The 144179-nt window shown below is 38.7% G+C and overlaps 1 protein-coding gene across 3 annotated transcripts; it reads left to right on the top strand.

Moving 5' to 3' along the window:
* Positions 1-23671: 23671 nt before the first annotated feature.
* On the top strand, positions 23672-133310 carry HEPH (hephaestin). 3 transcript variants are annotated; one of them, XM_059050978.2, is made up of 21 exons: positions 23672-23917; positions 30374-30582; positions 32212-32456; positions 33435-33647; positions 41569-41751; positions 42829-43083; positions 45605-45773; positions 46925-47061; positions 58611-58742; positions 61241-61452; positions 62443-62593; positions 64992-65204; positions 79369-79582; positions 81130-81269; positions 82058-82189; positions 120748-120854; positions 121955-122180; positions 124613-124752; positions 125833-125995; positions 128828-128872; positions 131213-133310. In XM_059050978.2, the coding sequence occupies exons 1-21, from the start codon at positions 23888-23890 to the stop codon at positions 131443-131445; spliced, it is 3549 nt and encodes a 1182-aa protein (XP_058906961.2). In that variant the 5' UTR covers positions 23672-23887; the 3' UTR covers positions 131446-133310. The 3 variants fall into 3 exon arrangements, with proteins under 3 accessions (XP_058906961.2, XP_058906960.2, XP_066880123.1); XM_059050977.2 differs by having other exon boundaries at positions 131216-132144; XM_067024022.1 differs by lacking the exons at positions 120748-120854; positions 124613-124752; positions 125833-125995; positions 128828-128872; positions 131213-133310 and having other exon boundaries at positions 23817-23917; positions 121955-122111.
* Positions 133311-144179: the final 10869 nt, after the last annotated feature.

The following is a 144179-nucleotide window of genomic DNA, read 5'->3' as shown; positions in this document are numbered from 1 at the left end:
GTTGTCATCTGATAAGCAACCATAATTCCATCTGCAAATTAATTCCTCTTTTTCATGTAACATATTCATAGGTTCTGGGGATTAGGATATGAACATCTTTGAGAGAGGCATTGTTTTGCCTACCTCACTCCCTAATACACTGCAAAAGAGTAACAGGTAGCCAAAAGAATAGATCAAATGGTTTGGAAAATAAGGCTGAGAAGGGACACATCTACTATAACCTGGGTTATATCCTGAGATTAGATTGTGTTCACATTTCCTGGAAGAGCTGCTGGATTGTGAGAATATCTGCATTTTATGAATGTGAATAGAGATTCAGGATTTGAAACTGCACATAATTCATTTCCCCAAATGGTGAACTTCCCATAAATTCACTCATGTAAACACAGAGGGCGTATAAATAGTATTCAGACATCTGCATAAGTTTTCTGGATGCTGGTGGGCTCTAATTCAAAAGACTGAATCATGGAAATATAGGATGTGAAAATTGGAAGGGAGCTCAAAGACCAGCAAACACAAGGCTCTCCTTGTACAAGTGACAAGACTAAGACCAAAGAAGGAAAATAGGCCACCCCAGGTAACACATGAGATTGTGGCATAGAGAGGACTAGAATATATTTCTCACTACTAGGTCCAATTCCTCCAAAGATGTCAGTTTTGGAGGCAGTGCAGGTTCTTTTGAGTCCCTTAAATGAGATCATGAAGATGCTTGCTTCCTCTAATCAGTGGTTAAGCCAGCCACCAATATGGCATTTTCTTTTCTTTTTTTTTTGTATTTCAAATTTGAATAAATAATAATCATTAAAAGAAAAAGTTATGGGAAATTATTAATGCAATACTGCTAAAATCAGTACATTCAGATGCTACTATATATACATATATATGTATATATATATACATATATATGTATATATATATATAAATAAACAGTCTTATTGGACTATAATTGCTCTACAATGGTGTGTCAATTTCAGCTTTCCAACTAAGTGAATCAGCCAAAATTATACATATATCCCCATATCTCCTCCCTCTTGCATCTCCCTCCCACCCTCCCTATCCCACCCCTCTAGGTGGTCAAAAAGCACCGAGCTGATCTCCCTGTGCTTTACAGCTGCTTACGACCAGCTATCTATTTTAAATTTGGTAGTATACATATGTTGGTGCCACTCTCTCTCTTCATCCCAGCTTATCATTCCCCCTCCCCTATCCTCAAGTCCAATCTCTATGTCTGGGTCTTTATTCTTGACCTGCCGCTAGGTTCTTCAAAACCTTTTTTTTTTTAGATTGATATACATGTATTAGAATACATTATTTGTTGTTATCTTCTGACATACTTCAATCTGTATGACAGATGCTAGGTCCATCCACCTCACTACAAATAATTCAATTTCATCTTTTTATGGCCAAGTAATATTAGATTGTATATACGTGCCACATATTCTTTATCCATTCATTTGCCAATGAACACTTAGGTTGCTTCCATGTCCTGGATATTGTAAATAGAGCTGCAATGAACATTGTGGTGCATGACTCTTCTTCAATTATGGTTTTCTCAGATATATCCCAGGAGTGAGATTGCTGGGTTGTATAGTAGTTCTATTTTTAGTTTTTAAAGGAACTTCCATACTATTCTCCTTAGAGGCTGTATCAATTTACATTCCTACCAACAGTACAAGAGGGATCCATTTTCTCCACACCCTCTCCAGCGTTTATTGTTTGTAGATATTTTAATTATGGCCATTCTGACCGGTGTGAGGTGATACCTCACTGTAGTTTTGATTTGCAATTCTCTAATGATTAGTGCTGTTGAGCATCCTCTCATGTGTTTCCTGGCTATCTGTATGACTTCTTTGGAGAAATATCTATTTAGGTCTTCTGCCCATTTTTGGATTATGTTGTTGGTTTTCTGCTGTTGAGCTGCATGAGCTACTTGTAAATTTTGGAGATTAATCCTTTGTCAGTTGCTTCATTGGTAAATGTTTTCTCCCATTCTGAGGGTTGTCTTCTTGTCTTGTTTACCGTTTCCTTTGCTGTGCAAAAGCTTTTAAGTTTCATTAGGTCCCATTTGTTTATTTTTGTTTTTATTTCCATTTCTCTAGGAGGTGGGTCAAAAAGGATCTTGCTGTGATTTATGTCAAAGAGTGTTCTGCCTATGTTTTCCGCTAAGAGTTTGATAGTGTCTGGCCTTCCATTTAGTTCTTTAATAAATATTGAGTTTATTTTTGTGTATGGTGTAAGGGAGTGTTCTAATTTCATTCTATTACAGTAGCTGTAAAGTTTTCCCAGCACCACATATTAAAGAGTCTGTCTTTTCTGCACTGTATATTTTGCCTCCTTATTCAAAGATAAGGTGACCATATGTGCATGGGTTTATCTCTGGGCTTTCTATCCTCTTCCATTGATCTATATTTCTGCTTTTGTGTCAATACCATACTGTCTTGATTATTGTAGCTTTGTAGTATAGTCTGAACTCAGGAAGCCTGATTCCTCCAGCTCTGTTTTTCTTTGTCAAGATTGCTTTTGCTATTTGGGGTCTTTTCCATTTCCATACAAATTGTGAAATATTTTGTTCTAGTTCTGTGAAAAACGCCACTGGTACTTTGATAAGGATTGCATTGAATCTGTAGTTTGCTTTGTGTAGTATAGTTATTTTCTTAATGTTGATTCTTCCAATCCAAGAACATGGTATATCTCTCTATCTGTTTGTATCATCTTTCATTTCTTTCATCAGTGTCTTATAGTTTGTAGCATACATATCTTTTTTCTCCTTAGGTAGGTTTATTACTAGGTATTTTATTCATTTTGATGCAGTGGTAAATGGGAGTATTTCCTTAATTTCTCTTTCAGATTTTTCATCACTAGTGTATAGGAATACAAGAGATTTCTGTGCATTAATTTTGTATCCTGCTACTTTACCAAATTCATTCATTAGCTCTAGTAGTTTTCTGGTAGCATCCTTAGGATTCTCTGTGTATAGTATGTCATCAGCAAACAGTGACAGCTTTACTTCTCCTTTTCAGATTTGGATTCCTTTTATTTCTTTTCCTTCTCGGATTGCTGTGGCTAAAACTACCAAAACTTATGTTGAATAATAGTGGTGTGATTGACAACCTTGTCTTGCTCCTTATCTTAATGGAAATGGTTTCAGTTTTTTCACCTTTGAAAACGATATTGGCTGTGGGTTAGTCATATATGGCCTTTATCATGATGAGGTATGTTCCCCCTATGCCTACTTTCTGTAGAGTTTTTATAAAAAATGGGTGTTAAATTTTGTTGAAAGCTTTTTCAGCATCTATTGAGATGATCACATGGATTTTATCCTTCAGTTTGGTAATATGGTGCATCACATTGATTGATTTGCATATATTGAAGTATCCTTGCATTCCTGGGGTAAACTCAACTTGATCATGTTGTATGATCCTTTTAATGTGCTGTTAGATTCTGTTTGCTAGTATTTTGTTGTGGAATTTTGCATCTATGCTCATCAGTGATAGTGGCCTGCAGTTTTCTTTTTTTGTGACATCATTGTCTTGTTTTGGTATCAGGGTGATGGTGACATTGTAGAATGAGTTTGGGAGTGTTCCTCCCTGTGCTATATTTTGGAGGAGTTTAGGTAGGATTGATGTTAGCTCTTCTCTAAATGTTTGCTAGAATTCACCTGTGAAGCCATCTTGTCCTGGGCTTTTGTTTGTCATATTTTAAATAACAGTCTCAATTTCAGTGCTTGTGATTGGTTCATTTATATTTTCTATTTATTCCTGGTTCAATCTTGGAAGGTTGTGCTTTTCTAAGAATTTGTCCATTTCTTCCAGGTAGTCCATTTTATTGGCAAATAGTTGCTTGTAGTAATCTCTCATGAGCCTTTGCATTTCTTCAGTGTCAGTTGTTACTTCTTTTTCATTTCAAATTTTGTTGATTTGAGTCCTCCCCCTTTCTTTCTTCATGAGTCTGGCTAATGGTTTCTCAATTTTGTTTATCTTCTCAAGGAACCAGCTTTTGGTTTTATTGCTCTTTGCTATTGCTTCCTTAATTTCCTTTTCATTTATTTCTATTCTGATCCTTATGATTTCTTTCCTTCTGTTACCTTTTGGGGTTGTATTGTTCTTTCTCTAACTGCTTTAGTTGCAAGGTTAAGTTTTTTATTTGACATGTTTCTTGTTTCTTGAGGTAGGATTGTATTGCTGTAAAATTCCTTTGAACTGCTTTTGTTGCATCCTATAGGGTTTGGTTCACTGTGTTTTCATTGTCATTTGTTTCTAGGTATTTTATGATTTCCTCTTTGATTTCTTCAGTGATCTGTTAGTTATTTAGAAGTGTATGGATTAGCCACCATGTATTTTTATTTTTTACAGACTTTTTCTTGTAATTGATATCTACTCTCATAGTGTTGTGGTCAGAGAAGGTACTTGATATGATTTCAATTTTCTTAAATTTACCAAGACCTGATTTGTGACCCATGATATGACCTATCCTGCAGAATCTTCCATGAGCACTTGAGAAGAAATTTTATTCTGCTTTTTTTGGATGGAATGTCCTATAAATATCAATTGTCTATCTTGTTAAATATATCATTTAAAGCTTGTGCTTCCTTATTAATTTTCATTTTGGATGATCTGCCCTTTGGTAAAAGTGAGGAGTTAAAATTCCCTACTATAATTCTGTTACTGTCGAGTTCCCTTTTTATGGCTGTTATTATTTGCCTTTGTATTGAGGTCCTCCTATGTTTGGTGCATAAACTTTTGTTTTTAACATCTTTATTGGAGTATAATTGCTTTACAATGGTGTGTTAGTTTCTGCTTAACAACAAAGTGAATCAGTTATACATATACATATGTTCCCATATCTCTTCCCTCTTGTGTCTCCCTCCCTCCCACCCTCCCTATCCCACCCCTCTAGGTGGTCACAAACCACATAGATGATCTCCCTGTGCCATGCAGCGGCTTCCCACTAGCTATCCACCATACGTTTGGTAGTGTATATATGTCCATGCCACTCTCTCACTTTGTCACACCTTACCATTCCCCCTCACCATATTCTCAGGGCCAGGCTCCAGTAGGCCTGTGTTTTATTCCCATACACTCTTCATGACATTTTTTAACATAGATTCCATATATATGTGTTAGCGTACGGTATTTGCTTTTCTCCTAATGACTTACTTCACTCTGTATAACAGACCCCAGGTCCATCCACCTCAATACAAATAACTCAGTTTTGTTTTATTTTATGGCTGAGTAATAATCCATTGTATATATGTGCCACATCTTCTTTATCCACTCACCTGTTGATGGACACTTAGGTTGGATCCATGTCCTGGCTATTGTAAAGAGATGCAATGAACGTTTTGATACATGACTCTTTTTGAATTATGGTTTCTCAGGGTAAATGCCCAAGCAGTGGTATCACTGGGTCATATAGTAGTTCTATTTGGAGTTTTTTAAGGAACCTCCATAATGTTCTCCATAGTGGCTGTATCAATTTACATTCCCACCAAGAGTGCAAGAGGGTTCCCTTTTCTCCACACCCCCTCTAGCATTTATTGTTACTAGATTTTTTGATGATGGCCATTCTGACCGGTGTGAGATGATATCTCATTGTAGTTTTGATTTGCATTTCTCTAATGATTAATGATGTTGAGCATTCTTTCATATGTTTGTTGGCAATCTATATATCTTCTTTGGAGAAATTTCTATTTAGGTCTTCTGTGCATTTTTGAATTGGGTTGTTTGTTTTTTTTGTTATTGAGCTGCATGTGTTGCTTGTAAATTTTGGAGTTTAATCCTTTGTCAGTTGCTTCATTTGCAACACTTTTCTCCCATTCTGCGGATTTTATTTTCGTGTTGTCTATGGTTCCCTTTGCTCTGCAAAAGCTTTTAAGTTTCATTAGGTCCCATTTGTTTTTTTTTTGTTTGTTTGTTTGTTTTTGTCATACGTGGGCCTCTCACTGTTGTGGCCTCTCCCATTGCAGAGCACAGGCTCTGGACATGCAGGCTCAGCAGCCATGGCTCAGGGGCATACCTGCTCCATGGCATGTCGGATCTTCCCCCTCCAGGGCATGAACCCATTTCGCTTGCATGGGCAGGTGGACTCTCAACCACTGCGCCACCAGGGAAGCCCGTCCCATTTGTTTATTTCTGTTTTTATTTCCATTTATCTAAGAGGTGGGTCTAAAAGTATCTTGCTGTGATTTATGTTATAAAGTGTTCTGCCTGTGTTTTACTCTTAGAGTTTGATGGTGTCTGGACTTAGATTTAGGTCTTTAACCCATTTTGAGTTTATTTTTGTGTGTGGTGTTAGGGAGTGTTCTAATTTCATACTTTTACATGTACCTGTCCAGTTTTCCCAGCACCACTTATTGAATAGACTGTCTTTTCTCCAATGTATATTCTTGTCTACTTTACCAAAGATAAGAAGACCATATGTGTGTGGGTTTAGCTCTGGGCTTTCTATCCTGTTCCATTGATCTATATTTCTGTTTTTGTGCCAGTACCATATTGTCTTGATTAGTGTAGCATTGTAGTATAGTCTGAAGTCAGGGAGCCTGATTCCTCCAGCTCCATTTTTCGTTCTCAAGATTGCTTTGGCTATTCGGGGTCTTTTGTGTTTCCATACAAATTGTGAAATTCTTTTTTCTAGTTCTGTAAAAAATGCCAGTGGAAATTTGATAGGGATTGTATTGAATCTGTAGATTGCTTTGGGTAATACAGTCATTTTCACAATGTTGATTCTTCCAATCCAAGAACTTGGTATATCTCTCCATCTATTTGTATCATCTTTAATTTCTGTCATCAATGTCTTATAATTTTCTGCATACAGGTCTTTTGTCTCCTTAGGTAGGTTTATTCCTAGATATTTTATTATTTTTGTTGCAGTGGTAAATGAGAGTGTTTTCTTAATTACACTGTCAGATTTTTCATCATTAGAGTATAAGAATGTCAGAGATTTCTGTGCAGTAATTTTGTATCCTGCTACTTTACCAAATTCATTGATTAGCTCTAGTAGTTTTCTGGTAGCATCTTTAGGATTCTCTATGTATAATATCATGTCATCTGCAAACAGTGACATCTTTACTTCTTCTTTTCTGATTTGGATTCATTTTATTGTTTTTTCTTCTCTGATTGCTGTGGCTAGAACTTCCAAAACTATGGTGAATAAGAATGCTGAGAGTGGGCAACATTGTATTGTTCCTGATCTTAGTGGAAATGGTTTCAGTTTTTCACCAATGAAGATGTTGCTGGTTGTGGGTTTGTCATATATGGTCTTTATTATGTTGAGGAACGTTCCCTCTATGCCTACTTTCTGCAGGGTTTTTATCATAAATGGGTGGTGCATTTTGTCAAAATCTTTCTGTGCATCTATTGAGATTATCATATGGTTTTTCTCCTTCAGTTTTTTGATATGGTGTATCACATTGATTGACTTGCATATATTGAAAACTCGTTGCATTCCTGGAATAAACCCCACTTGATCATGGTGTATGATCCTTTTAATGTGCTGTTGGATTCTGTTTGCTAGTACTTTGTTGAGGATTTTTCCATCTGTGTTCATCAGTGATATTGGCCTGTAGTTTTCTTTCTTTGTGACATCTTTGTCTGGTTTTGGTATCAGGATGATGGTGGTCTCATAGAATGAGTTTGGGAGTGTTTCTCCCTCTTCTATCTTTTGGAAGAGTTTGAGAAGGATAGGTATTTGCTCTTCTCAAAATGTTTGAGAGAATGCACTTCTGAAGGCATCTGGTCCTGGGTTTTTTTGGTTGGAAGAATTTTAATCACAGTTTTTATTTCAGTGCTTGTGATTGGTCTGCTCATATTTTCTATTTCTTCCTTGTTCAGTCTCGGCATGTTGTGCACTTCTTAGAATTTGTCCATTTCTTCCTGGTTGTCCAGTTTTTTTGGCATAGAGTTGCTTGTAATAATTTCTCATAATCTTTTCTATTTCTGCAGTGTCAGTTGTTACTTCTCCTTTTTCATTTCTAATTCTATTGGTTTGAGTCTTCTCCCTTTTTTTCTTAATGAGTCTGGGTAAAGGTTTATCAATTTTTTTCATCTTGTCAAAGAACCAGCTTTTAGTTTTATTGATCTTTGCTATCATTTCCTTCATTTCTTTTTCATTTATTTCTGATTGGTTCTTCATGATTTCTTTACTTCTGCTAAAGTTGGGGGGTTTTTGTTCTTCTTTCTCTAATTACTTTAGGTGCAAGTTTAGGTTGTTTATTCAAGATGTTTCCTGTTTCTTAGGGTAGGATTGTATTGTTCTAAAATTCCCTCTTAGAACTGCTTTAACTGCATCCCATAGGTTTTAGGTCGTCGTGTGTGCATTGTCATTTGTTTCTAGCTATTTTTTGATTTCCTCTTTGGTTTCTTCAGTGAGCACTTCATTATTAAGTAGTGTATTGTTTAGCCTCCATGTGTTTCTATTTTTTACTGATCTTTTCCTGTAATTGATAGCTACTCTCATAGCATTGTGGTTGGAAAAGATACTTGATACGATTTCAATTTTCTTATATTTACCAAGGCTAGAATTGTGACATAAGATATTATCTATCCTGGAGAATGTACCATGAGCACTTGAGAAAAATATGTATTTTGTTGTTTTTGGATGGAATGTCCTGTAAATATAAATTAAGTCCATCTTGTTTAATGCATCATTTAAAACTTGTGTTTCCTTATTTATTTTCATTTTGGATGATCTGTTCATTGGTGAAAGTGGGGTGTTAAAGTCCCCTTCTATGATTGTGTTACTGTCGATTTCCCCTTTTATGGCTGTTAGTATTTGCCTTATGTATGGAGGTGCTCCTATGTTGGGTGCATAAATATTTACTATTGTTATATCTTCTTCATGGATCAATCCCTTGATCATTATGCAGTGTCCCTCTTTTTCTCTTGTAATCATTTTTATTTTAAAGCCTATATTGTCTGATATGAGAATTGCTACTCCAGCTTTCTTCTGATTTTCATTTGCATGGAATATCTTTTTCCAACCCCTTACTTTCAGTCTGTATGTGTCCCTAGGTCTGAAGTTGGTCTCCTATAGATAGCATATATGTGGGCCTTGTTTTTGTATCCATTCAGCCAGTCTGTGTTTTTTGGTTGGAGCGTTTAATCCATTTGCCTTTAACATAATTATCGATATGTATGTTCCTATTACCATTTACTTAATTGTTTCGGGTTTGTCTTGTAGTTCTTTAGATTCTCTTGTGTTTCTTGGCTAGAGAAGTTCCTTTAGGATTTGTTGTAGAGCTGGTTTGGTGGTGCTGAACTCTCTCAGCTTTTGCTTGTCTGTAAAGGTTTTAATTTCTCCATCAAATCTGAATGAGATCCTTGCTGGGTAGAGTAATCTTGGTTGTAGGTTTTTCACCTTCATCACTTTAAATATGTCCTGCCACTCCCTTCTGGCTTGAAAAGTTTCTGCTGAAAGATCAGCTCTTAACCTTATGTGGATTCCCTTGTGTGTTATTTGTTGTTTTTCTCTTGTTGCTTTAATACGTTTTCTTTGTATTTAATTTTTGATAGTTTGATTAATATGTGTCTTTGTGTATTTCTCCTTGGATTTATCCTCTATGGGACTCTCTGTGCTTCCTGGAATTGATTAACTATTTCCTTTCCCATATTAGGGAAGTTTTCAATAATAATCTCTTCAAATATTTTCTCAGTCCTTTTCTTTTTCCCTTCTTCTTCTGGGACCCCTATAATTCGAATGTTGGTGCATTGAATGTTGTCCCAGAGGTCTTTGAGGCAGACTGTCCTCAGTTCTTTTCATTCGTTTTTCTTTATTCTACTCTGCAGTAGTTATTTCCACTCTTTTAATTTCCAGGTCACTTATCTGTTCTTCTGCCTCAGTTATTCTGCTATTGATCCCATCTAGAGTATTTTTAATTTCATTTATTCTGTTGTTCATCATTGCTTGTTTCCTCTTAATTCTTCTAGGTCCTTGTTAAATGTTTCTTGCATTTTCTCTATTCTATTTCCAAGATTTTGGATCATCTTTACTCACATTATTCTGAATCCTTTTTCAGGTAGACTGCCTATTACCTCTTCATTTGTTAAGTCTGGTGGGTTTTTACCTTGATCCTTCATCTGCTGTGTGATTTTCTGTTTTTTAAATTTTGCTTATCTTACTGTGTTTGGGGTCTCCTTTTTGCAGGCTGCAGGTTCATAGTTCCCTTTGTTTTTGGTGTCTCTCTCCAGTGGCTAAGGTTGGTTCTGTGCGTTGAGTAGGTTTCTTGGTTGAGGACACTAGTGCCTGTGTTCTTTTGGATGAGGCTGGATCTTATCTTTCTGGTGGTCAGGTCCACATCTGGTGGTGTGTTTTGGGGTGTCTGTAGCCTTATTATGATTTTAGGAAGCCTGTCTGCTAATGGATGGGGCTGTGATCCTGTGTTGCTAGTTTTTTGGCATTGGGTGTCCAGCACTGTAGCTTGCTGGTCTTTGAATGAAGCTGGGTCTTGGTGTTGAGATGGATATCTCTGGGAGATTTTCACCATTTGATATTACATGGAGCTGGGAGGTATCTTATGGACCAGTGTCCTGAAGTTGGTTGTTTCACCTCAGAAAGACAGCCCTGATGCCTTTCTGGAGCACCAAGAGCCTTTCATCCACACAGCTCATAATAAAAGGGAGAAAAAGAGAAAGATAGAAAGAAAGAAAGAAGGAAAGAAAGAAAGAAAGAAAGAAAGAAAGAAAGAAAGAAAGAAAGAAAGAAAGAAAGAAAGAAAGGAAGGAAGGAAGAAAGAAAGAAAGAAAGGAAGGAAGGAAGGAAGAAAGAAAGAAAGATGGAAAGAAAGAGGATAAAATAAAGTAGGATAAAATAAAAAATAATTATTAAGAGAAAAATTTAAAAAATTAAAAAAAAACAAAAAAGCAGGATGGTCAGAACCCTAGGACTAATGGTGAAAGCAAAGCTATACAGACAAAATCTCAAACAGAAGCATACATATACTCACAAAAAGAGAAAAAGGGAAAAAAATAATGTATCTTGCTCCCAAAGTCCACCTCCTCAATTTGGGATGATTTGTTGCCTATTCAGGTATTACACAGATGCAGGGTACATCAAGTTGATTGTGGAGCTTTAATCTGCTGCTTCTGAGGCTACTGGGAGAGATTTCACTTTCTCATCTTTGTTCGCACAGCTCCAGGTGTTCAGCTTTGGATTTGGCTTCACGTCTGCATGTAGGTTGCCTGAGGGCATCTGTTCTTCACTTAACCAGGGCAAGGTTAAATGAGTAGCTGATTCAGGGGCTCTGGCTCACTCAGGCCGTGGGGAGGGAGGGGCACAGAGTTTGGAGTGAGCCTGTGGCGGCAGAGGCCAGCATGTTGTTGCACCAGCCTGAGGCATGCTGTGCATTCTCCTGGGGAAGTTGTCCCTGGATCCCAGGACCCTGGCAGTGGCGGGTTGCACAGGTTCCCGAGAGGGGCAGTGTGGATAGTGACCTGTGCTCTCAGACAGGTTTCTTGGTGGCTGCAGCAGCAGTTGTAGCATCTCATGCCTATCTCTGTTGTCCACGCTGATAGCCGTGGCTCACTCCTGTTTCTGGAGCTCCTTTAAGCAGCATGGTTAATCCCCTGTTCTCACGCATCAGGAAGCAAAATGGGAAAAAAAAAAAACGTCTCTTGCCTCTTCGGCAGCCCCAGACTTCTCCTGGACACCCTCCTGGCTAGCTGTGGTGCACTAACCCCTTCAGGCTGTGTTCGCACAGCCAGACCTCACCCTGTGATCTGACTGAAGCTGGAGCTTCGGCCCCCAGCTCCTTGCCCATTCCAGCGTGTGAGCAGAGAAGCCTCTCTTTCTGGTGAGTGTCAGTCGGTACCAATCCTCTGTGCGGGAATCTCTCTGCTTTGCCCTCCACACCCTGTTACTGTGTTCTCCTCCATGGCTCCGAAGCTTCTCCCTCTGCCACCCACAGTCTCCTCCCGCGAAGGGGCTTCTAGTGTATGGAAACATTTCCTCCTTCACAGCTCCCTCCCACTGGTGCAGGTCCCATCCTTGTTCTTTTTCTCTGTTTATTCTTTTGTCTTTTTCCCTATCCAGGTACGTGGGGAGTTTCTTGCCTTCCTGGAAGGTCTGAGGTCTTCTGCCATCTTTCAGTGGGTGTTCTATAGGAGCAGTTCCATGTGTAGATGTATTTCTGATGTATCTGTGGGTAGGAAGGTGATCTCAGCATCTTACTCTTCCTCCATCTTCTCTGTCTCCCCAGGTGCATAAACTTTTACAATTGTTATATCTTCTTCTTGGATTGATCCCTTGGTCATTATGTAGTGTCCTTCTTTGTCTCTTTTAATAGTCTTTATTTTAAAGTCTATTTTGTCTGATATGAGAATTGCTACTCTAGCTTTCTTTTGATTTCCATTTACATGGAATATCTTTTTCCATATCCTGACTTTCAGTCTGTATGTGTCGCTAGGTCTGAAGTAGGTCTCCTGTAGACAGCATATATATGGGTCTAGTTGTTGTATCCATTCAGCCAGTCTATGTGTTTTGGTTGGAGCAATTATCAATATGTATGTTCCTCTTACCATTTTCTTTTTTTTTAACATCTTTATTTGAGTATAACTGTTTTACAATAGTGTGTTAGTTTCTCCTTTACAACAAAGTGAATCAGTTATACATATACATATGTTCCCATATCTCTTCCCTCTTGCATCACCCTCCCTCCCACCCTCCCTATCTCACCCCCATAGGTGGTCACAAAGCACAGAGTTGAACTCCCTGTGCTATGCAGCAGCTTCCCACTAGCTATCTAATTTACATTTGGTATTGTGTATATGTCCCTGCCACTCTCACATCGTCACCACTTACCCTTCCCCCTCCCCATATCCTCAAGTCCATGCTCTAGTAGGTCTGTGTTTTATTCCCGTCCTACCACTAATCTCTTCATGACATTTTTTTCTTAGATTCCATATATATGTGTTAACATACGGTATTTGTTTTTCTCCTTCTGACTTACTTCACTCTGTATGACAGACTCCAGGTCTATCCACTTCATTACAAATAACTCAGTTTCATTTCTTTTTATGGCTGAGTAATATTCCATTGTATATATGTGCCACATCTTCTTTATCCATTCATCTATTGATGGACATTTAGGTTGCTTCCATGTCCTGGCTATTGTAAATAGAGCTGCAATAAACATTTTGGTACATGATTCTTTTTGAATTATGGTTTTCTCAGAGTATATGCCTAGTAGTGGGATTGTGGGGTCATATGGTAGTTCTATTTGTAGTTTTTTAAGGAACCTCCATACTGTTCTCCATAGTGGCCGTATCATTTTACATTCCCACCAGCAGTGCAAGAGTGTTCCCTTTTCTCCACACCCTCTCTACCATTTTCTTAATTGTTTTGGTTTTGTTATTGTAGATCTTTTCCTTCTTTTCTGTTTCCTGCCTAGAGAAGTTCCTTTAGCATTTGTTGTAAAATTAGTTTGGTGGTGCTGAGTTCTCTTGCTTTTGCTTGTCTGTATAGGTTTTAATTTCTCTGATGAATCTCAATGAGATCCTTGCTGGGTAGAGTAATCTTGATTGTAGGGTTTTCCCTTTCATCACTTTAAATATGTCCTGACACTCCCTTCTGGCTTGCAAAATTTCTGCTGAAAGATCAGCTGTTAACCTTATGGAGATTCCCTTGTATGCTATTTCTTGTTTTTCCCTTGCTGCTTTAAAATTTTTTCTTTGTGTTTAATGTTTGATAGTATGATTAATATGTGTCTTGGTGTGTTTCTCCTTGTATTTATCCTGTGTGGGACTCTCTGTGCTTGCTGGACGTGATTGACTATTGCCTTCCCCATATTATGGAAGTTTTCATCTATATTCTTCAAATATTTTCTCAGACCCTTTCTTTTCTCTTCCTCTTCTGGGACCCCTATAATTTGAATGTTGGTGTGTTGAATATTTTTCTAGAAGTCTCTGATACTGTCCTCAATTCTTTTCATTCTTTTTTTTCTTTATTCTGCTCTGCAGTAGTTATTTCCACTATTTTATGTTCCTGGTAACTTATCCGTTCTTCTACCTCAGTTATTCTGCTATTGATTCCTCTAGAGAATTTTTAATTTCATTTATTGTATTGTTCATGATTGTTTGTTTGCTCATATTTCTTCTAGATCCTTGTTGAACCTTTTTGTATTTTCTTCATTCTATTTTCAAGAGTTTGGATCATCTTTACTATCATTATTCTGAATTTTTTTCAGGTAGACTGCCTATTTCCTCTCTATTTGTTTGGCCTGGTGGGTTCTAGGCTTTCTCCTTAATCTGCTGTGTGTTTGTCTGTATTCTCATTTTGCTTAAGTTACTGTGTTTGGGGTCTCCATTTTTAAGTCTGCAGGTTTGTAGTTCTGATTATTTTTGGTGTCTGCTCCCAGTGGCTATAGTTGGTTCAGTGGGTTGTGTAGTCTTCCTGGTGGTGGACACTGGTGTCTGTGTTCTGGAGGATGAGACTGGATCTTTTCTTTCTGGTGGGCAGGACAGTGTCTGGTGGTGTGTTTTGGGGTGTCTGTGACCTTATCATGATTTTTGGCAGCCTCTCTGCTAATGGGTGTGGTTTTGTTCCTGTCTTGTTAGTTGTTTGGCATAGGGTTTCCAGCAGTGTAGCTTGCTGGTTGTTGAATGGAGCTTTGTCCTAGCATTGAGATGCAGATCTCTGTTAGAGCTTTTGCCATTTTATATTACTTGGAGCTGGAAGGTCTCTGGTGGACCAATTTCCTGAACTTGGCCCTCCCTCTTCAGAGGCACAGACCTGACACACGGCTGGAGCACCAAGACCCTGTCAGCCACATGGCTCAGAAGAAAAGAGAGAAAAAAAGAAAGAAAGAAAGAAAAATAAATAAAACTATTAAAATAAAAAAAAAACTTAAAAATTTAAAAAATTAAAAGTAATAAAAAAAGAAAGAAAGAAGAGAGCAACCAAACCAAAAAACAAATCCACCAATGATAACAAGCACTAAAACCAAATAAACAAACAAAAAGAATGGACAGAGGGAACCCAAGACAAATGGTAAAAGCAATGCTATAAAGACAAACTCACACATAGAAGCATACACATACACACAAAAATAGAAAAAGAAAAAAATATGCATATCTATATTAAAAAAAAAGGAAGAGAGCAATGAAATCAATAAACAAATCTACCAATGATAATGAACTCTAAATACTAAACTAAGATAAACTAAAACCAGAAACAAATTAGAGGCAGAAAGCAAACCCCAAGCCTACAGTAGCTCCCAAAATTGACTGATTCACTTTTGGGATGATTTGTTTTCTTTCCAGGTATTCCAGAGATGCAAGGTACATCAAGTTGATTGTGGAGATTTAATCCACTGCTCCTGAGGCTGCTGGGAGAAATTTCCCTTTCTCTTCTTTGTTTGCACAACTCCTGGGGTTTAGCTTTCGATTTGGCCCCACCTCTGTGTGTAGGTCGCCTGAGTGCATGTGTTCTTTGCTCAGACAGGATGGTGTTAAAGTAGCAGCTGATTAGGGGGTTCTGGCTCACTCAGGACAGGGAGATGGAGGGGTACAGAAGGCAGGGAGAGCCTGCGGCGGCAGAGCCCAGCAAGACGTTGCAACTGCCTAAAGCACACCATGAGTTCCCCCAGGGAAATTGTCCCTGGATCACAGGACCCTGGCAGTGACAGTCTGCACATGCTCCTGGGCAAGGAAGTGTGGATAGAGGCCAGTGCTTGCACACAGGTTTCTTGGTGGCTGCAGCAGCAGACTTAAAATTTAATGTCTGTCTCTGTGTTTCGCACTGATAGCCGTGACTCAAGCCCATCTCTGGAGCTCATTTAGGCAGTTCTCTGAATCCCCTCTCCTCATACACAGCAAAAACAATGGTCTCTTGTCTCTTAGGAAGCTCCAGACATTTTCTTGGACTAACTTCTGGCTAGCTGTGGCACACTAGCCCCCTTCAGGTTGTGTTCATGCAGCCATTCCCAGTCCTCTCCCTCGGATCTGACCTCTGAAGCCTGAGCCTCAGCTCCCAGCCCCACCCGCCCTTGTGGGTGAGCACACAAGCCTCTCAGGCTGGTGAGAGCTGGTTGGCACAGATCCTCTGTGCAGAAATTTCTCCACTTTTCCCTATGTACTCTTGATGTTGTGTTTTCCTCTGTGGCTCTGAAGCTTCCCCCCACCACCACCCCCTGTCTCTGCTAGTGAAGGGGCTTCCTAGCATGTGGAAACTTTTCCTCTTTCACAGTTCCCTCCTTGAGGTGCATGTCCTGTCCCTATTCTTATGTCTCTGTTTTTCCTTTTTTCTTCTGCCCTTCCCAGGTATGTGGGGAGTTTGTTGCCTTTTGGGAAGTCTGAGGTTTTCTGCCAGCATTCAGTATGTGTTCTGTAGGAGTTGTTCCACATGTAGATGTGTTTCTGATATATTTGTCAGGAGGAAGATGATCTCCATGTCTTACTCCTTCGCCATCTTGAAGGTCTCCTGAATGTGGCATTTTCTACCACAGTTCTCTGGGAATGAATAAAATATTGGCATGAGAACAAAGAAAAGATGAGACTTGGGATCCAGCACTGTATTGTACGTGCCCAAGAGAGGAAATATTGTCCACAAGACAACTAGTTTTTTTGCTGTTAAAAAGAGTTCAGATGGCATTGACTAGAATTTTTGCTCAGGAGTCCTAAATTCAGTAGAAAAATGAACCAATAAGCAGAAGGTAGAAGAAGGCAGATATTTAGCTATTTAATATAAGGAAAATAACTGGGAAGTTGAATGAGATGTCTTGGGAGATCGTGAGCTCTCAATTATTAGAGGCATCCAAACAGAGTGTGTATAGTCATAAGGAAAGATTGTTGTATTGGGAGCTTTCTGATTTATTTTGCTAAGAACTGTTTCTTTGAATGAAGGTCTACATGGCTGCTTAACCCAGAATATAAAGCAGGTAAATGCAGCTCCTTTAAGAGCCCTGTGAAGCAACCTAATCTGGAAGTAAACAACATCCATGCCTTCTGAGGCCTTTTTTCTCACTATTCTTCTAACCCGAGGTAACCCAGGAGGATTTGGGGGTTAGGTGCTTAGTGGAACTGGGCCAGACTCATTACAATGGGTCAGTTAAAAAAGCATAGGGACTGGCAGTGACAGACATACAGGACGTTTAGGAAACAGACTTGTTGATCAAATAGTGAAACTATCAAGTACAACTAAGCCAACATTTAAACTGGAAAAGTCCCACCTAAGTCATCTTCCCAAAGGAAGGTTATGAATGAAGCTGTTTTCTCTTAGGATTTTGCTGACCATGGCCAAAGACTGTTTTATTGATTACTTTGTTCATCATTCATTCATCTAGCAAATGTTTATTGAGCACCAAGTCTATATGAAGTGTTGTGCTAGGCTCTGAGGCTACAATGGGAAGCAAGAAAGATGTGATCCCTGAACTCAGAGGGCTACCATTATAAGCTGTGAAGACAGGCAGTTAAACAAGCAATTTCAATAAACTCTGGTTAAATATACATTGTGTTTTGGGAGCACATCGCAGGACCACCTAACTGAGAAACACAGGAAGTCAGAGAAGACCACTTGGAGGAAGGGAATTCTAAACTGAGATCCAAAAGATGAGTGGTAAGAATAATAGAGTGAAGAGTGTTTGAGCCAGATAGAACAACATATAAAGTCTAGAGGTAAGAGAAAGCACATAGTACCTTGGAAAACAGACAAACTGATAGAACTCTGGCATGGGTGGAACATAGAGTATGAGGTGAGGAACTGCAAACAGTGAGCTAGAAAGATTAGGTAGGAGGAGCTAAATCACAAATGGCCATATATGGCTTATAAGCCATGCTAAAGAGTTTGACCTATATCCTAGAGAAAATGAGAAGTCATTAATTTTCTCAGTATATAACAGTTATACATTTCTTATGCATAGGAACACAAAGAAAGAGACAAAAGTCAGTATATATTCACTTTCTAGATAACCTTTAAAAAACCAATTAATGTATGAGGTTTGAAAATTCAAACAGTTCAAAGTAAAAAATGAAATTCATGCTCCTCCCCAACTAGGTCACTCTCCCTAAAGGAAAACCACTGTTAAAAATATTTTTGTGATGATTTCCAGAAGAAAAATTCCTTATTCTCCTATATAAGTATATACATAGAAGTATGTGCATGTGTGTGAATGAAGCAAACACAAAATACTCATTGTTCTTTACCTTATCTTTTACTTAATGATATATCTTGGAGATATTTCCATATGTGTGCACACACACACACACACACACGAGGAACATTTCACCAGTTTGAATGTTATCCTTACCCAAGAGCCCTGTTAATCTCCATATTACTCTAACTTCAATCAATAAGGCAAGCACTTTGGAGGATTTTAAGTAAGGGCAAAATATACATTTGCGTTTTGGACAAAATAGCTTTGGTTGTTATTTGAAGAGCAGATTTTGGGAGGCAAGAGAGAAGATAAAAAGAACAAGGAGGAGGTCATTACAGTGATCCAATTAAGAGATGAGCATGGCTCAGATCACAGCTATGGCAGTGGATATGGAGAAAAGTGGGTGGATTCAAAAGATATTTAAAATATAAATATGTCAAGATTTGTCAATGAAATGGGTGTGGATAGTGATGGAGAAGGCAGGAATCTTGGATGACATTCAGATTTCTGGCTTGAGAAATGGGAGTGGGAGGGAAAATGATATCATTCAGTCATTTATGAAGCTTATCCTGACACACACCCATTGAAAATGACTTTTTCCTTCTCGTAATTGTTGTAACACTTTGTATAGTCCATCCTTCTCTCACTTACTATGTTATTTTATACTAATTAAAGGCTTTTTATTCCTGCATTGTTTTATCCTTCTTACTTGTTGCCAGCTCCTTAGTAGCAGAGGTGGGGATAGGCTGGAGTGAGAAAAGTAGAGAAAGTAAGGAAAAAGAGACTAACATTTACTGATAACTTACTATGTGATAGGCACTGCACTAGGCCTTTTTATAGACATTTTTTACATTTTATTTTCACAGCCTGATTTTACAGATGACAAACTGAGGCTTGGGGAACTCAGGTATCTTTCCCAAGATCACATACTTCAGGGAGAGGCAGAGCCAAGATTCACAGATTCACTGTCTGTGCCCATAGCCCACAATCAGAAAGCCACATGAGAATATAGAGGAAAGATGGAAGGAGAAGCTGATGCCATTTATAGAGCTCTTCAAAGATGGCAGCCAGAAAACAGACATGTTAACTGAGCATGGAGGAGAAAGGGATGTTTACTCAGGCAGGCAAGAATGGTCTGAGGTAAAGGGAGTGGGCAAATAGGTGTTGGAAGGGCACTCAGGGAGACTCCAAATGAATGAGGTACCAGGAAGCTAAAGGAAATATACTTTTTGACCTAGAGCCAAATATTGGATACCTGAAGACCAAGGCTGTTGAGAGCTGTCGAAATCAGTCTACAAGTGCAAGTTAGCTGGCAGGGGGGTGAGCTTCAGAGCCAGAGTCCCTTAGACCTGAGCAGTGGTTCTTAAAGTGTGGTCTTCAGATGAACAGCATCAGAATCACCTGGGAACTTGTTAGAAACGCAAATTATTGGTCCTTACCCCAGATTTACTGAAGCAGACACTCAGTGTCTTAACAAACCCTGCAAGGGATTCTGGTGCATGCCCAAGTGTGAGACCCACTGCCTTAGAAGACTTAAGAAAGAAGCAAGTTGAATTCAAGAACCAGAGCTCAAGAACCAGACAGTGTCCCCTGAGGGAGCCAAGGAAACACATCACAGCAGTGTAGATCAATCCTTTCAAAGCATGATAGAGCCTGCTGGTCAGAAGTGGTGGTGTGTAATGAAAAGGGAGAACAGTGGCTTCAGAGGTGTGGTCTCTAGGGGACAACCCCTTCCTCTCTGCCTCCCTGCACCCCTCAATCTTTTCCCAGAGGCCCTCTTTTTAAAAATTGCTAAGGGCAAGCTCATCAGAGTCCTTAGATAAAGTGGTAGACTGGCTATGCCAGGGCACTGCTCAGGGCTTTTTATTTTCACAGGGTAACTGATGCTGCCACTAAATTTCACTGTGGGGAAGATGGGAAGAAAAGAAATATCTATTGACAGTTCCTAAGGTATTGAGCACTGTTCCAAGGGTTCATACAAATTCCAGCTTATTTAATTCTCACAATGTTTCAGTCATGGAAATGTTATTGTTCCAGTTTTACAAATGAGGTACCAGAGAGCCAGAAAGGTTAAGTGACTTGCCCAATGTCACACAACTCAGAAGGAGCCAGCCAGGATAAAAACCCTGGTCTTTTTGACTCCAAACCCCATGCTTCTCACAGTGGATAGTCTTTCCCTAGCATGAAGTTCCCTGTGATCTTCTCATCTATGTAGACATCCCAGGGCCATGCCCTTGTGATTGTCCATACAAAGATAACATGGAAATATTGACTGAGTAAATGAATAAATGAAGGGATGGGTTAGTGACAAAATTTAAGACTTGAAGAATGCTTAAGCACATTCTGGTCTTGTGCTTCTCAAACATGCTTTTAGTGTCAATGAAGGTCCTTACTGGTGCTCCAGGGTTAACCACATTGTCTGCATGGGCAGGCATACAAATGAGTAGGTCCCTGGTCATCCTCATCCCTGCCCATTTCCTTTGTCCCTCCTAACTTGCCTGTAGTGCACCACAGGAAAGATGAGACTTCCATAAATAGTGGGGGTTTACTATAAGATTCTCTTTGGGGAAATAGTTTTGCCACCAAAAATAATTTTGAAAAATGACAAGTCTAGACTATCTTCTCCATTTTACAGGTGATGGAACTGAGTCCCATAAAGGCAAAGTGACTTACCCAAGATCACTGTGTTTTCTTTTGTAGCATAACTAAAACTTAAAAGTAGGATTCTTGAAACACTCTTCTTTTTCTCCCTGAATTAATACAACTTATTTTCTAAGAATCAGGAGAGAAGAATTTAGATTTCTTTATTAAAAATTTTAAAATGATAACTCATTTTTGAGCATTTACTATGTACCAGTCACTCTGTTAAATAGTTCACATGTAAACTTTTATTTCAGTCCTCATAACAGCCCTATGAAATAGGTACTATTATCTCCATTTTACAGACGTAAAACTGAAGTTTAGAAGAATTAGATGACTTTTCCAAGGTCACAGAAGAAGGAAGTGTCAGAATTGGGATTTCAATCTAGGGTGTCTGATTCTAGTTTCCACACTCTTAATAATGTTGTCTTATTATAAATGTCTATATTACAGGGGTTTTCAAACTACAACTCATAGGCCAAATCTGGACTGCTGCTTGTTTTTTAAATTAGCTTTTATTGGAATATAGATATACCCCACATGCTACAATGGCCTATTTTAATAGTTATGACAGACAGAGACTGTATGTTCTGCACACAAAATATTTACTAACTGGCCTTTGACTGAAATAATTTATTGATTCCTAGTCTATAGGCATCAACTTAAACCTTTTTTAGGTGATCCTTAAGGAAAGGCACTAGAAATATGCCCAGGATTTGCAGAAGTAGGCACTGTGTGCCCTTTCAGTGAATTGCTGAATGAATAATACAGGCTCAGAAACCTAGCCTAGCTGGCCTCCTGCAGTTTCACTGTGTTGACTCAAGTGTGTCCATAAGACCTGTTTATTGTTGTCTTTTGTGAGTTAGAACACAGGCCTTATCCCTACCACTCCCTGTCATAAATGTCTTTAAGCCTGGACTTGGACCCCAGCTTAATGGGTTTGGTCTCCACATTCCCGTTCTAGCTTCAAGGTCCACAACTGTGCTAAGTTGGGGGAGACAGATCGTCCCAGGGGCTGCTGTGGCCTGATCCAGCTTCCCTTGATCACTGATAATTTCTGAAGGAGCTGAAGAAATGTGCTTCCTGCCTTCTCCCTATTGTTGCTTCTACTTGGGTTAGCCTGGGGTGCAGTCTCTGAGGGCAGCTCATAAATGTCTAGGCACCTTTAAGCACCTCCATTGGTTTATGACCCAGACTTTGCCCCACTGGCTCAGTCTTTGAAACTCCTCCTCCCTGGACCCTGCTCCAGACACTTTAAATCCAGGAGAGAAAAATGTGTTGAGACTGCCTGGGGAACAACATCTGCTCCTAGCCAAGATTACCTCATCACAAAGTAAGGATACTAGGTGGTGAAACTGCCATCATACCTTTATCCTTCCTATACCTGGTTCTGGTGGGTAGATGCAGTCCTTTCTAAAGAGGCATGGAGTTCTCTACCTTTTCTTCACGAATTATTCTGCACCCATTCTTTTCTTACACTTTGCATCTTTAAAACCTCTTTTTCTTCTACTCTTAATATCAAGAATGTGCCTTCTTCATGGAATCCTAGATATGTAAATTTATAGAGCTCAGAGGGTCCTTATCTAGTTTAAGGCCCTCATTATACAAATGGAAAGACAGGCCCAAAGAAGAGAAGGGCCTGAGCCAATGACACATAGCTGATTACTGCAAGAGCAAGCTGGGGTTGGAGCCTAGGTCACTTGACTCAGACCAGTGATTTTTCATTACCGTCTCTTTCTAACAGGAACAAAGATGGCCTCTGGTTTTAAACAAATCCAGACTCCAGCTTCACCCAGAAATTTTGGGCCCCATTTTGCTATTTTTATTAGTTCCTTTTTAAAAAATTTAATATTTCCAATTCTTCTGGGTCTTCTTAGTTTTTTTTTTTTTTTTTTTTTTTTTTTTTTTTTTTTTTTTGCGGTACACGGGCCTCTCACTGCTGTGGCCTCTCCCGCTGCGGAGCACAGGCTCCAGACGCGCAGGCCCAGCGGCCATGGCTCACGGGCCCAGCCGCTCCGCGGCACGTGGGATCCTCCCGGACCGGGGCACGAACCCGTGTCCCCTGCATCGGCAGGTGGACTCTCAACCACTGCGCCACCAGGGAAGCCCGAGGGTCTTCTTAGTTTTTAGGATGTTGACCTATGTTAATCCAAGCTATCTTGTAGCTACATCCGGTCTCCTCCATGGAAAATGTGAGTAATACAGCCCTGGGGTTTCACTCTAGGAGCTGCTAAAAACGGCAGAGGCAGAGTTAATGTACATTTTAAAAAATCTAGCAGTGACTGGTGGACAGCAGGCACTCAATAACTGTGAAGTCACTTCCTTCATTGCAAAAGGGATCTCTGTGTTTCTCCCTGAAGTAGCACAGTGTGGTAGTGTGGTGGCTAAGAGTCTAGACAGAACCAGTAAAATCCACCCCCCTTTTACTTCTTAATTGTTTGACTTTGAACTGTTACTTTCTCTCTCAGAGCCTGCTTTTCTTCAGCTGTAAAATAAGGAGAATTAGCATATTCATTTCACAGAATAATTGTGAAACTTAAATGAGAGAATGCATGAAAAGTGGTTAACATAGGGACTGGCATGTAGGAAGCTCTTTGTTTTATTACTAGTTTTATTTTTCTCTATTACCAAGCAATCATGGCCTCAGAATATTAGGAGGGCTGATAACTGTACTTCACAACAAGGGAAAATGTTGATGGGGATGGGGGCTCTTTTCACATCTTGTAACCCTTGCAGAGGGCCCTATTTCTTAAATGAGGCTGTTGGAATCCTCCTGTGAGCTTTGACTGGCTACACTGACAGTGCATTTCCTCCCCCTCTCAGCAAATACCAACAAGCAAGCTGAGATAAGAGAAGTGCAGCCCACCCTCTTGTAATTCCTCTGGAGATCCTAACCGGGATTTGGAAAACACCGGATATGGTCAAAGAACCGTCCCGGGTTTTGTACCAAACCAGGCCCGGAACAAGACATTCCAGCAGTTTAGTTTCTGGAAAAGAGGGCACCCAGAACTGCCCCAGCCTCCATTCACCCCTCCCCAGTAACACCAGCCAAATTGGAGTCCCGGACTTTATTTATGAGAAAGGCTCTGTAACCCAGGATACAGACTGAGCAGGGCTGTCAGACTCATGCTGGGGTCTGCAGCTTAGCATCACTAGGCCACTGACATGAATATGGAAGTGTTTTCTGCGTCAAAGGTAAGATTTTATCCCCTCTCTTTCCAAGCCCTACCTTGCCTCCCTTTCTTTGAAAAAAACCTTTATTCAGTTTGGTTTAGGGGAATCCTTGGCCACTAGAAGAGAAAGTCAGTGGCTGAGAAGTTGGAGGAAGCATGGCTTTGTGTGCAGGAAAGTTAAAGTAGACAATACACTCTCTTTGTTCCTCTCACCAAAATGGCCAGGACCACACTGGCTCAGCTGTTTCAGAGACAATCCTGGAGTTGTAGAGAGTAGTTAATTTTCCTGTTGAAATAGTGTGCTCATTTTCTGTCTCACAGTTTGTGGGGTTTATTGAGGTAATGGATCTGAGGACTACATAAATGGGAAGCTCAAGCACTTAAAAATGATCATTTAGTTTCATACTTTGAGATCCAGATTGGCACAGAGTAAGGCAATAAATTATAGCTGAACTAAGCTATCAGCTTAAAATCTGAATTATTTCTTACACTTAGTGCCTAAGTAGAAGAAATATTTTAGAAAATATGGGTTCAAATTCTGGCTTTTCCAGTAACTGGCTGCTTGACTTTGAGCAAGCCCCTTCATCTCTCTGGTCTCAGTTTTCTATATGTCACATCAGGGATTGAAAAAAATATAGTTTCTAAAGGTCTTTATGGATGTATGTATCTAAAATACATTTAGTTTTTTTACTGAGCATCTACTGTATTCTAAGCCCTTTGCTAGGGGCTCATATATCCATTATTTTGTTTGAGCCTCAAAACAATCTTGTGAAATAAATATTATCCCCAATTTTGGATGAGAAAACTGAGGCTCAAATAGGTGAAAGTGACTTGTTGAAAGGTCACATAGCTAGTACAGGCAAGAAAGAGAATTTGAATCCAGGTCTTCTAGTTTCAAATCAGTATACTTTCTATTATACCACAACTGGGGTGTGAGGAAATAAAGGAACCTCCTTAATACGCATGCAAATGTGTAGTGAAATCATATTGTCCCAGGAACAGTATGGTGATAATATACTGGACATGATTGCCAGGCTAGAGTATCTTAGGTTCTAGTACTAGCTCTCAGGACTTCAGGTGAGTCTCTTCCTCTGTGGACCTCCGTTTTCCCATCTCTGACATACTAAGATACAGTGATAATGATTAAAAAATAATATAAATTGTACTTGTACTACTCTTTTGAGACTTTAAACACTCTCCCCATTTTCCCTTCCAGTAAAGTCCCATACACACTGAAGGTGAGAAAATCCCCTATTTTGAGTCACAAGGTAAAGAAAAAGCCACACAGCATTAAGAAAGTGGAGGACCAAAAGGTCAATCTTGATGGAGGGTTCTATTAGTAAGACTTCTGAAATTGGAGATGAAACCTCAAGGATAGCTCAGCATTTCTGTGTCCAGCTGAGTGATCCTTTGTCTAGGATGAGTGTGTCCAGGCCAGTCTATTCAAACTCAGAGAGAAAAGAGCATTGTCTCATTAAAGGAACAATTTGCAAATTCTAGGGAAAACAGTGATGCAAACTGTCATGGATGATGGAGACCAGGCCCAGGTGACATTGGGATGCCAGGAAAGGAAGTTTTGACTAGTCTCAGTGTACACTGACTAAACTATGTCTAATTAGAAGTATCCCAGAAATCCCTTCTCTCTCTCTCTCTCTCTCTCTCTCTCTCTCTCTTTCTCTCTCCTTTGAGCACCTCTTCCTTCTACCCTCTTTTTTTACTTTCCTCCAGGATTCTTGCTCACTGTATTTCATTTCTCCTTTTACCTTTCCCTTTTATTTTTCCTCCTCAGTCTGGCCTTTCTATAAGACCTCCTCCTGTGGGCTCAGCTGAGAAAAAATAGCCCTGTCCAAGTGAAAAGTTTATGTAAGGCTTTCAAATCCTGCATCTCATTTTATCTTCATAGCAAACTAATAGGGAGTCCAAAGCAGATATTATCTCCATTTAAGAGATGAGGAAATCAAGGCTTAAGAAACTAGGTAACTTGTTCTATGTCATACAACTAATAAATGATGAATTCAGAACTAGAATCTATTTTTCTAGAGTCTAAAGACTTTCAATTTTACCATGAAATATCCAAGTGATTCTAAAAGAATGTTATGGGCTTTCCCTTTCTTCTGTTTTATAGTGATAAACCAAATTTAAATAAACAACAATAAAAGTAGCAACAACAAATGCAGCTTTGGGAATAAAAAGGGAAATTAGTGACTAGAAGAAATGAAAACTTATATTTATCAGATACCTACTAAGTCCTTGGTGCTATTTCTTTCAAACGCAGCTGAAAACAGTACTCAAACCTAAGTTTATCTGACTCAAAAGTTCTGGCTCTTTTCATATATCATTTTCCTTCTAAAGAAATTAATCTAAGCCATATACATGTGCCTATATGCTTACAGTGTGCTATTGTATATAGGAACTTATGAGTGTGTATGTGATATGGCTATCCATAAAATGTTAAAGCTTTGTGATTCTGGCAATTTTCATTTCTAAAGCTATTTCCTTGTCTGTAATAATCATAGCCACTAATACTTTTTTATCTCTTGTGCACTTGAATACTTATTTGTGTTCTATTCATTTACAGATCTTAATTCATTTAATCCTCACAACTGCTCTGAGATGTAGCAAATAATATTAATTCTATTTCAAAGATGAAGACACTATGGCTTGAGAAGCAAAGCAGTTTATCAAGTCACAGAGTTAGGAAGAGTGAAGCCAGGATTTGTTTAGGCAGTCTGATTCCAAAGCCTGTGTCCTCAATGCAAAATGGGGAAAAAAATCCTTATCTCACAAGAATGTGAGAATTAAATAATATGGAATATATGAAAAACATACTGTGGAAAATGCTAGGCAAATGCTAAGTTGCGTTTTTTTCCCAGGTTCTATAGTCTAGTCCTTTTGGTCATTAGTCACCCTTTGAATGCTTTTACATTTACTGCTGAAGTTCTATACCAGTCTCTTCTGGGAATATTTCCAAGTTAACCATGTGCTTCTTCAGTTGTGGAACTCTTACCTGGGACAGTTTTCTCTCTACATGAGTTTAAGGCACAACAGCCTTGCTGACACCTCTTTGATAAGGAAACTTGAAGGAGGTGCATGTTGCATTCAGATTATCATTGAATCAAGGACACTCCCTCCTTGCTGAGGACATGCTATCTGTATATCCATATGTGGTACTATATGTTGGTGCATGTGAATGCACCTGTATTTCATCAGTGAATGTGAGCTAGAAAGACTCTTTGAGAGCTCTTTATATAAAACATTTTTGTAGTTCTGTGTTTTTGCATTTCATTATATTCCGGAAAATCCATGATCCCCCAAAAGTAAGTTATAGTCCAGCTCTATTATAGATGAGAAAATTGGGGCTCACTAAGGTCACTCTTTGAACCAGTGGCGAACTTGACTAAAGTCAACTGGTGGGAAAATGTATGTCTATGTTGTTTTATGTCACTCTAGCAGTAGCTGTTTACGTTATACCTACAGGGCCCCCATCACCATATATGCCAGTAGATACACACAAAGACCTCTAAGATGTGACATTCATGCTCAAGGAGTTTATAGTCCAATCTGGTAAATAAAGACAGTTCATGAGGCAGCTTATGAGACAAAGATAATAATAATACAAAGTTTGACTTCATGTACTTGGGTGTTATAGAGAGTAAATAGTTCTTCAGAGTACAGTGATATGGAGAGGCTAGAGGGGGCCTTCTAGAGCAGTTAGGATTTAAGTTAGCCCTTAAAGTTGAAATATAGAACATAAGATGTGTGGGAGACAGTAAGGATAAATTAACAAACTGTCACCAGGAGGGAGAAGGAACAGGAAGAATACTAACATTTACTGTCTGTTATGTTCTAAACACTAATTGTACTGGGGCCTTTTCATGTAAGTTTTCTAATTTACTTCTCCAAGGCTTATATTATTAGATATATTTTATAGATAAGAAAACAGGTCCAGAGTGGCTAAATATCACCCAAGGCTACACAATTGGTCAGTAGGAAAGCCAGGTTTTAGGAAGAGAATTCCAAGAACAGGTCCTCCCACATATCAAGGGCTTTCTTCCAAATGTCATATGAAGAGTGGGGATTACACACTTGGGCCACTACTTTGTGTGGAGGGGTCTGAGAATATGTAGGGAAATCTGTAGTTCTGTTTATCAATCAGGGTAAATATCTGGGGATTTCCTATCCACGTGTGAGTCTGTGCATATTTTTGATTTTCTATTTTTGATTAATTGTCCCTAATATCATGTGCTTAGGTTGAGGATTTAGTGAAATAATTTATATATTTTAAAAAAGTGAGCATCACGCTTAGTGTGTAGTAATTTCTCCATGAATGAAAATTACCATCATTATTATCATCATCATGAATGATATTGATTAGATGTATCTCTGCTCATATGAATGTATGTTTCTGTTTATGGAAGTGATCATAACTACATATGATTTCATGTTTCAGAGTATAGGGAGTTTTCTCAGGTATAACTATAGCTATAGGCATATACAAGCATATCTTGGAGATATTGTGGGTTTGGTTCCCAACTACTGTAATAAAGTTAATATCGTAATAAATCTTCACACAATTTTTTGGTTTCCTAGTGCATGTAAAAGTTATCTTTATATTACAATGTAGCCTATTAAGTGTGCAATAGTATTACATCTTTAAAAATATACATACCTGAATTTAAAAATATTTTATTGTTAAAAAGTGCTAAACATCATCTGACAATACAGAATTGCCACAAACCTTCAATTTGTAAAAAACACAATGTCTGTGAAGTGAAATAAAGTGAAGCACAATAAAACAAGATATGTCTGTACATGTTTTCTGTGTGTGCAAGTATATTTTGTGAAAAGTAGTATAGCATGGTAATTAAGAACAAGTATACCTGAAACTAACATAATATAGTAAGTCATCTATACTTCAATTGAAAAAAAAATAGACAGACACTGGACCCATACTTCCTTGAGCTCACAACCCAACTCTACTGATTGTTAACTAGGTAAACTTGGACAAAATTATCTTATACTGCTGTTCTGTAGTTTCTCCTTCTATAATATGGGGATAATAATGGCATCTGCTTCATAGTGTTGCTGTGAGGATTGAATGATTTAATCTGTAAAGCACTTAGAACAATCTCTGACATGTCATGCACACACTATAAATATTGATTTTTATTATTTTTTAATTGAAGCATAGTTGATTTACAATGTTGTGTTTGTGTCTGGTGTACAGTAAAGTGATTCAGTTATACATATATATATTTTTTTCAGATTCTTTTCCATTGTAGGTTATTATTATTATTATTATTTTGAAAGTGACTAAGGTTCTTTGTGACACTGTGGTTCTAGTGTGTATGAAAGTGTCTGCATCTCTGCTTTTAGATAAGACTGCATGTGTCTATGTATATGCAAGTGTATGTATATTTGTGTTTATGTTATGTCACCTGTGTTTCTGGGATTGACTGTAGCTGCGTATAGTATGACTGAGTGCTTCATATCAGCCCCCAAAAGTCTAACTGCCTGGCTGATGTATCAGAATGAAAGGTTAGAAGCTTAGTTCTAACTCTGACTCAAGGTTGGACACATTAAATGGATTTGTGCATGGCAGAGAACCAGCAGAGAACATTTCTTCTGATAAATGTGCTAAGTTCACAGCTCAGTGTATTTTCACAAACTGAATGTACCCATGTAACCAGTAAGTAAATCAAGAAACAGAACATTTCCTAGAAGCCTTCCTCCTCTGCCTTACTAGTCACTGATCCATACCTTAAGAGAAAACATTATCCTGGCTTCTAACAGCATAGATTAGTTTTGCCTGATTTTGTACTTTATATAAATGAAATCATATAATATGTACCCTTTGTGTCTGGTTTCTTTCTGCACCATTGTATTTGTGAGAGGCATCCATATTTTCATGTATAGTGTTAGTTTGTTCATTACCATTGCTATATAGAATTCCATTATATGAATAAAATATCATCTACTCATCCATTATAGTGTTCATGGACATATTGACTGTTTCCATTTTGGGTCTATGAACATTCTAATAAATGTATTTTGGTGAATTCTCATTTGTTTTTAAACACAGTTCATAGAGGATGGAAAGTGGCAATGGTGAAAACAGAGACACAGGGAGAATTAGTGACCTGATTTGGGTACCGAGTGAGTCAGTGGCTCAATCAGGCTACTGATGCCTGTTTCCTAATTTTGGGGCCAGAATATATTCTTCTTTCTACATTGCTGAAGAAAATGGATCCAGATTTCTCTTCTGAAGAAAGTGATACACAATTGTCATTACAAGTGATTTTTAACTTTGCCCTCCAAGGTCCAATGTGTAGAGATCCTTGAACACTTGTTGAAAAGAAACAGGTAAGGCAGAGATTCTAGGCTAATCGGTTTTTGTTTTCTCAGTCACTCAGTCTGGCTCTTGCCTCTTTACTTTTCCAGACACATGCAAAGCCCCTTTGTTCTCTTTCTTCTATAGCGGCAGCTATTCATTTGCCTGTTTCCCAGAGTAATGTGGGCCATGGAGCCAGGCCATCTTCTATGGGCTCTGCTGTTCGTGCAACCCTTGTGGCCCCAACTGACTGATGGGGCCACTAGAGTCTACTATCTGGGCATCCAGGACGTGCAGTGGAACTATGCTCCTAAGGGAAGGAATGTCATCACGAACCAGCCTCTGGACAGTGACAGGTAGGTTTAATCTCTTGTGGAATTAGAGATGGAGTTAGAGAGGGACACTCTTGAGGCCAACAAGTAGCTCTTGAAGACCTTTCCCCAGGGTGTGGTTGCAGCCAGCTCCTGATCTCTCTGGGCCATAAACCCAGTGATACATTTCCTGAGAAGATGACTAGTTGACTCAGGAGCCAGTATCCCATATGGAGTTCGCTTATCCACAGTGAGGTGCCTAAGTATTTTTAGGGTCCTAAAGGTCATTTCATATTGCCTTGATTCTAAGGTGATATCCACAATGCTGTTTTAATAATAGGTATTTAGCTTTTAAACACGAAACAAACATGATATATATACAGTGTTTTTGTAAGATGTGTATAGTATATGTATGCTGCCATAGTTCAATGGAACTATACTGATTAAGATATGTAAAAATGTGAAAAAATAAGATCAGCCTTAGAATCAAGGAAAGAACAGCAATAGCTATCACTTATGTAACACTAGGTGACAGGTACCATACTAGAAATTTATATACTTTGTCCCACCTAATTCTTACAGAAACTTTAGGAGGTGAGCATGGATGTTCTCATCTTATAGATGAGAAAACTGAAGCTCAGGGAGATCAAGTGACTTGCCCAAGTCCAACAGCTAGTAAACAGAGAGCTAGGATTTGAACCTGGGTAATATGGATGCAAAGCTGGTACTCTTCTCACCATTCTGCCTCTCACAGATCCCACAGGATTAACCTTTCTTAATCTTAGAGCTTTACAGGTGTTCCAAAAATGCCCATTGAAAAAATTGAATTAATGTATTAAAATATTTTGTGATCATGAATTACTTTGCCTCTCCAAAGCCTCAGAGTTTTCCAAAGTTGACTGTAACATCTCAGAGCTCTCTAGGAAGAATTAGAGTAAGAAAAACAGCACTATTTTTTAACAAACCATTTTTCTACTCATCTAGTTTTGGAGTCACAGAGTCTGTGTTAAAAGTATCTTTGAGGGATAACTTTGTTATCCCCTTCTCAAATACTTTGAAGTAATATTTATTACTTAATATTACTCAACATTTATTAAGTTTTTACTATTTTCCAAGCACTTTTCTAAACTCTTTATGTATTTTAATTATTTTAGTCACCAGTAATAAGTGGTACCATGGTTATCTTCATTTTACAGATGGAGAAATTATGCACAGAGAAGTTAAGTAAACTGCTCAAAGTCCTACAGATTTGGAAATAGCTATATTGGCATTTAGTTGAAACTTCCTGGCTCCAGAGTTTGTGAACTTAACCACTATGCTATAAGACTTCCCATATACAGCAAGGCAACACTAAGTTAGGCCACCTGGGTAGGGAGTTGTTCACTTAAAAAGAGTCTGTCCATAGTTGGTTGCCTCCCCATTATTATATATTAGGATTTACTGAGTGAGATTGTCTATTTTGTAGGTTAAAATTGCTCAAATATCAGCAAATTCATATGCTTTAACTTAATACTTCTCATTGTCTAACAATTAGATTCTAACGTAAAACTTTCATGTTTTGATCAGTACAATCCCATTTCCTCTTGTTTTGCCCTAAACAAAGATGGACACTTTTTGATCAGCCACCTCTGGAAAAAAGGCAAAATTGTGACTTTCTCTTTCCTTCCTTCCCAGAGTAGCTTCCAACTTCCTGAAGTCTGACAAGAACCGAATAGGGAGCAGCTACAAGAAGACCATCTACAAGGAATACAGGGATGGTTCATACATGGATGAAATGGTTCAGCCAGCCTGGCTGGGCTTCCTGGGGCCAGTGTTGAAGGCTGAGGTGGGAGATATCATTCTTATACACCTGAAGAATTTTGCCACTCGTCCCTACACAATCCACCCCCATGGCGTTTTCTATGAGAAAGACTCAGAAGGTAAATCAGCCCTTCCTTTTTCTCCTACCTGCAACAAATATCCCATTTTCTTTACTGCCATCTGAGGGAGAGGAACTGGGAATAAAGATAGTGTTCCTTTTTGATCTCAGTTGGCAAGGACTCTCCTCAGAGAAAATATGGCTGGGTACTGTTATCAGTTCTGCTATTCACACACTGTGTCACTTTGGGCAAGTCACTCTCCCTCTCTGAACCTCAAATTCTTCATTAAGAATGTAGAGATTCAATTTACCTTTTATCACAAATAATTACTTGAATGGCATTTACATAAAATATTTGACTGTGCTTTGGAAAGAGGAATGTTCTGTGAATGTAAGGGAGCATTATTCTTGTGTCACAGTCTTCCAAAAGGTCCATTGTTTTCCTTAAGAGAGAGATTGGTTTACTCATCTGTATCTCCTACTGTCCCAGGCCAAATGGCCTATAGTACTGACACAACAGTGAGTGAGGGGAATAGAGAGCAAACTCAGAAGGTCTTGACTTGACCATTAACTCCCTGTGGGCAAGTTATTTTTCCTCTGTTTTCTCTTTCATAAAATAGGAATAGATCAATTGATCATTAAGTTGCCTTTAGATGGAAATTCTGTGATTGTCTGCTTTCTGTTTTTCAAAGTGAGTGCTTGAAGGAAGGGAATTTTTCTTCACTCTTGCCTCCATGTTATCGGCTTTGCACTAGAGCATTACTAGGTTAGGCTGTATAGCACTTTCTATGGTCATAGCTCCTTCCCCAAGGGCTGCTACCTTTCTACCCACTGTTGATTTGAGGTCTAGGGTTCTTGGCTAGATATTACCTGAATCTGTGCCTTCATTAGGTTGTGAGGAACACTGTGCTGAACTTTAGAACTCTACCTTCCACAAGACTGGAACTAGGAATTCTATACATCTCTCTCCTGGCTTCTACATCTGCCAGGCTCCTTCTCACTCACCCTGGGACTACGCATATGCAATTTCATTTTCTAGGATCCCTATATCCAGATGGTTCCTCTGGTTGGCTGAAAGCTGATGACTCTGTTCCCCCTGGAGGCAGCCACATCTACAACTGGACCATTCCAGAAGGCCATGCACCCACTGATGCTGACCCAGCGTGCCTCACCTGGATCTACCATTCCCATGTAGATGCACCACGAGACATTGCTACTGGCCTCATCGGACCACTTATAACCTGTAAAAGAGGTATAAGCCCCAAATGTGAGCTGTGAGATACAGTTTGGGATATCTAGGGGAAGCAGTGATATTGTTGAGTCACCTAGATATTGAGCAGCAGCCTGGGGAGTGTTAATTTAGCACCTTAGTTTATGAGTAGGAATAAATCCTGCCAAACTCCCTTTTTCACTGTTTTTTCTATTTCACTACATTTTTTTTTCTAAAAACAAACAAAAAACAGAAACTTTTTTTTTTTGAGCCCAGCTGCTCCACGGCATGTGGGATCTTCCCGGACCGGGGCACGAACCCGTGTCTCCTGCATCGGCAGGCGGGTTCTCAACCACTGCGCCACCAGGGAAGCCCAGAAACAAAATATTTTGAAACACTTTGCTACTTTATTCTTTTCTTATTTTATTTAAAAACTCGAATTCGTAATGATGGAAGTCATGTTACATAAGAGTAAGGTATGTGTTAATAGTCTGTTGGATAGGATTGAAAGTGTAGTCATCAGAATTTGGGGAGGATTGTGGATTTGGTTTGAAATATGGTATGTTTAAGGTGTAGTCATGCCTGAAGACCTGTGTGTTACAGGAGTGTGGTTAGATCAAAGCCCTGAGTTGAAGACATAGGCAGGGATGGTGGGAACTAATTATTCTAGATCCTATGTACCTCACCTACAAGTCCTAGGCTCAACAGAATTGGTGGTTTCATGTGGGGAATTTAGAAATAGAAATTAGCAGCAGAGGTCTCTACCTACTTTTGTGTTGCCGATAGACTCTTAAGGCCCCTCTCTCTCTATTCTTTACTTATGAGTACACCTTAGAGCTTACTGTTGCTAAAGAAAGAAGGTGCTTTCTTTTTTAACATCTTTATTGGAGGATAATTGCTTTACAATGGTGTGTTAGTTTCTGCTTTATAACAAAGTGAATCAGTTATACAGATACATATGTTCCCATATCTCTAACCTCTTGCATCTCCCTTCCTCCCACACTCCCTATTCCACCTCTCTAGGTGGTCACAAACCACTGAGCTGATCTCCCTGAGCTATGTGGCTGCTTCCCACTAGCTATCTATTTTACGTTTGGTAGTGTATATATGTCGATGCCACTCTCTCACTTCGTCACAGCTTACCCTTCCCCCTCCCCATATCCTCAAGTCCATTCTCTAGTAGGTCTGTGTCTTGATTCGCATCTTACCCCTAGGTTCTTCATGACCTTTTTTTTCTTAGATTCCATATATATGTGTTAGCATACAGTATTTGTTTTTTTCTTTTTCTGACTTACTTCACTCTGTATGACAGACTCTAGGTCCAACAACATCACTACATATATCTCAATTTCATTTCTTTTTATGGCTGAGTAGTATTCAATTGTATATAGGTGCCACATCTCCTTTATCCATTCATCTGTTGATGAACACTTAGGTTGATTCCATGTCCTGGCTATTGTAAATAGAGCTGCAATGGACATTTTGGTACATGACTATTTTTGAATTATGGTTTCACAGCGTATATGCCCAATAGTGGGATTGCTGGGTCGTATGGTAGTTTTATTTGTAGTTTTTTAAGTAACCTCCATACTTTTCTCCAAAGTGGCTGTATCAATTTACATTCCCGACAATTGTGCAAGAGGGTTCCCTTTCCTCCACACCCTCTCCAGCATTTATTGTTTCTACATTTTTTGATGATGGTCATTCTGAGCAGTATGAGATGATATCTCATTGTAGTTTTCATTTGCATTTCTCTAATGATTAATGATGCTGAGCATTCTTTATGTGTTTGTTGGCAACCTGTATATCTTCTTTGGAGAAATGTCTATTTAGGTCTTCTGCCCATTTTTGGATTGGGTTGTTTGTTTTTTGTTATTGAGCTGCTTGTAAATTTTGGACATTAATGCTTTGTCAGTTGCTTCATTTGCAAATATTTTCTCCCATTCTGAGGGTTTTCTTTTGGTCTTGTTTATGGTGTCCTTTGCTATGCAAAAGCTTTTAAGTTTCATTAGATCCCATTTGTTTATTTTCATTTTTATTTCCATTTCTCTAGGAGGTGGGTCAAAAAGGATCTTGCTGTGATTTATGTCATGGAGTGTTCTGCCTATGTTTTCCTCTAAGAGTTTGATAGTGTTTGGTCTTACATTTAGGTCTTTAATCCACATTGAGTTTATATTTGTGTATAGTGTTAGGTAGTGTTCTAATTTCACACTTTTACATGTACCTGTCCAATTTTCCCAGCACCACTTATTGAAGAGGCTGTCTATTCTCCACTGTATATTCTTGCCTCCTTTATCAAAGATAAGGTGACCATATGTGCGTGAGTTTATCTCTGGGTTTCCTATCCTGTTCCATTGGTCTATATTTCTGTTTTTGTGCCAGTACCATATTGTCTTGATTACTGTAGCTTTGTAGTATAGTGTGAAGACAGGGAGCCTGATTCCTCCAGCTCCATTTTTTGTTCTCAAGTTTGCTTTGTCTATTTGGGGTCTTTTGTGTTTCCATACAGATTGTGAATTTTTTTGTTCTAGTTCTGTGAAAAATGTCAGTGGTAGTTTGATAGGGATTGCATTGAATCTGTAGATTGCTTTGGGTAGTAGAGTCATTTTCACAATGTTGATTCTTCCAAACCAAGAACATGGTATAGCTCTCCATTCATTTGTATCATCTTTAATTTCTTTCATCAGTGTCTTATAATTTTCTGCATATAGGCCATTTGTTTCCTAGATATTTTATTCTTTTCGTTGCAATGGTAAATGGGATTGTTTTCTTAAATTCACTTTCAGATATGTCATCCTTAGTGTATAGGAATGCCAGAGATTTTTCTGCATTAATTTTGTATCCTGCTACTTTACCAAATTCATTGATTAGCTCTTGTAGTTTTCTGGTAGCACCTTTAGGATTCTCTATGTAGAGTATCATGTCATCTGCAAACAGTGAGAACATTACTTCTTTTCTGATTTGGATTCCTTTTATTTCTTTTTTTCTCTGATTGCTGTGGCTACAACTTCCAAAACTATGTTGAATAATAGTGGTGAGATTGGGCAGACTTGTCTTGTTCCTGATATTAGTGGAAATGGTTTCAGTTTTTCACAATTGAGGGTGATGTTGGCTGTGGGTTTGTCATATATGGCCTTTATTATGGTGAGGATAGTTCCCTCTATGCCTACTTTCTGCAGGGTTTTTATCATAAATTGTTGTTGAATTTTGTTGAAAGCTTTTTCTGCATCTATTGAGATGATCATATGGTTTTTCTCCTTCAATTTGTTAATATGGTGTATCACGTTGATTGATTTGCGTATATTGAAGAATCCTTGCATACCTGGAATAAAACCCACTTGATCATGGTGTATGATCCTTTTCATGTGCTGTTGGATTCTGTTAGTAATTTGTTCAGGATTTTTGCATCTATGTTCATCAGTGATATTGGCCTGTAGTTTCTTTCTTTGTGACATCTTTGTCTGGTTTTGGTATCAGGGTGATGATGGCCTTTTAGATTAAGTTTGGATTGTTCCTCCCTCTGCTATATTTTGGAAGAGTATGAGATGAATAAATGTTAGCTCTTCTCTAAATATTGATAGAATTTGCCTGGAAAGCCATCTGGTCCTGGGCTTTTGTTTGTTCAAAGAATTTTAATCACAGTTTCAATTTCAGTGCTTGTGATTGGTCTGTTCATATTTTCTATTTCTTCCTGGTTCAGTCTCAGCAGGTTGTGCATTTCTAAGAATTTGTCCATTTCTTCCAGGTTGTCCATTGTATTGGCAGAGATTGCTTGTAGTAATCTCTCATGATCCTTTGTATTTCTGCAGTGTCAGTGGTTACTTCTCCTTTTTCATTTCTGATTCTATTGATCTGAGTATTCTCCCTTTTTTTTTCTTGATGAGTCTGGCTAATGGTTTATCAATTTTGTTTATCTTCTCAAAGAACCAGCTTTTAGTTTTATTGATCTTGGCTATTGTTTCCTTCATTTCTTTATCATTTATTTCTCATCTGATCTTTATGATTTCTCTCCTACTGCTTACTTTGGGGTATTTTTGTTCTTCTTTCTCTAATTGCTTTAAGTGCAAGGTTAGGTTAGTTATTTGAGATGTTTCCTGTTTCTTAAGGTAGGGTTGTATTGTTGTAAACTTCCCTCTTAGAACGCCTTTTGCTGTATCCCACAGGTTTTCGGGCGTTGTGTCTCCATTGTCATTTGTTTCTAGATATTATTTCATTTCCTCTTTGATTTCTTCAGTGATCACTTGGTTATTAAGTAGTGAGTTGTTTAGCCGCCATGTGTTTGTATTTTTTACAGATCTTTTCTGGTAATTGACATCTCATCTCATAACATTGTGGGCAGAAAAGATACTTGATACGATTTCAATTTTCATAAATTTACCAAGGCTTGATTTGTGATCCAAGATATGATCTATCCTGGAGAATGTTCCATGAGCACTTGAGAAAAATGTGTATTCTGTTGTTTTTGAATGGAATATCCTATAAATATCAATTAAGTTCATCTTGTTTAATGTATCATTTAAAGCTTGTGTTTCCCTATTTATTTTCATTTTGGATAATCTGTCCATTGGTGAAAGTGGGGTGTTAAAGTCCCCTACTATGATTGTGTTACTGCCCATTTCCCATTTTATGGCTGTTACTATTTGCCTTATATATTGAGGTGCTCCTATGTTGGGTGCATAAATATTTACAATTGTTATATCTTCTTCATGGATCGACCCTTTGATCATTATGTAGTGTCCTTCTGTGTCTCTTGTAACAGTCTTTTTTAAAAGTCTATTTTGTCTGATATGAAAATTGCTACTCCAGTTTTCTTCTGATTTCCATTTGCATGGAAAATATTTTTCCATCCCCTCACTTTCAGTATGTTTGTACCCCTAGGTCTGAAGTGGGTCTCTTGTAGACAGCATATATATGGGTCTTGTTTTTGTATCCATTCAGCCATTCTGTGTCTTTTGGTGGGAGCATTTAATCCATTTACATTTTAGGTAATTATCTATTTGTATGTTCCTATTCCCATTTTCTTAATTGTTTTGGGTTTGTTGCTGTAGGTGTTTTCCTTCTCTTGTCTTTCTTGCCTAGATAAGTCCCTTTAGCATTTGTTGTAAAGCTGGTTTGGTGGTGCTGAACTCTCTCAGCTTTTGCTTGTCTGTAAACGTTTTAATTTCTCCATCAAATCTGAATGAGATCCTTGCTGGGTAGGGTAATCTTTGTTGAAGGTTTTCCTCCTTCATCACTTCAAATATGTCCTGCCACTCCCTTCTAGCTTGCAGAGTTTCTTCTGAAAGATCAGCTGTAAACCTTATGTGGATTCCCTTGTGTGTTATTTGTTGTTTTTCTCTTTTTGCTTTAATACGTTTTCTTTGTATTTAATTTTTGATTGCTTGATTAATATGTGTCTTGACGTGTTTCTCCTTGGATTTATCCTCTATGGGACTCTCTGTGCTTCCTGGAATTGATTAACTATTTCCTTTCCCATATTAGGGAAGTTTTCAATAATAATCTCTTCAAATATTTTCTCAGTCCTTTTCTTTTTCTCTTCTTCTTCTGGGACCCCTATAATTCGAATGTTGGTGCATTTAATGTTTTCCCAGAATTTTCTGAGCCTGTCCTCAGTTCTTTTCATTCTTTTATTTTATTCTGCTCTGCAGTAATCATTTCCACTATTTTATCTTACAGGTCACTTATCCATTCTTCTGCCTCAGTTATTCTGCTATTGATCCCTTCTAGAATATTTTTAATTTCATTTATTGTGTTGTTCATAGTTACTTGTTTCGTCTTTAGTTCTTCTAGGTCCTTGTTAAATGTTTCTTGCATTTTCTCTATACTCTTTCAAAGATTTTGGGTCTTCTTTACTATCTTTATTCTGAATTCTTTTTTCAGGTAGACTGCCTATTTCCTCTTCATTTGTTAGGTCTGGTGGGTTTTTACCTTGCTCCTTCATCTGCTATGTGTTTTTCTGTCTTCTCATTTTGCATATCTTACTGTGTTTGGGGTTTCCTTTTTGCAGGCTGCAGGTTCGTAGTTCCCATTGTTTTTGTTTTCTGTCCCCAGTGGCTGAGGTTGGTTTAGTGAGTTGTGTAGGCTTCCTGGTGGAGGGGACTAGTGCCTGTGTTCTTGTGGATGAGGCTGGATCTTGTCTTTTTGGTAGGCAGGTCCACGTCTGGTGGTGTGTTTTCGGGTGTCTGTAGCCTTATTATGATTTTAGGCAGCCTCTCTGCTAATGGATGGGGACAGTGTTCCTGTGTTGCTAGTTTTTTGGCATAGGTGTCCAGCACTGTAGCTTGCTGGTCATTGAGTGAAGTTGGGTCTTGTTGTTGAGATGGAGATCTCCAGGAGATTTTCACCATTTGATATTACATGGAGCTGGGAGGTCTTTTGTGGGCCAGTGTCCTGACGTTGGCTCTCCCATGTCAGAAGCACAGCACTGACTTTTGGCTGGAGCATAAAGAGCCTTTCATCCACACATCTCAGAATACAAGGGAGAAAAAGAAAGAAAGAAAGAGGATAAAATAAAATAAAGTAAGATAAAACAAAATAAAGTTAGTAAAACAAAAATAATTTTAAGAAAAAAAAATTTTAAGTAAAAAAGAACCGACAGACAGAACCCTAGGACAAATGGTGAAAGCAAAGCTATACAGACAAAATCTCACACTGAAGGATACACATACACACTCACAAAAAGAGAAAAAGGGGAAAAATAATATATCTTGCTCCCAAAGTCCACCTCCTCAATTTGGGATGATTCATTGTCTATTCAGGTATTCCACAGATTCAGCGTACATGAAGTTGATTTTGGAGATTTAATCTGCTGCTCCTGATGCTGCTGGGATGGATTTCCCTTTCTCTTTTCTGTTCACACAGCTCCTGGTGTTCAGCTTTTGATTTGGCCCTACCTCTGCCTGTAGGTTGCCTGAGGACTTCTGTTCTTCGCTCAGACAGGATGGTGTTAAAGAGCAGCTGATAGGGGGTCTCTGGCTCACTCAGGCCAGGGGGAGGGAGGGTTACGGATGTGGGGCGAGCCTGCCGCGGCAGAGGCTGGTGTAACTTTGCACCAGCCTGAGTCGTGTTGTGCATTCTCCTTGGGAAGTTTTTCCTGGATCCCGGGACCCTGGCAGTGGCAGGCTGCACAGCCTCCTGGGAGGGGAGGTATGGAAAGTGACCTGTGCTCGCACACAGGCTTCTTGGTGGTGGCAACATCAACCTTAGCATCTCATGCCCGTCTCTGGGGGTCCATGCTGACAGTCGTGGCTTGTGCTCATCTCTGGAGCTCCTTTAAGCCATGCTCTTAATCCCCTCTCCTTGCACACCAGGAAACACAGAGGGAAGAAAAAGTCTCTTGACTCTCAGGCAGGTCCAGACATTTTCCCGGATTCCCTCCCAGCTAGCCGTGGTGCACTAACCCCTTCAGGCTGTGTTCACGCCACCAACCCCAGTACTCTCCTTGTGATCCAACCGAAGCCTGAGCCTGAGATCTCAGCCCCCACCTGCCCCAGCGGGTGAGCAGACAAGCCTCCGGGGCTGTGAGTGCTGGTCAGCACCGATCTTCTGTGTGGGAATCTCTCTGCCTTGCCCTCCATACCCCTGTTGCTGCACTCTCCTCTGTGGCTCCAAAGCTACCCCCCTCAGCCACCAGCAGTCTCCACCTGCGAAGGGGTTTCCTAGTGTGTGAAACCTTTCCTCCTTCACAACTCCCTCCCACTGGTGCAAGTCATGTCCCTATTCTTTTGTCTCTGTTTTTTCTTTCTTCTTTTGCCCTACCCAGGTAAGTGGGGATTTTCTTGCCTTTTGGGAGGTCTGAGGTCTTCTGCCAGTGTTCAGTGGGTGTTCTATAGGAGCAGTTTCACGTGTAGATGTATTTCTGATGTATCTGTCTGGAGGAAGATGATCTCTGTGTCTTACTCTTCCACCATCTTCCTCTGCTTCCAAGAAAGGTTCTTAAAGGCTCTTTTCTTACTTCCCCTAGGAACCCTGGATGGGAACTTCCCTCCTCAGCGGCAGGACGTGGACAATGATTTCTTCCTGCTCTTTAGTGTGATAGATGAGAATCTTAGCTGGCACATCAATGAGAACATTGCCACTTACTGCTCAGACCCTGCCTCAGTGGACATAGAAGATGAGACCTTTCAGGAGAGCAATAGGATGCATGGTAAGCTGGGAATATGTGGCCACACTATGACAGTGAACATTGATGGAAGGTCTCCACTGGGCCTAGCATTTGGTGGATGTTTTCACATACCTGGTTCCTTTTAATTCTCACAAGGACCATGAGTAGTAGGTGGTTTTCCCCTGCTTCCCTCATGAGGAAACCGAGACTCTAGGATTACACAGAAATTAAATAGCACAGCTAAAATTCCAACCCTGATATATCTGACTGCATAGGTTATGCTCTTGCCTTTAGGTACCCTGCTTTCTATAGTGGAATAGCCCAGGCTGTGGACTCCAAAGTCACATACTATATGCTCAAGTCACTTTGGTGAGGATTGCCTACTGATATAATTGGTTAATATTTGTTTGTTCTAAAAAGGATGCAAACTGTGAAAATTACACATTTTGTAGAGAAAATAAATGACTTCCCATAAGGGAGTTGACCATTTAATTAAATTTAAAACAAACTAAAGGCATGAAAGCCTGAGGCATGGACAGAGAACTGATTTTAGAAATGAAAGTAAGTGATTTTGCTTTTGTTTATTTATGGGAGTGATTTACTTGGTGGCAGAACTGGGCTCAAAATGAGAGAGTCCCAGGGGGAGGTGAAAACTCAGAGGGAAGATGCAAAGGATGGCTTGGACAGCTCAAATTTCTCTTAGTTTTATACCAATTGCTTGTAATAACTATTATAATTAGTTAGCTAACTTGACAACTGTCCTGTGGAAGTTTCAGAAGGAAATTGACTTAGATGGAAAGAAAGTTTGTAAAATAAACTCTATTTCTTAGAAAGCTTCATCAGATTTATGGGTTGGAATCCTGGCTTTACCCATAATAGATTTGTGGTCTTGGGAGAGAAGTAACTTTAGCTCTCTGAGCCTTGATTTTCACATCTTTTCCTTAATAACAGTGAATTCTGCCTATTTCCCAGGGATGTTTGTGAGATTTATATAAGATAATACATATGGTCAGCACAGTGTGCTCTTTGAATCCTCATCTAAATGTTATTATTATTGTCAGCTGGTAAGGCCTCTCTCATTGGGCTGTCCTTTCCTAACTCTGATATTTTCTTTTGCAGCAATCAATGGCTTTGTCTTTGGAAACTTACCAGATTTGAGCATGTGTGCACAGAAGCGTGTGGCCTGGCACTTGTTTGGCATGGGCAACGAGGTAGATGTCCACACAGCTTTCTTCCATGGACAGATGCTGACCATCCGAGGCCACCGAACTGATGTGGCTCATATCTTTCCAGCCACATTTGTGACTGCTGAGATGGTGCCCCAGGAACCTGGCACTTGGTTAATTAGCTGCCAAGTGAATAGTCACTTGCAAGGTGAGATCCAACATCTCTGATCTTTCAGATACAGGACGTAGGTGACAGTGATGGTTATCAGGAGGCTGGGTTTCTGGCCTGGAGACATAAGATTGGTCTTTCAGATGAGGTAGTTGGATATAAATGATGAAACATTAGACTAGAATTCTGGGATTCCAGGTTCTTTCCTGGCTCAGCCATTAAATTGCAAGGTGACCTGGGACATTGCTCTCTGAGTTTCATCTTCCCCATCTCTAACATAAGATGGTATAGGAATGGATGAGTGAACGTTTAAGCTGCCTTTTTTTTTTTGATCAGAATTCTAAGGAATTAAAACCTGATAGTATTTGCTGCTGATTGAACAGGGAGTGAAAGAGTAATTAGTTAAAGAAGAGTAAGGCTTCTTTAGGAAATCATGGGGTATTGTGGGCAAGTAGTGACACTCTACTTAGAATCCAACAGCAATAAGTTTAGAAGGTTTGGTTTTTAGAAGGATAATGGTTGAGGTAATGGCCCTGTGCAGTGAGGAATATCAGAGGAGCAGAGGAACCTATGAGACAATGGAAAGAGCATTAGGTAGGTGATTAGAAGGTTCAGGTTGTCTTAGCTCTGTGGAAAACTGAAGAAATCATTGTGTGACTTTGGAAAAGTCCCTTCCCACTTCTATGCTTCATTTGCCATATATATATATATATATATATATATGTGTGTGTGTGTGTGTGTGTGTGTGTGGCAACTGTATATATATATATATATATATGGCAAATATATGTATATATACATATATATGGTAAAAATTATATATATATATATATATATATATATATATATATAATGGGAGATTGGGTTTAAATAGTTTCTAAGATCTTCTTCAGCTCTCACTTTCTAGAATTATTTGAAGTATCGTAAATCAAGTGAATGTCATGAAAGTGATATGTGAGTATGTGAAAGTGGATTTGAATAGGTGAGGAATTATAGACTGGTGGGATATTAATTTTGGAATGGTAAGTTTGACCCAATAGGAGCCAGGTATTCATGTTCCATTGTCCAGGGTCTGCCCTCAGTACCAAATGTACCTGAGTAAGAGAGTATGAATGTGGATGGAGGTTAGGGATGCAGTGCAATAGTGAAACAAACATAAGCCTTAGAGCCAGACAAGCCTGAATTCAAAACCTTGTTCCACCAGTTAGTTACCTTTGATAAGATATATCATTTTTTTGAGTCTATGTTTCCTCATGAGGATTGCAATAATGATTCCTACCATATAAAGTTGTAATGAGGTTTCAGAGAGAAAATGGGATTTTGAATCTTAGAGACAGGGGAATGATGAGACCAAGATCGTGGATACAAGAGAAGAAAACGAGTACTCAAATTTGCAGTTAAACGATAGGTGCTTAAATCAACTCTACCTCTGACTAGCTATGTGATCTTGGGCAATTTACTTAACCTCTCTGATTGTTAATTTTCTTAATCTTCAAAAGGGGACATTAAAAGTCTGCTTTGGGCTTCCCTTGTGGCGCAGTGGTTGAGAGTCCGCCTGCTGATGCAGGGGACACAGGTTCATGCCCTGGTCCAGGAAGATGCTACATGCCGTGGAGCGGCTAGGCCCGTGAGCCATGGCTGCTGAGCCTGAGCGTCCGGAGCCTGTGCTCCGCAACGGGAGAGGCCACAAGAGTGAGAGGCCCGCGTACCAGAAATTTAAAAAAGTCTGCTTCATAGGCTAATTATGAGGATTGAAGGAGATAACATATGTAAATCACCTGACACAGGGCCTGGCATATAGTACACATTCAACAAAAATGAATATCCTTACCTCCTCCTTCTTCATACCTTGGATTTCTGATTTCAAATTTCAAATCTCCTTTGGATGTTGTGAGACTCAAATGAGATAATGCACCTGAATGACCTCTATAATTAGCCAAGCAAATATAACACAGTATCATCCATTACCATTATGCCTCAATGTAACATTTTCCACATTTGGAAACACTACTTAGAATCTAAATTTTCCCGACAGTCCCAAGTGTGAAGCTTTGTCTTCATGTGTAGATGATGTTCCATTACTTTGGGAGCTTCCCACTTTACAAATAACTTACTCCTCTTTTTAAAATTTGATGCTCCCATGGGCCTAGTGTGGTAGATTTCCCTATTCTCCCCGTTTACAAATCAGGGGTTAAGCTCAGGTGTAGGAAGTGATTTGCCTAAGGTCATAGATAAGGATAAGTCTTAGACTTGAACTCAGGTGTTTTTACTTTAAGCTCTGAGATGTTGCTACAATATAAGCATTTTGCAGAGGCAAGAGCAAGGGTCTGGTAAATGAGTCAGTGGTGGTGAGCAGGTGGAGATATTTGAATTCCCACATGGGCTCCCTCTCTCCCAGCTAGGCTCTTTAGGAGTGAGAGAAAGTAGCCCATTTGGAGGCAGGGGTAAAGAGCCTAGTGGAAGGTGGAAGGGGGAAACATTAGGAGAAGGAGAAAGCTGAGTCACCTGGGTAGAAGATGTTTTGGGTGGAATGAAGCTAGCCATGATGTTCTTCCTGCAGATGGCATGCAAGCACTCTACAAGATCAAGTCTTGCTCCATGGCACCTCCCATGAACCTACTCACAGGCAAAGTCCGGCAGTACTTCATTGAGGCCCATGAGATTCAATGGGACTACGGCCCAATGGGGCATGATGGGAGTACGGGGAAGAATTTGAGGGAGCCAGGCAGGTAAGAGGTAGTGTATTCCCTCTCCCTACTCCTGGGCCCAACCATAAACATCTATTACTCCCTCTCAGAAATCTCTCACTTCACTTGGGGATCACAATCATTGTTTGTCTGAAGTTACATGGCACAACTGATAGCCAAATTCTTGTGGCCCCCAGAAGTGTTTGGTCTTGGGGAGCTATAAGCTTTTTGTATGGTTATGTCATATTCCCAGCAAAGAGTTCAAGCAGAAAAGAAGGCCCAGGTGGGACCAGGTCATTTAAAATGACATTTCTCCAACTCTAATTTACTAATTATTTACCTCTTTGCTCCTTCCTTTCTTTACCATAGTCTGAAGGAGACATTTAAGCTGAAGTGTAAATTGCACTCTGAGAAGTGTAGGAAGAGGGGAAGCAACCTGCCTGTGCCCATTCCATGCTCATCCTTTTGGAGGAATTTCTCCAAATTCTCATGCCTCATCCATGACTCAGATGTGGGCAAGATAGAGTAGAAGGTTAGTGTCCTAATCAGTTGCTAGGCCTTAAGTTATACTGACTCACTGGTCTATCAGTGATTCAAGGTTTTTCAAAAGAGGCACTTGATAGATGACTAAGAGAGTTTATGGAGAAATATCCTAGTGCACCCAATCATGTTTATTCTTCCAGTAGGAAATAATGGAATGAATCTGCAGAAAACATAGGAAAGTAGGCACTTGGGTGTCAGCATGGCTTCTAAGAATCTGCAGCTGGTCTTGCTAAGTTAGTGGGTTTTCATTTTTGAAAGAAAGATATTATTGATTAAGGGAAGAAAGGATCTTGAGTACCTGAGGATGATTAAGGACAAATGTAAGACTACTTAACTCTGGAGAACAAAATTTATCCCAGTGTCTAGAACTTACAAGCAAGAAGATTTCAGCCTATTTCTATACAACAGTAAAATGAATTGCTTTCCCTGAAAACGAGTTCCCTGATCTTGGAAAGGCTCAAACAGAAGCTGTGTATTGCTAATTTGTGTTGTCACCAGAGGAGATACCTTCAGTGGGTGGAAGTTAACCTGGATGATCTCTGAGGTCCTTCCTAATCACAAAGATCCATAACTTGATGAGAAAAAGGGTGAGATGGAAACCTATTTGACACATGGCTAAATCATTTGAAATTTGCCTCCTTTTATGCCAGTGGCTCAGATAAATTCTTCCAGAAGAGCTCCAGCCGAATCGGGGGTACTTACTGGAAAGTTCGATATGAAGCCTTCCAAGATGAGACATTCCAGGAAAAGGTGCAGCTGGAGGAAGATAAGCATCTTGGAATCCTGGGTGAGGAATCCTTAACTTGTGAATTTAATTGACTAGAGTCAGATAATTGGGAAGGGCTTAGAAACTGGAGTCTGATGACAGCTCAGAAACACACTCTAGACCAACATCTCCCAAAGTGAGTCTCAAGAGATGAGTGTTTTGTGAGAAAGGGTTATAGCTCTGAATGTGTCTGCAAAAAGGGCTTCCCAGAGTCTTGGATTTATTTTTGTTTATCATGTATCTCCAAGATGGGAGTAGAGTATATAGCATTTCTTATATTTACTTTACTACTGAAACCTTTTTTTCATTGAACATCTTCTGATAGCAGTGTTGTACATATCACACTTTTAAAGGTTATTCTCTAGGTGTATTTCTGAAGGGCTATATAAGGCAGTAAGACTGTTCATGTTCTTGGCAATATGGGGCCAGGAGCAGATTGGCATGACATGCAGACATGCTTGCTATGGTGAGGGATGTGGAACAAAGCTTAGGGCCTGACCTTAGAGAAGGTATCTAGAAGGCCTAAAGCACAGTATAGCACTGAAATACTATAGGAAGGTTGGGTGTGGCCTAGTCACTTGGTAGAGCAGGAAATAAGATAGATCAAACGGGAGAAATCTTTGAAAATGAAATAATGTAATGGACCATATTCTGGGGATAGTTGTGTACCAGTTGATTTTAGGAGATATGAACATGGACAATTGCTGTTTCATTAGCTGGATAGGGAGATATAAGGAGCAGAAACCCACCTGGGTTTGGGAAAGAGGGTGGGTGGTGATTAGTAAGGAGCTATCATTAGCTGGTATTAAGTATTGGTCCCCAGTCCTTGTTTTTCTTCAATATTTTATTATGGTAAAATATGCATAACATAAAATTTACCATCTTAACCATTTTAAAGTACACTGTTCAATGGTATTAAATGCATTCATAGCATTGCACAGCCATCACCACCATCCATCTCCATAACTCTTTTCATCTTGTAAAACTGAAGCACTATACTCATTAAAAAATAACTACCCGGGCTTCCCTTGTGGCACAGTGGTTGAGAGTTCACCTGCCAATGCAGGGGACGTGGGTTCGTGCCCCTGTCCGAGAAGATCCCACATGACGCGGAGCAGCTAGGCCCATGAGCCATGGCCGCTGAGCCTGCGCATCCGGAGCCTGTGCTCCGCAACGGGAGAGGCCACAGCAGTGAGAGGCCTGCATACCATAAAAAAAGCACAAAAAACAAAAACTACCCATTCTTCCCTCCCCCCAGCGCTTGGCAACCACCATTCTACTTTCTGTCTCTATGATTTTGATTACCTTAAGTACCTCATATAAGTGGAATTTTACAATATTTGTCTTTTTGTGACTAACATTTCACTTAGAATAATGTCCTCAAGGTCCATCCATGTTGTAGTATATAGCAGAATTTCCACTGTAGTTTTACTTATCCACTCATCTATCAATGGACACTTGGTTTGCTTCCACATTTTAGCTGTTTGAAATAATGTTGCTATGAATATGGGTGTACAAATGTCTCTTTGAGACATGCTTTCAATTACCTTGGGTATATACACAGAAGTGGAATTGCTGGGTCTTATGGTAATTCTAGTTTTAATTCTTTGAGGAACCACCATGCTGTTTTCCACAGTGACTGCACCATTTTACAATCCCACCAATACTGCATAAGTGTTCCAATTTCTAAACATCCTTGGCAACACTTATTTTCTGATTTTTTTCATAGTATCTATCCTAATGGGTGTGAGGAGTTGGCTTATTGTAGTTTTGATTTTCATTTCCCTGATGATTAGTGACGTTGAGCATCTTTCCATATGCCCATTGGCCGTTTGTATATCTTCTTTGGAAAAATGTCTATTCAAGTCCTTTGTGTACCTTTAGTTGAATTATTTTTTTGTTGTTGAGTTTTAGGAGTTCTCTATATATTCTGGATATTAATCCCCTGTCAGATGTATGATTTGCAAATATTTCTCCCATTCTGTGGGCTGCCTTTTCACTCTGTTGGTAGTGTCTTTTGATGCACACTTAAATTTTTTTTTCATGAAATACAATATGTTTATTTTTTTTAGTTACCTGTGTCTTTGGTGTCATAGTGAAGAAATCATTGCAAATCCAGTGTCCTGAATATTTTTCCCTATGTTTACTGACAAGAGTTGTATTGCTTTAGGTACATTTAGATCTTTGATCTACTTTTATTTAATTTTTGCATGTGGTGTTAGGTAAGGGTTCAACTTCATTCTTTTTCATATCAAAATCCAGTTTTCCCAGCACCATTTGTTTAAAAGACTATCCTCATATCTGCAAGGGTTTATTTCTGGGCTCTCTATACTATTCCATTGGTCTATATGTCTGTCTTTATGCCAATATCACCCTGTTTTTATAACCATAGCTCTGTAGTAAGTTTTAAAATCAGGAAATGTGATGTCTTCTAGTTTGTTCTTTTTTCCCCAAGATTATTTTGCTATTTGGAGTCCCTTGAGATTACATATGAATTTTAGAATGGGTTTTTCCACTTCTTCAAAATCATCATTGAGATTTTGATAGAAATTTCACTGAATCTATAGGTAGTATTGACATTTTAACAATATTAAGTCTTCTGATCTATGAACATGCAATATGTTTCCATTTTTTATGTCTATTTTATTTCAGCAATGTTTTGTAGTTTTCATTCTACAAGTTTTTTACAACCTTGGTTAAATAAATTCTAAGTAATTTATTCTTTTTCATGGTATTATAAATGGAATGTGCTTTTGTAATTTCTTTTTCAGATTTTTCAATGTTAGTGCAAATGACTTGTGTGTTGATTTTGTATCTTACTACTTTGCCTAATTCATTAATTCTAACAGTTTTTTTGTGTACATTTTAGTATTTTCTAAATAAGTATGATAAAGATCTCATCATCTGCAAACAGAGATAATTTTACTTCTTCTTTTCCATTTTGGATATCTTTAATTTCTTTTTCTTGAATAATTGATCTGGCTAGAAGTCCCAGTAATATGTTGAATACAAATGGTAAAAGCAGGCATCCTTACTCTTTCCTGATCTCAGAGGACAACTTTTCAGTCTTTCAATATCGAGTATGATGTTTGCTGTGGGTTTTTCATATATGGCTTTTATTATATAGAAGTAGACTCCTTCTATTCCTAGTTTCTGGAATTTTTAAAAAATTATTAAAAGGTGTTGAATTTTGTCCAGTTTTTTTCTGCATCAATCAACAAGATCATTATTTCCCTTCATTTTGTTAACATAATATATTATATTGATTAATTTTTGTATGTTGAAACATTCCTGCATTCCAGGAATAAAACTGACTTAGTCATGGTGTGTAATGGGTTTTTTTTTTTTTTTTTTTTTTTTTTTGCTTTTCTTAGGATTTAATGTATTTTTATTTTTTTTAAACATCTTTATTGGAGTATAATGGCATTACAGTGTAATCTTTTTAACATGTGGCTGAGTTTGTTTTGCTAGTATTTCACTGAGGATTTTTGCATCAGTGTTCATAAGTAATATTGGTGTGTGGTTTTCTTGTAATATCTTTTGCCTGGCTTTGATATCAGTGTAATGCTGAACTCATAGAATGATTTAGGAAGTACTCCCTCCTCTACAATTTTTTGGGGAACATTTTAGTATTGGTATTAGTTCTTTAAATGTTTAGTAGAATTCACGAGTAAAGCCATCAAGTCCAGGGCTTTTCTTAGTTCCCAGATTTTTGATGACTGATTCAATCTATAGGTCTTTCAGATTTTCTATTACATTATGATTAAGTCTTGGTTGGTTTTCTGTTTAAGAAATTGTCTATTTTATCTAGGTTTTCTAATTTGTTGGTTTACAAACAAATTATAATCTTTTTAATAATCTTATAATCTTTTAATATAATCTCTTATAAACGTTTTTTTCTTTACTTCTGTAGAATCAGTAGTAATGTCCCCAATTTCATTTCTGATTTTAGTAATTTGAGTCTCCTTTACTTTTTTCTTACTCCCTCAAACTAAAGATGTTTCAATGTTGTTGACCATTTTGAAGAACCACTTATGTTTTCATTGATTTTTTTAACATGTTTATTGGAATATAATTGCTTTACAATGTTGTGTTAGTTGCTGCTGTATAACAATTTGAATCAGCTATATGTATACATATATCCCCATATCCACTCCCTCTTGCATCTCCCTCCCACCCTCCATATCTAACTGCTCTAGGGGGACACAAAACACTGAGCTGATCTCCCTGTGCTAGGCAGCTGCTTCCCACTAGCTATATATTTTACATTTGGTAGTATATACATGTCCATGCTACTCTCTCACATCACCCAGCTTACCCATCCACCTCCCCATGTCCTCAAGTCCATTCTCTAGGTCTGTGTCTTATTCCTCTCCTGCCCCTAGGTTGTTCAGAACCAGTTTTGTTAATTCCATATATATTTGTTAGCATACGGTATTTGTTTTTCTCTTTCTGACTTATTTCACACTGTATGACAGTCTCTATGTCCATCCACCTCACTGTAAATATCACAATTTCATTTCATTACATATAGCTGTCCAGTTTTCCCAGCACCACTTATTGAAGAGGCTGTCTTTTTTCCATTGTATATTCTTGCCTCCTTTGTCAAAGATAAGGTGACCATATGTCCGTGGGTTTACCTCTGGGCTTTCTATCCTCTTCCATTGATCTAGATTTCTGCTTTTGTGCCCATACCATACTGTCTTGATTACTGTAGCTTTGTAATATAGTCTGAAGTCAGGGAGCCTGATTCCTCCAGCTTGGTTTTTCTTTCTCAATATTGCTTTGGATATTTGGGGTCTTGTGTGTTTCCATACAAATTGTGAAAAAAAATTTTCTAGATCTGTGAAAAATGCCATTGGTAGTTTGATAGGGATTACATTGAATCTGTAGATTGCTTTGGGTAGTAGAGTCATTTTCACAATGTTTATTCTTCCAATCTAAGAATATGTTATATCTCTCCATTTTACATCCTGCTACTTTACCAAATCATTGATCAGCTCTTGTAGTTTTCTGGTGGCATTTTTAGGATACTGTATGTACAGTATCATGACATCTGCAAACAGCAACAGTTTTACCTCTTCTTTTCTGATTTGGATTCCTTTTATTTCTTTTTCCTCTCTGATTGCTGTGACAGAATCTTCAAAAACTGTGTTGAATAATAGTGGTGAGAGTGGGCAACCTTTTCTCGTTCCTGATCTTAGTCAAAATGGTTTCAGTTTTTCACCATTGCAAATGATGTTGGCTGTGGGTTTGTCACATATGGCCTTTATTTTGGTGAGGTAAGTTCCCTGTATGCCTACTTTCCAGAGAGTTTTTATCATAAATGGATGTTGATCTTAGTCAAAGATTTTTCTTCATCTATGGAGATGATCATATGATTTTTATCCTTTAGTTTGTTAATATGGTGTATCACATTAATTGATTTGCATATATTGAAGAATCCTGCATTCCTAGGATAAACCCCACTTGATCATGGTGTATGACACCTTTAATGTGTTGTTTGATTCTGTTTGCTAGTATTTTGTTGAGGATTTTTGCATCTTTGTTCATCAGCAATATTGGCCTGTAGTTTTTTTGTGTTTCTGTGTGTGGCATCTTTGTCAGGTTTTGTATCAGGGTGATGGTGGCCTCGTAGAATTGAGAGTGTTCCTCCATCTGCTATATTTTGGAAGAACTTGAGAAGGTTAGGTGTTAGTTCTTCTCTAAATATTTGATAGAATTTGCCTTTGAAGTTATCTGGTCTTGGACTTTGTTGGAAGATTTTTAATCATGGTTTCAATTTCATTGCTTGTGATTGGTCTGTTTATATTTTCTATTTCTTTCTGTTTCAGTCACAGAAGGTTGGGCTTTTCTAAGAATTTCTCCATTTCTTCCAGGTTGTCCATTTTATGAGCATATAGTTGCTTGTAATTATCTCTCATGATCCTTTGTATTTCTGCAGTGTCAGTTGTTTCTTTGCCTTTTTCATTTCTACTTCTGTTGATTTGAGTACTCTCCCTTTTTTTCCTTGATGAGTCTGGCTAATGGTTTATCAATTTTGTTTATCTTTTCAAAGAACCAGCTTTTAGTTTTATTGATCTTTGCTATCATTTCCTTCACTACTTTTTCATTTATTTCAGATCTGATCTTTAATGATTTCTTTCCTTCTGATAATTTTGGTTTTTTTGTTGTTGTTCTTCTTTCTCTAATTGCTTTAGGTGTAAAGTTAGGTTGTTTATTTTTCTTGTTTCTTAAGGTAGTATTGTATTGCTATAAACTTCCCTCTTAGAACTGCTATGCTGCATCCCATAGATTTTCAGTCAGTTTGTTTTCATTGTCACTTGCTTCTAGGTATTTTTTGATTTCCTCTTTGATTTTTTTCAGCAATCTCTTTGTTATTAAGTAGTGTATTGTTTAGCCTCCATGTGTTTGTAATTTTTACACATTTTTCCTGTAATTTATATCTAGCCTCATAGAGTTGTAGTCAGAAAAGATACTTAATATGAGTTCAGTTTTCTGAAATTTAACAAGGCTTGATTTGTGACCCAAGATATGATCTATCCTGGATAATGTTCAATGAGCAGTTGAAAAGAAAGTGCATTCTGTTGTTTTTGGATGGAATGTCCTATAGATATCAATTATGTCCATATTTTTAAATGTATCATTTAAAGCTTGTGATTCCTTATTTATTTTCATTTTGGTTGATCTGTCCATTGGTGAAAGTGGAGTGTTAAAGTCCCCTACTATTATTGGGTTACTGTTGATTTCCCCTTTTGTGGTTGTTAGCATTTGCCTTATGTATTGAGCTGCTCCTATGTTGGGTGTATAAATATTTCCAATTCTTATATCTTCCTCTTGGATTGATCCCTTGATCATTATATAGTGTCCTTCCTTATCTCTTGTAGTAGTCTTTATTTTAGAGTGTATTTTGTGTGTTATGACTATCGCTACTCCAACTTTCTTTTGATTTCCATTTGCATGTAGTATATTTTTCCATCCCCTCACTTTTAGTCTGTATGTGTCCCTAGGTCTGAAGTTGGTCTCTTGTAGACATCATGTATATGGGTCTTGTTTTTGTATTCATTTAGCCAGTCTATGTCTTTTGGTCGGAGCATTTAATCCATCTACATTTAAGGTAATTATTGATATGTATGTCCTTATTACCATTTTCTAATGGTTTTGGGTTTGTTTTTGTAAGTTATTTCCTTTTCCTGTGTTCCCAGCCTGGAGAAGTTTCTTTAGCATTTGTTGTAAATCTAGTTGGTTGTGCTGAATTCTCTTAACTTTTAATTGTCTGTAAAGCTTTTAATTTCTCCATCAAACCTGAATGAGATCCTTGCTGGGTAGAGGAATCTTGGTTGTAGTTTTTTCCCTTTCAACACTTTAAATATATCCTGTCACTCCCTTCAGGCCTGCAGAGTTGCTGCTGAAAGATCAGCTGTTAATCTTATGGGGATTTTCTTGTATGTTATTTGTTGCTTTTCCCTTGCTGCTTTTAATATTTTTTCTTTGTATTTAATTTTCAATAGTTTGATTAGTATGCGTTTTGGTGTGTTTCTCCTTGGATTTATCCTGTACAGGACTCTCTGTATTTCCTGGACTTTATTGACTCTTTCCTTTCCCTTATTAGGGAAGTTTTCACCTATAATTCTTCAAATATTTTCTCAGTGCCTTTCTTTTTCTCTTGTTCTTCTGGGACCCTTATAATTTGAATGTTGATGCATTTACTGTTGTCCCAGTGGTCTCTGAGACTGTCCTCAATTCTTATTGTTCGTTTTTCTTTATCCTGCTCTGTGGTAGTTATTTCCACTATTTTATCTTACGTGCCACTTACCTATTCTTCTGTCTCAGTTATTCTGCTATTGATTCCTTCTACAGAATTTTAAATTTCATTTATTGTGCTGTTCATCATTGTTTGTTTGCTCTTTAGTATTCTAGGTCCTTATTAAATGTTTGTTGTATTTTCTCCATTGTATTTCCAAGATTTCGGATCATCTTCTATCATTACTGTGAGTTGTTTTTCAGGCAGAGTGCCTATTTTCTCTTCATTTGTTTGGGCTGGTGGGTTTTTACCTTGCTCTTTCATGTGCTGTATATTTCTCTGTCTTCCCATTTTTCTTATCTTACTGTGTTTGGGGGTCTCCATTTCACCAGCTGCAGGTTCGTAGTTCCTGTTGTTTTGGGTATCTTCCTTCAGTGGGTAAGGTTGTTTCAGTGGGTTGTGTAGGATTCCTGGTGGAAGGCACTGGTGCCTATGTTCTGATGGATGAGATAGGATCTTGTCTTTCTGCTGGACAAGACCATGTCCAGTGGTGCTTTTTGGGGTGTCTGTGAACTTATTATGATTTTTAGGTGACCTCTCTGCTAATGGGTGGGGTTGTGTTTCTGTCCTGTTAATTATTTGGCCTAGGATGTCCAGCACTGCAGCTTGCTATTTGCGAGTGGAACTGGGTGTTAACATTGAGGTGAAGATCTATGTGAGAGCTTTTGCCTTTTCATATTAGGTGGGGCTGGGAGGTCTCTGGTAGACTCATATCCTGAACTCAGCTCTTCCACCTCAGAGGCTCACGCTGGAGCACCAAGACCCTCTCAGCTAGTCAGATCAAAAAAAGGGAGAAAAACATAAAAGAAAGAAAAATAAAATAAAATATTTAAAAGAAAAAATATTAAAATATAAAGTAAACAATAATTTAAAAAGAAGGAAAGAAGAGAGCAACCAAACCCAAAACCTAATCCACCAATGATAACAACTGCTAAAAACTATACAAAAACAAAACCAAAAAAGGACAGACAGAAGAACCCTAGGACAAATGGTAAACACAAAGCTATACAGACAAGAACGCACAAAGAAGCATACACATACACACTCACAAAAAGAGAAAAAGGAAAAAAATATATATATATATATTTAAAAAAAGGAAGAGAGCAACCAAATCAATAAACAAATCTACCAATGATAATAAGCTCTAAATACTAAACTAAAATAAACATAAAACCAGAAACAAATTAGATGCAGAAAGCAAATCCCAAGTCTACAGTTGCTCCCAAAGTCCACCACCTAAATTTTGGCATGCTTCATTGTCTACTTAGGTATTCTACAGATACAGGGTACATTAAGGTGATTGTGGAGATTGAATCCGCTGCTCATGAGGCTGCTGGGTGAGATTTCCCTTTCTCTGTTCACACAGCTCCTGGGGTTCAGCTTTCATTTTGGCCTTGCTTCTGTATGTATGTCTGCTGTGGCCATCTGTTCCCCACACAGACAGGATGGGGTTAAAGGAGTGGCTGATTATGGGGCTCTGGCTCACTCAGGCCAGGGAGAGGGAGGGGTCTGGAATGCAGGGCAAGCCTGAGGTGGCAGAGGTTAGCGTGACGTTGCAACAGCCTGAGGCACACTGTTTGTTCTCCCAGGGAAGTTGTCCCTGGATCTTGGGACCCTGGCAGTGGTGGGCTGCACAGGCTCCTTGTGGGGGGAGGTGTGTGTGTGTGTGGATAGCAACCTGTGCTTGCACACAGGCTTCTTGATGGCTGCAGCAGGAACCTTAGCATTTCATGCCCACCTCTGCTGTCCACGCTGATAGCCGCAGCTTGTGCCCATCTCTGGAGCTCATTCAGGCAGTGCTCTGAATCTCCTCTCCTCACACACCCCAAATCAATGGTCTCTTGCCTTTTAGGCAGTTCCAGACTTTTTCCCAACTCCCTTCTGGCTAGCTGTGGTACACTAGCCTCCTTTAGGCTGTGTTCATGCAGCCAACCCCAGTCCTCTCCCTGGGATCTGATCTCCGAAGCCTGAGCCTCAGTTCCCAGCCCCCTAATGCTCCAGTGGGTGAGCAGAGAAGCCTCTCTGACTGGTGAGTGCTGGTCAGCACTGATCCTTGTGTGGGAATTTCTCTGCTTTGCCTTCTGTGTCCCTGTTGTTTTGCTCTCCTCTGTGGCTCCAAATCATCCCCACTGTCCACCCACCATCTCTGCCAGTGAAGGGGCTTCCCAGTGTGTGGAAGCTTTTCCTCCTTCACAGCTCCCTCCCAGAAGTGCAGGTCCCATCCCTATTCTTTTGTCTTTTTTTCCACTTTTCTCTTTTGCCCTACCCAGGCACATGGGGAGTTTCTTGCCTTTTGGGAAATCTGAGGTCTTCTGCCAGCAGTCAGTAGGTGTTCTGTAGGAGCTGTTCCACATGTAGATGTATTTTTGATGTTTTGTGGGAAGGAAGGTGATCTCCATGTCTTACTCCTCTGTCATCTTGAAGGTTCTCAATATTCGTTTTCATTGATTTTTAAAATTGTTTTACTATTCTCTATTTTATTTATTTCTGCTCTAATCTTTATAATTTCCTTTCTTCTGCTAGCTTTGTGTTTTGTTAGCTTTTATTTTCCTAGTTCCTTAAGTTGTAAAGTTGGGTTGTTGCTTTGTGAACTTTCTTGTTTTTTAAACGTGTTTATAGGTATAATTTTCTCCTAGGCACTGCTTTTATTACTTCTCAACTTTTAGTATGTTGTGTGGTCACTTTCATTTTCCTCTACATATTTTGTAATTTCCCTTATGATCTCTTTTCTGATATACTGGTTGTTTAAAAGTGTGTTGCTTAATTTCCACAACTTTGTGAATTTTCCAGTTTTCCTTCTGTTATTGTTTTCTTACTTTATCCCATTGTGGATGGAGACAATACTTTGTATGATATATTTTTAAGTCTATTGAGATTAATCTGTGGCCTAACTTATGGTTTATCTTGGAACATGTCCTCTGTGCACTTGAGAAGAATGTGTATTCTGTTCTTGTTGGGTAGAGTGTTCTGTATATATTATATCTAGTTGGTCTATTGTGTGATTTGTCTTCATTTCTTTGCTTATCTTTTGTATAGTTGTTTTTCCATTATTGTAAGTGGGGTATTGGTTCTTAGTATTTGAACAGAGGTGCAACATTAGGAATAGAAATTGAGTAAAAACTAAGCCAGAAACCCTGAACTAGGGTTAAAGCCACCATAAGTACTCAAGGTATTGTCTTGGTATTTCTTGTTGATCTCAAAGGTGGTCCAGGTTAGGTTAGATGTGGTAGGTGGTGGAAGAAAGGTAAGTGTAGAAGTCATGGCTGGACTACTTAGTCCAGGACCTGACTAGAAGTCATAATAATTTCATCTGTTTCAATTCAGTTTAAGATTGAGGCAAGCTCAGATTTTTAGTTGAGTTCTACCAGGAAATGCAGTTGTAGGAACTGGGGAAATGGGATTGGACCTGACAGTGGAGTAGGAGAAAACCCTGGCTTCAGGACCTGGTTCTATTCTTAACCAGTCATTTGAATTTTGGCAGATCAATTCCAACTCTCTGAGCTGCAGTTTCCTCATCTGAAAAATGAAGATATCATCTGCCTTGTATACCTTAGAATGGTGATTGAAGATCAAAATGAGATGGTGGACTTTAAAGTGCTTTTTATAACTGTAAATTGCAATATACCTGAAAAAGATTATTCTTATTATTGCAGAGGAAAAAGTTATCTTTCGTTTTCACTTCTTTTTTCTTTTTTTCCCTCTCCTACTTCCATCCTACCTGACCATCCTGTTTTCACTACCATTGTATTTCCTTCCCATTTTCCAGGGCCAGTGATCCGGGCTGAGGTGGGTGACACCATCCAGGTGATCTTCTACAACCGTGCCTCCCAGCCATTCAGCATACAGCCTCATGGGGTCTTTTATGAGAAAGACTCCGAGGGAACTGTGTACAATGATGGTGAGCAGGCAGGGTTTCAAGTAATGTGGGCTGCAGATAATAACAGGTACCTCTAGAGGACAAATAAATAAGGGAGTGAAAGAGAGAAAAGAAGGCAGAAATAACTGCCATGGATGGGTGTTATTGAATGAATGTATTATATTTTAGTGAGACAGAGCTGGGATCAATAAGAGACAACTACTTTAAAATACATTTAAATATATTCTGATTATAAAAATAACACATGTATTATGGAATTTTGATAAACATGGAAAATTATAAAATAAATCAACTTCATTCATAGGTAAAATGCCAATATGTTTTGTATACCTTTTAACATTTTTCTGTGTTTATACAAATTTATATATTTATAGATTTGTGATATGATTTGTATAGTTTGGTATTTTACTATTTTCACTTACCATTATATTGTGTCCATTTTCTATGTCATTATAATATTACAAACATTTTAATGACTCTAACACATAGATTTTACCTTATCCTCTATTATTTGGACATATATGTTGCTTTCACTATTTTTTAATATTGTAAATCATGTTGCAATGAATGAATATATACATTTGGTTTCGACTACTACCTTAGGAAAAAATCCTAGAAGTGGGATTATTGGGTGATTTCTTGTTTTCCCTGAGAATAATATTAACACCTGCCAACCTCAAGCCAAAAATACCAAAAAATACTGAAAGCATAAAGGGCAAACTTACAGACAAATCTGGAATAAAAGAACATTCTACAATGCAACTGGTCTAGTCTCTTCAAGAAATCAATGCCATAGGGAAAAGAATTAAAGAGACAACACCAAGGGCAACGTGCAAACCTTGTCTGAATGTTAGATGATATTAGGGTATTTTCTTAGGTGTGGTAATGTTATTATGGTAATATAACAGATGCTTACTGATGTATTTAGAAGTAAAATGTCATTATACTTGCATTTCACTTCCAAATGATTTAGAAAAAGTAAGCATACACATAGATTTAGATAAATTAAAGATGGCCAAATCTGTGATAAAATAGATAACCAACAAGGACCTACTGTAAAAATAAATAAATAATAAATAAATAAATAAATAAATAAATAAATAAATAAATAAATAAATTTTAAAAAATACAAAAAGAGAAAAAAGGTGGCCAAATGTTAACAATCAACTCCAAGTGGTAGGGTAATTATCACACTATACTTTAAGGTTTTTTGTATGTTTGAATATTTAAAGAGTTAGGAACAATGAATGAATAAGAAAATATGTTAAAACCATCCTAAATTATACCACCATATGATAAATTATGCTACAAATATCCTTATGTATGCTTCTTTGCATACTGTTATGATTATTTTATCAGAATATATATTTAATATGTGGAATTATGTCAGAGGGCACACACATGAAAATTTCTGGTACCTATGTCCAAATTGCTCCCTGGAAAATTTTGCAGTCACATCAATTTGGAGTTCTATCAACAGTTACCAAGAGGGAGGACACATTTTCTCACAACCTCACCAGCAGAGGGCAGTCATTTTAATCATTGTCAAAATGTCAATCTTGTAAACCAACAACAAGAAAACTCACTGTTACTTCTATTTGTATTAGGTTGAACATTCTTTTCAGTATTTATTTTGTATCTTACTTTTTCTTGTGGACATAAATTTTTTAGGGCTTTTGATACATCCTGTCAACATTTTTTCTAAAATGGTAAACTTTTTAAGGCTTTTGATACATTCTGTCAACATTTTTTCTAAAATGGTTATTTTCATTTACACTTACCCTTTTTATAGGTGAGTGAGAGGAGTAAGTGTCATTTGAACCATTTATCACTAGAACTGATTATTATAATTTATAAAATTTTAATTTGACAGGCAAAAATGTTATGTTTCTACTTGTACTAATTTGATTACTAATAGGTTTGAACATATAAAATAAAATTTCTGTGCTTTGCCTGATCATGACTTGTGTCTATTTAAGGAATTATAGCCTTAGTATCATATACACACACACACACACACACACACACACACACATACATAACATATACACATCCACACATACATGCATACACATAGAGAGGAAAATATGTTCAACAATTAGAACCATTCAAAGATGAAACAGGCTATGATGGTAGGTAGTGAATCTTCTATCTCTGGATATTTTTAAGCAGATGTAGGACTACAAGCAGAGATGAATGTATGTTTTTAAGTGAGGGATATTCCAAATAAGTTTTAAAAGTCCTTTCAATCCTTGGGTCCTATGAGTTTGGAAAACTGAAACCTAGGGATATTTAAATTTCCCCAGTTCATATCACAAGTAGTGGCAGAACCAGAAACCAAACTCTAGTCTCTTGACTCCTCCTCAGAATCTTTTTTAATATTCTATATTCTATGTTGCTGCTTCTCCTACTGCTACTCCAAAATGCCTCTGTAGATTATGATCTTTACTACACTGTTTGGAGATGATGATACTCACTCTAGCCAATGTGAGTAATGAATTCTATGTCTTTTCCTATAGGCTCATCCCACCCTGGCTTGGTGGCTAAGCCCTTTGAGAAAGTAACATACCGCTGGACAGTCCCTCCCCATGCTGGCCCCACTGATCAGGATCCTGCCTGTCTCACCTGGATGTACTTCTCTGCTGCTGATCCCATAAGAGATACAAATTCTGGTCTGGTGGGCCCCCTGCTTGTGTGCAAGGCCGGTGCCTTGGGTGCAGATGGCAAGCAGGTATTGCCATGGCTTCTGATTGGAAAGCCTGCTGGGAAGAGGATGAGGTTGGGTTGCTGAATAGGAGTTAAGTATGGAACTGGGTTCTAGAAGTGAAGGAATTTTTTTAAAAAGTTATTGAATCAAAAATTAATAGTTGGTGACTTCATGCTATCTTGCATGCTATTCTTTTGTTCACAAACACATATCTTCCTTAGTCCCTATTCCTTTCTATTTTATATTCTCCCAACATCTCCTCATTGTTTTAACCTCAGTGGCCCTTAAACCTTTCTCCTAATTCCTAACTCTGCCCTACAATTTTCTTGCCTTCTTTCATATCCAGCCTATAAATCTTAGCTGTTTAACCTTGAGCAAATTACTTAACCTCCCTTTGCCTCAGTTTCCTCATCTACAGCAAAGGGTTAACAATGGAAGAAGGTATCTTGGGTTTCTGTGAACACTAATTAAGATAATCCATATAAAGTGCTTGGCACAGTGTCTGATACCTAGTAAACACTCAGGAAATGTTAGCAGTAATAATAATAATATTACTAAAATTAATAATAAAATAATAGTAAGTTAGTAATTAGTATAATTATTTTTTCTTTTATTTTCTAGCTTCTCCCTCCCCATAGAATCCTCCACCACCCTCTCCCCAATCTCTCAGCCGTCTTTCCCCACTCGTCTCCTTAATTGATTCCAGGCTGTCTTCTATCACACTCGGTACCTCTTCATCAATCTTGTGCACAATCTTGTGCCTCTTCCCTGCCCTCTTTCATACATCCCTCCCCTCCAGCCTTATCACTTTATTATAACCCCCTTCACCCACCTGCAATTTGAAGTTACCTGAGGAAAAACTTTACAGCAACAACTGCAGCTCTAGGCAGGAGATATGGGCTTGGATCTGTGTATGGAAAATAATCAGGGATCATTGGGTTCTGGAGCTTCACAGTCCACAACTGCTGAAACTGTGGTTATTCCCTGCTCTGTTTTCTTCCACTGGGACTACAGAAAGGAGTGGATAAAGAATTCTTTCTCCTTTTCACTGTGTTGGATGAGAACAAGAGCTGGTACAGCAATGCCAATCAAGCAGCTGCTATGTTGGATTCCCGACTGCTCTCAGAAGATGTCAAGGGTTTCCAAGACTCTAATCGGATGCATGGTATGGGGAGTGATTTTACTCTAAGCTACTGAGAGATTATAAGTAAAATCTAGCCTAGATTTAATCATGATCCATTCCTGAAAACATCGATCCTATCGGTCATCTCTTCCCAAGAGACAAGGTACATCAAGGGATTAAACCTAAGACAACGTATCTTATACTTAACACCTTCTTGTGCTTTGTTCTGTGTCACACAGTATGGGAGACACTGGAAAAAGATACTGTAAAATGAGGATTGCACACAAAGAATCTACTAGAGAATGAGGAGAGTAAACTGGGATGATACCTTTCCAGTCTTATCTCCTTCTTTCTTATCACCCACTATCCTTGCTTCCCAACCCCATACCCAGCCAAACAAGGATATTTTCTCTATATAGACATACCTTGTACTCTTCTGAGTTCATGCATTTGTAATGCTTTGTCCTTCGCTTGAAATACCCATCCTTACATTTTTGCTCTTAGCCAGTGGAAATTCTTCTCATTCTCTAGGGTCCTACTCAAAAGCTACCTCCTCCTCATTTCTTATTACCAAGTCCCAGGATGATGACACCCTCTTACTACTATTGTATTTTTATCAGTCTCTTTCAATAGCAAATTCCATACACTCCAAAATATTGTAGTTATTTGTTACGTGCCTTTTGACTTCTGCTAGAGTGTAGTCTCCTTAAAGGTGAGTATTGTTTGTTTATCTGTGTATCCTTTACATGGTCTAATATATAGTAAGTAGTTATTGAACTAGTGAACTACTAAATTAATGAATAGGTGGGTGGGTGAGTGAATTAATGGGGAGTCATGGTCCAGGTTTGTAAGGAACTCTCAGCATTTTGCAATGAAGTGAAACTAACACCCATGAAACAATTATAGAATATCCAAGACAGACTATAATTAAGTGCTAAATTGTGTGGAACAGCTTTTAAGTGACATAGCTTTCAGAAAAGGAGAACATTAATGAGGAACAATTTAGTTAAAGGATTCCTGGAAGAAGGAAGTGCTTGACTGAGCCTTGAAGTCTGAATAACTTTGCAATCAAACTTTATGGGTAGGGGAAACAGAATCAAGCAGTTAGCGATGTTTCCATCAGCATCCCAGGGGATTACCAAATAAAGTTACTCATTAAAGCTGGTTCCAGTAGATGTAGGAACATTGAAAAGGAATCAGCTTCAAGCAGGCCTCTCTGTATTTTTGAGGGGAGTATGCAGGGTGGGAGAGGGTCAAGAACGAGTGTGTTTTCTTTTGGCTCTACCTCTTGGTTCTCATTACCAGTCAGTTACATCAGCTGGAAAAAGTAATACAGTATACAAACCAAGTTTATTCCAGTCTGAATTTATTTGGCAACTGATAAGTACTAGGAAACATACGAGGTGCTTGGAAAAAATGATGTGCTTCATGCTAGGTCAATCTAGTGCGGGAGATAAATTTGTAAGTAAATCACTGGACTCTGTGGTAAGTGACATTTCAGAATTCTGTGGGGAGAAAAGTTTCAAGAAAGCCAGAAAGAGTGTAAAAACTCTGCCTTACAGGGTAGATGATATTTGAGCTAGTGCATGATGGATATGTAGTAATTTGCTGTAGAGAGAAACCAGAGGGAAAGTTTATTCCAGGCAAAGGGAACAGCATGTGAAAAATCAACAAGTATTTTCTAAGTGCCTACCATGTTTAAGGCCTTGGGGATACAGAGGCAAATAGAGCTCACAAGATAATGGTGTGTGTGTGTGTGTGTGTGTGTGTGTGTGTGTGTGTGTGTACGTGTGTATGAAAGAGAATGGGAGGATAGGTTATAGGTAGGAGTACCAGAAAGGAGGCTTTTGTGTGGGAATTCAGGCCAGAGATGATGAGAGCCAGAAATAAGGCATTGGGAGTGAAGATGGAAAGGAGGAAACAGATTGAAAGCTGAGGAAGGAACCTTGGGGAACTCCAACACTTTACAGAGGCATGGAGAATGAGTACAAGTTGGAGGAGGAACATTCAGAAAAGTTATAAGAGAACCAGGGACATATGGTATTACAGAAGGCAAGGGAGGAGAGTTTCAAGACAGTGGGAATAGGAAAGATTAATACGTGTGTGTGTGTGTGTGTGTGTGTGTGTGTGTGTGTGTGTGTGTGTGAGTGTGGGAAAGAGTTGTGGGAGTGGAGAGTAGTTCAGTTTTGCCAGGATATGAAGTATGGTGGAGGAGGGGCAGCAGGTAAAGCCAGAAAGGACAGTAGGGCCCTCATCCCAAAGAGGCAGATCTTCATAAGTAGAACTACAGTGGCTTAGGGAAGAAGGCAGAGGAGTTGAGAATGACTCAGAAATTTCAAGTTATGGGGAAACTTAGTACAAAGCTGATGCCATGCTGCTGGCTGGTGCCCAAGTAGTCTGGTCTCACCTCCACATCCTGTCTTGTGTTTTTGTTTTCCAGCCATTAACGGGTTTCTGTTCTCTAACCTGCCCAGGCTGGACATGTGCAAGGGTGACACAGTGGCCTGGCACCTGGTTGGCCTGGGCACAGAGACTGATGTGCATGGGGTCACGTTCCAGGGCAACACTGTGCAGCTTCAGGGCATGAGAAAGAGTGCAGCCATGCTCTTTCCTCACACCTTTGTTATGGCCATCATGCAGCCTGACAACCCTGGTAAGTGCTTTAGCAGCTGGCCCTAGGCTGAGAAACTTTATTGGGCATTGGGCTGGGTGAGGTGGGGGGCTGGTGAAGAGAAAATAAAAGTCATGCTGAGGGTACTTGGGAACTTTTAAAAACAGTTGTGTCTTCTCTTTCCTCAATGTGTACTCCAAGTTTTGGTTATTTGGATTCTGTTCTCAGTCGCAGACAGAATAAAGAGCTGAGGAAGCTCTTTTCTGAAAAAAACAGGAGAGAAGTAGGGATGCTGCCCAGTATCAGGGCAATTCTTGTATAGGCAGAGGGTAGACTTGGTTGCATAGCGCCTTGGCCATGTAGAGATTCTATAGATTTAACCCTCACATTGGAAAAGAGGTCCATGAGATGTACCTATAAGTGCTTCCAACTGTGATAGTCTGTGAGGATTTTTGCAAACTTCTGATGAGAGTGGGGGGTGAAGTGTGCTGTAACAGTTGCAGCCTAGGAACCAGAACACAGGAACTTCTAGTCCAGGCTCTTTCATTAACTTGCTGTACAATTTTTGTCTAATTACTTCCCCTCTCTGTGGCTAGATTTCTTCCATTTTTGTTCATTCTTCCTCTTCTCTCCCGCTCTTCCTTTCTTCTCTTTCTTCCTCTGTTCCTCATTCCTTCCCTCTCCTCCTCCCTTTCCCTCTCCCTATCTTTCTTTCATGATGAAATTTGACTAGAATGTTTCTTCAGATTCCATCTGTGTCTGATATTTCATAATGTAGCAGTAATTTCTTTATTTTTGTATGTTTTGATTATGTTTTAGAATCTTTATTGGAGTATAATTGCCTTACAGTATTCTGTTAGCTTACTCTGTATAACAAAGTGAGTCAGTTCTATGTATATATATATATCCCCCAAACCCCTCCCTCTTGAGCCTCTCTCCCACACCTCTACGTGGTCACAAAACACCGAGCTGATCTCCCTGTACTATGCAACTGCTTCCCACTAGCTATCTATTTTACATTCAGTAGTGTAGATATGTCAATGCTACTGTCTCACTTTGTCCCAGCTTAACATTCCCCCTCCCCGTGTCCTTAAGTTGATTCTCTACGTCTACGTCTTTATTCCTGTCCTGTCCCTAGGTTCATCAGAACCTATTTTTTTCTTTTTACATTCCCTATATATGCGTTAGCATGTGGTATATTTTTTCTCTTTCTGACTTACTGCACTCTGTATGACAAAATCTATGTTCATCCACCTCACTACAAATAACCCAATTTCGTTTCATTTTATGGCTGAGTAATATTCCATTGTATATATGTGCCACATTTTTTTTATCCATTCATCTGTTGATGGACACTTAAGTTGCTTCCATGTCCTGGCTATTGTAAATAGTGCTGCAGTGAACATTGTGGTACACGATTATTTTTGAATTACGGTTTTCACAGGGTATATACCCAGTAGTGGGATTGCTGGGTCATATGGTAGTTCTAATTTTAGTTTTTTAAGGAACCTCCATACTGTTCTCCATAGTGGTAGTATCAATTTACATTCCCACCAATAGTTCAAGAGTGTTCCCTTTTCTCCACACCCTCTCCAGCATTTACTGTTTGTAGATTTTTTGATGATGGCCATTCTGACCAGTGTGAGGTAATACCTTATTGTAGTTTTGATTTGCATTTCTCTAATAATTAGTGATGTTGACCATCCTTTCATGTGTTTCTTGGCAATCTGTATATCTTTGGAGAAATGTCTATTTAGGTCTTCTGCCCATTTTTGGATTGGGTTGTTGTTCTTTTGCTGTTGAGCTGCATGAGCTGCTTGTATATTTTGGAGATTAATCTTTGTCAGTTGCTTCGTTTGCAAATATTTTCTCCCATCCTGAGGGTCGTCTTTTCATCTTGTTTATGGTTTCCTTTGCTGTGCAAAAGCTTTTAAGTTTCATTAGGTCCCATTTTTTAAATTTTTGTTTTGTTTTTATTTCCATTTCTCTAAGATGTGGGTCAAAAAGGATCGTGCTGTGATTTATGTCATAGAGTGTTCTGCCTGTTTTCTTCTAAGAGTTTTATAGTGTCTGGCCTTACATTTATGTCTTTAATCCATTTTGAGTTCATTTTGTATATGGTGTTAGGAAGTGTTCTAATTTCATTCTTTTACATGTAGCTGTCCAGTTTTCCCAGAGCCACTTATTGAAGAGGCTGTCTTTTCTCCATTACATATTCTTGCCTCCTTTATCAAAGGTAAGGTGATCATATGTGCGTGGGTTTATCTCTGGGTTTTCTATCCTGTTCCATTGATCTATACTAAAACAGAAATATAGTAATTTCTCTTTGCAGTGCCTAGGGTGTATTCTTTTTTCCAGGCAGTATGTGGCAATAGTGTTTGTAAGAAAAATCTGTCAGTTAAATGCAGTTCTCACTAATGTTTTATTTTAGTTCTGTAAATTCCATTCATATTTGAGAAAAAAATCCTTAAACAAAGCAAGTTTCCTTGACAAATTAATAATTTCAGCCTGGCACTGGGTTTGACAAAAACTTGACATAAAACAGGTCACTTGGGTCCTCACTTCTCCCCATCTACCTAGAATACTTTCTTGGTCAAGAAGATTTGTTGTTAGCAAACTAGAAATAACCGTTAATGGGGATGAAAGGAACAATAGAATTAAGTGCTTGTAGTGAGTGCTAGGGTGGGGAACTTCTAAAAAAGAAAGACCCATCTCTCTAGCCTTGGTCCCAAAATCAAACCCTATGTTTAAAATCCTTCCTATGAAATTAGCCAGGCTCCCTAGCCAGGTCTATATGCCTCTGTGGGGCTCATTCTTACTCTGGACGAATGAAATTATTTTTGTGCCACACTAAGGCCCAAGGAGAGTGACTGTAGATGGCTTAAAATCATGGGAGGAGAGACAGTGAATGGGTTTATAACAGTAAAGGCTTAAAAGGTTAATCTTGGTCAAGATTCCTGAGTTTTCTTATTAGAAGAAGCCCAAACTCTTTTTACCTTTGCATTTTCCAATATTTTCAAACTCTCCTCTTTCTGAACAATCCTCGAGTCATAAAATGTTGGAACTGGTACAGCCTCTTCGAGATCATCTTTCACTTATTTTGCTAATGGGTGGAAGAGAGAGAGATCTGGAGGGGGGAAAATGATTTTCTCATGTTAGGAATGTCAGCTCTATTTTTTTCCCCTCTTGCCCCTTCTCCATCAACCTCTGTTCATTCTTACTCCTAGGTAATCTCTTTAATCTGAAGTCTCCTTCATTATACCTTGAGAGTTTAGTCTCTGATTAGGACTGAGAGAGACCATTGTGAGTAGCTCCCTAAAGACAGGACAAAATTACCAAGTTAATGGAAAAGCCAGAACCAGAATCTGGCTTTGGATTTCTAGAAAAAGGGGTAACAATGAAGATTGGTAAATATAAATATGCAATTGAGCAGCTTGGCAGATGACATAAAACATCACCATGGAGGTTCAACATGTTGTTTGCTGGAGGCTTACAATTATCTTTAACAAAACAGAAGAAAAAATGCAGCAAACTGCGAGGAGTGTGAGTGTTGTGGGTTTATTGGTGACTTTTCAAAATCCTGTTTTTGCTTTGCTTTAAATTCTAATAATATTTTAATTTCAAATATTAATTACATTTAATAGAAATGATGATTTTGCACTTAAAAATGTCCCGAATAATACAGCTCAGCTTTTCCAAGAGAACCACTGATACTAGAGCTTTGATAGCCAGGGAAAGTGGCAGAAAAAGAGGCTAGAGCTTGTAAGGTGCTATTTTCCACCAACTTCATGTTAGATTTCTCAGCAGCAAAGAGAACATTTATTACTGCTCTGGTCCTTCAGAGTTTCTTTGTTCCCTTTCACCATTGGAGCTCATTTTTTATTCATTGATTTGTCTGCCTTTCCCACACTCTTTCCTTTCCCCATTACTTTTTCTCCCTTTTCCCATTTTTTCCTCTTCCTCTTTCATCCTTGCTTTTTCTTTTGCTTCTCTGCTTATTATATATCTCTTCTCTTTCCCTCTTCTTTCCGTCATTCTTCCCTTTTTTCATCTATTTTTCTCCTATCTTACATTTTATCTTCCCTTCATTTCATTTTCTCCTAGCATTCTTTTTATCTCTCTTCTTTCTTCCTTTCCTTTCCTTTTCTCTCTTTTTTTCACTTATTTTTTTTTCTTCCTTTGATTTTTCTCTGGACGTGCAGGCTCAGTGGCCATGTCTCACGGGCCTAGTGGCTCTGCGCTATGTGGTATCTTCCAAGACCGGAGCACGAACCCACATCCCCTGCATCAGCAGGCAGACTCTCAAACAATGTGCCACCAGGGAAGCCCTGGTTTCTCTTTTTAATTTTTGTTTTTAATCTTCTTTTCTCGTTTTTCTTTTATCTTTATTTCTTTTCCTTTTCCTTCTTCCTGTTTCTTTATTTTTCTTTTTAAACATCTATATTGGAGTATAATTGCTTTACAATGGTGTGTTAGTTTCTGCTTTACAAGAAGGTGAATCAGTTATACATATACATATGTTCCCATATCTCTTCCCTCTTACGTCTCCCTCCCTCACACCCTCCCTATCCCACCCCTCTAGGTGGTCACAAACCACCTTGCTGATTTCCCTGTGCCATGCGGCTGCTTCCCACTAGCTATTCACCCTATGTTTTGTAGTGTATATATGTCCATGACACTCTCTCACTTTGTCACAGCTTACCCTTCCCCCTCCACATATCCAAAATCCATGCTCTAGTAGGTCTGTGTCTTTATTCCCATCCTACCCCTAGGCTCTTCGTGGCATTTTCTTCCTTGGATTCCATGTATATGTGTTAGCATACGGTATTTGTTTTTCTCCTTCTCACTTACTTCACTCTGTATGACAGACTCCGGGTCCATCCACTCACTACAAATACCTCAATTTCATTTCTTTTTATGGCTGAGTAATATTCCATTGTATATATGTGCCACATCTTTATCCATTCATCTGTTGATGGACACTTAGGTTGCTTCCATATCCTGACTATTGTAAACAGAGCTGCAATGAACATTTAGGTACATGACTCTTTTTGAATTATAGTTTTTGCAGTGTATATGCACAATAGTGGGATTGCTGGGTCGTATGGTAGTTCTATTTTTGCTTTTTTAAAGAACTTCGATACTGTAATCCATAGTGGTTATATCAATTTACATTCCCACCAACAGTGCAAGAGGGTTCCCTTTTCTCCACACCCTCTCCAGCATTTTTTTGTTTCTAGATTATTTGATGACAGCCATTCTGACCGGTGTGAGATGATATCTCATTGTAGTTTTGATTTGCATTTCTCTAATGATTAATGATGTTCATCATTCTTTCATGTGTTTGTTGGCAATCTGTATATCATCTTCTTTGGAGAAATGTCTATTTAGGCTTTCTGCCCATTTTTTGGATTGGGTTGTTTGTTTTTTTGTTATTCAGCTGCATGAGCTTCTTGTAAATTTTGGAGATTAATCCTTTGTCAGTTGCTTCATTTGCAAATATTTTCTCCCTTTCTGAGGGTTGTCTTTTGGTCTTGTTTATGGTCTCTGTTGCTGTGAAAAAGCTTTTACGTTTCATTAAGTCCCAGTTCTTTGTTTTTATTTCCGTTTCTCTAGGAGGTGGGTCAAAAAGGATCTTGCTCTGATTTATGTCATAGAGTGTTCTGCCTATGTTTTCCTCTAAGAGTTTGATAGCATCTGGCCTTACATTTAGGTCTTTAATCCATTTTGAGTTTATTCTTGTGTATGGTGTTAGGGAGTATACTAATATCATACTTTTACATATACCTGTCCAGTTTTTCCAGCACCACTTATTGAAGAGGCTGTCTTTTCTCCACTGTATATCCTTCCCTCCTTTATCAAAGATAAGGTGACCATATGTGTGTGGGTTTATCTCTGGGCTTTCTATCCTGTTCCATTGATCTATATTTCTGTTTTTGTGCCAGTACCATACTGTCTTGATTACTGTAGCTTTGTAGTATAGTCTGAAGTCAGGGAGCCTGATTCCTCCAGCTCCATTTATTGTTCTCAAGTTTGCTTTGGCTCTTCGGGGTCTTTTGTGTTTCCAAACAAATTGTGAAAGCATTTGTTGTAGTTCTGTAAAAAATGCCAGTGGTAGTTTGATAGGGATTGCATTGAATCTGTACATTGCTTTGGGTAGTAGAGTCATTTTTACAATGTTGAATCTTCCAATCCAAGAACATGGTGTATCTCTCCATCTATTTGTATCGTCTTTAATTTCTTTCATCAGTGTCTCATAATTTTCTGCATAATGTTCTTTTGTCTCCTTAGGTAGGTTTATTCCTAGATATATTTTTCTTTTTGTTGTAATGGTAAATGGGAGTGTTTTCTTTTTCTTTTTTTTTTTTTTTTTGCGGTACGCGGGCCTCTCACTGTTGTGGCCTCTCCCATTGCGGAGAGCAGGCTCCGGGCGCGCAGGCTCAGCGGCCATGGCTCACGGGCCCAGCCGCTCTGCGGCATGTGGGATCCTCCCAGACAGGGGCACGAACCTGTGTCCCCTGCATCGGCAGGTGGATTCCCTACCACTGCACCAGCAGGGAAGCCCGGGAGTGTTTTCTTAATTTCACTTTCAGGTTTTTTCATCATTAGTGTATAAGAATGTCAGAGATTTCTGTGCATTAATTTTGTATCGTGCTACTTTACCAAATTCATTGATTAGCTCTAGTAATTTTCTGGTAACATCTTTAGGATTCTCTATGTATAGTATCATGTCATCCGCAAACAGTGACAACTTTACTTCTTTCTGATTTGGATTCCTTTTATTTCTTTTTTTTCTCTGATTGCTAAGGCTTGAACATACAAAACTATGTTTAATGGGAGTGGTGAGAGTGGGCAACCTTGTCTTGTTCCTGATCTTAGTGGAAATGCTTACAATTTTTCACTGTTGAGGATGATGTTGGCTGTGGGTTTGTCATATATGGCCTTTATTATCTTGAGGAAATTTCCCTCTATGCCTACTTTCTGCAGGGTTTTTATCATAAATGGGTGTTGAAATTTGTCAAAATCTTTCTCTGCATCTATTGAGATGATCATATCATTCATCTCCTTCATTTTGTTGATATGGTGTATCAAGTTGATTCATTTGTGTATATTGAAAAATACTTGCATTCCTGTAATAATCCCACTTGATCATGGTGTATGATCCTTTTAATGTGCTGTTGGATTCTGTTTGCTAGTATTTTGTTGAGGATTTTTGAATCTATTTTCATCAGTGATATTGGCCTGTAGTTTTCTTTCTTTATGACGTCTTTGTCTGGTTTTGGTATCAGGGTGATGGTGGCCTCATAGAATGAGTTTGGAATTGTTCCTCCCTCTGCTATCTTTTGGAAGAGTTTCAGAAAGACCGGTGTTAGCTCTTCTCTAAATGTTTGATAGAATTCACCTGCAAAGCCATGTGGCCCTGCGCTTTTGTTTATCGGAAGATGTTTAATCACAGTTTCAATTTCACTGCTTGTGATTGGTCTGTTAATACTTTCCATTTCTTCCTTGTTCAGTCTCGGCAGTTGTGCATTTCTAAGAATTTGTCCATTTCTTCCAGGTTGTCCATTTTATTGGCATATAGTTGCTTGTAGTAATCTCTAATAATCTTTTGTATTTCTGCAGTGTCAGTTGTTACTTCTCCTTTTTCATTTCTAATTTTATTGATTTGAGTCTTCTCCCTTTTTTTCTTGATGAGTCTGGCTAATGGTTTATGAAATTTGTTTATCTTCTCAAAGATCCAGCTTTAGTTTTAATGATCTTTGCTATCGTTTCCTTCATTTCTTTTTCATTTATTTCTAATATGATCTTTATGATTTCTTTCCTTCTGCTAAATTTGGGGGGGGTTGTTCTTCCTTCTCTAATTGTTTTAGGTGCAAAGTTAGGTTGTTTATTTGAGATGTTTCCTATTTATTAAGGTAGAGTTGTATTGCTATAAACTTCCCTCTTAGAAATGCTTTTGCTGCATCCCATAGGTTTTGGGTCATCGTGTCTCCATTGTCATTTGTTTCTAGGTATGTTTTTATTTCCTCTTTGATTTCTTCAGTGATACGTTCATTATTAAATAGTGTGCTGTTTAATCTCCACGTGTTTGTATTTTTTATAGATCTTTACCTGTAATTGATATCTACTCTCATAGCATTGTGGTCGGAAAAGATACTTGATATGATTTCAATTTTCTAAAATTTACCAAAGCTAGATTTGTTTCCCAAGATATAATCTATCCTGAAGAACATTCCATGAGCACTTGAGAAAAATGTGTATTCTATTGTTTTTGGATGGAATGTCCTATGAATATCAATGAAGTCCATCTTGTTTAGTGTATCATTTAAATCTTGTGTTTCCTTATTTATTTTCATTTTGGATGATCTGTCCTTTGGTGAAAGTGGGGTGTTAAAGTCCCCTACTATGCTTGTGTTACTGTCTATTTCCCCTTTTATGGCTGTTAGTATTTGCCTTATGTATTGAGGTGCTCCTATGTTGGGTGCAGAAATATTTACTATTGTTATATCTTCCTCTTGGATCAATCGCTTGATTATTATGTACTGTCCTTCTTTCTCTCTTGTAATAGTCTTTATTTTAAAGTGTATTTTATCTGATATTAGAATTGCTACTCCAGCTTTCTTCTAATTTCCATTTGCATGGAATATCTTTTTCCATCCCCTCACTTTCAGTCTGTATGTGTCCCTTGGTCTGAAGTGGGTCTCTTGTAGATAGCATATATACGGGTACTGTTTTTGTATCCATTCAGCCAGTCTGTGTCTTTTGGTGGGGGCATTTAATCCATTTACATTTAAGGTAATTATCAATATGTATGTTCCTGTTACCGTTTACTTAACTGTTTCATGTTTGTTCTTGTAGGTCTTTTCCTTTTCTTGTGTTTCTTGCCTAGATAAGTTCCTTTAGCATTTGTTGTAAAGCTGTTTTGGTGGTGCTGAAATCTCTCAGATTTTGCTTGTCTGTAAAGGTTTTAATTTCTCCATCAAATCTGAATGAGATCTTGCTGGGTAGAGTAATCTTGGTTGTAGGTTTTCCTCCTTCATCAGTTTATATATGTCCTGCCACTCCTTTCTGACTTGCAGAGTTTCTGTTGTAAGTTCAGTTGTTAATCTTATGGGGATTCCTTTGTGTGTTATTGGTTGTTTTTCCCTTGCTGTTTTTAATATGTTTTCTTTGTATTTAATTTTTGACAGTTTGATTATTATGTGTCTTGGCGTGTTTCTCTTTGGGTTTATCCTGTATGGAACTCTCTGTGCTTCCTGGACTTGATTAACTATTTCCCTTCCCATATTAGGGAAATTTTCAACTATAATCTCTTCAAATATTTTCTCATTCCCTTTCTTTTTCTCTTCTTCTTCTGGCACCCCTATAATTCGAATGTTGGTGCGTTTAATATTGTCCCAGACGTCTCTGAGACTGTCTTCAGTTCTTTTCATCCTTTTTCTTTATTCTCCTCTGCAGTAGTTATTTCCACTATTTTATCTTCCACGTCACTTATCCATTCTTCTGCCTCAGTTTTTCTGCTATTGATCCCTTCTAAAGTTTTATTAATTTCATTTGTTGTGTTTTTCATCATTGCTTGTTTCCTCTTTAGTTCTTCTAGGTCCTTGTTAAATGTTTCTTGCATTTTCTCTATTCTACTTCCAAGATTTTGGGTCATCTTTTCTATCATTATTCTGAATTCTTTTTCCGGTAGACTGACTATTACCTCTTCATTTGTTAAGTCTGGTGGGTTTTTACCTTGCTCCTTCATCTGCTGTGTGTTTTTCTGTCTTTTCATTTTGCTTATCTTACTGTGTTTGCTGTCTCTTTTTCACAGGCTGCAGGTTCATAGTTCCCATTATTTTTGGTGTCTGTCCCCAGCTGCTAAGTTTGGTCCAGTGGGTTGTGTGGGTTTCCTGGTGGAGGGGACTAGTGCCTGTGTTCTGATGAATGAGGTTGGATCCTGTGTTTATGGTGCGCAGTTCCACATCTGGTGATGTGTTTTGGTGTGTCTGTAGCTTTATTATGATTTTATGTAGCCTCTCTGCTCATGGATGTGGCTGTGTTTCGTCTTGATAGTTGTTTGGCATATGGTGTCCAGCACTGTAGCTTGCTGGTTGTTGAGTGAAGTTGGGTTCTGGTGTTGAGATGGAGATCTCTGGGAGATTTTCACCATTTGATATTACATGAGCTGGGTGATCTCTTGTGGACCAGTGTCCTGAAGTTGGCTCTCCATCCTCAGAGGCACAACACTGACTCCTTGCTGAGGCACCAAGAGCCTTTCATCCACACGGCTTGTCTCCTGTTGTACTTCCCCCTGCTCACTGGTTTGTAGTCTTCTAATTTTCTTGCAGAACCTTGAACACACTAGGACTTTGCATTTGCAGTTCCCTCTTGCCTGGAATGCTCTTCCTCTGGTATTCAATGGCTCATACTCTTTCTCTTTTCCTGTTTCTTTTCTTCTTTTTCCTTTTCCTTTAATCTGTATCTTTTCTGTCTTCTTGTCTTCATGTTTTTCTTTTTTTCTTCTTCACTTTTTATTTTACCTTTCTTTTTTCAGTTAGATTTTCCCCAGACATAGTGAATGTCTGTTTTCTTCCAATATTTGGTGTAGATGCTAGGGATGTGAAGATGAATGAGGCAGTTCACAGTTAGTGTAAAAAGGAGAAAGGGATGTAAACAATATTCACAATGTTATGATAATGCTATCAGCCAAGGGATATAGTAACACATGGGAAGCTATAACAAGTTCTGCCTGACTTATGAAGTGAATCTTTCCTCGAAAAGCAGACATTCAAACTGAGCGTTTCAAGAAAAGTAAACTGTCATCAGGCAAAGAAAGGGGATAGGTGGTGAAGAGGGTATTATAGGCAGTAGGAATCACATGGGCAGTGAATTGAAAGCAGCATCTGCTTATAGAAGGTTGCATAGATTGATTTTATTCAATGATTCTCAACTAAGGGGGTATGCTAAAAGGTGTTTGGAAATGTGTGGAGATACTTTTAGTTGTCACAATGACTGGGGATATGGAGGTGTGATACTGTCATTTAGAGAGTGGGAGTCAGAGATTCTCAAGATTTCTGCAATATGTAAGACAGTCTTAAACAATGAAGAATAATCCCACACAAACTGCTAATACCAGCCTTGTTGAGGAACATCAAGAAAAAAGGTTTAAGAGGAGGTAGAGCAGGAGGCCCTTGAAAGAGTTGGTGAGAGCCTGACAGTGGGTGGGAGCAATAGGGATGGAGAGAAGTGGCAGAGTTAAGGGATATTTGAGAGAGAAATGACAGGACTTTGCTGAGGGGCTGAGCAAGAATAAAGGATGTCTGAGGTTTTCATTTGGCTTGTGCACTAGATGGATTGTGATTTCATTAACCAAATGAGCAAACACAGAAGCAAGGAAAGGATAGTAAGGTTTGGGTAGATGCACTCATTTGGGGGCATGTTGAATTTTAAATTTCTTGTGAAGTCGAAGTGGTGTGGAATTTACAGAAGATAGTTGTGGGTAGAAACATAAACATTGGAGAAAAAGTCCAGGCTAGAGAGAGAGATTTGAGTATTTTCATAGTTGAAGTCCTTTAGCATGTAAAGTTATAGGAAATAAGTTAAAGCGAAAATCAACATTTAAATGATAGAAGGGAGAAGATAAACCAGGTTAAGGAGACAAAAAAGTTTGGTCACAGAGGTAGGAGGAGACTCAGATGCCAAAGGCAGAAGAGCATTGAAAAAGAAGCAACTTGGTGACTTCCCTGGTGGTCCAGTGACTAAGACTCCACAATCTCAATGCAGGGGGCCCAGGTTCAATCCCTGGTCAGGGAACTAGAACCCACATGGTGCAACTAAAGATCCTGTGTGCTGCAACTAAGACCTGATGAAGCCAAATTAATAAATAAATATTTTTTTTAAAAAAAGAATCACCTTGGACAACAATGTCCATATGACATGACGTGATAGTCCCAGGTCACATGATTCTTCCAAAAAGACTTCTATTTTTTCCCATTCCCTCCAGTGATCATCAAACTTTCTTCTCCATACCAACCCCTAAGCTATGCGTTTGGACAGTGTATACAGTCACTCATTTGCACAGAAATTCATTCACTCAACACATATTTATTGCACACCTTCCAAGTGCTAAGACTGGGGTAGAGAGGTGAAAAGGTAGACATGATACTTACTCCCAGGGGAGATCTATAACAAACACACAAAAACACGCACATAAAATAATAAGATAATTTCAGATCATGATACATGTCATGAAGGTAATAAAATACAATGGTGTGATAAACTGATTGGAGCTTTAGAGAAGGTATGTAGGGAAGACCGCTCTGAGAATGTGACATTTAGGATCTAAGTAATAGGGAGGAAGGAGCTATGTGAAGATCTCTGTACTGAATATTCTGAGCAGAGGGACAAGCAAGTGTAGATGTCTCAAAGTGGGAAAAATGTGGTTTGTTCAAGGGTCAGAAAAAGGCCAGTATGGTTGGAGTGTAGTGAGCAAGGAGAAGCCTGACATCATATGAAATCATAGAAGTTGGCAAGAGTCATATTATATAGGTCCTTATAGACCACAGTCAGGAACTTGAATTGTATTCTGAGTATGAATGGAGCATTTAAACAGGGAGCGATATGCTCTGGATCATATTTGTTAAAGAGGACCCAGTATCTTGTTTGGAGAATGTTTGAGGTGGGAGGGAGAAACAGAGAAGACAGTTGTGAGACCATTGAAGTTTTCCAGGTGAGAGATTATAGTGGCTTTGACTAAGGAAGTGAGAATGGAAACAGAAGGTTGACTGTGAGGGAAGAGATGATAGGATGTATTGATGGAATAGATTTGGGGGATAAGGGAAATAGAAAAGTCAGAAAGTAGTTGATATGGAGAGAAAATATTAGATTTTTTCAAGAAGTCTATAAACTAGTGGCACGGACTGTTTTTTAAAGAGAGGAGCACTTAGTCCTTAACCATGTGATTTAGATGTAAAGTGTTTTAAGAGTAGAGAGGCCAAAAACATAGAGTCCAATGTGGGCCGGAGTAGTCAGTGAGGACTTTCTGGAAGAGATGAAGCATGAATTGGGTCTTGGAGAATGAGTGAACTCATAGATATTTATGGGGAAGAAGATGGGCAGGTCTATTCCAGAAAAGTAAAACTAACATGAGTGAAAATTCCAAGATAAGTATGAAATATGTGAGAGGGGCAATCAGGGACAGATTTAGTTAAAGCACTGGTTGAGTTTGGGACAGAGTGGTAAGTGGGATTGCATCAATAGTTTGGAGTTAGCTCATAGAGGCCTTTAAAAGCTAAGAGGAATTTGTAGTGGTGGTATAGGCAGTCAGCAATAAAGGAGGGAATACTGAGGAAAATTTTTAAAAGTTAATTTCTCCTGATCAATAGTCTATGAGCCTATGTGTTCTTGACATAGAAACCTGGATCTTGAGATTAGATCCAGGCAGCTCTACACTTCAGAAATTTAAGACTAATATCCAAATATTTCACTGTAAAAAACCTAGGGAAATCCATTCCAAAGCTCTCTGATGTAAGAATTCTTGTGATCAAGAAATTCATATATATATATATATATATATATATATATATATATATATATATATATATATATTTAAGCCCACATTTAATTCTTTGAGACTTGGTAGGAAGGGAGAAAATTGGTCAATTCCTTCCTTCAAATAATAATTACAGATTTATTTACTTACTTATAGTTTCACTTATTGAACATTTGCTCTATAATATGCCAAGCAATATCTACATATTATTGTGTTTAATTCTAAAACAATCGTATTAAGTAAAATGCCCCCCAATTTACCATGAGGAAACTGAAACACACAGAGGCTTAAAATTTTCCTGAAGGTTATATAGATAATAAGTGTCAGATAGGGTGACTGACCATCCCGGTTTGCTCAGAACTGAGGAGTTTCCAGGGATGTGGGACTTTCAGTGCTAAAACTAGAGAAGCCCTTGGTAAACAGGGATGAACTGATCATCCTAGTGGCAGGTTTAGTTTTAAACCCAGACAATGTGGTTTTGGCACCAGAGCTCTTAGCCTCTGTACTCATTGCTCTCAATAAACTTGTAATAATCTTTTATCTAATGCATAGAAAAACCTTATCTGAAGCTACCTACTCTCTGCAATATGCCTAGAGAGAAGTAGGAACTCCCTCAAGCACTATACAGGGGTATTTTGATTCAGGTTTTGCTCTCTGTTTCTACCTCAGGGACATTTGAAATTTACTGCCAGGCAGGCAGCCATAGAGAAGCAGGGATGAGGGCAATCTATAATGTCTCCCAGTGTCCTGGCCGCCGAGACAACCCTCGTCAACATTACCAAGCTGCAAGGATCTACTACATTATGGCAGAAGAAATGGAGTGGGACTATTGCCCTGACAGGAGCTGGGAACTAGAATGGCACAACCAGTCTGAGAAGAACAGGTAAGGCTTCAGAAAAGAAGCGATCACACTTTCAAAGACTCTGGACCATTTTACTGAAATGGAGGTAAAATTCTGAGCTGAGGAGGCATTTATCTAAAGTCAACTAATAAGATACCAACAAATCTAGAGGAAGTACTAGAACACAGATAAGCTGGTACTCAGAGCTTTGTCTATGTTGTTATACTGTAGAGCTGAAGTAAAGACCTTGCCTGCATCCTCTTGCTCTCAGTCTTGGCATCCTTTCCTCTGGTTAGCCAGAAGCACTGATATTGGGACTTAAATTTTATAGGGAATTTACTCAAGGGACTGAATCTCCCCAAGCTCAGCTGTCCCTTGACAAAATGTCATTAAGATAGAGGCTAAGCTGTATAGAAGAAAAAGCCCAAAGTAGTGTGGCTTAGATATGTTAGAATTTTATTTCTTGCTTAAGTACAAATATAAGCAGTTCGTGGCCAATAGGTGAACTAGTCACCCATAACACTTGATTTCATCTCTGGAACTAAGACATCTCTTCCAGTTGTAGTCATTCCCAGCTATCAAGAAATGGGAACTAAATCCATGGCAAGCAGCACTGTCTGTGAGGCAATGACCTGAAGTTGTAATACATTACTTTCTCTGAAACCCCATTATCCTGAACTTATTCATATGGCCATACCTAGTTGCAAGAAAGTCCAGGAAGTGTAATCTTTGGTTTGGCAGCCATGTGCTCAGCTAAAACCTAGGTGATTCTATTACTAAAAAGGAAGGAGGGGAGAATGGAAATTATGGTACAGTTTAGCAATTTCCACTATAGTTTATTTTTGGTGTTCTCACTACCCTTTGACAATCTTTATGTTGGTTATTGAAGATTGAAGCCTTCTTGCTAACTTGTTCTGCAACCTAGAAAAAAATTAATTCCCTTTTCTGGACTCTGGTTTACTCATCTTTAAAGTGATGTGGCATAGTTGAAAGAACTTGACCATCCTTTAATCCAAGCCCTGGCTCCCTTTCTGGCTGATAGTATCAATGAAGATAAGTCCTGCCACCTCTAGATCACTGGATTCCACCTCTAGGACATACACACCTCATCAGTCTATTGGGACGATCAAATGATAAAATGAATAATAAAGCTCTCTATAAACAGGAAAACATCCCATAATGAGAAATCTGTAAAATTTCATTTTCTTCCTACCTCTCCCTACCCCTTATCTAACAGCAACAGAAGCAGTTAGTATTCTCCTACCACCTGTACCTTCTTCTTTGTCAGACTAATTCCATCTAAGACAGCATTAAGGCTGGAGCTAGAGTTCATGGCTTCTGATTCTTACCAGATTAATTTTACTATAAATTCCTAACTGCATGACGGCAAACAAGGAAATATAAATAAATATTGTAATATGCCATCTTTAACTGCAAATATGCAGCCAAAGTGCACAATCTGACATTAGAAGGAATAGGCCTCACCTTCTTATACCTGTGACATTAGGCTGGGTCTAACATAGCTTTCCCATACTTGAAAATGAGGGGTTAAGGGCAAGGTGCTGATGCCACTCTTTGGATTCCTCTAGTTATGGTCACATCTTCCTGAGCAACAAAGATGGACTCCTGGGTTCCAGATACAAGAAAGCTGTATTCAGGGAATACACTGATGGTACATTCAGGGTCCGACGGCCAAGGACTGGATCAGAGGAACACTTGGGAATCTTAGGTAAGGGAATTCCACTTCCCTCCTAGTGTCTAGAAACCTGTGATGCTCCTGGGGCGGGGCGGGGGGTATGTCATATCAGGAAGGCCTCTCTGTTTCCCATTATCAGTTTTCCTTATAGTGGAACTATGGTCATATTTTATAAATCATCCATGAAAATAAGCAATCATGTGGGGGTAATTCATGAATTCTGCTGCAACCTAAACCAGGTATTTCCAGGACTCTACATCTAGGGGTCTGTAAGGGTGATTAATTTTTTTTTTCAATGCTAAAAGCAAGGGAACTTAGGAACATCGAAGAGTAGGAAAAATGGTACAGGGAACCAGTATTACCTTTACAGCCTTGCAATTATTGCTGTAGTTTCTTCACTTTCATAGGAGCCAATGAGTTTCATCATTCTTATCTTCACACAGAAGGGACCCACTGGTCTTGAAGGGAACCCAGCAATTCTGTACTCTGTGTCAAACTCTCACTCCTTACCAACAATGATTTCACAGAGCACTGAATATCTAGAAATTTGGGCTATTATACAAAGAGAATTGGGGTGGGAAAGGGGATAATTGGAGGCATAATCTTGTTGTTGAAGTACCTTTATCCTGTGGGTAGCAATATCAGCTCAAGGGCTTCTGAATTTTAAAATGGAGTCAGTCATGACTTTCAGTTTTGGAACCCTTTCTCCGGGCAAACCCCTAATTCTAGGGAGCTCCTATGTATATCCCTTTTTAAATGTTTTTGATGTCCCTGCTCCACTATTCTACTAATGAGACTTTTTCTTCTTTTGCGTATACTAGGTCCACTTATCAGAGGAGAGGTTGGTGATATTCTAACTGTGGTGTTCAAGAACAATGCCAGCCGGCCCTACTCTGTGCATGCCCATGGAGTGCTAGAATCTAGCACTGGCTGGCCACTGGCTGCTGAGCCTGGTGAGTGGGAACAGTTAGTGAAGGAACATGTGAAGCATCTCTTTTTCAGCCCTCTGGCTTGTTCCTTTAAAAAAATGCCCTTAGCGAACAGAAACAGGAATATTAACCAGAACTAAGCCTCAGTATGAATTTATCTCTGTGAAATACTCATTTTTTCAGTCTCAGAACAGACTGCTCACCTTAGGTCTTCTTTTGTGTGTGTGGCTTAAAGCAATACAAATTTATTATCTTCTGGTTCTGTTGGTAAGAAGTTTGACATGGGTCTTCCTGGACTAGAATCAAGTTTTGGCAGGGCCTGTGTTCTTTTCTAGAGGATCTAGGGGAGAATCCATTTCCTTGTCCTTTCCAGCTTCTAGAGGCCACCCACATTCCTTGGCTCACACCCAATTCCCCCAGCTTCAAAGCCAGCAGTAGTGGGTTGAATCCCTTTCACATTGTGTCACTATAACACTGATTTCCTGCCTGATTTTTCCATTTAAAAAATTTGTGGCAAAACACACATAAAATTTGCCATCATAACAATTTTAAGTGTACAGTTCAGTGGCATTAAGTACATTCACATTGTTGTGCAGCCATCACTGTCATCCAGCCAGAGAACTGTTTTCATCTTGGAAAACTGAAACTCTATACCCATTAAATAGTAACTTGGCATTCCCCCTTCCCCAGCCCTTGGAAACCACCATTCTACTTCTTTCTTGTCTCTATGGATTTGATCTAGGTACCTCATGTAAGTAAAATAATACAGTACTTGTCCTTTTGTGACTAGATTACTTCACTTGGCGTAATGTCCTCATGGTTCATCCATCTTGTAATATGTGACAGAGTTTCCTTCCTTTTTAAGGCTGAATAATGTTTTATTTTATATATATATATATATATATATATATATATATATACACACATATATATATGCATGTATATATATATACCCCCACATATATATGTATATATATATAGCCACATTTTTTTCTAAGGTATGTAAATTTTATTTTATTTTATTTTTTACTCTATTTTTAACATCTTTATTGGAATATAATTGCTTTAAAATGGTGTGTTAGTTTCTGCTTTATAAGGAAGTGAATCAGTTACACATATACATATATCCCCATATCTCTTCTCTCTTGTGTCTCCCTCCCTCTCACCCTCCCTATCCCACCCCTCTAGGTGGTCACAAACCACCGAGCTGATCTCCCTGAGCTATGTGGCTGCTTCCCACTAGCTATCTATTTTACGTTTGGTAGTGTATATATATCCATGCCACTCTCTCACTTTGTCACAGCTTACACTTGCCCCTCTCCATATCCTCAAGTCCATGCTCTAGTAGGTCTGTGTCTTTATTCCCGTCTTACCCCTAGGTATTGATGACTATTTTTTTCTTAGATTGCATATGTATATGTTAGCATACGGTATTTGTTTTTCTCTTTCTGACTTACTTCACTCTGTATGACAGACTCTAGGTCCATCCACCTCACTACAAATAACTGAATTTCGTTTCTTTTAATGGCTGAGTAATATTCCATTGTATATATGTGCCACATCTTCTTTATCCATTAATCTGTTGATGGACAATTATGTTGCTTCCATGTCCTGGTTATTGTAAATAGAGCTGCAATGAACATTTTGGTACATGACTCAATTTGATTTATGGTTTTCTCAGGGTTTTAGCCTAGGAGTGGGGCTGCTGGGTTGTATGATCGTTCTATTTTTAGTTTTTTAAGGAACCTCCATACTGTTCTCCATAGTGGCTATATCAATTTACATTCTCCCCAACAGTGCAAGAGGGTTCGCTTTTCTCCACACCCTCTCCAGCATTTATTGTTTTTAGATTTTTTGATGATGGCCATTCTGACAGGTGTGAGATGATATCTCATTATAGTTTTGATTTGCATGTCTCTAATGATTAATGATGTTGAGCATTCTTCATGTATTTGTTGGCAATCTGTATATCTTCTTTGGAGAAATGCCTACTTAGCTCTTCTGCCCATTTTTGGATTGCGTTATTTGTTTTATTGTTATTGAGCTGCATAAGCTGCTTGTAAATTTTGGAGATTAATCCTTTGTCAGTTGCTTCATTTGAAACTATTTTCTCCCATTCTAAGGGTTGTCTTGTGGTTTTGTTTATAGTATCCTTTGCTGTGAAAAAGCTTTTAAGTTTCATTAGGTCCCATTTGTTTATTTTTGTTTTTATTTCCATTGCTCTAGGAGGTGGATCAAAAAGTATCTTGCTGTGATTTATGTCATAGAGCGTTCTGTCTATGTTTTCCCCTAAGGGTTTGATAGTGTCTGGCCTTACATTTAGGTCTTTAATCCATTTTGAGTTTATTTTTGTGTATGGCATTAGGGAGTGTTCTAATTTCATACTTTTACATGTACCTGTCCAGTTTTCCCAGAACCACTTATTGAAGAGGCTGTCTTTTCTCCATGGTATATCCTTGCCTCCTTTATCAGAGATAAGGTGACCATACGTGTGTGGGTGTATCTCTGGGCTATCTATCCTGTTCCATTGATCTATATATCTGTTTTTGTGCCATTACCCTACTGTCTTGATTACTGTAGCTTTGTAGTATAGTCTGAAGTCAGGGAGCCTTATTCCTCCAGCTCCATTTTTCATTCTCAAGAATGCTTTGGCCATTTGGGGTCTTTTGTGTTTCCATATGAATTGTGAAATATTTTGTTCTAGTTCTGTGAAAATTGCCAGTGGTAGTTTGGTAGGGATTGCACTGAATATGTAGATTGCTTTGTGTAGTAGTCATTTTCACAATGTTGAATCTTCCAATCCAAGAACATGGTATATTTCTCCATCTATTTGTATCTTCTTCAGTGTCTTTCATCATTGTCTTATAATTTTCTGCATACAGGTCCTTTGTCTCCTTAGTAGGTTTATGCCTAGATATTATATTCTTTTTGTTGCAATGGTAAATGGGAGTGTTTTTCAATTTCACTTTCAGATTTTTCATCATTAGTGTATAAGAATGCCAGAGATTTCTGTGCATTAATTTTGTATCCTGCTATTTTACAAAATTCATTGATTAGCTCTAGTAGTTTTCTGGTAGCATCTTTAGGATTCTCTATGTAGAGTATCATGTCATCTGCAAACAGTGGCAACCTTACTTTTTCTTTTGTGATTTGGATTTCTTTTATTTCTTTTTGTTTTCTGATTGCTGTGGCTACAACTTCCAAAACTGTGTTGAATAAGAGTGGTGAGAGTGGTCAACCTTGTCCTGTTCCTGATCTTAGTGCAAATGGTTTCAGTTTTTCACCATTGAGGACGATGTTGGCTGTGGGTTTGTCATATATGGCCTTTATTATGTTGAGGAAAGTTCTCTCTATGCCTAATTTCTGCAGGGTTTTTATCATAAAGGGGTGTTGAATTTTGTCAAAAGCTTTCTCAGAAACATCTATTGAGATTATCATATGGTTCCTCTCCTTCAATTTGTTAATATGGTATATCACATTGATTGATTTGAATATATTGAAGAATCCTTGCATTCCTGGGATAAACCCCACTTGATCATGGTTTATTATCCCTTTAATGTGCTGTTGGATTCTCTTTGTAATATTTTGTTGAGGATTTTTGCATCTTTGTTCAGCAGGGATATTGGCCTGTAGTTTTCTTTCTTTGTGACATCTTTGTCTGGTTTTGGTATCAGGGTGATGGTGGCTTTGTAGAATTTGTTTGGGAGTGTTCCTCACTCTGCTATATTTTGGAAGAGTTTGAGAAGGGCAGATATTAGCTCTTCTCTAAATGTTTGATAGAATTCACATGTGAAACCATCTGATCCTGGGCTTTTGTTTGTTGGGAGATTTTTTTTTTTTTTTTTTTTTTTTTTTGCCGTTTGCAGACCTATCACTGTTGTGGCCTCTCCCGTTGTAGAGCACAGGCTCTGGACGTGCAGGCTCAGCGGCCATGGCTCATGGGCCCAGCCGCTCCGTGGCATGTGGGATCTTCCTGGACTGGGGCACCAACCCACGTCCCCTGCATCGGCAGGCAGACTCTCAACAACTGCGCTACCAGGGAAGCCCTGTTGGGAGATTTTTAATCACAGTTTCAATTTCAGCATTTGTGACTGGTCTGTTCATATGTTTTATTTCTTCCTGGTTCAGTCTTGGCAAGTTGTGCAGTTCTAAGAATTTGTCCATTTCTTCCTGGTTGTCCATTTTATTGGCATAGACTTGCTTGTAATAATCTCTCATGATCCTTTGTATTTCTGAGGTGACATTTGTTACTTCTCCTTTTTCATTTCTAATTCTATTGATTTGAGTATTCTGCCTTTTTTTCTTGATGAGTCTGGCTAATGGTTGATCAATTTTGTTTATATTCTCAAAGAAGCAGCTTTTAGTTTTATTGATATTTTCTATCATTTCCTTCATTTCTTTTTCATTTATTTCTGATCTGCTCTTTATTATTTCTTTTCTTCTGCTACCTTTGGGGTTTTTTTGTTCTTCTTTCTCTAATTGCATTAGGTGCAAGGACAGATGGTTTTTTTTTTTTTTTTTTGAGATGTTTCCTGTTTCTTAAGGTAGGATTGTATTGATATAAACTTCCCTCTTCAAAATTCTTTTGCTGCATCCCATAGGCTTTGGCTTGCCGTGTCTCCATTGTCATTTGTTTCTAGGTATTTTTAGATTGCTCTTCGATTTCTTCAGTTATCACTTGGTTATTATGTAGTGTATTTTTTAGCCTCCATATGTTTTTTATTTTTTACAGATCTTTTCCTGTAATTGATATCTAGTCTCTAGTGTTGTGGTCAGAAAAGCAACTTGGTATGATTTTAATTTTCTTAAATTTACCAAGGCTTGATTTGTCTCCCAAGATATGTTATATCCTGGAGAACATTCCATAAGAACTTGAGAAAAATGTGTATTATGTTGTTTTTGGATGGAATGTCCTAAAAATATCAATTAAGTCCATCATGTTTAATGTATCATTTAAAACTTGTGTTTTCTTATTTATTTTCATTTTGGATGATCTGTCCATTGGTGAACATGTGGTGTTAAAGTCCCCTACTATGATTGTGTTACTGTCGATTTCCCCTTTTATGGCTGTTAGTATTTGCCTTATGTATTGAAGTGCTCGTATGTTGGGTGCACAAATATTTACAATTGTTATATCTTATTCTTGGATTGATCCCTTGATCATTATGTAGTGTCCTTCTTTATCTCTTTTAATAGTCTTTATTTTAAAGTCTATTTTGTCTGATATGATAATTGCTATGCCACCTTTCTTTTGAAATCCATTTTTATGGAATATCTTTTTCCATCCCCTCACTTTTAGTCTGTATGTGTCCCTATGTCTGAAGTGGGTCTCTTGTAGACAGCATATATATGCGTCTTGTTTTTGTATCCATTCAGCCAGTCTGTGTCTTTTGGTGTGAGCATTTAATCCATTTACATTTAAGGTAATTATCTATATGTATGTTCCTATTCCCATTTTCTTAATTGTTTTGGGTTTGTTATTGTAGGTCTTTTCCTTCTCTTGTGTTTCTTGCCTAGATAAGTTCCTTTAGCATTTGTTGTAAAGCTGGTTTGGTGCTGCTGAACTCTCTCAGCTTTTGCTTGTCTGTAAAGGTTTTAATTTCTCCATCAAATCTGAATGAGATCCTTGCTGGGTAGAGTAATCTTCATTGTAGGTTTTTCTCCTTCATCACTTTAAATATGTCCTGCTACTCCCTTCTGGCTTGCAGAGTTTCTGCTGAAAGATCAGCTGTTGACGTTATAGGGATTCCCTTGTGTGTTATGTGTTGTTATTCCCTTGCTGCTTTTAATATGTTTCCTTTGTACTTATTTTTTGATAATTTGATTAATATGTGTCTTGGCATGTTTCTCCTTGGATTTATCCTGTATGGGACTCTCTGTGCTTCCTGGACTTGATTAACTATTTCCTTTCCCATATTAGGGAAGTTTTCAACTATAATCTCTTCAAATATTTTTCAGTTCCTTTCTTTTTCTCTTCTTCTTCTGGGACCCCTACAATTCAAATGTTGGTGCATTCAATGTTGTCCCAGTGTTCTCTGTGACTGTCTTCAGTTCTTTGCATTCTTTTTTCTTTATTCTACTCTGCAGTAGTTATTTCCAGTATTTTATCTTCCAGTGCACTTATCCGTTATTTTGCCTCATTTATTCTGCCATTGATCCCTTCTAGAGTATTTTTAATTTCATTTATTGTATTGTTCATCATTGCTTGTTTCTTCTTTAGTTCTTCTAGATCCTTGTTAAATGTTTCTTACATTTTCTGTATTCTATTTCAAAGATTTTGGACCCTCTTTACTATCATATTCTGAATTTTTTTTCAGGTAGACTACCTATTTCCTATTCATTTGTTATGTCTGGCAGGTTTTTACCTTGCTCCTTCATCTGCTGTGTACTTTTCTGTCTTCCCATTTTTCTTATCTTACTGTGTTTGGGGTCTCCTGTTTGCAGGCTGCAGGTTCGTATTTCCCTTTTTTTTTTTTTTTTTTGGTGTCTGTCCCCATGTCTAAAGCTGGTTCAGTGGGTTATGTAGGCTTCCTGGTGGAGAGGACTTGTGCTTGTGTTCTGGTGGATGAGTCTGGATCTTGTCTTTCTGGTGGGCAAGTCCATGTCTCATGGTGTGTTTGGGGGTGTCTGTGACCTTAGTATGATTTTAGGCAGCCTCTCTGCTGATGGGTGGGGTTTTGTTCCTGTATTTCTAATTGTTTTCCATATGGTGTTTAGCACTGTAGCTTGCTGGTCATTGAGTAAAGCTGTGTCTTGCTGTTGAGATGCAGATCTTTGGGAGATTTTCGCTGTTTGATATTACGTGGAGCTGGGAGGGCTCTTGTGGACCAGTGTCCTCCAGTTGGCTCTCCCACCTCAGGGGCACAGCTCTGACTCCTGGCTGGAGCACCAAGAGCCTTTCATCCACACGGCTCAGAATAAAAGAGAGAAAAGTAGAAAGAAATAAATAAACAGGATAAAATAAAATAAGTATAAAATAAAGTTATTAAAATAAAAAATAATTATTACAGAAAAAAATTTTTTAAAAAGTAAAAAAAATCACAAATCAAAACAAATGAATTGACAGACAGAACCATAGGACAAATTGTGAAAGCAAAACTTTACAGACAATATCTCACTCAGAAGCACACACATATACCCTAGCAAAAAGAGGAAAAAGTGAAAAATTATATAACTTGTTCTCAAAGTCCACCTCCTCAATTTGGGATGATTCGTTGTCTATTCAGGTATTCCACAGGTGCAGGGTACATCAAGTTGATTGTGGAGATTTAATCCACTGCTCCTGAGGCTGCTGGGAAAAATTTCCCTTTCTCTTCTTTGTTCGCACAACTCCTAGAGTTCAGCTTTGGTTTAGGCCCCGTCTCTGCGTGTAAGTTGTCTGACAGCATCTGTTTTGGCCTCAGCGAGGACGGGGTTAAAGGAGCAGCTGATTCAGGGGCTCTGTCTCACTCAGGCTGGGGGGGAGGGAGGGGTACAGATGCGGGGTGAGCCTGCAGTGTTAGTGGCCAGCATGACATTGCACCAGCCTGATGTGCAACGTGTGTTCTCCCAGGGACGTTGTCCCTGCATCACGGGACCCTGGCCGTGGCGGCCTGCACAGGCTCCCAGGTGGGAAGTTGTGGATAGTGACCTGTGCTTGCACACAGGCTTCTTGGTGGCAGCAGCAGCCTTAGCATCTCATTCCCATCTCTGGGTTCCATGCTGTTAGTCACGGCTCGTGCCCGTCTCTAGAGCTCCTTTAAGCAGTGCTCTTTATCTCCTCTCCTTGCACACCAGGAAACAAAGAAGGAAGAAAAAGTCTCTTGCCTATCTGGCAGGTCCAAACTTTCTTCCGGATTCCCTAACAGGTAGCTGTGGTGCACTAACCCCTTCAGGTTGTGTTCACGCCACCAACCCCAATCCTCTCCCTGCGATCTGACCAAAGCCCGAGCCTCAGCCCCCAGCCCCCGCCTGCCCCAGCATGTAAGCCTCTTGGGCTGGTGAGTGCTGGTTGGCACCGATTATCTGTGCAGGAATCTCTCTGCTTTGCCCTCCACACCCCTGTTGCTGCACCCTCTTCCATGGCTCTGAAGCTTCCCCTTTCTGCCACACACAATCTCCGCCCACAAAGGGGCTTCCTAGTGTGTGGAATCCTTTCCTCCTTCACAGCTCCCTCCCACTGGTGCAAGTCCCTTCCCTATTCCTTTGTCTCTGTTTTTTCTTTTGCCCTACCCAGGTATGTGGGGAGTTTCTTTCCTTTTGGGAAGTCTGAGGTCTTCTGCCAGCATTCAGTGGGTGTTCTATAGGAGCAGTTCCACATGTAGATGTATTTCTGTTGTATCTGTGGAGAGGAAGGTGATCTCTGCATCTTACCCTTCCACTATCTTCCACCACCTTAGGTCTTTTGTTTAATCAAAGACATACTCAACACTTGCCACACATGGAGCCTTATACTGTCATTTACCCTGAATTCAGATTGAGCTTCTAACCCTCTCTAGATCTGAAGTTAAACTTGGCTATAGTCTGAGCTCTTAATCATGACTAGAGTGGCCTGTCCCAGACCACAAACTGATCCTTAAACCCAGCCATAGATAAAGTTCTTGTCCTATCTGTACAGACTAAATCCTAACTCCAGTCATATACTAAACTTCTAATACTAAATGTAGGGTTACCATAATCTTGATCACATTATCTTCCATGCAGTCATTCATTGAATAAACACTTACTGGAGGCTTACTGGGTGCAGGAAAAATATTAGTAGTTATGGAAAGAGTGGGGAATAATACTTTTTCATATCCTAAAAATAACTTGGGCTATTACGATAGAGAGATAAGTAAACTGGTAATTGTAATGCTGTGTTTTAACTGTTAAATAAGGGCTTTAATAATGTGCCATGGAAGTGTAGAATAGGGTACCTAATCTAAAGTTTGGATGGTCAAGGATGGTTTCCCAGAGTAGGTGGTAGCTGAGATCTAAATCAGTAGTTCTCAATTTTTAGCATGCATCAGAATCACCTGGAAGGTCCGTTAAATCATATATTTCTGGGAATAACCCCAGAGCCTCTGATTTAATAGGTCTGGGATAGGGTTCAAGAATTTTCTTATTCAAACAAGTTTCTAGGTGATTCTGATGGTGCTGGATCAGGAACTACACCTTAAGAACCACTAATCTAAAGAATGAGAAGTAAGTATACAGGTAAAGTGATAGTGTGGAAGAAAAGCAGGGAAAAGGAAGTTCCATATGTGGGGAATACAATATGTAAAGATTCAGTAGTAAGAGAGATTAAATTTGACATTGAGGAAAGGGTTCTAAAAAGATCAAGTAAGTAGAATCAACAGTATTTGTTTAATTGGATATGGAAGGTGAGAAGGAGAAGGATTCTTGAATGAGAACCACATATTTGGAGGAAAATCCTGGGATGATTCCCACATTTTTGGCCTGGACAAGCAGATATATGGTAATGTCATTCACCAATATAGGGAACATGAGCAGAAACTGATTTGGGATGGGGAAGAATGGATGATGGTGAGTTCACATTTGAATTTCTTGAATATGTGATGTCTGTAAGACAACAAAATAGAGATATCTAATAGACATAAAGGTCCAAAGCTCAAAAGAAAGGTAGGATCTGAGGGAATAGATGTGAAAGACATCAACATTTAAGTAGTAATTGAAGGCAAAGAAATAAACACAGTCACCCTGGAAGAGTATATTCAATGGGACAGTAGGAATCCTAGAATGATACCCTGAGGAAAACCAACTTTTAAGGGAGGTACTAATTGAAAACTAAGCATGAGAAAAAGTGAGCAAGATGTTAGAAGAAAAACCAGGATAAGATTGTATCAAAAATGTTTAAAAGACTATCATTTCAAAAATGAAGAGGTCAACAGTTTCAGCTTCCTCAGAGAGGTTAAATAAGATAACATAAAATTTCCCTTTGGATATAGTAACAGAGGAATGGCTGGTGCTTTTCATAAATTGGTGGGGAAAGAAGCCAGATTATAATGGAATAAAGAGTAATTGGGAGATTTAGAAGTGGAAACAGTGAGTGTGGCTTAATTTTAAGACTTAAGAAGAGCAATTTCAGGTGATGAGAAGGTCTGGCGTTTGACCAGGGACTAAAGTAAAGTGGAAGTGAAAGTTACTGAAATTGAGATCAAGGGACTGAAAGGCTAGAGTGTTGGATGAATCAACCATATAGACTTTAAAGTTACTCAGAAGAGTGGTAGAGATTGGGGTGAAAAGGAAGATGGTGATCCAGGTACTAAAATCATCAATAAATGAGTAAAAGGAGAAAGGGGATACATTGGAAGCAGGGAAAACATTTAGAAGGTTGTTGTAATAGTACATACAAGTGATGATTATGACTTTAACAAAAGTGGTAGGAAATGAGGATTGAGAGAATTAGTTGGGTTTGAGGGATGTTAATGGATAATCAATAGGACATGATGATTGTACAGGTGTTAGGGGATAAGAGAGATAGTAGAGTTAAGGATAACAAACTGATTTTTTGGATTAAGCACCTAGATGGTGGTACCATTCACAAAAGAAGATAAAAAAGCACGAAGTATGGGGTGTTTTTGTTTGTTGGTTTGTTTGTTTATTTAGAGAGGGAAGATATTAAGTTTATTTTTGATTGTCTTGAATATAAGGTACCTGTAAGACATCCAGGTGGCAAAGAGAGCACTGATAAGAATAGGAGGCTATACTCAGTTTGAGTATGGGTTTGTAATTTGGAAGAAACATCTGAAAAAATGTGGAGCTTTAACAGTCACCAGTAACTACAATAAATAATAGTTGAAATCATGATCATATGTGAGATCACCTAGTGAGATAGTGTGTAAAGTGACAATAACATTGAGCTGAGAATGGAACTTTGCAAAATACCATTATTTAATAGGAGGTGATTTACCTTAAATAATTTATAGATTTGAAGCAGTTCTAATCAAAATCACAATTGGACATTTTTTTATACTTAAATGCAATGATTGGATATAAAGTTCATTTGGAAGAATAAGGAATGCCTGGACAAGAAGATCCAAGAAGTATTTTAAAAGATGAATGAGATGAATGGACCTAGAGAATATAATACATAGTGAAGTCAGTCAGACAGAGAAAGACAAACACTATATGATAACACTTATATGTGGAAACTAAAAAATAATACAATAATATAAAACGAGTCTATATACAAAGCAGAATCAGACTCACAGACATAGAAAACAAACTTATGGTTACCAAAGGGGAGAGGAAAGGAGGAAGGGACAAATTAGGAGTATGGAATTAACAGATACAAACTTCTATGCATAAAATAGATAAACAATGAAGATATACTGCATAACACAGGGATTTATATTCAATACCTTGTGATAACTTATAATGGAATATAATCAGAAAAAAACTGAATCATTACGCTGTATGCCTGAAACTAACACAATATTGTAAATCAACTACTCTTTAATAAAAAAGATTAATGAGAGAAGACTAGCACAACCCAATATTACAGCATATTATAAAGGTACAATAATTAAAGCAGCATGGTACTGTTAAAAAATAATTAATAGGACAAAAAAAATCCCTAAAACAGACTCAAAGTTCTGTCTTTGTCAACAGGTGTGGGAATACAACTATTACACTACTAGCCCACATTTCTTCTTTCTACCTCCCTCCTTAGGTCTCCTCACAAAGGAAATGTTATTAACCTGATTAGTCAGAACCCAGGATATTTGTTGGACAATGCCTTACTAGTGGGCAGGGTTACTGTTTCTCTCATCTCAGCACTCTCTATTTCACTGCCTACTTCCATGTGGTAAGTTGGTCTGTGCCTGCAAATGGGTAAACTGGTTATATGAGTTAAGACTCATATAACTGGTTTTCTGTGTTATGCCTGCACTGCAGATCGAGCTATCTTAGTTTCAAGGGGCTAGAATGAGGAAGCTTTGTTTAGGACTTTAAGTCAAAGTTTTTCAAAAGCCTCAAGGAGAGGAGTAACTAATAAAAACCAGACATTCTTGTGGTCCTGTATTGATATCATCACAATAGCATAGAAATCTTGCCTCTTGCCTCTAACGCTGAGTGTATATAAAAGTTTAATATTAGAAAAATCTAGCATTTCAGTGGCAGAAAGGAAAAAATGATCAATACAGTCAGCCTTCCATATCCACTTGTTCAACCAGCTACATCCATGGATTCAACCAACTACAGACTGAAAATATAGTTGATCTTTGAACAACATGGATTTGAACAGCACAGGTCCTCTTATATGCAGATTTTTTTCAATAAATATGTACTAAAGTACTACCCAATCTGTGGTTGGTTGAATCCACAGATGAGGAATCACGAATATGGGGGGCAAGCCATAAAGTTATATGTGGATTTTCATTTTTTATATAATTTTTAAATTTTTTATTTATTTATTTGGTTGCATCAGGTCTTAGTTGCAGCAGGCAGGATCCTTAGTTGTGGATAGTGGGCTCCTTAGTTGTGGCATGCATACTCTTAGTTGCAGCATGCATGTGGGATCTAGTTCCTTGACGAGGGACAAAACCCAGGCCCCCTGCATTGGGAGCATGGAGTATTAACCACTGCACCATCAGGGAAGTCCTTATATGTGGATTTTCAGTTGTGTGGAAGGTTGGCATCCTTACCCCTGTGTTGTTCATGGGTCAACTGTATTCAGAAAAAAATTCCAGAAAGTTTCAAAAACCAAAACTTTAATTTGTCATGGGCCAGGAACTATTTACATAGCATTTACATTGTATTTACAACTATTTACATGGTACTTATATCGTTTTAGATATTATAAGTAATCTAGAGATGATTTATAGTATATGAGAGGATGTGTGTAGGTTATATACAAATACTGTACCATTTATATAAGAGACTTAAGCATGGATTTTTGTATCTATGGTGGTTCCTGGAACCAATCGCCCATGGATACTGAGAGAGGACTATATATGGCTTTAGGACAAGTTGTCTCTTGCCAAAAACAAAATTAGATCTCTGTTTATTACCATATGCTAAAATAAATTACAAACAGATAAAAGGTAAAGTAGCTTAAAAATAAAATAATTAAAAGAAAATATAAGTGAAAATTTATCTGAATTCTGGGTGGAGATAGATTTTTCCAAATTTGAGACCCTAAAAAGATGTTTAACATATAAGATACTGTTACTACATTTAGGATACTTATTTTTTTAAAGAGTAGCAAAAGAAAAATGAGTATATAGACAGGAAATGTACAAAGGAAGAAATACAAATGTCTAATGAAAAAAAATTGGGAGATCACTAATAAATATTGCAGTGCAAATTGGTTAGTAAAACCGATGTGACCTCTGCCCTCATACATTTTACAGTCTAGGGGAGAAAGCAGGTAATAAGCAAGAAACCAATAGATACATACATATTTACAAAATTAGGTAAGTTCTATGAAGGAAGCAGAAGAAGATAATGTGACAGGGTGGAGGGAGAGGTGTATAAATCTTCCTGAGGCAGTGACATTTAATTTGAGACCTGATGGATATAAGGAACTAGGGAGGCAACTGTGAGAAAAGTATTCGAGGAAGGGGAGAAAATTCCAAGAAAAAGGAACAGCAAGGGTAAGGGCCCTGAAGCAAGAGTGTATTCAGTCTGATCGAGAAGAGCAAGACTGCTAGTATTGTGGAATTGAGTAGGCCACAGGGAGAAGGGTAGGCGAAAAGGTCAGAAAGTTAAAAGTGGAAGAAGAGCAGGAAGCAGATTATGTTGGGTCTTACAGGCCATAATAGGAACTTTGAGTGGATTGGGAGGCCATTGGAAGATTTTAAGCAGAGGAGTGACGTGATCTGACTTACATTTTAACACGATCAATCCTATTTCTGTGTTGAGGAGAGATTATAAGTAGGCAAGGGGGGAATTAGGGAGATGATCTAGGAAGAAATGCAGTAATTCTGTTTAGAGATGATGAGATGACGGTAGCTTGGAAGTGATGAGCAGTGGCCATATTTAGGATGGGTTTTTAAGGTAGATCCAATTAGATATTTTGATGGTCTAGATGTGAGATGGGAGGGGGAAAGAGCAGAAAAAATATTATTTCAAGGTTTTTGGTCTGGACCAATGGAAATAGCTGTCATTTAATGAAATGGAGACGTTTGAAATAAAGTTTAAGATGTGGAAATATCAAGTAGGTATTTGGCTACATGTGTAGCCAAATTAGAGAAGGTGTGTGAACTTGAGATAGAAATTTAAGAGTCATGAGCATGTAGATGATATTTAAAGATATACTATGCATGAGATCACTTAGGGAGTGAGTTAGACAATAAAGAGTGACCGAGATAATTAGATTAATCCAGGTATGAAATGATGGCAGCTTAGGCCAGCCAAATACAGTGAAGGGAGTGAGAAGTGTTTCGATTCTGGGGTTTCTAGATAGATTGGGGTTTCTAGATTGATTTTTCTTTTTGATTTTCAAGAGTTTCTATATTTTAGTTATTAGTCCCTTGTCTGTTTTATACATTGCATATCCTTTCCCAATTTGTCATTCATCTGTTCATTTTGTTCATGGTGTTGTTTGTTGAACAGAATATCATTTGTAATCAAATTTTGGCCTCATGATTTGTGCTTTTTAAGTTTTGTTTATAAAGTCCTTTCCACCTCTGGTCACAAAGATATTGGGATATATTATCTTCTATTTATAATTTTGTCACATTCAGATCTTTAATAATGCCAGAATTTACCTTTCTATGTGCCAGTAGCTAGGGATCCATTTAATTTTTTTCTCCATATAGTGAGCAAGTTTTCTCAATACCATGTCTTAAACAATTCAGCTCTTTCCCATTTTACTTGTTTTTGCCACCCACCTTTATAGTTTACTTTCTATTTTTATGAATTTTTATTGGAGTATGGTTGCTTTACAATGTTTTGTTAGCCTCCACTGCACAACAAAATGAATCAGCCATACACATACAGATATCCCCTCCCTTTTAGCCTTCCTTCCCATTTAGGTTACTACAGTGCATTAGATAGAGTTCCCTGTGCTATATAGTATGTTCCCATCAGTTGTCTTTTCTATATATAATATCAATAACGTATATGTGTCAGTCCCAGGCTCCCAATTCTTCTCACCCCACCCCTTTCCCCCTTGGTATCCATACATTTGTTCTCTATGTCTGTGTCTCTATTTCTGCTTTGTAAATAAGATAATCTATAGCATTTTTCTAGATTCCACATATATGCAAGTATATATCACATATTATATGATATTTGCTTTCCACATATATGCAAGTATATATCACATATTATTATATATTTGCTTTCCTCTTTCTGACTTACTTCACTCTATATGGTACTCTCTAGGTCCATCCACATCTCTACAAATGACCCAATTTCATTACTTTCTATGTCTGAGTAATATTCTATTGTATATAGGTACCAAATCGTCTTTATCCATTCCTTTGTTGATGGACATTCAGTGTTTACTTTCTTTAAATAAATAGATCTGACTCCAAGTTTTTATTCTGTTGTATTTGTATGTTACTATGTTATTGCAACAATATCATACTATTTTTATTATTATAAGTTTTAAATTTGTCTTAATATTTGGAGGATAGGCCTCCTTTCTTCAGGATTGACTTAGGTATGTGTTATTTTTTCATATAAATTTTAGAGTAAGTTTATCAAGTTCAACAACAAAATCCAACTATGATTTTGATTTGCATTGTGTTGAATTTATAGATTATTTTAGAGAAAATTGGCATTTTTATATTATTCACTTGTTGGAATAACTTTCCATTTATTCTGATAGTCTTCTTTGTGAAGACACATAACACTTTTTTCATAGTGTTATGAAAATTTCCCCATTAAGGTTTTACATATGCATAATTAAGTTAATCTGTGGATGTTTTATTGCTTTTATTGCTAATTTTAAATTATATTTCTAATTGATTATTACTAATGTAGTTAAATGCTATTGATTTTTATAATTTAATCTTTTATCTGGTAGGCTTCCTGAATTTCCTTATTAATTCTGTAGTTTGTTGATTCTGCAAGAAACGAGTGTTTTATCCTTCTACGTATTATTTCCTTTTTGACATATGTGTTTGCCAGGATCTCTAATATTAGTGATAGTGGTGGTAACCCTTAGCTTTTTCCTAATCTCACAGGGGATACAACTAACTTTTCTCTCTCTTTGCTATGGATCTTTTTTGGAGGAAGATGATAAACAAATTTATTTAAATTTTTTTCAATGTAAATGACTAAAACCTTTAATAGAAGGATCATTTTAAAACCACTTTGAAGCTTACCTCTGTAAAGTGATTTTTCCAAGATGGTTATACCAGACATGCCCTAATCCCCAAACCATCTTAAATGGTATAGGTTCTGATAAGCTTGGAATTTGTACAGCTCCCCTTCTTGCCCCCCCCAAATTTAAAGGTTTTATAATACATATTCCCACATGGCATACAAGTTTTCCTGTATTCAATAAATTTCTTTTTAGTAGAGAGGAAAAAACCAACCCAATTATGAGGCCAATCACACCACTGTTGAAAAACTGGACTTACTACTTCAGAATACTGGCATGAACAACTTGTATTTTAACCTAAAATCTTTATTAAATCCTAGTTTAATATCTGTATTATCAGTTAGAGTGTTGGTTAACTTGTGGTGAAATGAGGATTATGCAAGTAATAATGCAGCATAATATTTTACTACTATAAAAACAAGTATCATGTAGTTAGAGTTGTAACTGTACACCCACCTTAAAAATGTTTTCCCACATATCTATGTAAAACATGTAATTTAAAACTACTGACACCATAATATATAAATAGTTGTTATAAATGCACATAGCACATTCTATAGACACCATATTTATTTTTTTAAAGAGACTGTAAATTATACATGGAAAAATTACACCCTTGGAAAAGCTTATGTTCTAATAGTGTTGTTAAATATCTAGATTAAATAATAAATTTTATTTCAGAAGCATGCTATATTACATGTATATCAATTCTAGTACCTTAAGTGCTAACCAACAAATCATTAACATATAGAGACATTCATCACAAGAATCAAGAACTATCATCTATCTCTTCTGCATATTAACAGGTGGTCAACTCCAGATCAACAGTGCTCACATAATTATGTCTGTAAACAACTATCCTAAGTGAAAGATGGGCTGAGTTAAGTACAGCTACAACATATTATAAACAATTCATTACAAAAATATCACAAGTTAAAACTGGAACACTTTACACAGTTGATCACAAGACATCATAAAAACTGTCTTCAGTAAAACTCTGTAACAGATTGGTCAACTGGATATGATATCTGGATAGCTGGATATGATAGAGACTTCTTATTGAAGATGCACACAAGTTAGGATTTTGAGAAAAAAACAACCATCAGGTCTGCTTCACCAAGCTCCTGAAAAGGTACCCATCACTGCATTACAGAACTTCGAGTCTGTTTTGAAGCCCCAGACAACAGATTTCCCAGAGACACTGTTCATCTATGGTAATGACAACAGCAATCTTGGATTTGTATGATGAGGCTTCTTTTTTATTGAAGTATAATTGCCATTTGACATTATATTAGTTTCAGATGTACAATATAATAATTTAATAACTGTATACATTATGAAATGATCACCGTAATAAGTGTAGTTAACATCTGTCACCATGCATAGTTACAAGTTTTTTTCTTGTGATGAGAACTTTGAATGTCTACTCTCATAACAACTTTCAAATATGCAATACAGTATTATAAACTATAGTCACCATGTTTTACATTGCCTCCCCATGACATTTATTTTACAACTGGAAGTTTGTACCTATTGACTGCCTTTACCCATTTTGCCCAACTCCTAACCCATGTCTCTGGCAACCACCAATCTGCTCTCTGTATCTATGACCTTGGCTTTTTTGTTGTTTATTTTTTGTTTGGTTGGTTTTTTCTAATTTAAGATATAAGTGAGAACATATGGTATTGGACTTTTTATGACTTATTTCACTTAGCATAATGCCCTAAAAGTCCATTCATTTGTCACAAATGGAAGGATTTCATTTTTTATGGCTGAATAGAATTCCATTGTGTGTGTGTGTGTGTGTGTGTGTGTGTATACACACACACACGTATATATCACATCAACTTTATCCACTGAAGGACACTCAGGTTGTTCCCATGTCTTGGATATTGTAAATAATGCTGAAATAAATGTGGGATTGCATATATCTTTTTGAATTAGGGGTTTTGTTTTCTTTGGATAAACACCCAGAAGTGGAATTGCTTGATCATATGGTAGTTCTATTTTTTTTAATTTTTTGAGGAACTGCTATACTATTTTCCATAGTGGCTGCACCAATTTACATTCCCATCAACAATGCACAAGGGTTCCCTTTTTCCCACATCCTTGCCAACACTTATTTCTTGCCTTTTTGATAATAGACATTCTAATGGATATGAGTTGCTATCATGGTTTTGATTTGCATTTCCCTAATAACTAATGATGTTGAGCATCTTTTCATGTACCTGTTGGCCATTTTGATGTCTTCTTTGGAAAAATGTCTATTAAGATCCTCTGCCCATTTTTTAATCAGGTTGTTCATTTTTCTGAATGTTGAGTTGTATGAGTTCTTTGTATATGTTGTATATTAACCCCTTATTGGATATACTGTTTGCAAATATATTCTCCTACTCAGTAGGTGGCCTTTTCGTTTCTTTGAAAAAAATGTTTTTTTATTCAAAAGCTTTTTAGTTTTATTTAGTCCCATTTGCTTATTTTGTTGTTGTTGCTTTTGACTGACAAAACAGATCCAAAAAATGTTGTTAAGACCAACATCAAAGAGTGTAGTGCCTATGTTTTCTTCTAGGATTTTTACAGTTTCAGGTCTTACATTTAAGACTATATCCATTTTGAGTTTATTTTTGTCTATGGTGTGAAAAGTAGTTTAGTTAGATTCTTTTACATGTAGCTGTCCAGTTCTTCCAACGCCATTTATTGAAGAGGATGTCTTTTCCCCATTGTATATTCTTGTCTCCTTTGTTGTAGATCAATTGCCCATATAAGTGTGGGTTTATTTCTGGGATGTCTATTCTATTTCATTGATCTATGTATCTGTTTTTATGCCAGTACCATAATGTTTTGATTACTGTAGTTGTGTAATATAAGTAGGAACCAGGGAGCATGATGCCTCCAGCTTTGTTTTTCTTTCCTAATATTGCTTTGGCTATTCAGATTCTTTTGTGGTTTTGAACAAATTTTAGAATTGTTCTATTTCTGTGAAAAATGCCATTGAAATTTTGATAGCAATTGCCTTAAATCTGCACATTGCTTTGGGTAGTATGAACATTATAACAGTATTAATTCTTCCCAATCCATAAATATCTTTCCATTTATTTGTGTATTCTCCAATTTCTTTCCTCACTGTCTTATAGTTTTTATTTTTCAGGTCGTTCACCTCCTTGGTTAATTTTATTCCTAAGTATTTTATTCTTATTGGTGGAATTATAACTGGGAATTATTTTATTAATTTTTCTTTCTGACAGTTTGCTATTAGTGTATGGAAACACAACCGATTTCTGTATGTTGATTTTGTATCCTGCAACTTTACTGAGTTTGTTTATTAGTTCTAAAAGTTTTTTGGTGGAGTCTTTATAGTATTCTATATATAAGATCATGTCATCCTCAAATAGTGACCGTTTTACTTTTTCCTTTCGAATTTGAGTACCTTTTATTTTTTCTTCTTGCCTAATTGCTCTGGGTAGGACTTCCAATGCTATGTTGAATAAAAATTGTGAGAGTGGTCATCCTTGTTTTGTTCCTGATCATAAAGGGAAAACTTTCAGCTTTTCACCATTGAATATGATGTTATATGTGGGCTTGTCATATATGGCCTTTATTATGTTGATGTATATTCCATCTCTTATCAGTTTGTTGAGTGTTTTTCTCAGGAATGGATGTTGAATTTTGCAAACACTTTTTCTGCATTTATTGAGATGATATATATGATTTTTATCTTTCATTGTGTTAATGTGGTGTATAATTATGTTGATTGATTTGTGGATACTGAACCATTCTTGCATCCCTGGAATAAATCTCACTTTATCATGGTGTATGATCCTTTTAATTGTTGATGTCAGTTTGCTAATATTTTGTTGAGGATTTTTGCATCTGTGTTCATGATAAACATGTTTATCATGTACTTATTGCCATTTTGTTAATTATTTTCTGGCTGTTTTGTAGTTCCTCTGCTTCTTCTTCTCATGCTCACTTTTGTGATTTGGTGACTTTCTTTAGTGATATGCTTGGATTCCTTTCTCATTATCTTTTGTGTATTTACTGTAGGTCTTCCTTTGTAGTTACTATGACACATATAACAACCTCTATTTATAACCATCTATTTTAAGTTGATAACAACTTATGTTTGAATGCATTCTCAAACTCTACATTTTTACTCTTCCCCCACAAATTGTATGTTTTTGATGTCACATTTTACATATTTTTATTTTGTATATCCCTTAACTAATTATTGTAGTTATTGTTATTTTAACTACTTTTGTCTTTTATCCACGATACTAGTTTTCTTGTTTAGTACTGATGAACTTCTTAAGATTTTTGCTTGTCTGGAAAACTCTTTATCTTACCTGAAGACAGCCATCCCCACCCCCCCACAAAGCCAAAACTCCAGGACAAACAAATAGGCCTCTTTCAAGGAAAGACTGGAGGCTTGTTTCAGTCTGCTGTGTGTGTAGTGCCCCAGGGATGGTAGCCTTCCAGGAACTGTCTCTCCAGTTGTTACAATCCCATGTGACTCAGGAACACAAGCCCCCCCTGGTCACCAGAGCCAGGCATTTGAGGCGAATCTCCTGGGCTGCAGCCATGTAAACCAGGGCACCATATATAAAAAACTGGGGCACCAGACATGTATAAAAGCTTCCCTCTGGGAGATACTGGCATTATGGACAGTAGCAGAGGGCAACAGTGAAGGTGGAACTTACTGAGGGAAAAAAGACTTAGTGCCTGCCAGCTTTATCAAGACAGAGAGAGAGAGAGAGCACAGATGTGGTGCCCACCAATTGTTGGGTAAAGATGGCGCCCATTGAGGAAAAATAGCTCTTGTTGTCAGCTTTAGCATTGTAGAGGGAGAGTGTGAAAATGGTGTCCACCAGCATCTTCATCCATGGAGATTATCCAAACATGCCCCTGCTCCTCAGGTCAGTGCTTTAAGATTAGCAATGAATTGCTTTGACATAAAGTCTGAGTGCTTTTCTAATGGTTACCTCTGTGCTGGGCACTGGGATGAATGAGTCCGCATGTGAGCCATTTAGAAGGTATTTCTTAGTTCACTACATTGCTTTGGATCCCATGAACATGAGCCCCATTGGTTTAAAAAGCCAGATATTTTACAGCTTCATATTTCAGGTTCAGGTATTAAAGGGGGGGGGGTCGCTGATATGAGGTATGAACACTTTGCTCCTCAGGGAGAAGCTTCAGTTGTGTGAGTTCCCTCCTAATTCTCGATTGTTGAGCTGGGGCAGGATTTATGGTAAGACCATGTCTCAGACTCTCCTACTGCCTCAGTATGATCCTTTTCTCATTTGCCAATGTGAAGGAACCACTCAGCTAGTTTTCAGGTCTTTTTCAGAGGAAATTTTCCCATAAGTAGCTTTAGATTTGGTGTTTTCCTGAAAGGAAGTATGTTCAGAATATTCCTACATTGTGTCTTAGACTGCCTCCTGAGAACCCTGTTATGATGAGGCTTCTTTACGCTCTGGTAAAGAGGGTTGCTTTTTGTGTCTGCTTTATTTTTTTATTTATTTTTTTTTAATTTTTTAACACCTTTATTGGAGTATAATTGTTTTACAATAGTGTGTTAGTTTTTCCTTTACAACAAACTGAATCAGTTATACATATACATATGTTCCCATATCTCTTCCCTCTTGCATCACCCTCTCTCCCACCCTCCCTATCCCACCCCTCTAGGTGGTCACAAAGCACAGAGGTGATCTCCCTGTGCTATGCAGCAGCTTCCCACTAGCTATCTAATTTACATTTGATAGTGTGTATATGTCCCTGCCACTCTCTCACTTCGTCACAGCCCACCTTTCCCCATCCCCATATCCTCAAGTCCATGCTCGAGTAAGTCTGTGTTTTATTCCCATCCTACCACTAATCTCTTCATGACATTTTTTTCCCTTAGAGTCCATATATATGTGTTAGCATACGGTATTTGTTTTTCTCCTTCTGACTTACTTCACTCTGTATGACAGACTCCAGGTCCATCCACCTCATTATAAATAACTCAGTTTCATTTCTTTTTATGGCTGAGTAATATTCCATTGTATATATGTGCCACATCTTCTTTATCCATTCATCTGTTGATGGACACTTAGGTTGCTTCCACGTCCTGGCTATTGTAAATAGAGCTGCAATGAACATTTTGGTACATGAGTCTTTCTGAATTATGGTTTTCTCAGGGTATATGCCCAGTAGTGGGATTGCTGGGTCGTATGGTAGTTCTATTTGTAGTTTTTTAAGGAACCTCCATACTGTTCTCCATAGTGGCTGTATCAATTTACATTCCCACCAGCAGTGCAAGAGGGTTCCCTTTTCTCCACACCCTCTCCAGCATTTATTGTTTCTAGAGTTTTTGATGATGGCCAATCTGACCGGTGTGAGATGATATCTCACTGTAGTTTTGATTTGCATTTCTCTAATGATTAATGAGGTTGAGCATTCTTGCATGTGTTTGTTAGCAATCTGTATATCTTCTTTGGAGAAATGTCTATTTAGTTCTTCTGCCCATTTTTGGATTGGGTTGTTTGGTTTTTTGTTATTGAGCTGCATGAGTTGCTTATAAATTTTGGAAATTAATCCTTTGTCAGTTGCTTCATTTGCAAATATTTTCTCCCATTCTGAGGGTTGTCTTTTGGTCTTGTTTATGGTATCCTTTGCTGTGCAAAAGCTTTTAAGTTTCATTAGGTCCCATTTGTTTATTTGTGTTTTTATTTCCATTTCTCTAGGAGATGGGTCAAAAAGGATCTTGCTGTGATTTATGTCGTATAGTGTTCTGCCTATGTTTTCCTCTAAGAGTTTGATAGTGTCTGGCCTTACATTTAGGTCTTTAACCCATTTTGAGTTTATTTTTGTGTGTGGTGTTAGGGATTGTTCTAATTTCATACTTTTACATGTAGCTGTCCAGTTTTCCCAGCACCACTTATTGAAGAGGCTGTCTTTTCTCCACTGTATATCCTTCCCTCCTTTATCAAAGATAAGGTGACCATATGTGTGTGGGTTTACCTCTGGGCTCTCTATCCTGTTCCATTGATCTATATTTCTGTTTTTGTGCCAGTACCATGTTGTCTTGATTACTGTAGCCTTGTAGTAGAGTCTGAAGTCAGGGAGCCTAATTCCTCCAGCTCCATTTCTCGTTCTCAAGATTGCTTTGGCTATTCGGGGTCTTTTGTGTTTCCATACAAATTGTGAAATTTTTTGTTCTAGTTCTGTAAAAAATGCCAGTGGTAATTTGATAGGGATTGCATTGAATCAGTAGATTGCTTTGGGTAGTATAGTCATTTTCACAATGTTGATTCTTCCAATCCAAGAACATGGTATATTTCTCCACCTATTTGTATCATCTTTAATTTCTTTCATCAGTGTCTTATAGTTTTCTGCATACAAGTCTTTTGTCTCCTTAGGTAGGTTTATTCCTACATATTTTATTCTTTTTGTTGCAATGGTAAATGGGAGTGTTTTCTTAATTTCACTCTCAGATTTTTCATCATTAGTGTATAAGAATGCCAGAGATTTCTGTGCATTAATTTTGTATCCTGCAACTTTACCAAATTCGTTGATTAGCTCTAGTAGTTTTCTGGTAGCATCCTTAGGATTCTCTATGTATAGTATCCTGTCATCTGCAAACAGTGACAGCTTTACTTCTTCTTTTCCTATTTGGATTCATTTTATTTCTTTTTCTTCTCTGATTGCTGTGGCTAGAACTTCCAAAACTATGTTGAATAAGAGTGGTGAGAGTGGGCAACCTTGTCTTGTTCCTGATCTTAGTGGAAATGGTTTCAGTTTTTCACCATTGAGAACGATGCTAGCTGTGGGTTTGTCATATATGGCCTTTATTATGTTGAGGAAAGTTCCCTGTATGCCTACTTTCTGCAAGGTTTTTATCATAAATGAGTGTTGAATTTTGTCAAAAGCTTTCTCTGCATCTATTGAGATGATCATATGGTTTTTCTCCTTCAGTTTGTTGATATGGTGTATCACGTTGATTGATTTGCGTATATTGAAGAATCCTTGCATTCCTGGAATAAACCCCACTTGATCATGGTGTATGATCCTTTTAATGTGCTGTTGGATTCTGTTTGCTAATATTTTGTTGAGGATTTTTGCATCTATGTTCATCAGTGATATTGGCCTGTAGTTTTCTTTCTTTGTGACGTCTTTGTCTGGTTTTGGTATCAGGGTGATGGTGGCCTCATAGAATGAGTTTGGGAGTGTTCCTCCCTCTGCTATCTGTTGGAAGAGTTTGAGAAGGATAGGTGTTAGCTCTTCCCTAAATGTTTGATAGAATTCGCCTGTGAAGCCATCTGGTCCTGGGCTTTTGTTTGCTGGAAGATTTTTAATCACAGTTTCAATTTCAGTGCTTGAGATTGGTCTGTTCATATTTTCTATTTCTTCCTGGTTCAGTCTTGGCAGGTTGTGAATTTCTAAGAATTTGTCCATTTCTTCCAGGTTGTCCATTTTATTCGCATAGAGTTGCTTGTAGTAATCTGTAATAATCTTTTGTATTTCTGCAGTGTCAGTTGTTACATCTCCTTTTTCATTTCTAATTCTATTGATTTGAGTCTTCTCCCTTTTATTCTTGATGAGTCTGGCTAATGGTTTATCAATTTTATTTATCTTCTCAAAGAACCAGCTTTTAGTTTTATTGATCTTTGCTATTGTTTCCTTCACTTCTTTTTCATTTATTTCTGATCTGATCTTTATGATTTCTTTCCTTCTGCTAAATTTGGGGGTTTTTTGTTCTTCTTTCTCTAATTGCTTTAAGTGCAAAGTTAGGTTGTTTATTCGAGATGTTTCCTGTTTCTTAAGGTATGATTGTATTGCTATAAACTTGCCTCTTAGAACTGCTTTTGCTGTATCCCATAGGTTTTGGGTCGTTGTGTCTCCATTGTCATTTGTTTCTAAGTATTTTTTGATTTCCTCTTTGATTTCTTCAGTGATCACTTCGTTATTAAGTAGTGTATTGTTTAGCCTCCATGTGTTTGTATTTTTTACAGATCTTTTCCTGTAATTGATATCTAGTCTCATAGCGTTGTGGTTGGAAAAGATACTTGATACGATTTCAATTTTCTTAAATTTGCCAAGGCTAGATTTGTGACCCAATATATGATCAATCCTGGAGAATGTTCCATGAGCACTTGAGAAAAATGTGTATTCTGTTGTTTTTGGATGGAATGTCCTATAAATATCAATTAAGTCCATCTTGTGTAATGTATCATTTAAAGCTTGTGTTTCCTTATTTATTTTCATTTTGGATGATCTGTCCATTGGTGAAAGTGGGGTGTTAAAGTCCCCCATTATAATTGTGTTACTGTCAATTTCCCCTTTTAAGGCTGTTAGTATTTGCCTTATGTATTGAGGTGCTCCTATGTTGGGTACATAAATATTTACAATTGTTATATCTTCTTCATGGATCGATCCCTTGATCATTATGTAGTGTCGTTCTTTGTCTCTTGTAATAGTCTTTATTTTAAAGTCTATTTTGTCTGGTATGAGAATTGCTACTCCAGCTTTCTTCTGATTTCCATTTGCATGGAATATCTTTTTCCATCCCCTTACCTTCAGTCTGTATGTGTCCCTAGGTCGGAATTGGGTCTCTTGTAGACAGCATATATATGGGTCTTGTTTTTGTATCCATTCAGCCAGTCTGTGTCTTTTGGTGGGAGCATTTAATCCATTTACATTTAAGGTAATTATCGATATGTATGTTCCTATTACCATTTACTTAATTGTTTCGGGTTGTTCTTGTAGGTCTTTTCCTTCTCTTGTGTTTCTTGCCTAGAGAAGTTCCTTTAGGATTTGTTGTAGAGCTGGTTTGGTGGTGCTGAACTCTCTCAGCTTTTGCTTGTCTGTGAAGGTTTTAATTTCTCCATCAAATCTGAATGAGATCCTTGCTGGGTAGAGTAATCTTGGTTGTAGGTTTTTCTCCTTCATCACTTTAAATATGTCCTGCCACTCCCTTCTGGCTTGTAGAGTTTCTGCTGAAAGATCAGATGTTAATCTTATGGGGATTCCCTTGTGTGTTATGTGTTGTTTTTCCCTTGCTGCTTTTAATATGTTTTCTTTGTATTTAATTTTTGAGAGTTTGATTATTATGTGTCTTGGCGTGTTTCTCTTTGGGTTTATCCTGTATGGAACTCTCTGTGCTTCCTGGACTTGATTGATTATTTCCTTTCCTATATTAGGGAAGTTTTCAACTATAATCTCTTCAAATATTTTCTCAGTCCCTTTCTTTTTCTCTTCTTCTTCTGGGACCCCTATAATTCGAATGTTGGTGCGTTTAATGTTGTCCCAGAGGTCTCTGAGACTGTCCTCAGTTCTTTTCATTCTTTTTTCTTTCTTCTCCTCTGCAGTAGTTATTTCCACTATTTTATCTTCCAGGTCACTTATCCGTCCTTCTGCCTCAGTTATTCTGCTATTGATCCCATCTAGAGTATTTTTAATTTCATTTATTGTGTTGCTCATCGTTTCTTGCTTCCTCTTTATTTCTTCTAGGTCCCTGTGAACTGTTTCTAGCAAATTGTCTATTCTATTTCCAAGATTTTGCATCATCATCACCATCATTATTCTAAATTCTCTTTCAGGTAGATTGGCTATTACCTCTTCATCTGTTAGGTCTGGTGTGTTTTTATCTTGCTCCTTCATCTGTTGTGTGTTTTTCTGTCTTCTCATTTCGCTTATCTTACTGTGTTTGGGGTCTCCTTTTTGCACGCTGCAGGTTCGTAGTTCCTGTTGTTTTTGGTGGCTGTCCCCAGTGGCTAAGGTTGGTTCAGTGGGTTGAGTAGATTCCCTGGTTGGGGGGACTAGTGCCTCTGTTCTGGTGGATGAGGCTGGATCTTGTCTTTCTGATGGGCAGGTCCTCGTCTGGTGGTGTGTTTGGGGATGTTGGTTACCTTATTATGATTTTAGGCAGCCTCTCTGCTAATGGATGGAGCTGTAGACCTGTCTTGATCTTTGTTGGGGATAGGGTGTCCAGCACTGTTCTTTGCTGGTCCTTGATTGAAGCTGGGTCTTGGTGTTGAGATGGAGATCTCTGGGAGATTTTCGCCGTCTGATATTACATGGAGCTAGGAGGTCTCTTGTGGACTAGTGTCTTGAGGTTGGTTCTCCCACCTCAGGGACACCGCCCTGGTGCCTGGCTGGGGCGCCAAATACCTTTAATCCACACGGCTCAAAATAAAAGGTAGAATAAATAGAAAGGAAAGAAAAGGAAGGAAGTAGGGAGGGAGGGAAGGAAGGAAGAAAGGAAGAAAGAAAGGGAGAAGACAGAGTAGTATAAAGTATAGTTATTAAAATAAAAAATAATTATTAAGAAGAAAAATTTCCTTTAAAAAAAAAAAACAGAAAAATGGGTCGGTCTAACCCTAGGACAAATGGTGAAAGCAAAGCTATACAGACAAAATCTCACACAGCAGCACACACATACACACTCACAAAAAGAAAAAAAAAAGGGAAAATAATAATATATCTTGCTCCCAAATTCCACCTCCTCAACTTGGGATGATTCGTTGTCTATTCAGGTTTTCAACAGCTGCAGGGCACTTAAAGTTGATTGTGGAGCTTTAATCCGCCGCTTCTGAGGCTGCTGGGAGACACCTCCCCCTCTCCTCTCTGTTCGCACAGCTCCTGGGGTTCAGCTTTGGACTTGGTCCCGCCTCTGCGTGTAGGTTGTCCGAGTGCGACTGCCCTTCGCTCAGACAGGACGATGTTAAAGGAGCAGTTGATTCGGGGGCTCCAGCTCACTCAGGCTGGGGGGAGGGAGTGGCACGGGGGCGGGGCGAGTCCGCGGCGGCAGAGGCTGGCGTGACGCTGCACAGGCCCAGGGCGCGCCGTGCGTTCTCCCAGGGAAGCTGTCCCTGGATCCCGGGACCCCGGCAGTGGCGGACTGCACGGGCTCCCGGGAGGGCCGGTGTGGAGAGTGACCTGCGCTCGCACACAGGCCTCTTGGTGGTGGCAGCAGCAACCTTAGCGTCCGACACCCATCTCTACTGTCCGTGCCGACAGACGCGGCTCGCGCCCATTTCTGGAGTTCCTCTACGCAGTGCTCTTAATCCCCTCACCTCACACCCGAGGAAGCAAAGAGGCAAGAAAAATCTCTTGTCTCTTCGGCAGCTCTTCACCCGCTTCTGGGGCTCCTTTAAGCGGCGCACTTAATCCCCTCTCCTCACGCCCAGGCAGCAAAGAGGGAGGAAAAGGTCTCTTGCCTCTTCGGCAGCTCCAGACTTCTCCCGAACTCCCTCCCGGCCAGCCGTGGCACACTAGCCCCCTTCAAGCTGTCTTCACTCTGCCAACTCCAGACCTTTCCCTGGGATCTGACTGAAGCCCGAGCCTCAGCTCCCGGCCCCGCCCACCCCGGTGGGCGAGCAGACAAGCCTCTCGGGCTGGTGAGTGCCGGTCGTCACCGATCCTCTGCGGGAATCTCTCCGCTTTGCCCTCCACACCCCTGTGGCTGAGCTGTCCTCCGTGGCTCCGGAGCTTCCCCCTCCGGCGGCCGCAGTCTCCGCCCGCGAAGGGGCCTCTAGTGTGTGGAAGTCTTTCCTCCTTCACGGCTCCCTCCCACTGGCGTAGGTCCCGTCCCTATTCTTTTGTCCCTGTTTATTCTTTTTACTTTTGCCCTACCCAGATATGTGGGGAGTTTCTTGCCTTTTTGGAGGTCTGAGGTCTTCTGCCAGCGTTCGGTGGGTGTTCTATAGGAGAAGTTCCACGTGTAGATGTATTTCTGATGTCTCTGTGAGGAGGAAGGAGCTCTCCGCGTCTTACTCTTCCGCCATCTTTAAGCCGTCTCCTGTGTCTGCTTTAATAGCCAGATGTTTGCAAGAAGCTTTCCAACAGCAGACATAAGTGATCGGGTTGTTGAGAATTTTTTTTGGGGCAATCCATTTCTCTTTTGGCCAATGTTCAACTCTTAGGCTACTTCTGTATCTTTCACTGTCCCTCCCATTAGCATTAAAAAGCTTCAGTAGCTCAGGGAAAAAAATTGCTTCTTCAACAGTGACTGAAGTGATCTGTGTTCCTGCTATAAGAACTTTTTTAGCCTTTCTCAAGGAAGTATATATTATACATTAATGAATATATTTTACAGTAAAATTAAATTGAAATCAGACTCTTTTAAAAAGCCTAAAATGGAAATCAAGGCATTTATCAAATTTCCATGATGAACCAAAATCCTGACTTTCAGAATTCAGCAATCATGATTGTAGATGAGGGCCATTAATCCATGTTTTTAAATAACTAAGGATCTTGTCCATACTTGGAGCAGAATTCTGTGTATAAGTGACAATCATTTCAAATGTAAATATTTTAGGGGCCCCAGATATTTTAATTGTTCAGCCATACATATGTTGTACTTCATCATCTGATGACTTGCATGGCTCCCAGCCAAAGAAAAATATGTTACCCAGCAGAGTTTAAAACCTGACCCTCAGATCATGGCCTAGTCAAGACCCATGGTTCTAACAGAGGGAAGGACTAATACTTCTGTTCTAGAATTTTTAAAATTAAAAATAACTTTATATTTAGTAAAATTCACTCATACTGTTGCATTTCATGGATTATGAAAATGCATGAAGTTGTGTATTCACCACCATAACCGAGATACAGAACAGTTCAATTATCCCCCAAAACGTTCTTCAGGCTGCCTCTTTGTAGTCAAGCCTTTCCCCCAATCCCACCACTTTTGTCAACCACTTTCCTTATGTTCTACATCCCTATGGTTTTCCGTTGTACAATGTCATAAAAATTGAATCGCACAGTTTAGCCTTTGACTTCTAGATTATTTTCACTTAAATAAAGCATTTGGAGGATAGCAAAATTTGCAGATTAGGGAACAACAGATTCCTGTTCCTCGACAGCCCATACTTCTAAGAAACAAAGAAAACAACAAACCAAATTCAGGTATAACATAGGTAAAAAATAGATATAACACAGGTATAACATAGATGTTGGAACTTCCTGACAGGAATTCTTAAATAACTACAATTAATATGTTAAAGGCCCTAAAGGAAAAGGTGACAAACATGCAAAATGAGATGATAATTTCAGTGGAGAAATTAAAAACTATAAGAGAGAATCAAATGAAAATGCTAGAAATGAAAAATAGAGGTGGGGGGTGTTTCAATGGTCTCTTCAGTAGACTTCACACAACTGAGAGAATGACTACTGACCTTGAAAATAGGTCAGTAAAAATTACCAAAACTGAAACACTAGGAGACAAAAAGAGGAAAAAGAAACAGAATGAAGCATGTAAGATCTGTGTGATAATATCAGACACTCTAACATAAATGAAATTGAAATCATAAGAGAAGAAAGAGAGATAGGACAAGCAAAAGATTTAAAGAAATAATAGCTGAAACTTTTCCAAAATCAACAATAGACACAGAACTACAGAATCAAGAAGCTCTGAGAAGACCAATGGGGATAATTCCCCCAAAACAAACAAATAAATACACACACATACACACACATGCACACACACACACTTGCAAACACCCTCATGCCATGTAAAGTCTACTAAAACCAAAGACAAACAGAACATCTTGAAAACAGCCAGAAAAATAAAACCAAAGCACATTACATACAAAGGAACAAAGAGAAAACTTATGGCAGATTTCTCATCAGAAACTATAAAAGCTAGAAAGCAGTAATAAAACATTTTTAAAGTGCTGAAATAAAAATACTGTCAATGAAGAATTATATATGCTGTGAAAATAAGAAAGAAAAATAAAAACATTCTCAGAAAAAAGGCTATAAGAATTCATTGCTAGTATATCTATATTACAAGAAATTTTAAAGGAAGCACTTCAGGAAGAACTGACATGGGACCAGAAAGCAAGTGGTAACTACACAATGAAATAAAGACTGCTGGAAATAGAATAAATAAAGATAAAAATAAAATTTATTTTTTTCATTTTTAGTGCTCAAAAGACTGTCTAAAAGAAAACTTTATCAATGTAGTGTATTTTTGTATATGCAAATATAAAATATATGACAAAAAATATAATAATGATTAGAAGTGGTGTATTGGGAATATACAGTTGCAAAGATCTCTTGCTAGATAGTAACCAATATAATATTATTTGAAGATAGATTCTAATATATGTTGTAAATTCTAGAGCAATAAGTAAAATCATTGTTACAGGGGTAGAGTGAATTAATAGTAGAGAAAAATGGAATCACATAAAATGCTCAATTAATGCAAAAGAAAGCACAAAAGAAGGAAAAACAAAAAGAAATAGAAAAAAATCTACCAATATGATAGATTTTATTTCAACGATAGCAATAATAATTTTAAATTTATACTAATATAAACACACCAATAAAAACAGATGTATATTGTGATACTGGATTTTAGAAGATTACCCAACTATATGTTATATAAAATAAATTCACTGTAAACATAAAGGCAAAAATAGAATAAAAGTGAAAGAATGGACAAAGATATACTATGTAAACACTAACATGGCTAATACTACTGTCAGAGAAAGTACACTTTAGACTTAAGGAACCTACCAAGGATAAGAAAGATATTACAGTATAATAAAGAGATCAATTCTCAAAAATAAAACAAAAAGTGTCCTAAATATGCACACATTGAACAACAGAACTCCAACATACATGAAATCAAAACTGATAGTATTGAAAGGTAATTTGTATATTTCTAGGAATTTGTGTATTTCATCTAGGCTATATAATTTGTGGACATAATTGTTTTGGTGTTTTCTTATAATCCTGTTTATTTCTGTGAGGTTGGTAAAATATCCCTACATTCACTTGTGATTTTAGTTTTATTTGTTTCCAATTTTTTTACTGAAGTATAATTGATTTACAATATTGTACAACAAAGTGATTCAGTTATATATATATAGATAGATAGATAGATATAGATATATTTCCCTGTGCTATACAGTAAACCCTTGTTCCTAATCTATTTTATGTACAGTAGCTTGTATCTGTTAATACCATACTCCAAATTTATCACTTCTCCTCTCCATTTCACCTTTGGTAACCATAAGTGTGTTTTCTATATCTGTGAGTCTATTTCTGGTTTTTATGTGTGTGTGTGTGGTATGCAGGCCTCTCACTGCCGTGGTCTCTCCCGTTGCGGAGCACAGGATCTGGATGCACAGGCTCAGCAGCCATGGCTCACGGGCCCAGCTGCTCCATGGCATGTGGGATCCTCCTGGACCGGGGCACGAACCCGTGTCCCCTGCATCGGCAGACGGATTCTCAACCACTGCACCATGAGGGAAGCCCTATTTCTGTTTTGTATATAGATTCATTTGTATTATATTTTAGATTCCACATATAAATGACATCATATAGTATTTGTCTTTCTTTGTCTGACTTCACTGAGTGTAATATTCTCTAGTTCATCCATGTTTTTCCAAATGACAATATTTCATTCTTTTTTATGGCTGAGTAATATTTCATTGTATATCTATACCACATCTTCTTAAACCAATCATTTGTGATGGGCAATTTGGTGTTTTCCATGTCTTGGCTACAATAACTACTGCTACTATGAACATTGGGGGGAACATATCTTTGAATTAGAATTTTCACTTTTTCTGAATATATGCCCAGCTTCATGTTGTAGCTCCATTTTTAGTTTTCTAAGGAAACTCTTTACTCTTTTCCATAGAGGCAGAACCAATTTACGTTGCCACCAACAGTGTACAAGCGTTCCCTTTTCTCTGCACCCTCTCCAGCATTGGTTGTTTGTAGACTTTTTGATGATAGCCATTCTGACCAGTGTGTGGTGATACCTCATTGTAATTTTGATTTGCACTTCAGTAATGATTAATGTTGTTGAGCATCTTTTCATGTGACTGTTGGCCATCTGTGTGTCTACTTTGGAGAAATGTCTATTTGGGTCTTCTGCCCATTTATTTTTTTTTTTGTGATATGCGGGCCTCTCACTGTTGTGGCCTCTCCCGTTGCGGAGCACAGGCTCCGGACGCTCAGGCGCAGCGGCCATGGCTTACGGGCCCAGCCGCTCCGCGGCACGTGGGATCTTCCCAGACCGGGGCACAAACCCGTGTCCCCTGCATCGGCAGGCGGGCTCCCAACCACTGCGCCACCAGGGAAGCCCCTGCCCATTTTTTGATTGTGTTCTTTCTTTTTTCAATATTAAGTTGTATGAACTGTTTATATATTTTGGATATTAATCTCTTGTTTGTTCCATTGTTTGCAAATATTTCCTCCCATTCCACAGGTTGTCTTATTGTTTTCTTGATGGTTTCCTTTGCTGTGCAAAAGCTTTTAGATTTTATTAGGTCCCATTTGTTTATTTGTGCTTTTGTTACTTTTCCCTTGGGAGATTGAACTAAGAAAATATTGCTATGATTTATGTCAAAGAATGTTTTGCCTCTGTTCTCTTCTAGGAGTTTTATGCTTTCATGTCTTAGATCTAAGTCTTTAAACCAGTTTGAGTAATTTTTGAATATGGTATGAGGGAGTGTTCGAGTGTTCTATATTCATTGATTTATATGTGGCCATCTGGCATTCCCAACACCACTAGTTGAAGAGACTGCTTTCTTTCCATTGTACAGTCTTTATTCCTTTGTTAAATATTAATTGACTGTAGGTGTGTGGGTTTATTTGTTGACTATTCTGTTCCATCGATCCATATGTCTGTTTTTGTGCCAACACCATGCTGTTTTGACTACTGTAGCTTTGTAGTGTGGTCTGAAGCCTGGAAGTCTAGCTTTGTTCTTTTTTATTAGGATTGTTTTGGCAATTTTGGATCTTTTTTCTTTCCACATAAATTTTAAGATTATTTGTTCTAGTCCTGTGAAAAATATTATGGGTATTTTCATAGGGGTTACATTAAATCTGTAGATTGCTTTGGGTAGTATGGCCATTTTAACAATATTAATTCTTCTAATCTAAAATCATGGGATATCTTTCCATTTCCTTTTATTATCTCCAATTACTGTTTTCAATGTTTTATAGTTTTTAGTGTATAGGTCTTTCATTTCCTCGGTTAAGTTTATTCCTAGGTGTTTTTCTTTTTTTGGTACACGGGCCTCTCACCACTGTAGCCTCTCCCGTTGCAGAGCACAGGCTCCGGATGCACAGGCTCAGTGGCCATGGCTCATGGGCCCAGCCACTCCATGGCATGTGGGATCCTCCCGGACCAAGGCACAAACCCGTGTCCCCTGCATTGGCAGGCGGACTCTCAACCACTGTGCCACCAGGGAAGCCCCCCTAGGTATTTTTTGACAGCATTTTAAATAGGATTACTTCTTACTTTCTCTTTCTGATATTTCATTGTTCGTGTAAAGAGATACAACAGATTTCTGTATATTAACCTTGTACCATGCAACCTTGCTGAATTTCTTTATTAGTTCTAATAGTTTTTGTGTGGATAGTATAGAGTTCTCTATATAGAGTATTATGTCAACTAGAAATAGAATTTTACCTCTTCTCTTCTAACGTGGATACATTTTGTTTCTTTTTCTTACCTGATTTCTGTGGCTAGGACTTCCAATACTGTGCTGAACAGAAATGGTGAGAGTAGGTATCCTTGTCTTCTTCTGTGCCTCCATTCTATTTCTGAGATTTTGGATTATCTTTGCTATCATTACTCTGAATTCTTTTTCAGGTAGGTTGCCTATTTCCTCTTCATTTATTTGGTCTTGTAGGTTTTTAACCTTGCTCCCTTTTCTGTAACATATTTCTCTGTCATCTCATTTTTGTTGATGTGTGGAGCTGTTTTCCTATCTTGCCAGTTGTTTGGTCTGAGGCGTCCAGCACTGGAGCTTGCAGGCAGTTGGGTGGAGCTGGATCTTGGTGCTGAGATGAGGACTTCTTCAAGACCTCACAGTGATTAATATTTCCTGGGACCTGTAGTTCTCTGATAGTCCAGCAGTTTGAATTTGGTGCTCCCACCACAGGGGCTCAGGCCTAACCTCTGGCCTTGGAACCAAGACACTGCAAGCTGCACGATGTGACAAAAACACACAAACAAACAAAAAACAGACAAACAAAGCCCAAGGCAAATAATAAGAACAAAACTGAACCAACAATAATAAGAAGTAACAATCACACAAACAAAACAAAAGAAAACAAACAGATAAAACCAAAGACAACAAAAACAAATCCAAATAAACAAAAGACAAAAAAACAAACAACAATAATGAAAAAAAAACAAGGAAAGCAAAAAACAAGAAGACACCAAAATGAACAAGAGAGCCCCAAAACCAAAACCAATAATAAAAACAAAACTAACCCAAACAGAAAACTGAAAACAAAACAAAATCAAAAAACAAACTAGAAGAAAAGCTAAGTGAACAAAAGGCAAACACACAAAAATGACACACACACAAAAAATCAAAACTAGACAAAAATGATAAAAACAAAAGAAAATAATAAACAAAGCAAAACAAAACTAAACAAAAATGTCAAAATAACAAACCAACAGGAAGAAAAGGACAACAAATAACAGACCAGGGCAATAACAAAGAATAAAAAGAAAAATAAAATTAGAAAAATAAAAAATATATTAGAAAAAATAGAAATGAAACAACAAAGCAAAATAGAACAACAGTAAAAAGATAAAATAAAATAAAATAATTTTAAAAGTTTAAAAATAAAGTTAAAGATAAAAATATTAAAAAAGTAAAAAATGGAAAATTCTGTGGTACCTCCACTATCAATGTCCCTGCCCCCACAGTGAGCTACAGCCAACCCCCACCTCCTCAGGAGTTCCTCCAAGACCTCTCAGTAGGTCTCTGGACCAGCTGTGTCATCCCCACCTCTGCTTGTGTTCCTCTCACCAGCATCTGCTCCTGAAGCTGGCCTGGAGCACACATGCTTGCATAGGCCAGCTGGGGTGCAGACTTCCATGGGCATGGCTGCAGGGGCTGGCACAGATGGAGGAGACTTTGGAGAAGGACGGCACTCAACCTGCCAGGACCTGCATGGACAAAGGAATATTTGTCAGGGGCGGTGGCAGTCTGCTGAGACCCACACAGCCCATTGATGCTTTGTGGGAGTTGTGTTCAGGTCCACCTGGACCCATGTGGCCGGAGGAGGCTTTGGCAGGGGCAGGGCTCAGGCCTGGGGCCCTAGCAGGCTTGCCAAGGCCTGAGCAGGTGAGGGGAACCCAGGTTTTCAGGGTGGGCAAGCCTGCTCAGGCATGCACAAATGACGTTGCCCAAGGAGGCCAGCCCAATGGGTGGGAAAGGGCATTCCAATGGCAGCCCTACCCTTTGCACACCACTCAACAATTGCATCTCACCTCCATGGTGGCCTGGGCTTCCTCTGCAAACCTTTCTGGCTGTGGAGCCCTTCCCTCCTGCTGCCTCAGGCTGTCTCCTCACAACCAACAGCTACCCCTTCCCTGGGTCCACTCTCCAAACCCCACTCTACAGCACCCAGCCCTCCTACACACATCTCACGCTGGGGTGTGCAGGGCTGTGGCACAGACTGTGAATAGGTATTACTCTGTCCTGCCTTCCACAGACTGGTTTCTGCATTCCCCTCCAATCTCCTAATCCCCTGAAAGTCTCTCTCTGTCACCACTGTTCCCCTTGTTGTAAGTGAGCTTTTCTGAGTGTGGGAACCTCTTCTCTCCTTTAGCTCCCCCTCAGGGGCACTGGTCCCATCCTGTTTCCACTTTTCTTCCCCATTTCCTTCTTTCTTTCATCCTACCTGGTTGCTCGGGGATTTTTTTGTCCCCTTAGGTGTCCAAGGTCCTCCACTAGTGTTTGGTAGGTGTTCTCTGAGAATTGTTCCAATGTATTCTTGATGTATTTGTGAGGAGATGCAAACTCGACATCCTCCTATTCTGCCAGCTTGACTCTGCCCCCAATGTTCAGTATCTTTGATTTACAATATTATGTTAATTTTAGTTATACAGCATCGTGATTCAATATTTTTTCAGATTATACTCCATTATAAGATATTTTAAGATAACTGCTATAATTCTCTGTATTATACAATATATCCTCTTTGCATATCTATTTCATATATAGTAGTTTGTTTCTGTTAATCCCATCAAACAAACAAACAAACAAACAAACAAATAAATAAATAAATAGTCTGAAGTCAGGCAGTCTGATTCCTCCAGCTCCGTTTTTTTCCCTCAAGACTGCTTTGGTTATTCGGGTTTTTTTGTGTCTCAATACAAATTTTAAGATTGTTTGTTCTAGTTCTGTAAAAATTGCCATTGGTAATTTGATAGGGATTGCATTGAATCTGTAGATTGCTTTGGGTAGTATAGTCATTTTCACAATATTGATTCTTCCAATCCGAGAACATGGTATATCTCTCCATCTGTTGTTATCATCTTAAATTTCTTTCATCAGTGTCTTATAGTTTTCTGCATACAGGGCTTTTGTCTCCCTAGGTAGGTTTATTCCTAGGTATTTTATTCTTTTTGTTTCAATGGTAAATGGGAGTGTTTCCTTAATTTCTCTTTCAGATTTTTCATCATCAGTGTATAGGAATGCCAGAGATTTCTTTTTTTTTTTTTTTTTTGCCAGAGATTTCTGTGCATTAATTTTGTATCCTGCAACTTCACCAAATTCATTGATTAGCTCTAGTAGTTTTCTGGTGGCATTTTTAGGATCCTCTATGTATAATATCATGTTATCTGCAAACAGTGATACTTTTACTTCTTCTTTTCCAATTGGTATACCTTTTATTTCTTTTTATTCTCTGATTTCCATGGCTAGGACGTCCAAAACTATGATGAATAATAGTGGTGAGAGTGGACATCCTTGTCTTGTTCCTGATCTTAGAGGAAATGCTTTAGTTTTTCACCATTGAGTATGATGTCTGTTGTGGATTTGTCATATATAGCCTTTATTATGTTGAGGTAGGTTCCCTTTATGCCCATTTTTGATTGGAGCTGAATGACAAGGAAAGTCTGGCTATGTATTTGAGGCATCAATACACACAGATCATAACTGACACCAGAAAGATGGCTGAAAGCTTCCATGGAGACAGTATGGAAAAAGAGGAGAAAAGGACTAGAGACAGAGACTTGAAGAAACAGCTGCACTTAGGAGGCAGCAGCAGGATAAGGAGACCAAAACAGAGCCAAAGAAGGAAGGTCATTATAAGCAGGGAGAATAGTAGCAGAACTGCCTTACTAGAGTATTGTACCTGAATATTTAAAGATAGGGACAGTAGAAGAGATGTTGAGGGTGTCCCAGGAGGTAGAAGAATAAAGTCACAAAAATAAAATGAAGACTGATATGGAAATGATGGAGAGATATCTTAAAGGTACTGGGACTCACCTGCCACAGCCTCTTAGGGATACCTGGGAACTGGGAGAAATTTCTGACCTGGTTCAAATGGAGACACCTGTTACCCCTTCTAGGTGAGGTTCTCACTTACCAATGGAACATCCCAGAGAGATCTGGCCCTGGGGCCAATGATTCTACTTGTGTTTCCTGGATCTATTATTCTGCAGTGGATCCCATCAAGGTAAAGACAATATTGGCTTCCTGGAGTTGTCTCAGAAGTGGGCAGGCTGCCTAGCAAAAAGAAGTTATTAAACAGATGTAGTAAGAAACCCAGCACTAAAGTCCAGGGTTCAGGTAAAATTCCTCAAATGCTGGCCTTATTCTAGTAGATAGGAGGAGGGATGAAAGGAATAAGTAGCACCACATGTTAGTTCTGAGGATTTTCTTCCTTGTTTCTTCTTCTTGGATAATATAAGGCAGTATGCTATCATTTAAGCAACCTAGAATTGGTTGTGAAGAGATTGGGTTTTTAGCCCAAATTTTGTTCTGTCTTGCTTTTGAAGTGACTTTAGGCAAGTCATTCTGCCTCTGTTTCCTGGAAAATGGGTTTATTTATGTAGCCACCCATCCACAGGCAGATGTCAACTTTTATTTATTGAGAGCCTACTACATTTTACCTGGTGCTTTGGATGATACAAATGTAAGATACAGTTCCCATTTTCAAAGAGTGTGATCTAGTTGTGGCAGACAGATGAATATAAACAAAACATTAACATTAAATATATAAAATATAACTATATAAACATATATATATATATATACAGAATAAATTTTAAATATAACATAGTATTAGCAGCTCTTTAAAACCATTTAATAGAAAGTGCTGTGGGGGTCCATGAGAGAGTGATTGCTTCTGCTTGGAGGAGAGGATGAATGAGGGGGAAACTGGAGAAGGCAACATAATGGTAGGTAGATATATATTGAGCCTTGAAAGCTGAATAGCAGTATGATAAAAGATAGGGATATGGTGGAGGGGTGGACATTACAGGAAGAAGAAACAGTCTGAGAAAAGGCATTGTGTTGTGAAAGTGGTGAGTTTGGAGATAAACGAATAGTCCAGGAGAGATAAATCATAAGTGAGATAGCATATTTTACCTGTGTCCCAAGATGGTTGTGAAGATGAATTCAGATAATATAGTTGAGGTGCCTATAAATACAAGACATTATGATGAAGTGCTGAGGGCAAAATGGGCTTGGATGTCAGCCTGTCTCTCTGTAGAGCACTACCACTCAGAAACAACTCCATCTAATTCACTCTCTCCCTCTTCCTCCTATCCTTAGGACATGTACAGTGGCCTGGTGGGACCCTTGGCCATCTGCCGAAAGGGCATCCTAAAGCCCAGTGGAGGACGACGTGACATGGACCGAGAATTTGCCTTGTTATTCTTGATTTTTGATGAGAACCAGTCTTGGTATCTGGAAGAGAATGTGGAAACTTATGGGTCCCAGGATCCAGGCCATGTTAACCTACAGGATGAGACTTTCTTGGAGAGCAATAAAATGCATGGTCTGTAGAAAAGAACTTAACCCTCTTCCAAAGAATTCCCTACTGGTTGCATGGGGGTATCTGATAGGCCCATCACAACCCAAGGGAGCATAATTTCTGAAAGGATAGGAAAGTGGAATGGAGACAAATTAGAAGAAATGTCTCCTACTACAGTATTATATATTTCATACATAAAATAGGTAATGTGGTCTACGTTAGATCAAATGTCCAGAAAGCAGGAAGCTGACACTGTAAAGTTGCTGTGGTGACACTAGCACATTTTAACATATTAGAGAAGGCACGATGGACATTTATGACCCTCAATGTACCTGGTGCACTGGCTGATTAGGGCCTGTCTACTTAAAAATTCTGAGTTTAGTTTCTCAATATTATCTTATTTCCTTACCACTCTGGATCTGAGATCTGTTTTATCAATATATTCTAATATAGACAAATGAAGGACAGCTTATCTTTTAATCTATTTTTAAAACAAAGGTTCAATTTACAGATGGAAGGATTGGAGAGAGAGCTTCAGAGAGCAGCATACTGGGTTATATTACATACAAATAAGAGCTTCTTGATGCTCAAATGGATTTTGGAGGTAAATTGTGCACTCAAGCCTTCCTTTGTTCTAGAGATTTGTGTATCTTTAAAATAATAGAGAAAATCTCAAAGAAGAGGGAGAATTTAAGTGCAGCAGACTGTATGAAGTGATTTCTCACTATCTCTTCTAGTGTAGTATTTCTTTGATTTGAGGATAAGTTGCAGCTTTGATAGTGACTCTACTGGAACTCAAAAGTAGATCTCATTGTCACACAGATTCTAGCTATTTCCCCTTGATGGAAATATGAGTTATTCACATTGAATCCAGTGATTCACAAACTTTACGAAATGATTTTTTTAATCTCCTTTCAAATCAGAGATATAAATTGCCCAAAACCAAAATAGAAAGAGGACACAGATCTTGCTAGTGCAGGGGTTTAGCTAATGCTCATTTCCATCTTTTTGTTTATGTGTATATTCATCCAAACTCTTCAGGTATCAATCTATCTACCTATATATCAAGCATTTGTTGAAAACTCTCTGAGTGTGAGCACTAGAGAAAAAAAATAATGTTGGTGTCTGAGGGCAAACAAATAATACCCTTTCCCTCACTTCCAGATTCCTGAACCAATTGAGAAAGAGGCAGAGATGCTTAAGATCAAATGTGAACTTACTGAGAAAGCTAATTGGGAAACTGAATTTAGTTCTGCAACAAAATGGGCTTACTAATACTCCCCCAACAATGGATAGATTTTTCATCCTGTCATTGACGTAGAGGGACAACAATACTCTTTTCCTTCACAGGGGCAAAATCTTCCCCATGATGGAATAACAAATCCATCTGCACCACTTTCTATGGTCAGACTGAGTTAAGCGTATTTAGTCCCTTCTCTCAAATACAAAATTTGGCCAGAGTAAATAGACAGGCTATAAATGTTCCTTCCATTATTTCCTCTCTTGGGATGTAGAATATAAATCATCTTCCCTCTGTGAGAACATGAACAGTAGGGGAGTGTATCCCGGGCATAGTCTTGACAGTGTGAATTAACATGGTGATGAGTGGTTTGTTATCTTTAAAGCATAGGATATGGCCTGGGAAGAGGCAGATGATGAGTCCCACGTGTTAATATCATTATAAATTCCAAGAATGTGACAGGTATTTTTTTAACATTTATTGTAGGCTCAGGTGTCTGCTGGGTGTTCTGAAGATACAAGGAATATAGTATATACATTTATTTCCTGCCTAATAGAAACCTACAACCTAGTTGGGGATATAAAATTTCACAAATTAAAAGATAGGTAAATGTAGAAGGCAGTTTATAGTGAGTTCCAAAGGGTGGTATAGACAGTACTGGAGGAGTTCAAATGTGGACACAGGCAATGAGAGGTGCTGAGAGGCGCTAGATCAGGGAAGTATTATTAGAAGACGTGAAGGTATGACTGGCCTTAAAAGATGGATAAAAGGAGGGAAAATTTCTGGGAGGGAAGATCAGAAACATGAGCAAGAACACAGAGCACATGAATATGGGGCCATATGGGGGGATGGTGAAAAAATCACCTTAATTGAAATAAATATGTTATATAGTGGTAGATGAGTTTGGGAAGGTAGTTTGGGGCTGTAATTTGAAAGACCTTGTTGGCTGAGCTAAGGAAGCGTGGACTTGATATTTTGGGCAGGAGGGAGCTATTAAAATATTTTAAGCAGCAGAATAACATGATCATATTAGTTATTTAGAAAGACCACTCTTATAACACCAATGTGGAAGATAGACTGGAGAGGAACAAATGGAATAAGAATGAGAGAATTTAGGAGGGTAGTGGTATCATCAGAGATGATAGGGATTAGCTCTAGGGTAGTGGCAGTGGTAAGTCAAAATGAGAGATATAAAATAGTTTTTTTTCTCTTACAGCCATTAATGGAAAGCTCTATGCCAACCTCAGGGGCCTTACCATGTACCAAGGAGAACGAGTGGCTTGGTACATGCTGGCCATGGGACAAGATATCGACCTACACACTGTCCATTTCCATGCAGAAAGCTTTCTCTATCAGGTGAGCTGGAAAGAAGGCTGAGTCCCTCAGAGTGCTTTGATATCCATTAAGAAAGAAGAGAATAAAAAGAAACATGATAATAATCAGTTAAAAGAAGAAAGGTCTTCTACGTGGAGTATTGATCAGGGAATTATAGTTTGACTGTGTATCCCAAGGTCAGACATTTCCCCCCAGGCCTTAGCTTTCCCCTATGATATAGAAGAAATGAATGGCTCATTTATGGGATAAGGAGATTGAAGGAATAAATGTAATTGGATCTCAGTCAGGGACTTGAGGTCCAGTAAGCAGTCATCCTGAGTAAGAAATTTCAGAGTAATGTCTCACAATCTCTGAAAGTCCTTAATCCATTCCTGAACTTCAATTCAGGACCTACATGGGACAACATGTGGGTTTTGAAGAAGAAGATTTTGTCTTAGGAAAAGGGGTCAGAGTTGTAGGCATTAATGTGGACTTAAAGACTTAGAAGTCCTGATAAATGTGGTGGCATAGAGGAGAAACTAAATTGTGTTTCATTTCTTTTTTTTTTTTTTTTTTTTTTTTTTGCGGTACACGGGCCTCTCACTGTTATGGCTTCTCCCGTTGCGGAGCACAGGCTCCAGAGGCACAGGCTTAGTGGCCATGGCTCATGGGCCTAGCCACTCTGTGGCATGTGGAATCTTCCTGGACCAGGGCACGAACCCGTGTCCCCTGCATCAGCAGGTGGACTTTCAACCACTGCGCCACCAGGGAAGCCCGAGTTTCATTTCTAAAGTAAATATGTGGATCCTTCCTAGGGGTCAAAGCTTAAGCCTGCTAAAAAGAATGGATATACTAGTTTTTAGCCCCTTAATGAAAGACTAAATGAACTTTACTTTGGGACACTTTAAGAAAAAGTAGGAGAGAGTCTCCTCTGTTGAGTCAGTTTGTATGCATGGGTTCACAGAGGAGATGGATAAGATGGAATCTTTAAGCTGTTCTCTGGTCTGTAAATGTTGAAGTTCTATGTTCCTGGTGTGGATACCCAAGCCATTTAATTCCTCTAAGTTCTGAGACTATCTCTACCCTTCACTCTCTCTCTCTCACCCACAATCTCTCTTGCAGAGTGGAGAGAGCTACCGGGCAGATGTGGTGGATCTGTTCCCAGGGACCTTTGAGGTTGTGGAGATGGTGACCAGCAACCCTGGAACATGGCTGCTTCACTGTCATGTTACTGACCATGTCCATGCTGGCATGGAGACTGTCTTTATGGTTTTGTCCCAAAGAGGTAAAGCCTAATTAGGCTATCTTCTAGCACTGTATCTAGCCTGTAAGAACCAGATAATCCAAGAAGTGACTTGCATCCGTCTTCTGCTTCCAAGAAGACAGAACAGACCCCTTCTCGTGTTCTCCCAACCAATATTCCTCATTCCCTGTTGCTCCCCTGCTCATGTTCCCTCCTAATTTCTTTGATACTTGTTGAGCTCACATGAACTGACTCAGCCTGGCTGGGCTGTATGCATTGATGCTTAGTATGATTTGCTTCTTTTGAATACATTTAATTTGTATGTAAATTTATTATTTTAGAGTTTATTAGAGGTACTAACTATTTCAAATGAATCTTATTAATGAGTTCTTTTTTTATAAAAAAGAAAAATATAATTCTAACAGCCACCCCTTAATTGGTTTGTTTTGTGGGGATTGTCTAAGGCTGGAAAGAGATATTAGCCTTCAATTACAACTAATCCCAGACAGATGCTAACAAGGATGGAAAAAACTTTTCCTTGTATCTGTTATATGGAGACGTAATAGCCAGGGTATTCTCTTTACCAATAAATCTTTGTTCACCACCAATAACAGAAGAGTAGGCTGTGTTGAATTTTGTGTCTTTGGGCCATTAAAGGATTGAGTCTCACTTCTTAAGCCTCTTAACCTGAATCCAGTACTCATCATTGTCCCCCTTGCAAGAGGCTCAATAGAAACTCTTGGGACTCACATTAATCCAGAGAGGTTTTTTCCTCCTGTTTTTTTGTTTGTTTGTTTGTTTTTTTAAGTCATGCTGTTTTGAAAACTGGTTATATTGAGGTAAGTATTCTGGGATTCCCAGCCATTAACATTCTGTCAGCAGGAATAGAAAGTGGGAAAATGTCTTTAGGCATTCAAACAGGGCTAGCAAACCAGGGTAGAAAATACAACTCTGCTATTTACCCCCAGGGAGGGAGACGAATAATTGTACATTATGATTTCCTATATCTTTAGAAAACTTTGTTCTCTGGTAACACATACTGCTAGAATGTGTCTCCCAGTTACTACTGTAGTACTATTCCCCACCACCCAAACAGGCACACATAATTCTTTGCTGTATTCTGTCAGTCCTTAGAATCAAAGAATCAAAGCAACAGATTTTATCCATGTGTAGTAACGTGTCATGTCAAATATGAACCATCTAATAGATAAGAGACTGCATCAATACATATCATCAAGGAACTTCCACGAATAAGAATAGCTTACCTCTCTCTATAATAATGAGCCAGTCCAAAAATTTTACCTATTTACCTTTTGTTTGTTTGACAGACTATGGTCTAATTTGATATTGTTCCAATCATATAAGCTAACAGGCCAACCAGAGGGAAGAGTCGAAGACAGATAGGGAATAAAATACTAATTGTTGGAAAGGGCTTCCCGGTGAAGAAGCAGGGAATGAAAGCCAGAGCTACAAAAAAATATTAGAGTAGGGTAAGGTCATTTTTTTCTACTAAAAGAAGAGAGAAAACAGAAAAAGACCAATGTGTACGTTTGGGTGAGAGGCTTGACAAAAATGTAGATATTTCTGTCTGATGGTCTGTGTTTCATCTGTGATGGAGTAGACAGAGTCATCTACTGAGAATGAAAGATAGATGGTAGTGTAAGGGGCTTAGAAGAGTGGACAAAGTGGTTATGAAATAACCACTCTGGGTGGTGGGGAAAAAGTTACTCTGAGTGATGGGAAATAAATTAATTATTGCCAAGCAGCACTGAGGACTTAGTTGAAGTTGGACCCAAAGAATACTGATCTTTACAATTGTGTATTGTTTCTCCATCAGCATTCATCATACCAGAAAAAAAAATACAAGGAAAGTATAGTTACTGGGGTTTAAGCAAATGATTATAATATTCCTGGTAAGGTAGTAGTTGAAGTGATAGACAATGGAGTCCAGCCTGGCCAGGAATGGAAGAAAAAAACAGGATGAAACTGGTGAGGTGAGAAAAATGGAAGTGTCCAGGAGCTAGAGGTCTTCATGAGAGAAAATAACAGGTTAAATTGAATAAATAGCATTAGAACATGGAGAGAATAGGAGGCTGTTTTTAGATTTTAGACTTATGAGATGGAGCAATTCTGCATAATTAGTCCAATGTGACCATAAGAGTGGTTGATAGAGTTGGAGTATATTTGAAATTTATTAGAGTTAAGAGGTCTAAAAACTGTGAGGCTTAAGTGTTGGATAGGTCAACACTCATGATGGGAAATGAAGACAAGAAAGACTGAGCCACGTACCAAAGACTTCCATGAATGAAGAGAACTGCTAGGTAACAGTGACAAGAAGTGGTTGTGGCTTTTTAGCCAAATAATATAAGCCTTAAAAGAGATGGATCTTTTCAAAAAGGGGAAGAATAATAAATAATCTCAAAGCAGTATTGAGAAGACAAAAAGGAAGTATAGTTCTCAGAAAAGAGCTCAGCCTCATTAAAGCAAGAAGAGGAAGAAGTATTCTAAAATGGTTGAATATGTAGGGATGTAGGTTTGACAAAGAGCAGGGGTTTCCTGAAGGAAGGCTGGGAAAAGGTGGCAAAAAGAGCAATAATGAGGATAAAGTGCCAATAAATATGTAAATATTGGCAGAGGGGTGACTTACCTTTTGGACTCCTAAGCCTATGCTCTTGCTCATATTTTGTGTCACTGCTCAAAATCAAATCCACATACCAATACTGACTTTGATCACAAGATAGTTAATTCCAGTCACCTCCATTTTGCTTACTATATCACAGAGAGTTTCTTCCAACCAATGCTAACCTCCTACAACAAGCCTGTGGATAAGTAGGAAGAATAATAAGACTAACCTCTTTTCTCTTTTTCCTCCAGAACACTTAAGCACTACCACCATCATCTCTGAAGAGACTGGAAAAGGTAGGGAGAATGATACACAGATTGGATAGTTATATATGTTGTGCATTTGGGGAAAAGTGCAGTACCTCTAGAAGGTGGATTTCACATGGCTGAAAGGTGGACCTCAATACTAGCAGAAAGCATCCTGAGATGTATTTAAGACTTCAGAAGCCAGGAATCTAAGGTTAAACTTCCAGTTAAGCTTCCCTCAGCAGGTTTATTCTCTCTGACCCCCATGCCCAACCTCCTGAGTTGAGGAAAATTGCCTCATACTCAGTTGAAGGCTGCTATCTTATCTTCTTACTAATGTGTGAGGGGGAATAAAAGTCAAGGTCTTGCTGATTTGTGAATGAAGGTGCTATAGCACAGACATGAATTCCCCACAAAGACAGTGTGAAACTAGGACAAATGCCATTCAGTCTGCACCAGATAATTATTCTTTCATCTATAGAATACTAAATAGTTGATGCTTTAGAACCATCCATTTCTGTCCTTCCAGAAAATAGAGATTCTTGTTCTATCCAGGCTGGGTTCAAATAATGCTTTCACTCTCTACCTCATTTGTACCTGAACTGAGAAAGATTCAGAAAGTTGTGAGGGGCTAGAATGGACGTTAAAGATCTTCAGTTTAGTCTGGAGGGTTTTCAGCTCTGTTTGGAAAAGTCCTAATGATCTAAGTATCTTATAAACAGTCAACCAGGGGACTAGTGTATGTCCTGGAGTGTTAAGGAGAGGTAAGGTGAAGCAGAGAGAGCAGAGTGACATACATATATGTATATGTATTTGTATATATATACACATATATTTGTATATATACATATTTTGTGCATACATTTGTATATGCATTTGTACATATCAGTGTGTACATACATACATACATCCTCATAAGCTCTTGTTTGTTAAAAATGTTCAACAGTGGGGAAAACCCCTTAAAACTGGTGGTCTACTAAAGCCCAATATTTTTTGCATGAGAAACTGAGAGATGGAAAGTGATTTTTCCAAGGTCACAAGAGAAGTAAGTGGTAGAATGTAAACTCAAAACCAGAATGTTTCCCAGCTTCCATTTGAGCTCATTATATTTCATCTTCTCTCAGTTCTGTAAGAATATTGATTCATCCAGTTATACATTCATCAAACACATACTAACTGCCAGAGACACCACAAAAGTAAGACATAGTAACTATTTTCCAAGAGATTCATGTATAAAAGTGGAATGAGACACAGAGACAATAATTGCAGTGCTGGATACTATATGTTATTTTTTTAAGTGGGGAAACAATAATAACAACTGATCAATTATTGTGCATTTGCTGTCTTCCAGGAGCTATGTTAAATATTTTATAAATATCAACTCACTCAAGCCTCACAATAAACCACTGAATTAAGTATGGTTATTATCCCCATTTTATAAAAGAGGAGACTGAATTCCAGAAGTGAGGGTGGATTAGGTCACTTGGCCCAAACAAGTAAATTGTGGGAGTACAAAGAGTACAGATACTTTGGACACACAAAAGAAAGACCATTGTTAGTTATACAGCTGAATTGAAGAAAGCTTTGCTGAGACCTATAATGTTTAAGCTAAGAATAGAATGGTGAGGAAGAAGAAAGGGTGTTCAGGCAACAGAAGCAGCATGAGAAAGTCTTGGAAGCCTGAAAGAGGCTCACCCATTCTGCAGAACAAAGAATGAGTTGCTATTCCTGAAGATAGTAAATCAGAGTAGGCTAAGTTAGAACCTGATCGTGAGAGTTGCAATGTCTGACTTGAGTCTGAGCTTTATTCCATAGGCTAATTGGAGATCATCAAAAGTTTGTATGCCAGGAACTAAGAAAATTAGATATTTCACCTAGAAATATCAATGTGACATCAGTGTTATAATGACCCAAAGATGTGAGAGACCAGGCAGCACAGAGGCAGGCTCTTGTCATGGTCCAATGGTCAAAGTGAGTATTGATAAGCTAGATAATTGAGTCAAACTGCTTCTCAGGAGTTTCTACTTACTGCTCCCAGTTCTACCCTCTGGAACCACACAAACCAAATTCAATTCTTTTTTTTTTCTACATCACAGGCTTTTATATATTTAAAGAAATATATAAAACACTCACTCTGAGTGTTAGCTCTCTCCATGGGGGGATTGGTGCCTCAGTGCTTCCTAATGATTTTCTCAGCTATGACATTTTGTTACGCTGGTTCTCTGTAACCTCCGAATCTGTCATCATTGGCTGATCTTTTGAGGGATAAGGATAGTTCCTCTGTCCTATTTGGATGACCTTATTTCTCCTCTCCCAGTGTTGACTATAAAAGAAGACATTTTAGAGTATTCTCCATCCCAGGTTTCCTACTTGCTTCTTGTTTCATTTCAGTAGCAATCCCCAGAGACATTGGAGAAAGCAATGTGAGGATGCTGGGCATGCAGATCCCTGTAAAGGATATCGAGATACTGACTTCTGTCTTGATTGCCATGGGTGTCACTCTGCTGCTCATTGCTCTGGCTCTTGGTGGTGTGGTGTGGTACCAGCATCAGCAGAGAAAGCTACGGCGCAACAGGAGGTCCATCCTGGATGACAGCTTTAAGCTTCTGTCTCTCAAGCAATAACAGCTGGATCCTGGAACTGCACATCTGGAACACACTCCCAGCATGTCATGGACTAGCAGCTGACCTCACTGTCACTGTCAATGGGGCATGGGTTTTAAAGAGGCAGAGGAGGGAATAAAACTCAAGAGATTATTTCTTCACTAATTTATTTACATGGAAATGATATGCTTTATTTTTCTTTAGTTTCTTTACTCCACTTGGGCACCTGGGGCTGAGTCCCTTAGTATCTAATATCACAAATTTCAACAGCTATATTATATCACCCACTGACACTTGGAAGGTCTGGTAATTTCTAAAAACTGAGTCTTCTCACAAAGGAGATACCAAGAGTAAGTTTCACTGATTAGGTTCCTACTGCTTTCCAGGACCTAGGCAAGTTCAATTTGAACTGAGGCTAAGTGAGCTGTGATGATAATCCAAATCTAAACTAAGGACTAAGAACATAGGCATGATGCGGAATGGGTGGGGTGAGATTTTAAGATACAAATTGTATTTTGATTCTTCTTGGCAGTGAACTATTTTGGTTAAGTGGATAGATGGAATATTGTTGTCATGAGCAACTACAACTTTTGGAGGCAAAAGCTCCTCAGGAAGCCAGTACTCCAAGTTCTTGGCACAGTTGCACTGAAAGGAATATTGAGTGTCCTCTCCATGTTTTAGTCAGAAAATCCTACACATTAAAGTGCTTGTTAGAACACCAAAAGAGTGAACTTGGTGAATTTGATTGTCTCTGTGGCGTCTGGGAGGTTGTGACTGTTATTGAAAAAGAGAGCACTCAGCGAGACTGGTGGGGGTGAATAGTGTTGGGCATAGAATGGTTCTGCCTATCCTTTGTGGACCCTGCAGGTTTGTGTTTTGGAAGTGAAGAAGCTGCCCCAGAGGAAGCCTCAGAATCAGAGTGGTGGGTACCATCTTTTGACCCATAAGTGCCAAAAGTATTCTGAATGCTAAGAAAAGTTGCCAGAGGGAAATAGAGGGCTGAAACTAGGCTCAAACCTTTACACTGGGCAAGGAGAGGTAGGCACAGATCTAATGGGCTCTTTTGGTAGTTGAGGGTATGAGAGGCCTACTTGCAATTTTGGGGGCCTCTTTATAGGGTAGAGTCCTTTCTCTGGTAATTTAAAGCAATATTCCTTTGTCACTTACAAGTTCAAGCCTCTCTAAAACCTTGGTCAGAGAGCATAGACAAGACACAGAGTAGGGATGGGATAAGATGGCCCATTCTTACTATAGTATCCATAATACCATTTTACATGGTAAGTGGAGAACGGAAGAGGCATCAGGGACAGTTAAAATAATAACTAAAATGCATAGTGCTTTACACTTTACAAAGCATCTAATACCTGATTGCATTTTACTTCCCTTAGTTCTATCAGGGTGATACTTTGTCTTACCTTTTAGCAAACAAATGATTATAGAGAGTAAGTGATTTTACCCCAGGCCATTCAGCTAAAAATTGAGTGGGGATTCAAGCCTTCATCTATTCAACTCCAAATACCTGCTTCATCTTTCTATATCATGGAAACTCCACTAATTTCCATCATTTGTTACCAATATTGAATCCAAATTTCCTTTTCCTGTCTTTCCAGCAAAACTGTCTGACTAGTTAACAATGCTTTGCAGATTAACTGTAGAAACCTACAAAGCTGGTGTTCAGTTGCTAAATAATGTTGAAAGTCGGAGGGTAAAACACAGGCCAGAGCCCATCATTCATCTTAGTTTACTGTGGTCAATGGCTCTGTGGAGAGCTTTACTGGAAGTCTCAGAAACATATCAGGGCATGGGGTAGGGAGAAGATTTGGATTATTAGTGATAAAATCAAATGAGAGTATTTAAACCATTGCATAATAAATGAACTTAACAGCAGAACTCTGTTGGTGTATTGTTAATGTGAAGGTTATTGAAAACTCAGTGCACTCTGGGGACTCTACTCAATTATTGTAATTTGTATGCAAATGGAAGGTGTTCTCAGTCATGAATCTTAGACAAGGAGAAGTAGGTGGGATGGGGATACATTTCTTCTGAATGTGTAACCCTGATCCTGATTGGGGAATGTAAGCTCAAGCCCATGTATTACAGAAAAGTATGCATTTTTGTAGTGGGAGTGCTCCCTGTGGGGATGTAGGAGATGTTTTTGACAATTAGTGGCACTTCCATCCATTCAATTGCTCAAGTCAGAAATCCCCAAAGTAAGCCTTGTTTGTTTTTCCTCTAAAATATCTTTAATTTATTCATCTGTTTCTATCTTCATTGTTACCACTCTAGACTAAAGCACAACCATCTGTTGCAAGGACTTGTGTGGTAGCCTCCTGCTTATATCCTACATTCACTTTAGCTTCCTACAATTGATTCTCCATGCAGAAAAGTGATGTTTGAAAAACATAAATTGGACTTCCAGTTTAGATGAGCTGTCATAGGTTCACCTCTCTCTGGAGATAAATAAACCTTGGAAATAATTTAAAAAGACAACAATAGAAGGACTCAAAAAGAGGAGAGGAAGGCAGCCTGAAGAAGAACAGAGAAACATAGCAACAAAGCATCTTCCTAACACCTAACCTAGAAGAATGCAGCCAAAAGTCAAAAAGAAGTCCTAGTGACAACCCCAGGTGGGCCTGGGACTCTGGAAGGAGGGACAGTGGAGGAGCCTTGCTTACATCAAACCATGGAAGCTGTTCTTCAACTCTGCTGACCAGAGACTCTCCTCCCCCAGTTAGACATTAGGAAGCAACTGCAAGGAGAATCCCAACATAGCAATCTGCAGTCCAGGAAGCTCTCTTTGTGCCTGTAAGCTGGAGAATCCCTTTTCCTACCCAGAGACAATAATGGTTCTGGCAGAGGTCAACAGGAACCTCAGTGACACCAGAGAAACCAAGCAAGACTGAAGAGCACAGCAAAGTCTCTGAAAGTTACATTGCCATTGGAACACAAAATTATGTCAGGACTTATGCTAAACATAAACAGGGTTACTACCTCCTAAAATAGATCGTTTTAATATGATTCAGAGTTCTATCATATCGAGAATCAGTAAAATCACAACTTGAATGAGAAAAGACAGTATACTTTCTGGTGCCCTCTATGTGGGCAGTGTGGGTCATTCTGTTGTGGTGGGCTGATTACTGTGAGGACACTGGTACGTGGGACTGTACCCCTGTCCAGTTGGTTGCCAGACACTGCCTTGTGCAGAGTCTGTGAGCCACAGGTGATCAAGGCCATGTCCTGGTTTGGCTGCTTTCACAGTCAGGGGACTCCAGGTCCTGGTGCCAAGCCACAGATGGTTGTGGCCATGTCATAGGTTGACTGGCTACTGAGCCCAGGGGGATCTCAGGGCTAGTGCTGGCCCACCAGTGTGTATAGCCAGGTCCCATGGTGTCTAGCTCTTGTGCCAGGGATCTCAGAGCAAGTGTTGAACTGATGTTGGATGGGGCCCCAGGACACCCTGGGGTGGTGTTGGCCTGCTAGAGGATGGGCTGGTTCTTGCCACAGCTGGATGCAAGGCTGCCGTGGTCCCAGGGCTGGTGCTCACACACAAGCAGCTGAAGCTCGGTCCTGGGTGTCAACTGACTTGCAGAGCTAGGTCCTGGGATCCCTGGCTGTGGGGCAGGGGTTCCCAGAACTGGTGTTGGCCCACTGATGTCCAGCTCCAGGGCCCAGGATGACCCAGGGCTAATGCCAACACACTGGAGGGTGGAACCAGAGATTGAGTTCACTCTCTGCAGGACCCTGTGTACCCTAGAGTTGGTATAGGTAGATGGATAGGGCAAGGGACAAGGGAATCCTGGGGCTGGTGCCAGGCTGCTGGTGTTTGCACTGTATGTTGACACAGCTGCCTACAGGGCCTTGGTGATCCTGGGGCTGCTGTCTGCCTACTGGTGGGTGAGGCCTGGTGCCAGAGCTAGTGCTAGCCCACAGGATGGCAAAGCCAAGTCCTAGGGTCTCTGGCTATGGGACCCAGAGTTTCTGGAGCTGACGTTGTCCTACTGGTGGGTGGTGCCAGGGCCCAGGGAGTCCTGGGGCTAATGACCGCCCATTGGTGGATGGAGCTGGGTCCCAGCATCTCTGGCTGCATGACTCTGGTGGTCCCAGAGAAGTTTTCAGTACAAGCGTGGGTAGGATCAAGGCTCAGGTGATCCTGGGGCTGTTGCCCATGCCCTGGTGGGTGATGCTGGGTTCCAGGATTACTAATCATCCACTAGTGGAAGGGGTTGGTTCCTGGACCCTCTGGTGGGGGAGTCCAATCCCAGGAGGGCTTGCATCTCGGGGTGGGGGGTCCTACAGAAGCTGGCCTGCTGGTGAGTAGGGCTGTGTCCCTGCTCTGCTAGCTGCCTGACATGGAGCATCCCAGAACTGGTGCCAAATGGCTGATGGGTGGGGCCAGGTTCCAGCACTAATAAGCAACAACGGTGCTTACCAACACCAGTGTCCTCTTGGTGGGATGAGCTCCCATAAATAGCTACTGCCATTGTCTGTGTCCCCAGGGTGAGTTTCAATTGCCTCCTGCTTCTCCAGGAGGCTCTCCAAAATCAGTAAGCAGATCTGACCCAGACTTCTTTTAAATTACTGATTCTGCTCTGAGTCTCAGAGCACGTGAAATTCTGTGTGTGCCCTTTAAGGGTGGAGTCTATTTCCCAGAGTCTTTTGTCTCTCCAAAAAGCCCCACTTGCCTTCAAAGTGTTCTGGGGGCTCATCTTACTGGTGCAGGACCACATGGCTGGAGAGCCCAATGTGGGAAGAACCAGTGCAATTGGTATTATTCTCCTTTTGTGGTCATATACCAGGGAATATGGGTCTCAACTATATGGAAGCTGTCTCTCCTACTCATCTTGTGATTCCTTATTTATATCTTTAGCTGTAGCATATCTTTTCTGCTAGTCTTCAGGTTGCTCTCATGGATAGTTGCTCTTTGAATAGTTGCAGTTTCATTGTGCCCATGGGAGGAGGTGAGTTCAGGGTCTACCTAGTCAGCCATCTTGTCCATACCTCCATCCAGTCTCATGTTACAATTAAAAAAAAAATTCAGACACTATGTTAGACACTAAGGATACAGGGATAAATTGTTCAAGCTCATTTTCCAGTACAGAAGACATTTATAAGTAAAGTGCTCTGAAAGCAGATGGAAGAACCAGATAACTGGGAGGGATCAGGAGGAATAGCAAAGAGAGTATACTTCAGCTGAACCTTGAAGGATGAGGAGAAACTTGGTAGATAGTTGAAAAAGCATTCTATGCCAGGCTAACAGAATATATGACAGCAAGGAGCTTGAGAATGTATTGTGTCTTTAGGATGTAGAAAAGGAAATTCATATTTTAATATGTCTAATGGAGAAATATTGCTTTTTCCCACTAAATGTGCTCCTACTCCATTCTATCCCATTTCACCAAATGGTATCACCATCTGTTAAGCTATTCAAGATGGAAATGTAAGCGTCATCCTTCAGCCCTCCCTTTCCCTCACCCCTAACTTCCAATATAACTATAATTTATACCAGTAGTATATTCAAAATATATCCAAAATCAATCTATTTTTAATATTTTTACTCCCCGAGCCAAGTCCAGACCATTATCAACTTTCAACTCAAAAAAGCAATAACCTCCTCCCTGTACATAATTTTACCCTTGCCTTCCCACTACCCATCCTTTCCACTGCAAATTGTGAGAACTTTTAAAAAACATAGACTGGGAGAGGAGATTCAAATGGTAGAAGAGTAAGACGTGGAGATCACCTTCCTCCCCCAAAATACATCAGAAATACATCTACATGTGGAACAACTCCTACAGAACACCTACTGAATGCTGGCAGAAGACTTCAGACCTCCCAAAAGGTAAGAAACTCCCCATGTACCTGGGTAGGGCAAAAGAGAAAAAAGAAAAAAACAGAGACAAAGGAATAGGGATAGGACCTGCACCAGCGGGAGGGAGCTGTGAAAGAGGAAATGTTTCCACACACTAGAAGCCCCTTTGTGGGCACAGACTGTGGGTGGCAGAGGGGGAAGCTTTGGAGCCATGGAGGGGAGAGAGCAGCAACAGGGGTGCAGAGGGCAAAGCAGAGATTCCTGCACAGAGGATTGGTGCTGACCAGCACTTGCCAGCCCGAGAGGCTTGACTGCTCACCCGCTGGGGCAGCTGAGGGCTGGGAGCTGAGGCTTGGGCTTTGGAGGTCGGATCCCAGGGAGATGACTGGGGTTGGCTGCCTGAACACAGCCTGAAGGGGGCTAGTGTGCCACGGCTAGCCAGGAGGGAGAGCGGGAAAAAGTCTAGAGCTGCTGAAGAGACAAGAAACTTTTTCTTGCCTCTTTGTTTCCTGGTGCACAAGGGGAGGGGATTAAGAGTGCTGCTTAAAGGAGGTTCAGGGACAGGTGCAAGCCACGGCTATCAGTGCAGACCCCAGAGATGGGAATGAGATGCTAAGAGTGCTGCTGCAGCCACCAAGAACCCTGTGTGTAAGCACAGGTCACTATCCACAGCTCAGCTCCCAAGAGCCTGTGCAGCCCACTACAGCCAGGGTCCCATTATCCAGGGACAACTTCTCAGGTAGAACACACAGTGTGCCTCAGGCTGGTGCAATGTCACGCTGGCCTCTGCCGTCACAGGCTCGCCCTGCATTCTGTGCAAATCCCTCCACCCCAGCCTGAGTGAGCCAGAGCCCCTGAATCAGCTGATCCTTTAACCCCATCCTGTCTGAGCGAAGAAAAGATGCCCTCAGGCGACCTACACAGAGAAGAGGGGCCAAATCCAATGCTGAACCCCAGCAGCTATGCAAACAAAGAAGAGAAAGGGAAATCCCTCTCAGCAACCTCAGGAACAGTGGATTAAATCTCCACAATCAACTTGATGTAACCCTGAATCTTTGGAGTTCCTGAATATACAACAAATCATCCCAAATTGAGGAGGTGGACATTGGGAGCAATTATATATATATATATTTCCCTTTTTCTCTTTTGGTAAGTGTGTATGTGTATGTTTCTGTGTGTGAATTTGTCTATATAGCTTTGCTATTACCATTTGTCATAGGGTTCTGTCTCTCCGTTATCTTTTTAGTATAGTGTTTTGCACTTGCTATCATCGGTGAATTTGTTTTTTGGTTTGGTTGTTCTCTTCTTTCTTTATTTTTTATTACTTAAAAATTTTAATTATTTTTTTTATTTTAATAACATTATTTTATTTTATCATCTTCTTCCTTTCTTTCTTCCTTTTGTCCCTTTTATTCTGAGCTGTGTGGATGACAGGCTCTTGGTGCTCCAGCCAGGCATCAGGGCTATGCCTCTGAGGTGGGAGAGCCATGCTTAGGACACTGGTCCACAAGAGGTTTCCCAACTGCACAGATTATCCAATGGCAAAAATCTCCCAGGAATCTCCATCTCAACAGCAAGACCCAGTTCCACTCAACGACCAGCAAGATAAAGTGCTAGACACCCTAGGCCAAACAACTAGCAAGACAGGAACACAACAGTATCCATTAGAAGAGAGGCTGCCTAAAATCATAATAAGGCAACAGAAACTGTAAAACATACCACCAGACGTGGACCTGCCCACAAGAAAGACAAGATCAAGCCTCATCCACCAGAAAACAGGCACTAATCCCCTCCACCAGGGAGCCTACAGAACACACTGAACCAACCTTAGCCACTGGATACAGACACCAAAAACAAAGGGAACAACGAACCTGCAGCCTGTGAAAAGGAGACCAAAAACACAGCAATTTAAGCAAAATGAGAAGACAAAGAAACAAACAGCAGATGAAGGAGCAAGACAAAAACTCACCAGACCTAACAAATGAAGAGGAAGTAAGCAGTCTACCTGAAAAGGAAGTCAGAATAATGATAGTAAAGATGATCCAAAACCGTGGTAATAGAATGGAGAAAATAAAAGAAACGTTTAACAAGGACCTAGAAGAATGAAAGAGCAAACAAACTGTGATGAACAACACAATAAATGAAATTTAAAATTCTCTAGAAAGGGTAAATAGCAGAATAACTGAGGCAGTAGAATGGATAAGTGACTGGAAGATAAATTAGTGGAAATAACTACTGCAGAGCAGAATAAAGAAAAAAGAATAAAAAACTTGAGGACAGTCTCAGAGACCTCTGGGACAACATTAAAGGCACCAACAATTGAACTATAGGGGTCCCAGAAGACGAATAGAAAAAGAAAGGGACAAAGAAATATTTGACAAGATTATAGTTGAAAACTTCCCTAATATGGGAAAGGAAATAGGTAATAAAGTGCAGGAAGAACAGAGGGTCCCATACAGGATAAATCCAAGGAGAAACATGACAAGACACATTTTACTCAAACTATCACAAATTAAATACAAAGAAAAAATATTAAAATCAGAAAGGGAAAAACAATAAATAATATTCAAGGGAATCCCCATAAGGTTAACAGCTGATCTTTCAGGAGAAACTCGCAAGCCAGAAGGGAAGGGCAGGACATATTTAAGGTGATGAAAGGGAAAAAACTACAACCAAGATTACTCTACCCAGCAAGGATCTCATTCAGATTTGATGGAGAAATTAAAACCTTTACAGACAAGCAAAAACTAAGAGAATTCAGCACGACCAAACCAGCTTTACAACACATGCTAAAGGAATTTCTCTGGGCTGGAAACACAAGAGAAGGAAAAGACCTACAGTAACAAACCCAGAACAATTAAGAAAATGGTAATAGGAACATACATATTGATAACTACCTTAAGTGTAAATGGATTAAATGCTCCAACCAAAAATCATAGACTGGGTGAATGGATACATAAACGAGACCAGTATATATGCTGTATACAAGAGACCCACTTCAGACCTAGGGACGCATACAGAATTAAATTGAGGGGATGGAAAAAGATATTCCACTAAAATGGAAATCAATAGAAAGGTGTAATACCAATTCTCATATCAGAAAAAATAGACTTTAAAACAAAGACTATTACAAGATGCAAAGAAGGACACTATATAATGATCAAGGGATCAATCCAAGAAGAAGGGGCTTCCCTGGTGGCGCAGTGGTTGAGAATCCGCCTGACGATGCAGGGGATACGGGTTCGTGCCCCGGTCCGGGAAGATCCCACGTGCCGCGGAGCGGCTGGGCCCGTGAGCCATGGCCGCTGAGCCTGCGCATCCGGAGCCTGTGCCCCGCAACGGGAGAGGTCACAACAGTGAGAGGCCCGCATACCACAAAAACCACAAAAAAAAAAAAAAAAAAAAAAATCCAAGAAGAAGATATAACAATTGTATATATTTATGCACCCAATATAGGAGCACCTCAATACATAAGGCAAATACTAACAGCCATAAAATGGGAAATAGACAGTAACATAATCATAGTAGGGGACTTTAACACCCAACTTGCAACAATGGACAGATCATCCAAAATGAAAATAAATAAGGAAACAGAAGCTTTAAATGATGAATTTTTAAATATGGACATAATTGATATTTATAGGAAATTCCATCCAAAAATAACAAAATACACATTCTTAAGCACTCATGGAATATTCTCCAGGACAGATCATATCTTGGGTCTCAAATCAAGACTTGGTAAATTTAAGAAAATTTAAATGGTATCAAGTATCTTTTTGAACCAAAACACTAGGAGACTAGATATCAATTACAGGAAAATATCTGTAAACATATAAACAAATGGAGGATAAACAATAGACTACTTAATAACCAAGAAATAACTGAGGAAATCAAAGAGGAAATCAAAAAATACCTAGAAACAATAGAAAATAAAAACACGATGACCCAAGCCCTATGAAATGTAGCAAAAGCAGTTTTAAGAGGGAAGTTTATAGCAATACAATCCTGCATTAACAAACAAGAAGTATCTCTAATAAACAAACTAACCTTACACCTAAAACAATTAGAAAAAGAAGAACAAAAAAACCCCAAAGTTAGCAGAAGGAAAGAAATCATAAAGGTCAGATCACAAATAAATGAAACAGAAATGAAGGAAACAATAGCAAACATAAACAAAACTAAAAGCTGGTTCTTTGAGAAGATAACCAAAATTGTTAATCTATTAGCCAGACTCATAAAAAAGGAAGAAGACTCAAATCAATAGAATTAGAAATGAAAAAGGAGAACTGACACTGCAGAAATACAAAAGAATATGAGAGATTACTACAAGAAACTCTATGCCAATAAAATGGACAACCTGGAAGAAATGAAAAATTCTTAGAAATGCACAACCTGCCGAGACTGAACAAGGAAGAAGTAGAAAATATGAACAGACAAATCACAAGCACTGAAATTGAAATTGTGATTAGAAATCATCCAACAAACAAAAGCCAAGCACCAGATGGCTTCACAGGCGAATTCTATCAAACATTTAGAGAAGAGCTAACACCTATCATTCTCAAAATTTTACAAAATATAGCAGAGGGAGAAACACTCCAAAACTCATTCAATGAGGCCACCATCACCCTGACACCAAAATCAAACAAAGATGTCACAAAGAAAGAAAACTACAGGCCAATATCACTGATGAACATAGATGCAAAAATCCTCCACAAAATGCTAGCAAACAGAATCCAACAGCCCATTTAAAGTATCAGACACCATGATCAAGTGGGGGTTATCCCTGAAATGCAAGGATTCTTCAATATATGAAAATCAATGTGATATCCCATATTAACAAATTGAAGGTGAAAAAACATATGATCATCTCAACAGGTGCTGAGAAAGCTTTTGACAAAATTCAACACCCATTTATGAAAATAATCCTCCAGAAAATAGGCATACAGGGAACTTTCCACAACATTGTAAAGGCCATAATGACAAATCTACAACCAATGTCATCCTCAGTGGTGAAAAACTGAAAGCATTTCCAGTAAGATCAGGAACAAGACAAGGTTGCCCACTCTCACCACTCTTATTCAACATAGTTTTCAAAGTTTTAGCCACAGCAACCAGAGAAGAAAAAGAAATAAAAGAATACAAATCAGAAAAGAAGAAATAAAGCTGTCACTGTGTGCAGATGACATGATACTATACATAGAGAGTCCTAAAGGTGCTACCAGAAAACTACTAGAGCTAATCAATGAATTGGTAAAGTAGCAGGATACAAAGTTAATGCACAGAAATCTCTTGCATAATTATACACTAATGATGAAAATTTGAAAGTGAAATTAAGGAAACACTCCCATTTACCATTGCAAGAAAAAGGATAAAATATCTAGGAATAAACCTACCTAAGGAGAGAAAAGACATGTATGCAGTTAATTATGACACTGATGAAAGAAATTAAAGGTGATACAGGGCTTCCCTGGTGGCGCAGTGGTTGAGAATCCGCCTGCTGATGCAGGGGACACGGGTTCCTGCACCAGTCCAGGAAGATCCCACATGCCGCAGAGCGGCTTGGCCTGTGAGCCATGGTCCCTGAGCCTGTGCGTCTGGAGCCTGTGCTCCACAGCGAGAGAGGCCACAAGAGTGAGAGGCCCGTGTACCACAAAAAATAAAAATTAAAAAAAAAGTGATACAAATAGATGGAGAGATATACTGTGTTGTTGGATTAGAAGGATCAGTATTGTGAAATGACTCTACTACCCAAAGCAATCTACAGATTCAATGCAATCCCTATCAAACTACCACTGGTATTTTTCACAGAATGCAAACAAAAAATTTCACAATTTGTATGGAAACAAAAAAGACCCCAAATAGCCAAAGCAATGTTGAGAAAGAAAAACAGAGCTGGAGGAATCAGGCTCCTGACTTCAGACTATACTACAAAGCTACAGTAATCAAGACAGTATGGTCTGGCACAAAAACAGAAATATAGATCAATGGAACAGGATAGAAGCCCAGTGATACACCCACGCACATATGGTCACCTTATCTTTGATAAAGGAGGAACGAATATACAATAGAGAAAAGACAGTCTCTTCAATAAGTAGTGCTGGGAAAACTGGACAGCTACATGTAAAAGAGTGCAATTAGAACACTCCCTAACACCATACACAAAAATAAACTCAAAATGGATTAAAGACCTAAATGTAAAGGTAGACACTATCAAACTCTTAGAGGAAAAAATGCACAGAACACTCTATGACATAAATCACAGCAAGATCCTTTTTGACCCACCTCCTAGGTAAATGGAAATAAAGACAAAAGTAAACTAATGAGACCTAATGAAACTTAAAAGCTTTCACACACCAAAGAAACCATGAACAAGACAAAAAGACAACACTTAGAATGGGAGATATTATTTGAAAATGAAGCAACTGACAAAGGATTAATCTCTTAAGTTTACAAGCAGCTCAGGCAGCTCAGTAAAAAAACAAACAACCCAATCCAAAAATGGGCAGAAGACCTAAATAGACATTTCTCCAAAGAAGACATACAGATTGCTAACAAACACATGAAAGAATCCTTAACATCATTAATCATTAGAGAAATGCAAATCAAATCTACAATGAGATATCATCTCACACCGGTCAGTATGGCCATCATCAAAAATTCTACAAACAACAAATGCTGGAGTGGGTGTGGGGAAAAGGGAACACTCTTGCACTGTTGGTGGGAATGTAAATTGATACAGCCACTGTGGAGAACCGCATGGAGGTTCCTTAAACAACTATAAATAGAACTACAATACCACACAGCAATCCCACTACTGGGCATATACCTTGAGAAAACCATAATTCAAAAAGAGTCATGTAGCAAAATGTTCATTGCAGTTCTATTTACAATAGCCAGGAAGGACATGGAAGCAACCTACGTGTCCATCAACAGACGAATGGATAAA

This window comes from Kogia breviceps, chromosome X (genome assembly GCF_026419965.1).
Source record: "Kogia breviceps isolate mKogBre1 chromosome X, mKogBre1 haplotype 1, whole genome shotgun sequence".
NCBI classification, from domain to species: domain Eukaryota; kingdom Metazoa; phylum Chordata; class Mammalia; order Artiodactyla; family Physeteridae; genus Kogia; species Kogia breviceps.
The sequence above is the reverse complement of the archived record's forward strand: the minus strand, read 5'-3'. Positions and strand labels throughout refer to the sequence as shown.

Coding starts and splice junctions, on each gene's coding strand:
- HEPH (XM_059050978.2), top strand. CDS start 23,888: ATGAATATGGAAGTGTTTTCTGCGTCAAAG. Junction 61,453..62,442: donor TGGGTGCAGATGGCAAGCAG/GTATTGCCATGG, acceptor CTGGGACTACAG/AAAGGAGTGGATAAAGAATT. Junction 62,594..64,991: donor AGACTCTAATCGGATGCATG/GTATGGGGAGTG, acceptor TTTGTTTTCCAG/CCATTAACGGGTTTCTGTTC.